The sequence below is a fragment of the Balaenoptera acutorostrata genome, chromosome 19, assembly GCF_949987535.1.
Source record: "Balaenoptera acutorostrata chromosome 19, mBalAcu1.1, whole genome shotgun sequence".
Classification (NCBI taxonomy): domain Eukaryota; kingdom Metazoa; phylum Chordata; class Mammalia; order Artiodactyla; family Balaenopteridae; genus Balaenoptera; species Balaenoptera acutorostrata.
In genome coordinates this window covers 55,059,083-55,179,843 of record NC_080082.1, presented here as the reverse complement: position 1 = coordinate 55,179,843, position 120,761 = coordinate 55,059,083, and the positions used below count along the sequence as shown (strand labels likewise).

At 54.3% G+C, this 120,761-nt stretch overlaps 8 protein-coding genes across 14 annotated transcripts; 6 read left to right on the top strand and 2 right to left on the bottom strand.

The window, feature by feature from the left end:
- The first annotated feature begins 5,660 nt into the window (after window positions 1–5,660).
- On the top strand, window positions 5,661–13,742 carry CXCL17 (C-X-C motif chemokine ligand 17). Its single transcript, XM_007168055.3, has 4 exons — window positions 5,661–5,937; window positions 9,502–9,582; window positions 10,222–10,323; window positions 13,365–13,742. Exons 1-4 carry the CDS (start codon window positions 5,859–5,861, stop codon window positions 13,460–13,462), a joined length of 360 nt encoding a protein of 119 aa, XP_007168117.1. The 5' UTR covers window positions 5,661–5,858; the 3' UTR covers window positions 13,463–13,742.
- A 7,778-nt stretch (window positions 13,743–21,520) lies between these two features.
- Window positions 21,521–31,404, top strand: LOC103017677 (carcinoembryonic antigen-related cell adhesion molecule 7). The gene is given in 8 exon segments (XM_007168352.2): window positions 21,521–21,584; window positions 22,507–22,552; window positions 22,896–23,209; window positions 25,419–25,627; window positions 25,629–25,698; window positions 29,041–29,319; window positions 30,297–30,416; window positions 31,262–31,404. Coding segments are annotated over 8 exon segments (1,245 nt in total).
- Window positions 31,405–38,619: 7,215 nt separating this feature from the next.
- LYPD4 (LY6/PLAUR domain containing 4) lies at window positions 38,620–40,280 on the bottom strand. Of its 2 annotated transcripts, XM_007168054.2 has the most exons (4): window positions 40,214–40,280; window positions 39,871–40,014; window positions 39,080–39,406; window positions 38,620–38,822 (listed from the first exon to the last, which is right to left on the bottom strand). In XM_007168054.2, the coding sequence occupies exons 1-4, from the start codon at window positions 40,278–40,280 to the stop codon at window positions 38,620–38,622; spliced, it is 741 nt and encodes a 246-aa protein (XP_007168116.1). The 2 variants fall into 2 exon arrangements, with proteins under 2 accessions (XP_007168116.1, XP_057391040.1); XM_057535057.1 differs by lacking the exon at window positions 39,871–40,014 and having other exon boundaries at window positions 39,080–39,431; window positions 40,200–40,280.
- A 4,849-nt stretch (window positions 40,281–45,129) lies between these two features.
- DMRTC2 (DMRT like family C2) lies at window positions 45,130–48,821 on the top strand. Its single transcript, XM_007168053.3, has 8 exons — window positions 45,130–45,353; window positions 45,441–45,595; window positions 45,856–45,932; window positions 46,199–46,379; window positions 46,528–46,654; window positions 47,449–47,509; window positions 47,666–47,840; window positions 48,775–48,821. Exons 1-8 carry the CDS (start codon window positions 45,130–45,132, stop codon window positions 48,819–48,821), a joined length of 1,047 nt encoding a protein of 348 aa, XP_007168115.3.
- Window positions 48,822–53,114: 4,293 nt separating this feature from the next.
- RPS19 (ribosomal protein S19) lies at window positions 53,115–60,420 on the top strand. Of its 3 annotated transcripts, none has more exons than XM_007168051.3 (7): window positions 53,115–53,241; window positions 53,709–53,779; window positions 54,053–54,153; window positions 58,730–58,913; window positions 59,010–59,136; window positions 59,440–59,494; window positions 60,355–60,420. In XM_007168051.3, exons 2-7 carry the CDS (start codon window positions 53,709–53,711, stop codon window positions 60,399–60,401), a joined length of 585 nt encoding a protein of 194 aa, XP_007168113.1. In that variant the 5' UTR covers window positions 53,115–53,241; the 3' UTR covers window positions 60,402–60,420. The 3 variants fall into 3 exon arrangements, with proteins under 3 accessions (XP_007168113.1, XP_007168114.1, XP_057390847.1); XM_057534864.1 differs by lacking the exon at window positions 53,115–53,241 and adding an exon at window positions 53,383–53,540; XM_007168052.3 differs by lacking the exon at window positions 59,010–59,136 and having other exon boundaries at window positions 53,149–53,241.
- A 3,996-nt stretch (window positions 60,421–64,416) lies between these two features.
- Window positions 64,417–67,779, top strand: CD79A (CD79a molecule). Its single transcript, XM_057534772.1, has 5 exons — window positions 64,417–64,498; window positions 65,890–66,183; window positions 66,465–66,583; window positions 67,143–67,211; window positions 67,367–67,779. Exons 1-5 carry the CDS (start codon window positions 64,423–64,425, stop codon window positions 67,478–67,480), a joined length of 672 nt encoding a protein of 223 aa, XP_057390755.1. The 5' UTR covers window positions 64,417–64,422; the 3' UTR covers window positions 67,481–67,779.
- Window positions 67,780–68,936: 1,157 nt separating this feature from the next.
- ARHGEF1 (Rho guanine nucleotide exchange factor 1) lies at window positions 68,937–88,096 on the top strand. 4 transcript variants are annotated; one of them, XM_057534659.1, is made up of 30 exons: window positions 68,937–69,081; window positions 73,528–73,570; window positions 73,668–73,751; window positions 74,260–74,373; window positions 76,292–76,390; window positions 76,780–76,822; window positions 77,030–77,276; window positions 77,731–77,760; window positions 78,040–78,139; window positions 78,290–78,386; window positions 78,462–78,497; window positions 78,734–78,871; window positions 79,616–79,721; window positions 81,104–81,271; window positions 81,543–81,688; window positions 83,163–83,309; window positions 83,633–83,715; window positions 83,947–84,072; window positions 84,177–84,291; window positions 84,412–84,512; window positions 84,660–84,737; window positions 84,952–85,027; window positions 85,111–85,278; window positions 85,780–85,867; window positions 86,008–86,094; window positions 86,459–86,526; window positions 86,617–86,703; window positions 87,116–87,279; window positions 87,356–87,458; window positions 87,767–88,096. In XM_057534659.1, exons 2-29 carry the CDS (start codon window positions 73,541–73,543, stop codon window positions 87,437–87,439), a joined length of 2,910 nt encoding a protein of 969 aa, XP_057390642.1. In that variant the 5' UTR covers window positions 68,937–69,081; window positions 73,528–73,540; the 3' UTR covers window positions 87,440–87,458; window positions 87,767–88,096. The 4 variants fall into 4 exon arrangements, with proteins under 4 accessions (XP_057390642.1, XP_057390643.1, XP_007168109.2 ...); XM_007168047.2 differs by lacking the exon at window positions 68,937–69,081 and adding an exon at window positions 70,022–70,307; XM_057534660.1 differs by lacking the exon at window positions 81,104–81,271.
- A 406-nt stretch (window positions 88,097–88,502) lies between these two features.
- Window positions 88,503–107,051, bottom strand: ERFL (ETS repressor factor like). The gene is made up of 6 exons (XM_057534661.1): window positions 106,959–107,051; window positions 93,742–93,821; window positions 90,623–90,857; window positions 90,018–90,213; window positions 89,793–89,910; window positions 88,503–89,320 (listed from the first exon to the last, which is right to left on the bottom strand). Exons 2-6 carry the CDS (start codon window positions 93,806–93,808, stop codon window positions 88,872–88,874), a joined length of 1,065 nt encoding a protein of 354 aa, XP_057390644.1. The 5' UTR covers window positions 93,809–93,821; window positions 106,959–107,051; the 3' UTR covers window positions 88,503–88,871.
- Between the last annotated feature and the right edge of the window lie 13,710 nt (window positions 107,052–120,761).

Genomic DNA, 120,761 nt, shown 5'->3' with positions numbered 1-120,761 from the left:
AAGACAAAATACTGAATGGGAGAAAATATTTGCAAATTACATGACTGATAAGGGATTAATATCCAACATATATAAACAGCTCATACAACTCAACATGAAAAAAACAAACAACCCAATCAAAAAATCAGCAGAAGGGTTTCCCTGGTGGCGCAGTGGTTGAGAATCTGCCTGCCAATGCAGGGGACACAGGTTCGAGCCCTGGTCTGGGAAGATCCCACATGCTGCGGAGCAACTGGGCCTGTGAGCCACAACTACTGAGCCTGCGCGTCTGGAGCTTGTGCTCCGCAACAAGAGAGGCCGCGATAGTGAGAGGCCCGCGCACCACGATGAAGAGTGGCCCCCGCTTGCCACAACTACAGAAAGCCCTCGCACAGAAACGAAGACCCAACACAGCCATAAATAAATAAAAATAAAATGACTAATACTCTTAAAAAAAAAAAAGAAATCAGCAGAAGACCTGAATAGACATTTTTCCAAAGAAGACATGTACATCACTAATCATCAGAGAAATGTAAATCAAAACCACGAGATATCACTTCACACCTGTCAGAATGGCTATCGTCAAAAAGACCACAAATAAATGTTGGTGAGGATATAGAGAAAAGACAACCCTTGTATACTGTTGGTGGACATGTAAATTGGTGCAGCCTATGGAAAACAGTATGGAGTTTTCCCAAAAAAACTAAAAATAGAACTACCATCTGATCCAGCAATTCCACTCCTGGCTATAGATCCGAAGAAAATGAAAACACTAATTCAAAAAGATAGAGGCACCCCAATGTTCATGGCAGCATTATTTATGATAGCCAAGATAAGGAAGCACCCTAAGTTTCCATCAACAGCTGAATAAATAAAGAAGATGTGGTTCATATATACAATGAAATATTACTCAGACATACAAAAGAATGAAATTTTGCCATTTGCAGCAACATGGATGGACGTGGAGGGAATTATGCTTTTAGTGAAATAAGTCAGACAGAGAAAGACAAATACTATATGTTATCACTTATATGTGGAATCTAAAAAAATAAAACAAACCAATGAGTATAACAAGAAAGAAACAGACTCCCAGATATAAGAACAAACTAGTGGTTACCAGTGGGAAGAAGGAAAGAGGAGGAGAAAGATAGGATTAGGAGATTCAGAGTTACAAACTACTATGTATGAAATATATAAGCTACAGAATTATATGGTACAGCACACGGAATATAGCCAATATTTCATAATAACTATAAATAGACTATAATCTATAAAAATATCGAATCACTAAGTTGTACACCTGAATCTAATTTAGTATTATAAATTAACTACACCTCAGAAAGACAGAGAGAAAGAAAGAAAAAGAAAGAACGAAAGAAAGAAAGGAAGAAAGGAAGGGAAGGAAAGAAAGAGAGAAGAAAAGAAAGAGAGAGAGACGGAAAGAGAAAGAGAGGGAGACTTCCCTGGCAATCCAGTTAAGACTGAACGCTTCCACTGCAAGGCGCTTGGGTTTGATCCCTGGTCAATCTCTGGTCGGGGAGCTAAGATCCCACATTCCGCATGGCATGGGCAAAAATAAATAAATAAAATAGAAATTTTAAAAAGAGAGAGGAAAAAAAAAAAGGAAAAAAGGGGGAAGGAAGGAAGAAGACAGTGCACTTAAAAAAATGATTAAATGGCTGCCTTCCTGGGATGCCAGTGCCAGTACTCCTTTGATAGTAAGACTCCCTTTGCAGGCGCCAAAGCCATACTGACTCACTGTGTAACTGTTCATCTGTTTTTATTTGAAACCTTGAAGGAATGAACCCCTGACATGTTTGATGGTCTTTCTTCTGACAAGATATAAAACTGTGCTGAAGGGAACTCTGCTCAATAATATTATGTAACAACCTAAATGGGAAAAGAATTTGAAAAAGAATGGATACATCTGCATGTATAACTGAATCACTTTGCTGTACACCTGAAACTAACACAACATTGTTAATCAACTATACCCCAATATGAAATAAAATTTTAAAAAAGAAAGAAAAAAATAAAGTAATTATTGATAGGGAAAAAAAAAAAGCTGTTCTGAAAACCATGATTCTCCACAGCAGCTCCTCAGAGCTATCCAGACACTGTCTCCCAGGCTACAATCCTCACTTTGGCGCAAATAAAACTCTTTTCTATTCTTATTATAGATTGGTTATTGATTATTTCCATAAACAGGAGTAACCAAAGTGACACCTCGAGCAAAGACCAAAGGGGATGGTGGTGAAAATGGGAGTTCTGGTTCCCAAGCTACAGAGATGCCACCACAACAGTAAAAGGGGGCCACATGATATAGTAGAGCAAGAACTGGATTGAGTGAGAAACTTGGGTTGAGATGTAGAAAGCTAAGTGCTGAAGTCATGGCTACGTCAGGCAAGGCACCTTCTCTCTCTCTGGACTTCTGCCTCTCTTCATCCATAAATCGGGGGAAGGAAGAATTAATCTAAATGACCTCTAAGGCTTTGCTATTCAAAGTGGGGACCAATAACCAGCAGGAAGGCATCATCCAAAAGCTTATTAGAAATGCAGACTCTCAGGCTCCACCAGAAAAATCAGATTTGTATTGAACAAGATAGGTGATCTGTAAGCACATTAAAGTTTGGGTCACTTCCCTAAAGGGTCTGCCACTTCTACAATGCAATGGTTTCAGACTCACCTCAACTCTGTCACTTAGCAGGGGAAAAAAAAAAATTTACCTAGTCACTTCACTTGCGCCCTTTTCCTAATCCTAACCAGAGCTCTCAGACTTGCCCATATCCCAGTAGAGTTTTCAGAAACACGGATGGGGCAGCGCTGCCACCTTGTGGTCATGATGAGTAAATGCACTTGATCTTACCGTTCTCTCCTGGAAAGGAGGCGGGAGGGTTGGCAGAGGGGGTGACGTCTAAGTCACAGATTAGAGAAGAGAATCACAACCACCCACAATGACTGGAAGTAACTGTCAGATAGACCTGGGCCTACATCATAGAGTAATGTCACATTTCAAATGGCAGATTTTATATACCTAATAAAATGTGGTATGAGTGGGAATCCTGGGTTCCAGGCCAAGCTCTCTACCCTTGGAAACTTCAAGGAAAAAAAATCACTGTGACAGTTATTTTCAGACATCCAGCCCCCACCTGAACTCCATCAGTAAACTTGTAATTTTCCAAGGAAACTTACTTTGCTCTGACAGTTCTCTCTCATCCTGAGCAAAAATGTGTCTGATGCAGACTTGCCAAGCCTGCGGCTACTCTGTGTAGGCACAGAAATAAGCCTCATACGTTTTCACACAAGACCTTCACATTCTTGTGAACAACCACCATACGCCCTTCCATCTTCCCTCAGCCATTTCCAAAAGGACATATTCGGAAGTTCCCTGTACTCTCCTGTCACCTTCTGAAGGGCAAGTGAAGTGGGTCAACCAGAGCAGAAACTCCGAATCCTGGGCGTGTCCCAAGCACAGCAGCAGAGCCACAGGACGACCCACATCCCCATTCTGAGCACTTCACCTGTATTTAGAAAGCCAAATTCCACATCAGCTCATGTGAGGAGATGGGTTCTCGACTTGTGCTGCTACCCAGTCATCCCATAGCTGTGTAGGTGTACACTTTTTGTTGTTTTATTTTTGAGAAATATCTATTAGAGCCTGCGATGCACTATGCGCTGGAGACACAAGGATGAATCAGACCTGGTCCCTGCCCTCACTGAGGGCCAGGTACGGAGGGAACCCAGTCCAAAGCCGGAGCATTGCGGTCACGTGAGAAACACTTTGATAGAGGCGAACACAGACTTGGGGGCCCATCTCGTCAACCCCCTGTGAAGATTGTCCACTCTGGGTTTTCTGGGCTCCCGTTTTCCTCATTTCAAGCTCAAAGTGAAAAAGAAAGAGAACGCAAGTGTCCCCGATTTTTGCAGTCAGGGTTCAACCAGACATTTCCCTCTGGATAATCCAAGATGTTGGTGGGCTCCCACTTCATCCTGACGTCCTCTCTCTCCTGTTAGAGCCCACCACACTGGCACCTGCGGCAGCCAGGCGAACAGACATTCCAGCAAGTCAGGAAACTTGAGTTTTTCTTCCCGGGCTTTGAGGCTAACTGGCTGTGATCTTGAACAAATCACGTAACTTCCCTGAGCTTTCATTTCCGCTTCCATAAAATGGAGCACCTGGACTGACTCTCCACGGGTCTATGTGTGCAGTGAGAGCCCCTCAGAGACAGCGTCACACGTCCTTCTTCTCGGGAGCCACTACCTGCAAATACCGGGCAGACATTACGGACTCAAATGCTCACTGGATGTGTGTATGAATAAATGACTCTTCTTAGAGCAACAGGAAGCATGGAATCAATCAACAAGCATTTGTGAATGTCTACTACGTATACTGTGGAGTGGGGAAACCAAATAACAGTGGGAAAATGGTTATTTCTCCCACTTTCCCTTTACCTCCTTCCTGGAGGGGGAACTTTGTAAGTCACAAAGACTGTGCTGACACAACTAAGGTTCTCAAGATGAGCTCTAATTAGTTGTCAATATTAACAAGAGAAGGGTCTGACTCTTTTCCAGGGAGAAGCCACGTCAGTGGTTTACATCAGACCAAGCGCAGACCGAGCCTCCAACTCGAGGACAATCTCCACTGCCTAGCACAGTGCCTGCCGCCTGCAGACGCTTTATAAACTTTGTAGTAGCAAAGTCTACAATCAACTCTCCGACATGTCCATAGGCAGAAATAATCTGAAATTGAGAGGGTAAGAATGAGCAAAATCCACACCTGGCCTCTTCCCTCCTCTTGGCTGGAACAAAAGTCACACCACCTTTACTCACTCCTGCCTGGAGGAGCCAGGGAGGACTTCCTTGTTAACCTTCCCCTCAGTCCCACAAATATCACCCAGCACTTAAGTCCAGCCTCCCCCCATCTTTGAACCCATTTCCTGAAGCCTCTGGAATGAGTCACACTCAGTAAGTGCTGATGTTGTGTACTCTCGATGTTTGCTCCAAGTAGTATCACCTCCTTTCGCTTTGGGCTGTTTCCAAACAAGGTCTGAAACAAGAGCCCCAGCAGCCTGGGCAAACACCTTCCCCACTGTGGCTCCTGTTTCTCGAACCCTCTTGGACCTGAAGCCTTGAGGGTCTTCCACCAACCCAGTTCCCTCTCCTTTAGGCGGGAGCCACGAGGCCACAGCCACCTGCCTGACCAACAACAAGGAGGCCTGCTTTGACCCAGTGCCCCAGGCCAGGATTCGGGGCAAGAGAGAAGAGCCTCTCCTCCTTGATCCTCTCTGCTTCCCTCCTTATGTGGCCACAGATTTGGAGGAAATTGTAAACAGTGGGGACAAGGCAACTTCCCAAACAACAACACTGCTATTGCTGATCCAAGGACGGGAGTGGGGAGGACGGAGGGGAAACACGCCGTGTGATTCTCTCTTTGCCAGCCCTTAGCACTCTCTTTCCTGACAGATACTAAGCTAGAAAATGTCACTCACATGTATAAGGAAATTCAAACAAGGAAAAAGACTTGGGGAAGAAATCATAGCACACTGGGGGGTAGGGAGGCGGGAGGGAGGAGGGGAGGGGCTGAGAACTGCTGCCAAGTTATCAGTCACCCTCTCATGTTCCTAAGAATATGCTTCACTCCTTCTCTTTGGCCAGTTTTACCTTCCAGATTCCCATAAATCACATGGCCCAGTAACCTAATGAGACCAACGTCACTTGGACGTTCTCGCCCTCTAATGGGAACACTGGCCTGGGAGTAAAGCGCAGACCCCCAAGCCACGTACCACACACGGCCTGAGCCACTCCAAGAACTCGGGACCCTCTCACTGGGAACCTTCCACACACTCTTCAAGCAACGCACAGCAGCACCAACATTTGAAATGAAACTTCTAATCTCTTCCCTCCTTCTGTTGCTGCCACTAATGCTGGTGTCCACGGTCCACAGCAGCTCAAATCCAGGTAAAAAAAAATTTTTTTTCTATGAAAGATAAAGAGGGGGGAGAAACATGGCAAAACAGAAAAGAACATGACCACACAGGCAGTAAAATGTAGCCCCTTTAGGTTACAGGGATTAGGGGCAAGTTAGCCTGTCTCAGTGCCCATTTCTTCACTTACAAAAAGGAAAGAACTGTACATAAATCCAAAGAGTGTTGTGAAAGTTAAAGTGGCCAGTGTGCATGGAAGTGTCTGCAACTGTAGCTGGCGGGGGAGAAAAAAATAATGGCCCAACAGAGATTTGCTGCCTCACCTGCCCCCAATCCCTGTTCTAGAGAGTAATGAATGTCCCCAGGGCCAGGCTTGGAGGCAGTGGTGGGAGGGTGTTGAAGGCAACTGTCCAACCACAGACAATAAGCCATCCTCGATTGTATTCTTTACAGTGCACCAGACGTGCCCCAACTATTTTTAATGCTATTTCACGGTATGGTGATAAACTAGAAAGATCACACCACCAGGTAGCACCCATGTTTGAAACTGTAGCCACACCAAGCCCTGTTTGAACAACTCACCTTTGGGAAGCAGACCCTGGGTTAGGGGCTCCGAATGGGCTCCACTTTTCACTACAGCTGAAGTGGCCTCGCCCTTAGCAGAACAGCTGTGCAGAAGAGACCTCACCCCGACCTATGTCTCCACTCGAGGGGAACATCTCCCCAAGGGCTACTTTGAGGTGAAATAGCTTTGTTATATACTGAGCAACTACTCTGTCCTAAAATCAGGAGTTCTCCCGACTCCACCCCAGTTTCCAACGTTCCCTCCCTTATAGAGAGAGCTCTCTGGAAGCTGCTGGGCCCCCCAGCCCTGGGGCCTAGACCACCATTCTGGAAGGGAAGGCTTTTCCACCACTATGACAGACACCAAGGCTAGAGTCCTGAGCCTGGATTCCAAGCTCCAGCCACAGCTGCCTTTCCAGTCCAGCCCTCCTCGCACTAAGTGCTCTGTGCTCCGCTCAACTAGACCTCGGGCTGCTCCCGAGCTGGTCTTGTGCTTTCCCACCAGCTCAACTTTGCTCACAAAACCCACCCCAAGCCACCTCCTCCCACAGCCTGCCTTGATTCGTCCCAGGACCACATGTGACCCCTCCCTCCTGTGAACAAGTTTTGCCCTAACTCGACTCTTCTGCCCTTTTCATGTTCTACCTTAAGTTGGTGTTGGTGTGCCTCTCCCACCTCCACCCCTGCCCTTCTACACTGTAACCTCCCCTCTGGCACAATCTGGTGTATTGTTTCCACGTCCCTCATGCTATCCTGCACGGTGCTCAGTAAATATTTGCCAAGTGAAAGAATCAATCCTCAGGTTTCTGAGTTCAAAATGTTGCGCTTAGGAGACTCGACACCCACGTTTCATAGCAGCCCCACTGACATTAGGGCTGGATAACTCCTTGCTGTAAGGAGGGGGAGCTGCTCTGTGCTTTGTAAGCTGTTTAACAACATCCGCGTGGCCTCCACCTGCTAGAAGCCAAGAGCAGCCTCTTCCCTACCACCCTCCCCCGCCCAGTTAGTACAGCCCAAAATATCTCCAGACATTGCCAAATGTCCCCTGGAGGGGGACCCACTGCCCAGTGGAGCCAGTGCTCTCTACCAATAATTCTCAAACATGGTGACACGTTTAGACTCACCTGGACCTTGACACTCAGACTTGAATTGAGGGGAATGGTGATCTAAATCCTGGCTCCATCACTTACTTTGAAATCCTGGACAAGATGCTTAACATTTTTCAGCCTCAGTTTTATCTTCTTAAAATGAATAAAATACCACTTAGCGCGTACAACTGTTGTGAAGAGTAAACTATGGATAATGTGAACCTAATAAGGGTTCAGTAAATGGACTGGTTATCACTTCATTAAAAAATTATATGCAAGAAACACACCAAAATTCCAACAGCTGATAAGGGTAAAGATTTCTTCATTTTTACTTTACAAATTTTCTCTAATATAGTTATATTGCATTAAAAACGAAAAAGAAAAACTTCTCAATGAAGGGGTTCCACTAATAATCTCCAAGTTTCCTTCTGGCTCTAATATTCTGTGGCTTTTCTCTGGAACCAGAAGTAGAGGTCAGGTGACAGTGATATAGTAGAAAAGTTTAGACAGCTGGGGTTATGCCCGTTGAAATTACTTTAACACCACTCAAAATAGCACATGAAAACACTTGGAAACCAGCACTTGGAGAAATGATGCAACACCCTTCATCTGTGTGGCAGAAAGGGCAGAAAGAGTCTGGGAAATAGGAGAGCGGGATTGAACCGGATGCTGCTCTAAGGGCCCTCTCCGGACAACTTGTCCATCCTCTTATCAAACAAACATTTACCACGTGTCTACCATGTGTCAGGAGCCATGTAGCTGAATGACTACTGAGCCATTGGTTCAGACTCTAGTGAGGAAGAAAAATTTTTAGTTTGCTAGGACCGCCATAACAAAATACCACGGACTGGGAGGCTTAAACAACAGCAACTTATTTTCTCACAATTCTGGTGGCTGGAAGTCAAAGATCAATGTGTCAGCAACTTTGGTTTCTTCTGAGGCCTCTCTCCTTGGCTTACAGATGGCCATCTCCTTGCTATTTCCTCACCTGGTCATTCCTCTGTGCATGTCCACGCCTGGTGTCTCTTTGTGTGCCCAAATCTCTTCTCCTTATAAGGACTCCAGTCAGATTGGATTAGAGCCCAACCATCAGGGCCTCATTTTAACTTAATCATCTCTATAAAGGCCCTATCCTCAAATACAGTCATTCTGAGTTATTAAGGGTTAGGGCTTCAATGAATTTTAGGGGGACACAATTCAGTCCACAACACATTTCAAACAACAAACTATAACTGTGCAAGGATAGAGCTGTATTCAAATGTGACGGGGAACCATGGGAAACCATAATTAATTCTGGCAGGAAATATGAGCAACCCCTGTACAGAGGAAGCATCATCTGGGCCCAGTTCTAACTCAAGAATCTCTGTAAAACATCATACTTGATTGTCATAAAAATATTTTAGGTATCACAAAATGGGAATAAGATAGCATCAGATGGTAAGACAGACTTGAATAGAGGCCAAAAGAGGAATGGATTTGTTCCAGAGGAACAAAGGTAAATACCATCCTCTTATAGTTGAACTGGGATTATGGATTCAAATACAACCAAACGTGGAGGGTGGGTGAAGTTCCTGACTGGTTTATGGAATAATCTACTCCTTGCTCTCATTCCTTAGGTCTTGAGGATTTTAATGTGTGTAGGGAGGGATCTTAATGGGGGGAGGTTGTAAGGTGTTGATTAACCCCTACCTATGGTCCTCTCTTCCATCCAGAACCCATTCTTTCTCCACCTACCTCCAGCTAAGCTTTTCTCTAGGCCAGATTTTAAACCTCAGTTCCTTATCCATTTAAAATACTCCTCTCTTGAAGCACCCTAGATCCCTGAGTAAAAAGGAAGATCAATGGAGCTGCGCTGACCTCGGTAGCACAATGATGGGGGGGGGGGACCAATTCTCTTGACCCCTTCCCTTTCCAGTGACCGGAAGTGACCAGTTTCCTTCCTACAGGGATTGCCAGAGGCCATAGGGACCAACGCCAGGCTTCTGGGAGGTGGCTCCAGGACGGAGGCCAAGAATGTGAGTGCAAAGGTCAGTAATCCAGTATCGACAACAGGGGTGCACCATCAGATCCGAACTTGCTCCCCTGAGTCCCTCTGGGACCGGAGCAGATGTTATCTGAGCTGACCTCACCCTCTCCCCTCTCCACAAGCCCACCACATGCAGCACCAACACTTATTTTCTTCCTGAGTTTCATGTAAGATCCAGACTCCTCCAAGGTCCAGGGGGGAGCTGGCTGAATCTCTGGCTGCCTCCTCTCCCTTACCCTTTTTTCCCGAACAACCCAGAGCTGCCTTCCAAGTCTTTCCTGGACCCCGTTCTCAACCTTATTTTACTCACAGGTAGACTGAAATCAGAGAGGCAAAACGGCTTGCTTGAGGTAAAGCAACCACTAAAAAGCAGACACCTAGGTCTTATTCCTCATTTTTCAGTCTCCCGAATGATACCCTGATGCCTCCTCCACACTTGCCACCAAATCCTTGCCCATACAGGTCAGGCAAACAACTTAGAGACCCTGGTGCTCATATAACTGGATATCTCCACTGTTCTGTGTTGACCCTTTCCCACACCCACTGCAGTATGAAAACGAATCGAGAGGCAAGGAAGATGGCAAGTAAAGCCCTGCCTCAAACATATTAACCCTTCTAAGCAGCAACTCCCTTATTTCAGATTGGTTCCTGAGAGCCCCTAAAAGAAAACTCATGACAGTGCCTAGGCTGCCAAAGAAGCCGTGTCCCTGTGATCACTTCAAGGGCGGGATGAAGAAAACCAGTAAGTTCCAAAAGAATGACCTTCCTTAAACCAGAGTCACTCTGTGGAATCAACTAGGGATGAAGCAGGGGTTGAGAAGAGACAAGAGAAATGAAATGAAGACCAGGATAAGCACACTTCTCAGCCCTTTCTACTCAGTGTCAACTTGTGGGGGAATAGGAAGAGAAAGAAAAGCAAAACGCAATTCTCCTAATACTAGAGAGGCTTAACCAAATTCCTTAATGATAGAATGCCATTGTTTATCAAAGTGGAGGCAGATGGGGCCGTTGGGGACCTGGTCATTGATCTCTTGACGATGACACGGGTGTTGGTGTCAAACAAAATGTGATTCCTCCATAGTCTAGGTATAATTAAATGTCATATAAAAAGAATATTGGCAAGAGTTAAACTGATTGATGTTATGATATTATCAAGAATGGGATGAATCTAGATCCTTATCACTGTTGACGGAGGTAAAATACAATTTGGTAGTACCTATCTAAAATTTAAATGTGTGTATGTTTTAACCAGTAATCTCACTTCAAGAAATCTCTAGTATAGAATACTAGCATGGATATTCAAAGATATATGTACAAGACTATTAATTATAGCAGTATTGTAGTGACAAATGAACATATTAAATGCTCATCATTAACAGACTTATGGTGTGATCATTTTACAATGTATACAAATATCAAATCATGGTGTTGTACACCTGAAACTAATATAATGTTAGATGTCAATTATACCTCAATAAAAAATTCATCAAGAGCAAATTGGGCAATTCTGCACTTGTCAAAAATAATTAGGTAGGTCATTATATGTTGATTGGAAAGATGTCCACAATATATTAAGTGAATAAAAGGTGCAGAGACCCCCTATTTCAAGCCCATCACAAAAATAAATTTCAGTGAATTAAAGGTCTAAATTTGAAAGACAAACTTACAAGGGAATATTGGAGACTATATTCATGACCTTGGGGTAGGAAAGGATTTCTTTTTTTTTTTTTTAAAGATTGATTGATTGATTGATTGCTATGTTGGGTCTTCGTTTTCTGTGCTAGGGCTTTCTCTAGTTGTGGCAAGCGGGGGCCACTCTTCATCGCAGTGTGCGGGCCTCTCACTATTGTGGCCTCTCTTGTTGCGGAGCACAGGCTCCAGATGCGCAGGCTCAGTAGTTGTGGCTCAGGGGCCCAGTTGCTCCGCGGCATGTGGGATCCTCCCAGACCAGGGCTCGAACCCGTGTCCCCTGCATTAGCAGGCAGATTCTCAACCACTGCGCCACCAGGGAAGCCCAGGAAAGGATTTCTTAAACAAGTAACAAAACTTATAAGTCATAAAGGAAAAGATTAATAAATTTGACTTTATTGAAATTAAGAAATTTTGGTCATCAAAAGAAGAAAATGACAAGAAGAAGAAGAGTAGGGGTATGTCTGCAAATATTAATATCGATAAAGGATTAATATTCAGGCTGATAAGGAATTCCTATAGATCTATGAAAGGGAGGCAGGAAACACAACAAATAGGCAAAAGAGTTGAGTAGGCCCTTCAGAGACAAGAAATCCAAATAGCTAATAAACATGTGACGTGGCACTCAACCTTACTAGTAACTGGGAAAATATGAATTAAAACCAAACAGAGGGACTTCCCTGGTGGCGCAGTGATTAAGAATCTGCCTGCCAACGCAGGGGACATGGGTTCGAGCCCTGGTCCGGGAAGATCCCACATGCCGCGGAGCAACTAAGCCCGTGTGCCACAACTACTGAGCCTGCGCTCTAGAGCCCGTGAGCCATGGCTACTGAGCCCATGTGCCACAACTACTGAAGCCCGTGCACCTAGAGCCCGTGCTCCACAACAAGAGAAGCCACCACAATGAGAAGCCCGCGCACTGCAACGAAGACCCAATGCAGCCAAAAATAAATAAATAAATTTATTTTTAAAAAACCAGATCACTCCACATCATAAGATTGGCAACAATTTTTTTTGGAATTTTTGAATTTTATTTTATTTATTTTTTTATACAGCAGGTTCTTATTAGTTATCCACTTGATACATATTAGTGTATATATGTCAATCCCGAAGATTGGCAACAATTTTAACGTCTGATAATTCCATGTATTGTCAGAGAGTAGAACAGAGAAACTATCATCTCCTGCTAAAGGGAGTGTAAATTGGTAAATCACTTTGAGAAAGTGCTGGTATAGTTATCTACTAAAGTTTAAGCTCTGTGACCAAGCAACTCCACTCTTAGCAATTCCATTCTCAAAAGGAATGCTTGCTTATGTACAGCAGAAGAAATGAACAAGGGTTTCAGAGCAGCGTTGTTTATAACTACCCCAAACTGAAAATTGGTCAGTGAATAAATCAGTAGTAGTATATTTGAATATTATATATCTGTGAGAATGAACAATAATAAAGCAACATAATGTTGAGTAAAAGAGAAAAAAATAAGAGAGAATAGTTATAGCATGATTTGATATACATAAAGTTTAAAATAAGGCAAAATTAAACTAAATTATATGGGAATGTATAGGTAGGTGGTAAAGCCATAAAGAAAAAAAAATAATGCTTACTGCAAAAGTGGGGATTACCACTGTGAGGGGGAGAGGGAGGAGAGTGAACAGATGAGGAGGAGGGTTGCTGGTAGTATTCTAGTTCCAGGCCTGGGTAGTAGTTTCATGAATATTTCTTTGTAACTACTTATTGAACTGCACATTTAAGTCTTAAGGACTTCCATAGATGTGTCATAATAAAAGATTTGTTAAAGGAACATAGCAAAAACAATATGTATAGGATAAGCTCATTTTGTTTTTTAAAGTGAACTATTATGTTTATATACAAAAACATATGGAAAACTATGTAGCAAACTAGTAACAGTTAGCTCTACAGAATGAGGAGTAGTGGCTGGGGTCGGGGCATCCTTTAACTTTTTACTGGATATACTTTTTCATTTTAATTTTTTCCAGGGGATGAGTCTTACTTTTAACATTTTAAAAGCTCTCATAAAAAATAAATTATAAAAATGTTTTTAACAGTAGTCTCTCCCTTTTCTTTTCACCCTAGGACACCAAAGACACCACAAGAAGCCAACCAAGCCCTCCAGAGCCTGCCAGCAATTTCTCAGACGATGTCAGCTGGCAAGCTTTTCTCTGCCCTTATAGGAGCTCTGAGAGCCCACCGTCCCGATAAAGCATTCTGGCAACAAGGCAGTGAGCGCACCTAGAAGATGCTATTCTCCCACCTCAAGCTCCCCATCCCTGTTCCCACTCCCTAAATCATCCCAAAAAGCATGTTCCCCAAGATTATTGCCCCCTCTAGTGGCTTCTTTCCTTGTCAGTCTTTTCCTGGGGCCTCCCCTTACCAGGTTTAAACTTACTTACCAGGAATTTCTGGTTGCCTAGCTGGTCCCACTGGATATTAAATATAACCAAGCAAGTAGTAAACAAGTCAATAAATATATTTAAATGTAGTAGGTTAAAATCATTTTCAAATGGGGTCTGGAAACTCACATTCAATCCAGACAACCCACTTTACCCTGTTCATTCCAAACTCAATCCAGATTATGCACATACCTCTATCCAACACCACCTTCAATCTCGCTCCAGTTTCCAACTTTGTATTCTTTTACTCATTCAACAAACCTTTCTGAGGTAAGAGCTAGGTGGGACAAAGAAAGAAGTTAAAGTAATGAATCAGACATTGTCTTACTAAAGATAATATAGGTTAAAAAAAAAACAAACCTGGCACCATTTCCTAGCACATAAAATGCCTTCAGTATTTATGATTATCATCATCACCATCGTTAATGGTCATCTGACTCTGTAAGTTTCCAATCTACTACAGAAGACATACGTGCAGAGGCATAGTTGAAGGCTAGAGAGATGGTGTGGAAGATTTCACATGCCACTCAAAACAGCTTCAAGCTGTAAAAATGAGAAGATGTCTTTCTTTTTTTTTTAACATGGGAGTAAAATGATCAGAACGATAACAGAAGGAAATTAAAGCGGAAACCATTTGAGAGAATGAATACAGAGGAAACGATTACAACAGGGTAGATCCTGCTTCCCTCTCTGACCCTTTCCTCAAACATCAGAAGGAGAGAACAGAAAAGGAACACTCCTCCAGAATCTGGCTTCTGTCATCCAGATGAAACAGAGGACTAAGTTGGGGTGCTGGCCTTATGAGAAGAAACATTTTAGCTGAGTGGTGAGTGGGGCCTCCTCTGGTAGGAGAGTGCTGGGCTCTCAGCCTCCCTCAGCTCCCAATCCCTCCTCCCACAGCAGGAGGCACATAAGCCCTGCATTTGGCACAGGAGTGGGGAGGCAGCTGTGCTCAGCCCACGTGCCAACTGCCTTAGGAAGAGCAGGGATGCCAGGATGAGGGAGTGGAACCCAAATGGAGGTGTCATCATGAGTAACCAGAGGGATCTGTGACAAAGGAGGTCTGTGAGAGCCCAGAGGAATGAAGCCTGGGAGATCAATACCTCCCTTGAGAAAAAAACAACAGTGGAGCCAGGTTCTAAGTCAGTATTTAGGCCCGTCTGAGAATCAAAGCCACACCAGACACCTATCACAGAGCCAGAGCCTGGACCAGAAAAACACCCACAGCCCAGGCAGCATCTAAGGATCAGCAGGGACCCGATGCCCAGCAGGAGCCCACTTCACAGCGGAGGCCCTCACGCAGCAGGAGCCCCCTGAAGCTGAATCCCAGCAGGAACCTCCAGCACAGCAAAAATCTGCTTTGCAGCAGGAATTTCTTGCCCCACAGGAGCCTGCACCACAGCAGTCACCTCCCATCCAAAGGGTGCCCTTCAGGAAACAGGAAACTGCCTCACAGCACAGACCTGGGCCGGGAGAAGATTCTAGAACTCAACAGGAGCCGGAATTGAGAGAGGAACCTGTACCCCAGCCAGGACCGGGCCCGGTAGAGTCACCTCTAGCTCCACAAGAAGCTGGATCAACACCTCTGGCCCAGCCAAGACCCAGACCCACAAAAGGACCACCAGCCCAGACCTACATGCCAAGAGAGACGGCGATAGTCAGACCCCGAGCCCAGCACGCAGCTCCAGCCCAGGGAGCCAAATCCCAACAAGGATCTTTGGGGCAGTGGAGATTTCTATCAAAACCAAACCAACCGTCATACAGAGACCCACTGCAGAGCAGAAGACATTTCTTGAATGGGTAGTAGATTCTGGTGCAGATTTGGATTTAGGGTTTACGTTAGAGACCAATTTGCCAGCCAAGAGGGGTGGAACAGTGGCCCAGGGAATGAAGCTGGTCTTCAAGGGGAAACCTGGTTATGAAGTGATGTCAGGATTTGGTGGGACGTCATTACCCAGTAAGAAAACCAGCAGCCAGAACCCCAGACACTACCGGAACCCAGGTAAGTTGAGCTTGGAGGAAGGGGGCCTCCCAGGGATGGTCATGCATTTGGTCAGGAAGAACTTAGACCTGCCAGAATGTCAAGTGAGCTCAGGTGACCCCGCAACAGTCCTGGCAGACACTGATCAACAGCCCCATTTGACGGAGGAGGAAGCTGAGCCCTAGAGAAGAGAGGGATCCTGCAGGAGGCTGGGCAGTTAGGGGCTGGCCAAGCCAGGATCCCCAGCTAGCCTCTGACTCCTCCCCCTGCTCCAGGCTGCCTCCCCACGGGGATCTGGGGGAAATCGAACAGAAACTAAAAAAAGCCCTGGGCGAGGGCCCTGTACTCATCCCTTGGGTCCCCAACTCCGAGCACCGCTCTGGGGCGGACACCAAGTGGGCCACCGCGGCACCCTGCTGAACGTGGACCCTTACCCTCGGCGAGTGTCCACGCAGGCCAGGCCGAAAACCGGGCAGGAGCGACCCTTGAGCTCTCTGGGTTGTCCAGTGGGCAGGAAGACACTCGTCCCCAGGGAGTCCCAGGCCCGCCGGGCCCATGGCCTCGTGGGTTGTGATCTCAGGAAGGGGGCGCCTGAGAGAGGCGCTGGGGCTCCGCCCAAGTCCCAGGCAAGGTCGGCGCAGACGGGAGGGAGAGCTGGGGGAGCGGCGTGGGCGGGTCGTGGGCACAAGGCTCCGCTGGCGGCAGCATCCCCGCCCCTCCTCCGAAGCCGGCCATGGTGCCCCCGGGGAGCAGGCTCGGGCCCTGAGCTCCTTCTCTGCGCTCAGAAGCCCTGCCCTGCACAAGGGGGGCCCGCAAGTTCTCTCCGGGGAACGTGGGGAGACTCGGTGAAACAGCCAGAGCGGGGGAAACAAGGCGGCCCCAATCCGGAAGCTGAGGGCGCTGTGAGGACGGTTAGTCCGAAGGCTGGTAATGGGGGTCTCAGCCCAGAGGCCTGTGTTCCCCAGAAGGGCTGGGCCGCCTCTCTCAGGACTGAGGAGAAGAGGGTCGTCGGTGTCTCTCAGTGCCACAGCTGCTCGTGTGATTTGGGAGGGCGGGGAGGAGGGACGGGATGGTGCTTCTGCTGCTAAACAGCGGTTTCCCTGGGCCTCCCGAACCCAGTCTCAAGGGACGCCTTCACCACAGCGCCGCCACACACAAAGCCGCCTCTCCGGGACCGTCGGGAAGAGTTGATTCGTGCGCATGCGCGAGCCTAGCGCCTCCTCCGTTTCCCGCCTTTTCCCAGGCTGGAGCCACGCCCTCTAATGCCTCTCTCTCCTGCGAGGCGATGCGCAGCTCGGGGCCGGTGCGCAGGCATTGATCACTCTTAGGTCCACCATCCACTCCCTTCCATTCTCGCCAGAAAGGAGAGGGCAGAGAAAAGAACCCTGAGAAAGAGAATAGGAGAACTAGAGGACAGAAGGCGGAGGAAAGGGCGGGGCTTCCTCCTCCAATGGCTCACAGACAGAGCTTTGCCTCAGGCACTGTCGCCCCGCCCGGATTTCCAATTGCCTGAGGACCTGGCGGGCCCCTCGCCCCTAGAAGGAGGCTCAGCAGCAGCCTTGTCTCCTGCTCCAGCGGGTGGGCGGGATGCGTTCTAGATGATTCCTACGCGGGAAGTGCAGTGGGGAAACGACGCTGACAGCCAACACGTGAAAAGACCCAGGCTTCCCCTCTGGAGAGACCCCCGCGGGACTCCCCGCTAGTTCGGCCAGAAAAGCTTTCACCGCCTCCAGGGCTGCATTTGTTGTTGGTCCGTGGTCTCTTCAATGCGCGTAAGGGGGCGGGGCCAGGCCTCAGTCCTTAGCCATGGGGGGCGGGGCCCCGCAATGGAGTGAAGCCCGGATTGCTCTTGGGGCGCGACCCAGAGAGGAGCAAGTCCGCGACTGGGTGGTGTTGGGGGCCCGATAGCAAGGATTGGCCCTAGGGGCCGCGACTGGCGGCTGGATTCGGCCCTGGCCTCTGGAATTAGCCCCGGGATCGGGGACCACACAGGATTGATGGGGTAAGCTAGGGGGACGGGACCGCCTTGGCCCGTGGGGCCCCGACCGCGAAAAGGGCCCAAGAGGGGGTGATGTGAGAGGGAAATACCACACCCAGCAGAGAGACTATCGGACATCCCAGTACCATCTTGGGAGGAGAGTCCAGAATGTGAGTGTCCCAGACCAGGATTCCTCTTCCGGCTCCGGACTCGCTGTGTGACCGTGGGCAACTCCTGCCCTCGGTGTTTCTAACGTGGGAAATGGTTCAAGCGCGATTTTCAGGCGTGAGCCACCTTTTTTTTTTTTTTTTTTGGCCGCACTGGGGCATGCGGGAATCTTAGTTCCCTGACCAGGGATCGAACCTGTTCCCCCTGCAGTGGAAGCGCAGAGTCTTAACCACTGGGATGCGTTAAGAAGTCCCAGGTCTCTGACACTCTTGCCACGGTAATGAGGAAGAGGTTTAGAAGCTGTTGTCCAAAAAGGAAGTTTAAGGGTGAGTCAGGGAAAGGAAGGAGGAAGGGGTGCCCCATAGTGGGGAATGCCTGGAGGAGGGGTGCAGTACAGCTTCAGACTGTCCTGTCCCACCATCCTTCATTCAATCCGCTCATCCATTCGTTGTCAGTCCGCCTGCCTCAGCCTGGCTGCCCTGGGACCTAACTTCCTGACTCCTACTCCTAGGACTAAGGGGCCCTGGGTTGGCTTTGGACAGCCTAACCTTCACTTGGGAGAAGGAAGTGCTGTCACCTGGGTTCCCTAGGGGGTCACATTATTTACAGGTCTCAGCGGGCTGGAGAAACACTGACAGACCAACAGAGATGCTGCAAGCCTCAGGCAGAGGCACACATGAAGTCCTTGCTGGATTAGGAGTATGTGTCAGTCCAAGTGAGGACCTACGGGAATTTCCTGTGCAAGAAAGAAACTGACATAGCCCCCGGGCCCAGAGACCCCCAAACTCATCATCCTCTCTTCCATAGACATCATCCTTAGCCAAGGATAGAACTGGAGTTGGCTCCAGACACACACAGGAAAGCTCAGACAGGCTCAGAGCTCAGACTGGGGCCCAAGGCCATTCCCTGTCACACGGCAAGACACTGCCTCACAAACAGGACAGCGTGCCCAGAGGCAGTACAGACCATGGTCAAGAATGGGCCTTGGAGACCTGGTTCCTCAGGCTATGAGGAGTGGTACACTGGACAACAGGCTCCCTCCTTCCCTGCCTCAACTTTTCGAGCTATAAAATGGGCATAATGATAGGAGTGCCTATCACTGGGCTCTTGTGATGTTTGGGTGAGTGTAGTAATGTATTTGGTGCTGTCACACAACAAGCCTTCAGGAGGGGTGGAGGTTATCCTTACTGTTACCCCCAGCTAGACAGCGAGTTCCCTGAAAGCAGGGCTGTGTCTGCCTTGTTTACCCCACAATTGCAGAGCCTGGTATGCCAGGCACATAGGCACTCAAATATTCTTTTAATTAATAAGTGAAGGAATGCATGAACTGTAACACGGGGATAATAATAATCATGCTGCCCTTAGGGTTGTTGTGAGGAGTTAGAATCCTCTTGGGTAGGGCCCCCTGCACAGGGCTGAACCAGTCCTACTCACAAACCCATGAGCCTACCTACTCACAAAGCTCATTCCCCCAAGCTCCTAGATTCCCTGGTCATTTCCTGAGGCCCTGCCCTGGTTCAGGCCTCTGTTGAGTGAATCAGACCCCAGCCCTGCCCCAGGGGCATCCAAGCTGGCTGGAGCACTCCTACTCAACGGTTGGATCTTGCCAGTAACAGATGACACTAGTGTCATTATGATCACCCCATTTCCCAGATGATGACACTGAGGCTCTGAGGGAGTGAGGGCACCTGGGTTTCCTTACCTGGCCAGTGAGGGCAGGGCGATGGCCACCCCCAGGGCTCTTGAGGGCAGGGAGTGTGTGAGCTCAAAACTGCTGTGTGCCCAACCTTGATTCTGGACCCAAAAGGCTCCAGTTGCACATTTTTGTTCAGTAAACATTCAACAAACCCTTACCTGTGCCAGGCCTGGGCCCTCTGTGGTGAGGACAGACTCAGGTCTGAGCTGGGGACACAGACATTAATAAATGATCCCACAAATCAGATATATCTGATTATCTGAGTTTTCTCATCTGCCAAACTGTGATGAATACAAGAGGGAAAATCCTGAGAGACATAAGAGGGAGGCTTCCCAAGCAGGTGACGTTGGACTCAAAGATGAGCAAGTGTTGACTGCTGGGCAAGAGGGGCACAGAGGGTGGAAAGGACAGCATGGGCAGAACCTCGAGACCTAAAGAAGTGGCAATTCACAGCACGGAAGGAGCTCAGCAAGGGAGGGGAGGAGGAGAGGGGCTAAGCGCCCAGAAGACCCAGATGGTACGTGGGTTGGGGGGCCGTGCCCAAGATTTGGGGCTTTATCCTGAGAGCAAGGGTGGAGGTGTTGAAGGGTTGGGAGTGTGTGACCAGATTTAAGTTTTAGAAAAATCCTCTGGCTGCTATGTGGAAAAGACATGGAGGGGGCAAAAACAGAGACACAGAAAGAGTTATTACAGTCATCTAGAGAAGGGGGCAGTGGAGGTGGGAGAAGGGCCAGGTTCCAGAGCTTTCTAGGGGAGGATGGAGAACAGGACTTCATGATGGCTTGGATGGGACTGGGAGGTAGCCAGGATGATGCCCTGGGTTCCAGTTGGAGCAAATGGGAAGAGATGGGTACCATACACACACACACACACACACACACACACACACACACACACACACACACACACACACACACAAGATCTGCATCTTAGAAAGACACACAGAGAGAGAAGATATGCACCTACAGCCACCCACTCTCCCAGCACCACCGTTCTCTCTTCCCAGGACACACAGAAAACCTTTCCTTTCACACCTGGGAACTGCAGCTCCTTCTGACACCCGGTCCTGGGTCTCTGTCCCTAGAAACAGACATCAGGCTGGTGACACTCATAGGTGCAGGTCAGGTCCCCTCACCAGTCGTCACTCAGCTTACCCCTTTCTCACCTCCAGAGTCATCTGTGGCCTTCCTGCTGGGAGTAAATCCAACCTTCCCAGATATTGAGAACACTGGGAAGGCCCAGGGCACCCAGCTGGGTTTCTGTGTCACAGAGTGAAATTATCGCCTGGGTTTAGAGACCCCTGGGTCTCTGTGTGGTGCTGACAGACCCCAGACCAGAACACAGCAGAGGCCAACACTGGGGTGGATGGGGAGCGGCGGCCTCACCGGCTTTGCAGGGTCTCAGCCAGGCTGGGCAAGCATGTGACCTGGGCAGCTGCTGAGGCAGCATTTCTGAGGTTTCACCTGGGCATTCACAGTCTTCATGAAGTTGCACAGGTGATTCCGATGCACAGCGTGGGTGACACCCCTGTGACAAGGGTTCCTGATGCACCCCCCCTCCACCCCAGGCTCCTGCTCTGAAGGAAAAAGCCAGAAGGAGATGAGAGGGCTGAGGGAGGCTGAGTGTGCGTCCTGACCCAGAGCAGTGGGGAGCCCCGGACCCAGACACCCCAAGGTTGTGCTTGTCCAAACAAGGGTGTGTGTGTGTAGGTGGAGAATCACTGCTAAAGAGGGCAGAGGACTCAGCAGTGTTCAGGGAATAGAAATACAGACAGAAGGGGAAGGGGGAGGAGGGCACTAGGAAGGCAGGAATGAGAGGGGAGGGAGAGGGAGGGTTCTGGGCAGAGACCCCGCCCCCGGCCCATGTGACCCAGTGAAGTGCTCCTGCCCCAGGAGGAGGCCCAGCACAGAGGGAGGAAGGACAGCAGAGCTCACACATCAGACAGCAGTGCTTGTGAGCGGTTCGGGAGCTGAAGCTCTTCTCACAGAGGGAGGGACACAGCAGACAGCAGACACCATGAAGCCCCCCTCAGCCCATGCCCGCAGAGGGTGCATCCCCTGGAACGGGCTCCTGCTGGCAGGTGAGAGGGGACAGTTTTCAGGGTGTGGGCAGAGGTGGGAGAACAGAGACTGGCTGAGGTCTCTGGGGGAGACAGGGCTCTGAGAGGGGACAGAGGGCTTCTGTTTGGACCTGAGGGGAGAGGACATGGGAGCAGGGAGGGTGGGGGGAGGGACTGAGCAACAGCAAAATCTCAATGAACTGGAATTGGTGAGGGGCAGGAAAACCTCAACTACTTATGTTTTACAAGTTATTCTTCACTGAGCAATAATTGTTGAAAACTGATGGCAATAATAACAATTTATGTCAGGGTATCACTTCAAAAAAAAAAACATAACCAGGAAGCTAAACACTGTCCTTACCCACCACCCTTAGAAACTGACAAATAAACACCAGGCGGTGGAGGCCCTGGGAACACTCATTCCTTCCTCACCAGGTATTTGGAGCCTGGTCCAGGCCCTGGGTTACAGCCAAGATCAGACAAGTCCCTGCCGTCCCAGAGCTCACTCTCTATGGGAAGGAAGACAGACAAGCAAAGAGATCTAGAATGTGCTGTCAGGTGCTGACAAGTGTCATGGAGGAAACGGAGCAGCGAAAGGTCAGAAAGTGAAGACAGAGGGTCTTTGGAGCAGGTGTCAGGGAGGGCAGCTCCCAACAGGCCCCTGAGTGTGAGCAAGCGTGTGAGGGCAGCAAGGGAGTGAGCCAGGCAGACACCTGGGGAAACAGAGGAAATAACAAGCTCAGAGGGGCTGAAGTAATGCTGCTGACGTTGAACCAGTAGGGCACACAACACACACACACACACACACACACACACACACACACACACACACACACACAACAAAAACATACACCAAGGCTGAGGGATGAAGAGACCTGCTCAGGACCCAGGGCCCCAACACATAGATTCAAATATTGATTTATTTCTCTCTCGTCCCTCCTAGTCTCACTCTTAACTTTCTGGAACCTACCCACCACTGCCCACCTCACTTTTGTTCTTGTTTTTGTTTTTGTTTTTGTTTTTGGCTGAGTTGGGTCTTTGTTGCTGCGCACGGGCTTTCTCTAGTTGCGGCGAGCAGGGGCTACTCTTTGTTGCGGTGCGTGGGCTTCTCACTGTGGTGCCTTCTCTTGTTGCGGAGCATGGGCTCTAGGTGCATGGGCTTCAGTAGTTGTGGCTCGCGGGCTCTAGAGCACAGGCTCAGCAGTTGTGGCACACGGGCTTAGTTGCTCTGCGGCATGTGGGATCTTCCCGGACCAGGGCTCGAACCCATGTCCCCTGCATTGGCAGGCGGATTCTTAACCACTGCGCCACCAGGGAAGTCCCCACCTCACTTTTTGAATCGGTGCCCTTCAATGCTGCAGAAGGGACGGATGTTCTTTTACTTGTCCACAATGTGACAGGGGATCTTCTAGGCTATGGCTGGTACAGAGGAGAAAGGGTAGAGAACAACCAACTAATTGCATCGTGTAGAGTGTACACTCAAGTAAATACACCAGGGCCTGCACACAGCGGTCGAGGGACAATATACCCCAATGGATCCTTGCTGATCCAGACCGTCACCCAGAACGACACAGGATACTACACTCTGCTCATTACAAAGAATGATTTACAGACTGAAAGACTAGCTGGACAACTCCGCGTATACCGTGAGTGATTCCTCTCTGACCTCTGGGTGTTGGGTGGGGTGATTCTATTCACACGCAGAGGACTGACAGGCCGGGACTGTGTCTGCATCCCCCTCTGTATTACATCCCAGGTTGGGGTTTGAACATTTAGTGCAGGACACACACACAGTGGAGACAATCTTCAAAGGATCAGAATTCTTTCGCAGAATCCGGACCCTGAAGACATTCTGTGCAGAAAGAAGGACCAGTCTGATGGGAGTAACTCAACAGAGGGAGATCAGTCTCAGTCCAACCTCCTGGGCCCCTCCTGGGCCCATGACGCTGAGGAAGACCCTGTAGGACTCAGTAGGAGCCTGGCCTGGGTGCCCTCAGGAATCCTCACAGAGAAGCTCAGCCCCGGCGAGCCCCTGCCCAGTGACCCTGGGGAGCCTTGCCAGGTCTCCAGGCTCCTGAGCCGGTCACTCAGCCCCAAGAGTCACATCTGGGCAGGGGCAGAGCCTGGTCCTGCACCTGAGACTCAGCGTGGAGAACACAAATGTACAAGGTCCCCAGGCCATCAGCCAACTGCCCTGGGGGACTCAGCATACCCATGTGAGGAACAGAGGAGAGAAGACGCTCCTGGCAGCTCCTTGACCACCGGGGCACAGCCCAGGGAGCCCTCTCCTCTGAATGCAAATAATAGTAGATGCAGTTTATTTAGTCATCTCCTCTATGACCAGCTTTAGGTCAGTTAATTATGAATGGTTTAAGGTTAAATCATAGAGAACCTGGCAAGTAGAAACCATTTACTATTTATTTTATTTTATTGAGGGGAAACTCAGGCACAGTGAGATACAGTCACTGAATCAGGGTCACACAGACCTGAGTGGCAGATGAGTCACAAGAGATGTGTCTGCAGCTCCATCCTCTCCTCCACCCTGGGGGCCTTATTAGGTATCTGGGGACCCTGACACCAGACATTCTTCAGATCCTTTCTTCTCTGGCATCCCCAGCTCAGAGGGAGAGATTCTGGTCTGGGGAGTGAGGTCAAATGGAGAAGTAATCTGTGTTTGCTATAGCACTCAGTTACCTGAGGCAGCAATCCGAATCAGTGCCAGCAATGTCCAGGCCTCCCCCTCACCTCTCCACACTGAACGTGAAATCATTAATTTGTTTCCTGATGTGTTGGTGTCACTCCCACTGGAGGATAAAGGAAAGCACTTTTCCTTCTCAGTCCCCACTCTACACCTGCAGCCAGCACAGCGCCCATGTGCAACACACTCAGCTGCTTTTGTGAAAGAGGGAAGGAGTGAATGGTGTGGGTGTCTCTCCCCTGGAGGGAGAGGGAAAGCATGTGGCCAGACCCCCTCGGATCCTGCACCCGGGATGCAGTCTCTGAAGAGATTATGGGTCATTCGTTCATTCACTCACCATTCCCTCCTTCCTGCCTGTCTGCTCAATCTTTTCTCTCTTTATTCGTTGGACTCTGCTCTACCATTTATGGGGTCACTGTCTCATGTCAGTCTTTATCAAACACCTGGACAGAACTGCCCCACCTCCGGGCCCTGCAGTTCATCAGCGATGAACTGATCTTTGGGCTTTCTCCTGGTCTCCCCATGTGTCTTTCTGCTCAAACCCCCAGTTCCCAGGCCAGGCTAGTCAATGAAGAACCAAGACAGGCACAAGGTAGTCTCTGAATCCCGCCTTGCTCTTTCACAGCTAAATGACCCCAGAGGAAGTCTGTGCTTCTCCCGGACATAGAGCAGGTAGCCTCACATTCTCTGAACTCCGATCCCCATGCATTTGTCTTGTGATGCACAGACCTGCCTTATTGTTTTTTTAATAAATTTATTTATTTATCTATTTTTGGCTGTGTTGGGTCTTCGTTTCTGTGCGAGGGCTTTCTCTAGTTGTGGCAAGCGGGGGCCACTCTTCATGGCGGTGCGCGGGCCTCTCACTATCACGGCCTCTCTTGTTGCGGAGCACAGGCTCCAGACGCTCAGGCTCAGTAGTTGTGGCTCACGGGCTTAGTTGCTCCGCGGCATGTGGGATCTTCCCAGACCAAGGCTCGAACCTGTGTCCCCTGCATTGGCAGGCAGATTCTCAACCACTGCACCACCAGGGAAGCCCTGCCTTATTCTTTAAAGACTCTCAGGTTGGCTGAGAGGTGAGAAATGCCAACTCTGATTGAAGATGCCATTGGAGGAATCAAGGTATAAAAGGGGCAATGTTCTCTCTGTTGTCTTCACAGCGGTGTTACCCACACCCGTCATCACCAGCAACAACTCCAACCCCAAGGAGCTGGAGGACACTGTAGTGTTAACATGTGGCCCTGAGACTCCGAACACCTCCCACATGTGGCGGATCAACAATCAGAGCCTCCCCAACAGCACCAGGCTGGAACTGTCTGAGGACAACAGGACTCTCACTTTATTCCATGTCACAAGGAATGACACAGGACCCTAATATGTGTGAAACTCGGAACCCACTGAGTGTCAGCCGCAGTGACCCATTCACCCTGAATGTTTTCTGTGGGTAACTTCGATTCCTATGTGGCCTGAGCTGCCCCTCCAAATCCATGCTGTCAGAGACCAGGCTACATCCATCCCTCTCAGGACCAAGTACGCGGACCCTGACCCCTGGACACCCAGGCTGGCCATGACTTCCTGTCCTGGGCAAATCCAGGCAGGCCCAGCCTTGAGCCAGGACTAAGAGGGGGTGGGCTGCCCCCTGTTTTGAGGGGCTCAGGGTCACCACAGCGTGACAGGAGAAGCAGATTAATATCTCAGACTCAGGATGAGTAAACATGAGGGGTTATGTTTGGAACTTTTAAAGACAAGGTTATGACCCAGCTCAGAGGGAACTGTGGCCCTAATACAGACCAAGAATTTCCCTTCCCTCTGACTGCACCATGTGTGGCTTTATGCTCTTTGCTCCAGATGGCCTGGACACCCTCACCATTTCCCCCTATTACCATCCAGAGGCAAACCTCAGCCTCTCCTGACACACGACCTCTAACCCAGCCACTCAGTGTTCTTGGCTTATCAACGGGAGGCCCCAACAATCACACAGGAGCTTTATCCCCAACATCACTGCAAATGATAGTGGATCCTATAACTGCCTTGTCCATAACTTGGTCATTGACCTCAGTAAAACCACAGTCAAGACTATCACAGGGACTTCCCTGGTGGCGCAGTGGTTAAGAATCAGCCTACCAATGCAGGGGACGCGGGTTCGATCCCTGGTCTGGGAAGATCCCACGTGCCGCAGAGCAACTAAGTCCATGCATCACAACTACTGAGTCCGCACTCTAGAACCCGCGAGCCATGACTACTGAGCCCACGGGCCACAGCTACTGAAGCCCGCGCACCTAGAGCCCGTGCTCCGCAACAAGAGAAGCCACCACAATGAGAAGCCCACGCACCGCAACGAAGAGTAGCCCCCGCTTGCCGCAACTAGAGAAAGCCCACACGCAGCAACGAAGACCCAACACAGCCAAAAATAAATAAATAAAGACTATCACAGTCTCTGGTAAGTGACCCCTGGACCATCAGTACCAAGCTTTGCGGCAGAGCCGGTAGGTTTTCAGAGAAGAGTCTGAAAGAAGTTATTTCCTAACTTCCCAGAAGTTACAAGCAAATCCCAAATCTGCCCCCGAGCCCTCCCACTACATCTCAGCAGACCTTTCTTCCCCTTGCTGTCTGATTTCTCCTGGCAGATCCGGAATGTTGAGAGGGGGTTCTCTCAGTCCCAGAAAGCCTCACGTATTGTGAGGGGCTTTGCAGACAGGAAAGGAAGGAGGGTCCTCAGGGTCACGTTCCTTTTGTTGTTGTTGAATTGAAGAAGTGGATAGTAATCTCTTATCAAATATAATTTACAAATGTTTTCTCCCAATCTGTAGACTGCCATCACTGTCTTAACTGTGTCCTTTGATACACAGAAATTTTCTTTTGATGTAATCCAATTTACCTATTTTTTTTCTTCTGTTGTCTGTGCTTTGGGTATCATATCTTGGAAATCACTGGCAAACCCAATTTCAAGAAGTTTTCCTCTATGTTTTCTTCTAAGATTTTATAGTTTTGACTCTCACGTCAAAACTAGATTAGATTTTTTAATCTATTTTAATTGGTGCAAGGTAAGGGTCCAACTTCATTTATTTGTTCGTGGACATCCAGTTTTCCCATGACCATTTGTTGAATAGATTTTTTTCCCCATTGAATGGTCTTGGCATTCTTGGTGAAATCATTTAACCATATATCCCAGGGTTTATTTCTGGGGTTTCTATTCTATTCCATTGGTCTATATGTCTGTCTTTATGCCAGACCCACATATTATTTTGAGTTACTGTAGCTTTGCAGTCACTTTTACTTTTTTTTTTGGCCCCGCCGTGTGGTTTGTGGGATCTTATTTCCCTGACCAGGGATCGAACACAGGCCTTTGACAGTGAAAGAGCGGAGTCTTAACCACTGGAACACCAGGGAACTGGTGTCACTTTTAAAATTGGGAAGTATGAGTCCTCCTACTTTGTTCTTTTTAAAGATTATTTTGGCTATTTGGGGTCCCTTGAGATTATATGTGAAATTTTTGAAATTTCGATATCTGCACAATATTTCATTGGGGCTTTGTTAGGGATTGCATTGAAGCTGTGGATCTCTTTCGGTAGTGTTGTCACCTTAGCAATATTATGTCTTCCCATCTATGAACACAGATGTCTTTCCATGTATCTGTGCTTTTTTAATTTCTTTCAGCAACTTTTGTAGATTTCCATAAATTTCTTTTGCCTCATTAGTTAAATTTATTACTAAGTATTTTATTCTTTTGATGGCATTGTGTATGAAATTGTTTTCTTAATTTTCTTTTCATATAAGGTAAGTGTAGAGAAACAGAACTGATTTTTGTCTGTTGGTTTTGTATCCTGCAACTTTGTTAATTCGTTTATTAGTTCTAACAGTTTTTTTGTAGAATCTTTAGGGTTTTCTACATATCTGCAAACGGACGTAATTGTACCTCTTTATTTCCAATTTGGATGCACTCTATTTCTTTTTCTTGCCTAATTGTTCTAGCTTGGACTTCTGTACTCAGTTGAATAGGGGTAGTGAAAGTGGCATCCTTTTCTTCCTGATCTTAGAGGAAAAGGTTTCAGTGTTTCACCATTGCCTGTGATGCTAGCTGTAGGCTTTTCATATAATAAGGCCTTTATTTAGTTTCAGGAATTTCCTTCTATTCCTAAGGGTGCCAGTATTTTGTTAAATCGGCAACCCACATCTCTAGAGATTTCCTTCACCGTGATATTCACTCTACAGTAAAAGTTCTCTTTAGAGTGAGAAATCCTTGAGACTGGAAACTCTTCGATTCCTCAGGTTACAAAGACTGGGCAGGGCCATCCATATTCCCTAATTTAACAAAAAGTAAATACCTTCTCTACTTTATGTAAAACCGCCCTTATACCAGAGATGGCCAGAGCTGGCAAGCCTGCTTTCCCACACACACACAGAAGTGTATATGAGGACTGGGGCCTGACCTTTTAACGTCACAAATGTTCTAGAAAAGAGTCACACAAGAATCTATCGGAAAAATTCCACCTGACGATGAGGTTGCTGGACACGTGGGTTGAGAAGATACTAGAGAGATATCTAGGGGACTGGCCAGGGGTCATCCAGGGATACCTGGGGGTCAGCGAGGAGATGCAGCCCTCTCCTCACAGATCATCAGTGAAGCGAGACCTACGACCTTGATCACAGGGTCAGGGCCATCCTCTGGGTCACCTTTACAGAGCTCACTGGGCCCCGGGAGTGGCTGAGATCTCTGAGAAAGGAGCGTGGCCCCAGGCCCCTGACATATTCTCAGTCAGTCACCCCTCTGTCTCTCCACAGACCCAGTGGCACAGCCCTCCATCGAAGCCAGCAACACCACAGTCACAGAACATGAGAATACCGTGGTCCTGACCTGCCGCACAAATGACACTGGGATCTCCGTCTCCTGGTTCTTCAGTGACCAGAGTCTACTGCTCACAGAGAAGATGACACTGTCCCCGGACAACAGCACCCTCTCCATAGACCCCGTCAGGAGGGAGGATGCCGGGGATTATTGGTGTGAGGTCTCCAACCCCAGCAGTTCCAGCATAGGTGACCCTGTCACCGTGGTGGTGCTCTGTGAGTGACCCAACCTCTCCCACTTCCTCCCTTGTATCCTTCCCTGGCAGGGGTGAGGGGGTGTGAATTGGACGCAGGCCTTGAGGAGGTGGGCACCCCCTTCTAGAGTAACATAGATGAGAACTCTGGAATTAGACTGATCTTTTTATGGTTCTGGTTGTGATGTGCACCAGATGTTTGACCTTGAGCAAGACAATCAACCACCTGTGCCTCAGTTTCTTCATCTGCAAAACTGGAACAGAACAGCTGGATCTTTGGATGTGAGGATGTTTATTAGGAGATAATGAGATTAAAGCTCTTAGGGTCATAGGCAGAGTCAGGGCTTAATAAATGCTTTCAAGTAGCACTACTATTATTATTAACATTGTTGGTATTAGCTGTAAATTCAAGTGGAACTTAGTTACAATGGTATCACTTACCAGTTCTATGACCTTTGCTGATTTATTTAAGCACTATATGTCTCAGATCTATATATGCAAAAGGGAATGATCCCCCTCCCTCAAGGGGATGGAAGGATCAGAGCAGATGAATGTAAAGGATTTCCCACTGTGCCAGCCACACAGAAGGATCTGGAAACAATCGGCTAATATTATTATTACAGATCAGCGTTGTGTGGACTGCTAAGGACCTGCCCTCTAAGACCAACAATAGTGATGGAAAGAAGAAACAAAGGGAAGGGACATAAAGTGAAAGGAAAAGTGACCTTAAAAGGAAAATGAACAGGACATGGAACTGTCTACAGTGAGAAACATAGAGATAGAGCAAGTCCAAGGTTTCAAATGTGAGAAAGAGAAAAGGATGCAACCACCTGTAGTGGGAGAGTTGGGAGGACATTGTGATGACCAAACACATACACCACACACAGACCTCAGAGCATTTCCTTCCTCCCTAACCAGGCCCTCTCCCTGTAAGGCTTGTCGTGGTTTTCCCTCCAGTGAACTCGGGCCTTCATCTGCCCCTTTCTCTTCTCCTTTCAGGGCGAGAAAACGGCCCAGCCCTCAGTATGGAGGTCCTTACTGTCATCGCGATTGGGGTCCTGGTTAGGGTGGCACTGGTGGCCGCTCTGGGGTTTTTGTTTTCCTCACGAGGTGTAGAAGGTACAGTGGCAATTCCCAGATGCTAATCGCGTCCCCCAGGCTGACCCCAGGCCAGGAGGAAGGACACCCCATCCTCGGATTCCGGCCTGGCTCTCCTCGGCATCCCCGTTTCCCCATGGATATTCCCTCTCCTCCTTAAGCTCCTTCCTCGCCGGATGCTGACCTGGGTGTCTCCTCAGCACCTTCCTCATCTGTAAATTAGGCACAGTTAACGCCCCCTCCAGTGTTGGGCTAGTTCCCTGAGCAGACCTGCAGCTGTGCTGGCTCAGTAAGCAGCTTGTCCTCCTGTTTATTTAAATCCAACCATCCCGATGAGGGGGATTCACAGCCTCAGAATCTGAGGGTCATCCTGGCCAAGGAGACTGGAATCACCTGGACAGGCCAGGTAGAGCCAAATTCCCCCACGTGGCAGATGCGTTAACCACGGCCCATGATGTGTGAGATGGGAGAACGTGGACCTGGCCAGGACAGCAGGTGGTAGGATGACCTTTACGCCTCTTTCCGGGCAGATGGAGACGGAGGTTGCGGCCACTGTCCCATTTCAGCATCTCCCGGCCTGAAGGGTGGGTCTGGCCACAGCAGAGCCACCGCAGTCACAAGCTCCCAGGTGCACAGGCTCCCCAGGTGTCCTGAGCATGCGCTGGCACTGCTCTCCTCTGAGGAGCTGGCCCTTCCACTCAAAGCCTTTGGTCTGATTCCTTTACTGGGTCCATTGTCCCTTCTCAAGCCACGTTCTCCTGGACTGCCATCGACCTGCAGGTCCTTCCCCTCTGGGCCCAGGACAGATGTGGCTTCTTAAGGACTTTCCTCAGCCCCCCTCTCCCGGGGCCTCCCTTCCTAAACAGCATTGGTGGAGAAAGGAGGTCTCCACTCCCTGCTTGGAAAAGGGGCCCTCCTTGTTCCCTATTTTGACACCAATGCTGTGACCTCCTCCTCCGGCAACCCTCAAGATAATCCTGACCTTTCTGAGGGCCAGTGGCCAGAATGACCTCAGAGAACACCAGCTCCCAGCAGCCACACTGGGTAAGTGTATGCTCAGCCTAGGAGCAGCTGAGAGACCCTGGTCCTGCCCCCCCAGTGTCTGCTCCTGCCATCCACCCCAAGGGTCTCTGACCCTTTCCCTGGGGCTTCAGCATGGGGATCCCCACTGGCTGGTCTGCCGGATATATGGGTTCAGAGTCATGGGTCACCCCCTCGCCCTCACTGGACCCTAAAATGCCCAGAGGGTCTCTCTCGGGGTGATACTCTTTAAACCCTGGTTCTCTGGGAGCTGGAGACCCAACCTCTCCCGGCTGGATGGGCCTAAGCTTCCTCACACCCCTGGTGCTATCTCCTGTCTCTGCTCCCAGGACACGGTCCCTCTGGCAGCTGTGTCTCCCCGGTAAGCACGTCCCTTCCCTGTCCCTTCACCCCCGGGGTCCCAGCTGTGCAGACTCAGTGCAGGGGGACTGTCCAACCCTGCAGCACAGCACAGACTTCCCTCCCCCACCAGAGTAGCCAGGAAATATGAACCCCACCCTGGCCAGGAGTGGGACCCACTTCAGGGGCAGGACACCCTCACACCCTGTCCTGAGCCTGCCTGGTCCCTTCAGAGAAGAACGCTGGAACCCAGCCAGGAGCAGAGTGGGCACTGGGGGCATCAGGCAGGGGTCCTGGGCTACCAAGGGTGGGGGATGCAGCATGGATGGGGACAGAGGTCGGGGCTTCAGGCTTGGACACAGCTGCTGGGCAGGCAGAGCTGGTTACTCCTGAGGAGAAATAACTCTCCTTCTCTGTCCCCTGATGCCCACTTTCTCCCCCGCCCAGGCCTCCCTACCCAGCCCCAGACCAGCTGTTCCCATCTGAGGTGAATGTTGGGGATGAATGTTCTGATCCCACACTCCTAAGGGTACTTCCTTGGGGTCCAGGAAACAGCAGCGAAAATGGGAAAAGGGATGAAGAGGAGGGATGGGTCTGGAGCCAGAAAACCTGCGGCACAGCCAGGAGCCCCTGTAGAGCAGCCCTGGGAGTCCAGGGCCGGGAAGATCCTGGGACAAGTTCTGAGAAGTTTACAGAGGCTCAAAGGCCTCGTCTCTCTTTTACAGGAATTACTACACCCCGACACAGATATTTACTGCCAGATCAACCACAAAGCAGATGTGGTTTCTTAGTTTCCTCCAGGAACTGCCCCTTAAGGCTGTGGGGAAGAGCCCACCTGAGACCCCAGAGTCTATGTGGGGTCAGGAGCCTGAACCAGAGAAACAGCTCTGACCCTTGAATATATTTGGGAACCTGGGCCCAGGATTGGAGTCCCTCCTGGCCTTCTGGAAACCCTGACAGGCTGCTCTGAGCCCTGGATTGATGAGGACAAAGGCTTCCATCCCCCAAGGAACTGAGGGCTTCCAAGGAAAGTGACTGTGCCTGTGACCCACCGTGAACCACCTGAAAGGTCTGAATAAAGAGGATTTTCCCCTCGTTTGCTCTTTTTGTGCTCATGGGCTCCTCCCACCTAAAACTCACCCAGGTTCCATGGCAAAGGGCCAAACTGTCTCCACCTAATGTGGCCCATGGACCTCCTCCCACCCGTGCCTCACCTGCAGCCCTCTCCACACACCTGGCCAGCAGCTCTCAGTCCTTCCTTGAAGAACCTTACTGAAAAATATTAAATAAATGGAGAGACGTCATATGTTCATGGATAGAAAGGCTCAACTTCATAAATATATAAACTCTCCCCTAAATCAGCTATTATTCAATGAAATTCCAATCAAAATCCCAACAAGGATTTCTTGGAACTTGACAGGCTGATCCCAAACTTACATGGAAGTGCAAAAGCCCAATAGCCAAGGTTCTCCTGAAGATGAAGAACAAGTGGGGAGGGGGAATGACTTGCCTTATCAGGTATAAAGATTTATTATAAAGCTATAAAAATTAAGACAGTGTACTGTTGGCACATGAGTGGATAAATTGATCAATGGAAAAATAGGGATTTCAGAAACAGACCCACACAAATATGGAACTTTGAAATACAACCAAGATGCCATTGCAGATAAATGGGGAAAGAAGGAATTATTCAATAAAGGGGGCTGGACAATTAATTATCCATATGAAAAAATGAAAATAGACTCCTATCTCAGACACACAAAAAATCAATTCTAAATAAATTAAGAACTTAAATGTGAAAAGCCAAACTTATTTTTTTGGAGGAAACAAAAGAGAGCAGTTTTTGGATTCTGGGAGAGAGAAGGATCTCTCTTTTTCTAAAAAATAATATTTCATAACAAGATAGCTAGTAAGCCATCAGTGTGTCAAAGGAGTTACTGTGGAAGACTCAGTCTGGAAACATGGGTAGAATCAGACAGTCGAGGACCTTACTGTCATGTTAACGATGCAGCGTGTTTTCTTGTTTTGTTTTGTTCTGTGGCTGTACTGCACATCTTGCAGGATCTTAGTTCCCTGACCAGGGACTGAACCCGGGCCCCGGCAGTGAAAGCACCAAGTACTAACCACTGGACTGCTGGGGAATCCCCGAGAAGGATCTCTTAAGCAAAGCACAAGAAGAATCAATCATAAAACTGGAAGATTGATAAGTTCAACACTAAAATCCTGTTCTTCAAAAGAGAACATAAGAAATGAAGACAAATCATCTAACTGACAAAGAATTAGTACATAAGGAAATCCTACATATCAATAAGAAAAAGATAAACAATCCTATAGAAAAAGAAACCAAAAAAATAAAATAAAACAAATAGGCATTTTACAAAAGAAGCACAGCCAATACACCTATGGATAGACACTCAACCTACTTAGCAATCAGGGGATACTTACACAGACCACAGTGAGACGCCATTTTACATTCACCAGATTGGCAAAAATTTTTAAGTTTGAAAAATTGGAGGGGGACTTCCCTGGTGGCTCAGTGGTTAAGAATCTGCCTGCCAATGCAGGGGACACAGGTTCAATCCCTGGTCCAGGAAGATCCCACATGCCATGGAGCAACTAAGCCAGTGCACCACAACTACTGAGCCTGCGCTCTAGGGCCCACGTGTCGCAACTACTCAGTCCGCGTGCTGCAACTACTGAAGCCTGCACGCCTAGAGCTCATGCTCCGCAACAAGAGAAGCCACCACAATGCTAAGCCCACAAACGGCAATGAAGAGTAGCCCCCGCTCACTGCAACTAGAGAAAGTCAGCACACAGCAACAAAGACCCAACGCAGCCAAAAATAAATAAAATTAAAAAAGAAAAAGTTGGATGTCATGTGGATGAACAAGAATTCTTTACTCTCTCACCAGTAATGTATAACTGCTACAACCACTTTGGAAAACAATTTGGCATTATTTCCCAAAGCTGAACAAACCTACAGCCCAGCAATTCCATTCCTGGGTGTATACCCTGGAGAAACTCTTGCACTTAAGCACAAGGGGACATGTACAAGAATATTCATAGCAGCAATAAGTGTCCAAAAACTGGGAGGGTGGGGAGACGAGAAATCCAAGCATAACTGACAAGGATTGTATTGTGATACAATAACACAACAGGAGACAATACATCAGTGAAAATGCAAGAACAAAACCACACGCTGGAACATGGATGAATATTAGAAATATGATGATGAGTTTTTAAAAAGCAAGTTCCAGAAAACTACATATATAATAAACCATTTTACAAAAGGAAGCAAATATAAACATTTATTGTTTAAACATATTATGCATATGTGATCAAAGTATATAAAAATCCAAGCTAAGTAAAATGTAGGGTGGTGGTTACTTCATGATAGGAGGCAAGGAGATGTGATAGGAAGAAACATGTAGGTAAGATGCAAGTTTCTCCTGATAGCCTGTTTCTTAGGTTGAGTGATATGTTTGTGGGGTTCATTAAACCACACTCCATATCCAATATTTTTGTTACATATAATCTTCTGTACATAGTAAATACGTTCCATCTCTAGTATCATGATGGAACATCTGGGCCTTCCATCTGGGACACCTTAGGGCACCATCCCTTTGACTCTCCAGTTCCCTTTGAAGGTTATTGATGTTCTCAATCCCCTTGGCTAGGGGGATTAAGAGAATCTATGGACATATGCGTTGGCCCACCCAGGCCCCGGCTCAACCCTCTAAAATGATCTACTAGGGACTTCCCTGGTGGCGCAGTGGTTAAGAATCTGCCTGCCAATGCAGGGGACATGGGTTCGAGCCCTGGTCCGGGAAGATCCCACATGCCGCAGAGCAACTAAGCCCGTGCACCACAACTACTGAGCCTGCGCTCTAGAGCCTGTGAGCCACAACTACTGAAGCCCACGTGCCTAGAGCCCGTGCTTTGCAACAAGAGAAGCCACCGCAATGAGAAGCCTGCTCACTGCAACGACGAGTAGCCCCCGCTCACAACTAGAGAAAGCCCGCGCACAGCAACGAAGACCCAGTGCAGCCAAAAATAAATAAATAAATAAATAAATTTATAAAAAATTAAAAATAAAATGATCTACTAGCTCAACTGGTCAGAAGTACAGAGTAGGTGAAGCCCAGGGATAAAACTCACCCACAAAACTTTCCTTCTGGGACCTGACAGCCTCTTGCTACAGGCTCTCTGGTCTCCACTGAGACCTAATCCACTTACCATGCCCTCCTTTGGCTTCCCAACCACCCTTCCAAAACCTGTCCATAGTAATTGAGGTCTTCATGCCGGTTCCACTTCCGAGGACAATTGCAGGTATTTCAGATCCAACTTGTCCAAGCTATTAACAAAGGTGGGCTCTGGGGCCTCAGGTAGTTAAACCTGTTTCTTCACCTGTAAAATGGAAATACAGAAGTGACAATATCTATTTCATAAGGTTGTACTAAGAATGAATGAGGTAATGCACAGAAAATGCTTAACCAACAGTAAAAGTTCCCTAGGTGTCTGCCTCCCCACCTCATAACACAGTGGAGAGAGTTAAATTGAGATCACACAGATAAATAGCCTAGCGCAGAGTCTCTCCCTTCACTCTTCCCCACCTACACAACCCTAACTTGAAGGCCTGAAGTTGCAGAGTAGGGTGTATCTGACTCCTCCTTATGGCCAGAAAGGGGAATTACACTCTCCTCTCCTAGGAGCCTGCAACCTGAACCTTCCGTGAAAACTAACCACCCCCAGTCGGTGAAAACTAACCACCCCCAGCATTGCACCTTCCTCTTTCCTCCTATTTGCCAACTTGCACAAAGAAACAACTAGTTGGCAGAGGAAATCATCTCAGGTCTCCAGATGTCTCAATAAAATTCCCACAGTAGAGACAGAGATCTGCACAAGAGGCAAGAGGGAATCTACTGGGGGCAGGTCATTTAACCTTCTAGAGCCAGTTTCTTCTTTGCAAAATAGGGATAAAACCTATCTCACTGGGATCTTGTGAGGGTTGAATGAGATCCTGTACTTAAAACCCTAGCCTCGGACAAAACTATAATTCAAAAAGATACATGCACCCCTGTGTTTATAGCAGCACTATTCACAATAGCCAAGACATGGAAACAACCTAAATGTCCATCAACAGATAAATGGATAAAGAAGATGTGGTACATATATATAATAGAATACTACTCAGCCATAAAAAAAGAATGAAATAATGCCATTTGCAGTGGGTGCAACTAGAGATTAGCATACTAAACGAAGTAAGTCAGAAAGAGAAACACAAATACCATATGATATCACTTATATGTGGAATCTAAAATATGACACAAATGAACCTATCTATGAAACAGAAACAGAATCACAGACATAGAGAACAGACTGGTGGTTGCCAAGGGGGAGGGGCTTGGGGGAGCCACGGAGTGGGAGGGTGGGGTTAGCAGATGTAAGCTTTTATATATAGAATGGATAAACAACAAGATCCTACTGTATAGAGTAGAGAACTATATTCAATATCCTATGATATGCCATAATGGAAAAGAATATTTTAAAAAAGAATGTATATAAAATGGAATCACTTTGCTGTATAGCAGTAATTAACACAACATTGTAAATCAACTACACTTCAGTAAAAATAAGGGGAAAAAAGGCAAAAAAATACTGCATGATATCACTTGTGAAATCCTAAAAAAAAAAAAATTGAACTCATAGAAACAGAGATTCAAAAAATGGTTGCCAGGGGCTAGGGTTGGGGAAAATAGGGAAAAGTTGGTAAAAGAGTACAAACTTTCAGTTATAAGATGAATAGGGTCTGAGGATCTAATGTATAACATGTTGACTATAGTTGATAATACTGTATTGTATAACTGCAATTTGCTAAGAGAATAGAACTTGTGTTCTCACCAGAAGAAAGAAAAGGGTACATATGTGAGGTGATGAACGTGTTAGTTAACTCAGTGGTAGGAATCCTTTTACGATGTATACATATAGCAAATCATCATGTTGTACACTTTAACTATACTGCAATTTTGTCAATTATACCTCAGTAAAGCTGGAAAAAAAGTGACCTTCCAACCTTCAGTCTGGCTGGCTCAAAACATGTCTCACTCACGTACCACACGCCCTTTGTATCCACGTCCATTTTCATTTAATAAATTTTTTGCACCAAAAACAAAACACAACAAAACAAACAAAAAAACCCTAGCCAGATACTACCACAGTATCTGACACATACCAATGAGCCACACTTCTAATTCATAAGGCCTTCATTTTATTTTTTTTAATGGAAACAAGTCTTCATTAAGTAACTTTTAATATCAGAAAAATAAAACTCTTATAATTCTCTTTACAGCAAATATATCAGTGTCAGTGCTTTGGCCATCTTAAGTTAAAGGCGCTTTATCATAAAATATATGGTTTTAAACTTTACTCAAATTGAATTTATAATCCCTATGACTTCCCTACAAGGCCTTCATTTTAAAGGGGAGGAAATGGAAGCCCCAAAAAGGGAGAAGATTTGGCCAGGATCTCCAAGTCAATGGCTGAACCCAGGCTAGAACTCAGGTCCCCAGGAGGAGAAGGAGAAGGGGAGTGTTTAGGTTTCTCCTGCTTGCTGGGCATGATTCTGTCACTTTGCCAATGATCTCCTCCCCAAACCCCCTGCTCACTTCACAGCAAGCACTGCCCATTACCTGCCCCTCCCCTCCGCCTCCCTGGACACGTCTGGCCCTCCTCAGACCTTTCATGCCTCCACAACCCTCATGGACCACAGGACAAAGCAGAAAGGCAACTCTGTAACTTTATTTCGCTATGTGAAGGGGTAGGGGTGTTTGGTCCAGCTAGATCGTCAGTCCCTGAAGGCAAACAGGAGGCCTAAGAGGATGCCCCGAGCAGGTCTCCCACTAGAGGGCTCTGCACCAGCAAACTGGGCCTTCTCTAAGATGTTGATGACCTCAGTCACTCTGATGCTGCCAATATGGTGAAAGTGGGCTAAAATATCGGTGTATTCACGAGCACAGCCCATGAGGAGGAAGGTGGTATTGAGAGCCCCTGTAAGGAAGAGAGCAAGGGGAGTCAGAGACACTTTCAAGACTCAAACATCCTACCCCTCCTTCCAGACACCCCTCACAAATCAGGACACCTGCTCTCCCACCAAACACTCAGGTACCAGGCACCTTCTCCCCTCCTCCTTGGAATTATGTGCCACAACCCCCATCCCCTCTCCGAGTCCCACCCACCTCCCTCAGAGATGGGAAGGCAGCAGGCCCAGAGCAGGCATCTGAGAAAGACAGTTTCTCTTCTCTCACCTGCCTGAAATTTTAAGGTGGAACTGTAACACTCAGTGGCATTGTCGGGGCAAGCCTCGGTGGTGACAAAACTTGGGAGGCAGTCCTTAGAGTGCTCGCCCACACAGGTTGGGCAACTACGGGAAGAAGATGCTACAGTCTTAGGAGCCTTGGCCTTGAGTTTCACAAAATGATCCATGTTGGTGAGGTTATTGCAGAGGTATGTCCGGCAGACGCGGCTATAGGAGGCAATGGACAATCCGGGCGGTGAAACGAGGTAGGAGACTTGTGGGGGGTAAGATGAAGCTGGGCTGCAGCCTTTAAAACCCACAATTCCCCTTTTGGTCCCTGCGGAGCAGAAGATTGGAGAGCGCTGATCAGTGTCGTTGGCCACGCCCAGTTCCACCTCCCACCCCACCCCCTGCTCTTCCTGCTCACTCCGCCCCATCACCAACTTTGCCCCTCCCCCACTGTCCACTCGCCGCTCAGATTTCCCAGGTCTCATCTGCCTCTCCTCACTCCTCTCCCCACAGGAGCCCGTCTACGCCTCTCTCCCTTGTATCCCAAACTTGTCTTCTCTCCCAGAGTCCCCCTCCCCTCCTGGGATCTGTCCACCTCCATTCTGCCCTCTTATTCAGCCCACACCACAACCAGCTGGGTCCTGCCCCTCTCCTGCCGATGTCTTGATGCTGTTCCCAAACATATAATGGGGTAAATATCTGGAACTCCAGTCCAGAGTCCCTGGGTGCTAGGAATGGAGGTGGGGTCAGAAGAGCAAGCAAAAGAAATGTAGCAAAGTCACCCCCGTTCACCTGTCTCGATGAACACCAGCGTCTCCTCACAGCCCTCATTCAGTTTACACACCATGCTCCTCATCAGAAGCCATTGCCAGTTATGGAGACCAACAGCTCTGAAGAGTGAAGATGTTGCTTCATAACACAAAAGAGCTCCAGCCCCTAAAGAGAGAATGTTCTTCCAGTCATCTGCCCCTCACACTGCCTTCTCAGCCCCGAGCCGCCAATCAAGAGCTCAGCCTCCACAGACCCTGTCTCCCGAGGGACCCAGATACGCAGCTTTCTTTCCCCCAGTGACATGAAGCCAGCCCTCCCATCCCAGCCAAGAGGGTCCCTAAGCGTTCAGCCCCACAGGACATACGAGGCAGAGTAGAAATGGCCCCTAGGAGACAGAGCAGCTGCACAGGGCTCAAATGCTGAGGTCCCATGGTCCTGTGTCTGGGTCCTGGATGCTGGACCTCAGTCTGGAACCAATTTCAATCTAGGTCTCAAGCTCAGTTCTTGTCAGCCTCTGGGTCACTGTTTCTGGAGCAGAAAGTTGATTATCATTTTCATTGACATAGGCTCCCTGAGACCTTCAGGGACACAGGTCTTCCCATCTCCATAGTCTCTCTTCCAACCTAACCCAAACACACATTAACTTCTCAAATCCTGACTCTTCACTCTACTGCTTAGGTTCTGCCGTTGGACGTGGTGCTGAGCAGAGGACGCTGGCTTATTCAAAGGATCACTATTATACAGGCTACTCTCCATCCAGAGACAATGAGATCAGAACAACAAATGTGTGTGTAGAAGTTAACCAACATATTACTAAATAACCCTTGACTCGAAAAAGAAATTAAAAAGTATTTAGAACTGAATAATAGCAAACATACTACATGTCACACACACACACACACACACACACACACACACGTGCATGTAAAATCTGGTGAAAACTGAATAAGGCCTGTAAGTTAGTTAAGAGTAATGTACCAATGTCAATTTCCTGCTTGTATACTACAGTTATACAGAATGTCCCTATGGGGAACCGGAGGAAGGGTTTAAGGGACTCTATATAAAATTTTTGCAACTTCTTGTAAGCCAATAATCATTTCAACATCAAAAGTTTTTTTAAATACACATCAAAATTTGGGACTCTGATTTTTAAATCAATATTTAGAAGTAAATTTATAATTTAAATACATTTATCAGGAAACAAGAAGAATTACAAAATGTTTATGAATTAACTCAAGAAGTTATATAAAGGGCAACAAGGCATCCCCAAAAAAGGAATAGAAATAAAGATGATGACAGAAATCAATGAAATAGAAAACAACAAAAAAGTATTACAAAAGACTAATATTCATTCTTTGACAATATTACTAAGATAATTCTCCAGCAACTCTAATCAAGAAAAAAAGATACAAATAAAATACAGAATGAAAAATAAAAATTAACAGACATCACATGTTCTAAGAATAATAAAATTGTCCTTAACAACTCTACATTTATAAATTTGAAAACCCAGATGAAGTGGATAAGTTTCTAAAATAATACGAAGTGCCAAAATTGGCATAAGAAGAGCGTATGCCAAGTCCTAAACTGATGAGAATGGTCAAGGATCTCAGGCAAATTGACAAGAAAAAGAGAGCAACCCCAGTAGGGGAATGGACCAAGCATATGAAGAAGCAATCTCAAAAAAAACAAACCAGAAAGGCTAACAAGCATATGAAGAAACACCCCAGCTCAACAATAATCAGAGAAATACAATGTATCCAAATGTGCATCTATCAGACTGGCGAGGGATCAGAAAGCTGGAAAAATATGAGCATTGGTAGGACTGTGGGGCTACAGAGACCCTTGTGCACTGCTGCTCATGGGGTAGTTGGGGGGTAGATAGGGTCCTCTTCTGCACCCTGAGGAAGGGAGGAGTTCTGATCAGTGTCTCAGACCCAAAGTATCATTCATTGTAGGGAGGAGTCTGGCAATACTTAGTCAAATTAGGTGTACAAAGAGCCATCTCTGGTATATCCTAGGTACACATAACAGAGATTTCCACCTTCAACTACAAAGGAACACATATGAGGATGTAGCATTATTGTGGTGACAGGGAGCTGAAGGCGACACGCAGGGGATGCACACCATGGAATATCGTGCAGCAGTTAGAAGCAACTGGTTAGATGTATGCATCACATGCACATGGATGGATCATAAAAACAGTGCTGATTATTTTAAATAGTAAATAATGTCATTTGCATAAATTAAAGCATCATGCACATAAAACACTGCACATCTTGCAAGAACACACGCAAACTAAAAGATATGCATTAGCCACCTGAAATGAGTGCCTATGCAACAGTTAGAGAATAAAAGTGGGGAACTGGGGATTACTGGAAATAACTAAAACACTGTAGGTTGTACAAAGTTGATAGACTTTGGACTCAAAGACAGACCAACGTTGGAATCTTTACCTCTCCACTGTCTAGCTGTGTGATCTTGTGCATCTTATTGAACTGATATATAAAATATATTAGTAATATATCTCAGAGTCATTGTTGAAAATTAATAAGATTATTAGTATAAAGTGCCAGGCAAGAGCTAAGCTCTCCAAAAATGTTGGTCCCCCTATCTCTCTCTCCACTACCTAAAGGTTCAATGTCAATTGCTTTAGCTGGCATTAAAGCATCCCACACACCCTCACCCTTCCTCCCCCAGACTGGCCCCAAACAACCTTTCCAACTTTGTCTAGTACTGCCCCCCTGCACAGCAGTCCAGCTAGATGTCACTTCTGCCACACTTTTCTGTCCAGAATACCTGACACAGGATCCGTAACCCAGAAATCTGCGGCAAACTAAGAGGCCAAGACCAGCAGAAAAGATGGGACAAAGGAAGGGGAAATGAAGGCTGACAAAGGATCAAACAAAGGAGTTGGACCAAGCAGAGAAGATGGCACACACCTGCCTGGGAACGCAAAACAACGGGACCCAGCAATCTGAGAACAAGCACGGACACAACCAGAAAAGAGTGGAATGAAACCCTCAAGGAAAAAGGGATGGAGTAGTGGTCAGAGGCGATGCTATCCCTACAAAAGAGAAACCACACAGAGAAGGAGGAGCAAACTGCTGGAATGGAACTTTGCAGGGAGCAGAGAGAGCACGATCCGGAACGGCAGAAAAATGAGGAGTGGGGCACAAGGACCGGGTTCTCAGGGGAGAGAGGAGACAATCTCAGAGGCTCAAAGACAGAAAAGGAGACAGGGCAGAATGCATAGAGAAAAGGAGACACCACAGAGAATGGGGAGGGAAACCGTGAGATGGGTCTAGTAGAGATGCACAGAGAAGGCTACAATTAGAGAGTGGAGCCCCGAGAATGGGGTGAAATCCGGGAGGAAGATGAACACAGAGGGTGGAAAGGGCTAAAAAGACAGAAAAACCACAGAAGCGTCTCGGGAATCGAAGAGGGGGATGGGAGGGGCAGGGGTCCAGGCTATGAGGGAATGAGGCACGTGGAGAAAGGGGTTCTGAAAATCAGCAGGATGAACAGGCAGAGAGAGAGGCTCTCAGAGACGGAAAAAGTCAGAATTAGGAAAATCAGCACCAGCACGGACGATTAGAGACACAAGGAATGGGGCTCAGCGTGAGAAGTTGGGACCCAGGAAGGAAACAGGGATATCGCAGCGTGGGGAACATAAAAGGAGAAAGGTAGATCGGGAGTTGGGGCAGCGGGAGAGAAGTGAGAAAACACGGGCGTCCACACAGCGAAGAGTAGCCGCCCGCGCAGAGTCGAGGACAAACGCTCAAGAGGCGCCGACGGGGGAGGGCAGGCCGGAGAGCGAGACTGCGCGTGCGCGGGAGGGCGCGCCGGGCAGCCGTTCCTGAGGGGGCAGGGCCAGCCTAGTCCTGGAATCGGTACTCGACGCCCCATTGGCCACCTCCCCAAAAAGGGAAAGAACAGTCTGGGAAGGCAAATCACACGAGGAGAGAGAAGTGGCGCGAGACTCAACTCGACGCGCTATTGGCTGGCCTGATAGTCTGGCGCGAGTAGAAGCGGGCCGGAGGTAAAGGGGCGGGCTGTCAGTGAAGGATCTTGAAACGCACTGGTCGCTCGCCTCGGCGGCAGAAGGCGCCGCTTGAAGCTCATTGGTCCTTGTAAGAAGGGGCGGGAAAAGTGGCGCGAGCGAGGCTATTACTCAGGCCACTGCGTCACCACCTCCTTTCGCCTCATCCTGAGTCTGACAACGCTCGAGGCTGTGGTAACCGCGGGCTGACGAAGCGAACGCGACCCCGCCCCTCCCGTCTCTTCCCCTCCCTGTCTTGCGCTGGACTCACCGCCCCAGGCATCCCCTCGCCTCCCCTCTAGCGCTCCTCGCGACCCCTTCGCCCTTCCCCCACCGCGGCCCTTGGGCGCGCTCCCCGAGCCCTGGCCCCTCCCTGGGACCCTGGAGCGGGGCGAGGCCGCGGGCCCAGCATTTGGGGGGACAGCGGCAGAAGGGGGTGCACGCGAGGAACAGATGCACGGGGAGGTGTGGCGGGCGCGGCTCGAGGCTGCTTGTTGGGAATGGGCGAAGGCGCGTAAAAGCCGGGCGCAGCGACGGCGCGGGTTTGCCTTAGTTTGGAAGGCGTGTGGGTGCAAGAGAGGAATTTGGGCCGTGGGGGGGGGGGGGGGCTTTGGGCCTAGATCAGGGCCTGGCACATGGAAGGGGCTCAGTAAACCTTTGCTGAAGGAATGAAAATAAGTCTTGAAAGTGAGGCAAGGGATCCATGAGAATGATGTAGTTACTGAGGTGCAAGGGAGTGGTCTGATTAAAAGGGCTGCGGGGGGGAAATTGAATTGCAGGGCATACGTGGGGCTAAGAATGGAAAGGGGAGCATAAACGTTATGTGTGGGAATTGGATATGTGCAGGAGGGAAGGATGATAATTGTTGAAGAGGCTGCCAGGGAAACTGTGGGAATGGGCTGTTGGTGGAAGGCGGGTGTAAGAACTGCTGCAGGAGGCGTGAGAGTGCGCGAGTATGCCCAAAACTGGGATTTCTGCCTGGAAGGGAACAGGTGAGCGGAGAATAATGTTTGGATGGAAAGATACGTAAGGAAGGAAAGAGGAGAGAGGTTCTTGGGAAGGACGATGCCTGAGGAAAGTGAAGAAGGACAAAGCCAGGGGAGACTCAAGGGTGACAGCTGAGTCCAGGAGTGGGCGAAATGGAAAGATCCTTCAGGCGTGGCCTCCCAGAGGCGAGAGGGCTGGTCGGGAGAGGGCCCACGTGGCCACCCTGACCCCCCACTTCTGCCCCTAGATACATGGAACCCAGTGAAATGCCTGCTGTCCACCCCTGCCCCTCAGACTCTGCCACGGGGGGTGAGACTAGAGCCCCCCAGGGCATGGAGCTCATCCCCAGGAGAGCTGTCAGTCGCTCTCCAACCTGCGCCCGCTGCCGCGGTCACGGTATCACTGCCCACCTCAAGGGCCACAAGCGCCTCTGCCTCTTTCAGGCTTGCGAGTGTCACAAATGTGTCCTCATCTTGTGAGTACGGGATGCAGGGAAGGGAGAGGATGGGCCTCATCTAAAAGGCGGCTGACTTGACTTCCGGCTCGCCACCCCCCTCTTTAGGGAGCGCCGAAGAGTCATGGCTGCCCAGGTGGCCTTGCGTAGGCAGGAGGAGGCGCAGCTAAAGCGGCACCTGGCTCAGGGACTGATGAGAGGGGCGGCTCCTCCCAACGCTCCCAGCCGTGTCAAGAAGGGAGTCACTCCACCAGGGGTCCACCGTGAGTGTCTCTGGCCAGGGCTAGGGCAGGAGTGTGGGCAGGGAAAGCCTAAGTAGGAAAAAGAGTCCCAGTCCTGGGACAAGGTGTTTTCTATCCTCTGGGCCTCATCCTCCCCAACTGTAAAATGTGATTAAGTGTTGGGAGGATGCAGTGAGGTCTGTGGGTAGAAATGGGACAGAGGGAGATAATTCAGTTTGGGGTTGGAGTGGGATGGCCCTCAGGAGAAAGAGCTCACCAAAGCTCTTCCTGGTCCCTCACAGCTGGAAAGGAGAACATAGCACCCCAGCCTCAGACTCCCCACAGGGCAGTCCCACTGGCACTGACCCCCCCTGAGAAGGTAAGGAAAAACTGGGCCCTGAGGGGACTCCTGTCTTAGCCCCTGCCCAGGTCCCTTCCTCTATGCCCTCTGCACCTGGGTTCTAGGTCCAGCCCTGAATTGCTGTGTCATCTTGGGCAAATCACTTCTATTCCATGGACAAAATGAGGGGGTGGGATTTTATGGCCCTTCAGGCTCTTAAGTTTTGGGGTCCTACCTACATCCTGGAACATACCCATTCCTTCTCCAGCCTTGTACCTGACTCCAACCTATGCCTCTTGCAGGAGAACTCCCGGGGGCCCCTGCTGCTCAGCTGTCGCCCAGAAGCCTTGCCTTTGCCCTGGACTCCAGTGCCTCCAGGCCCTTGGGCCGCTGGATGCTGGCTGCCTCCAGGCCTTTCCGTGCCAACCCCAGTGGTGTGCCGCTTGCTATGCCGAGAACCTGCTGTCCCTCTGCATCCTTTCCCTGGTAAGATGAATTCAACATTAATTCAAGAGATATGTGAATGACTAGGTACCACTGTATCAGAAAGAGAAGAGGAAAAAGATACAGGGTAGGAAGAGGGAAGACTAGCCATGACCTCTGCATATGCTCTGCTTTCTCTTACCCTCATTAGGCTTTGACCCTGGCACTGCCCTCTGGCTGCCCACTCATGGGCCCCTCCCAGCCTGCACAGGATCCCGCGCAATACTGATGGCTCCTCTTTCTGGAGAATCCCAAGGGCCCTCTACCCTGCCCCACACGTGAGTAGGGAGAAAAAGATATGTGTTTATGATGTGCCTAACCCTGTGCTGGATACCATAGTAGATGATAAAGAAGAAGAAAAGGTCTCAGACTAATGGGTGAGGCAGAGCTCTCCGAGCTCTGTCATTGCCTAGCTGTGAACCTTTGTACAAGTATCTTTACCTCTCTGAGCCTGTTTTTCTGTCAATAAATCGGAGACACTACTACTTCTTGGTAATAATGAGAATTAGCAATAATATATGGAATACACCTAGCACAAGCCCTGGCCTTAAACAAATAGTGGCTATTAAATCCACTTAAACAGATAAGATAAGGTTGAACTGCCTGCTGAAGTGAGGCGGGGCAGGGGAACAACATGATGCTAAGAGCCTCAGAGGCCTAGGAGAGAGGCCAGAGGCCATTAGAGAAAGCTTCCTAAAGGTGGGCCAAGCTGCTCCTCAAGTTCCATGGCGATTGGGGAACTAGGAGGGAAGGAAACCAGACTCTGGTAGGGCAGGAACAGTCACCTCAATCCCTTTAGATGTTTTGTCAGTTGTTTTTTTTTTTAACTGACACCAATTATTTCCCATAATCCTCACAGTAGCTCTGGTAGGAAGAAGCTGACATATTTTCATTTTACAGAAAACAAAGCAGGCCATGACAGAGAAAGGGACTTGCCCAAGGCCACAAAGCCTAATGACCCAGCAGGCACTCAGATTCCCAGATCAGAACATAGCAAAATCCTGCCCCTGTTTCCACGTGTACCTGTCTGTCCATGTTTAATCCCCCTGGCATCTTTTCTCCTTATTTCCAGATGCTCGACTCTGATACTTCAGCCCTGTGACACCCCAGACCCCCTTCTGCTGCAGCCACAGGTCCTGGGGAAGAAGTGGGATCCAGGACCCTGGGAGGAAGTTGAGCTTGGGGAAGGGAAGAGTAGGGGATAATGAAGTAACCAGGGGCAGAGGGAGCACCTGGAGGGTGGGCAGAAGTGGGGATTCCCAGTCTGCTTCTCTCCCTTTCCTTTGCAGGCCCCCGGAGCCTCTCACCTGGCCCGGACCTCTGACCCCTCAGAGTGGCAGCTGCAGTGGGAGGCAGCCGAGGCTCTTGTGGGACTGAAAGATTCACTTCAGGCTCCCCGCCTGACCCCTTCTGGTCCTTCCAGCCGTGCCTGGATTTCCGTGCTCCACACCTGTGGCCCACCAGGTAACCTGTTCCTTTAAAAGGAGAGGATGGGATAGGCGTGACTGAGAAATGGAGGTACTGGAGTAAGCAGGGACTAACCAAGTAGATCAGGAAGTCACAAGTTCAAGATCCCAGGCCCAGGCCCCAAGCTTTTCAACCTAGCCCCTGAGATTACGGTTGAGAGTTATTCAGTGAATCTGTTTTATCCTTTTTGTACTCAAAAGCAAATGTCCAGTGCCCTGATGTCAAGGAAAGTGAGGCCCTGAGAGAGGTAGGGACTTGCCTGAGGGCATATAGCAAGACAGCGGCAAAGCCTGTTCTCCTGACTCCAGCCCAAGGCTTTTTCTCTGGACCCAAGCTGCCTGCTGAAGTCTGGAGAGGGGCTGAAGAGGTAACAAGGGTCTGGCCTGGAAGGAGATTTGATAACTGCCTTCAAGGAGCTTCCATTCTATTTGGGAAACCTGGATGCCTTCAGAAAGCTCAGTGACAAACCTGGAGAGAACTAGAGGAATCTTGAGGCATGAGAAACACCTGTGGGGACAGAGAGGGGAGGCTGAGATTTCTCCTGTCCAAAATGGTGGATTGGACATGCTGTGTGGGACTGGGGGGACTGCCGGAACAGAAGCAGATGAGTATGAAGGGGCTTCTGATCATGCAGGCCTGGCATGCCAGGCTTGGGCATCTAGACAAGCACCTGTACATGAAGGGGAGCGAGGGAATGTTTCTGAGTAAGGGACATATTCTGAGACCCTGAGCTTTAGCAAGACAAGTATGGTGGCTGTGATGGAGGGATTGGATGAGGCAAGACTAGAAGTGGGAAAATCAGTGAGGAGGAAGTGTTTGCTATAATCCAGGTGAACAAAGATGGGCCTGGATTAGATGGGGTAAAAAGAGAGGGTTTGCTGGGGGGGAAATAGATGTGACCTGGTCCTGCCCCCTTCCTTCCTGTCTGTAGCTCCTGCTGAAGAAAAAGGATTCCAGCCTGTTGTCCCCTCTCTCTGACCCAGTCCAGCCCCCTCTGTGGCTCTGCATATTGGGCATCTGGGGTCCATCTCCCTCCTGAGCTAGAAGCCCAGAGGTGGAGGCCTCACTGGGGTAGGGGGGCAACAGCCTGCAGGCATTGCATATTTGTTATTTTACTTACAGATTTATGCATGGAATTTCATGTAGTACAAGCTTCAAGCTTTTTTAAAGCTTTCAGGTGCTTTGTTAGCTTTTGGCTCCTTTTGTAGCATGGCCATTTCCTTGGCTGAAGGTGGATATTCTTTTACCTTCCTTGGATCCTGGGACCTTTTAAAATCCCCAACGAAGAGAAAGTTGTGCAGTTTAAGTTAACCAGTATCTAAATAGATTTTTGCATGAGTTCATGTTCCAGGGTATTTATGTGACGTGTGATTCTGTATATACCTGTGCACTCATGTCTGTCTCCATGCATGTGAAAACAGGAGAGAATTTTCATTTTGTATCTAGGTTTGTGTGAGTAAGCAAAAAATAAACCTGTATTGTTTTAAGCCACTGAGATGTGGGGATTGTTTGCTACTGCAGCCTAACCTAGTCTATCCTGACTGACAGAAAGGACTTGTTCAATTCACTTCTCAAAGTGAAAATCAGTTATTCAGTAACTACCACAAATAACTACAAACTTGGATTTCTTTTTATGGCCAGATAAGAAAGAGTAGTAGGCAGACACAGTAGGTGATTCACTGACTCAGTAATTAAGTGACTGCTCTGTGCCAAGCATGGACAGTTTCCAGCTGCCCAGAGGGGCACAAGTGGAAATACCTACAGGGCCAAGCAGATCATATAAATGAGTGAAGAAGGCCAGAGGAGCCCTAGAAAACTGAGAATGCATGCCCTACCTAAGGAGGCAGCTTCCTTGTGGCCCTAGTGGATTGTTGCCAGGCAGGAATGTGGGTTCGGGATTGCCATATCTTCTGATTTTTCAAGAGAAGCTGGAAAACTAGATTTCTTTTTAAAACATCTTAATTTTCAAATGTTGGCTCAGTTTTCTTCTTTAAATCCTATGTAGGTTAAACAAGACATATCTTCAGGCCAGCTTTGGTCAATGGAATGTCAACTTAATGCTAATCTAACGTAACATTTTTCAAACGGGGAGACTGAGACCAATCAGGAGAGGAAGAATCAAGTTAGTCTTTATCAAGGGTTTTTCCTGAACTAGAGAGGTTCATGTATCTAAGTTTTGAAGGACCTATAAAAGGTTAGTGACAGTTATTATCATTTATTGAGTACACACTGTATGCAATTCACATATAGCCTCACAGCAACTCTGTAAACTATGCATGATTACTCCAATTTTACAAATAAAGGAACACCTTAGATAAAGTGACTTACCCAAGTATTTTAGGGAAAATTTGTAGGCACATATTGGAGAAAGGTTCCTTCCTTGCCAGGCCCCAAATCAATTAATAGGTAATTTTTATAATACAGTGAAAACTTCAGGACTCCAGGAGACAGACACAAGTTGCAAGGGTTTTTCTAAAAGACTTTATTTTTCTACTCAAGATAGCAGTAAGTAATAATGTCTTACTCACGTTTGTTTCTTAGTCCTCTGCTTTTAAGTCCTTCTCCTTGAACTGTTCCAAGCACGTGAAGACCTGGTGAGCTATTCCAAAGATATGAAGACTCGGAGACCCCCATCCCCATTCCTACTCTTAGAAGGGCAAAACAGAAAGTTCAAGGGATGTGCCTGATCACTGATTCTTTTTCCTAATGTTACCTACAGCTCTTTTTATTCAAGATAATTGATGGTGATGGCATCCAATTACAACTTGCTCTTTTCTAGTTTGGGGCCTTGAGAAGGTGAGCTGCTTCTAATTCTAACAGATTACAGAGCAACAAATCTCCAACACTTCCCAGGACTCAGTGCAAGATAACCAAAGACCAAAGTCTGCTTCACACCTTCCTTCCCTGGCCTTGTTTTAACTTAGATGTGTGATTGCCCCTTAATAGACCTGCCTAAACCTTGCTGTGCTATGCTCGCCCAGTGACAGAAAACCAAGCCCACATAGTCAAGGGGGGAGGGAAGCGTTGAAACATGCAACATGGCTAAGACCCCGCTACGCGGGCCTGACCAAAGGTCCCCAGTACACCAAGCTCACACAGCTGGGAAGAGTAAAAGAGAAAGTATAATTTGAGGTTAAAGGATGACATGAGAAAAGGGAGGGGAAAAAAAAGTGATGGAGACTGGAGGAAGGAGCTGGGGGCAGGCCACTCTTTACAGACCATTTCTCTGCAGCGCATCTCCCCTTGTCAGACCTGGTAGGGCTTTTTACACTACTGGCTAGGCCTGCTGTGTCTATCAGATTGTCAGGGCTTCCCCATTGGTGCCTGAGGGAGAAGGGTGGAGGCTCTGCAGAGGTCAGCTGTGGGGAAAGGGGCACATTTACGAATTGCTCTCGCTCCTCTATGGCCGCAGCATCCTTCACCTGTGGTTGTGGGGAGCCAGCGGGCCCTTGGCCTCTGACCAGCCTTTGGAGATTAAAGCCAATAGACTGTGAGCACTGTTTCATATGTCACTCCCTTTCCCATTACCCACTGCCAGATGAGGAAAGGTGTTGCCCAGGTCCAATAGGGTATTGAGTAAATCATCCCTCTTCTAAGCTTCCTTCATGTACCATCCTGATGTTCTGCAGAAATAACCAATGAGGTTCCAAATGTGAAGCACCATCCTGCTTCTCTCTCCAAACAAGTCTCCTCCCCCACAGACACCCATGTTTCACTTCAGGAGCTCATTTTACATTCTGCCCTTTGGGAATCCATGCTTCCTTTCATGTCAGCCCTATGTGAACATGTTCCACTCCAGACCACACTCCTTGAGCAATGTAGAATCAACATCATACCACCCATCCCCATCCAGTTTCTCTACTCAGACCCTCATTGCCTGGGCCATGTAGACCTCATTCTGTATCCCTGTCCCATTGTGTAGCTGGCTCTGCAGCCACCAATATAGACACATAGACAGTCCTATAACCCATGCCCTGCATAGACCCTCCTTTTCATCTGACTTAATGTCTCTGATAAGCCCCTTAGGTAGATTTCCTTACATTCCTTGGGGGCCCTTGGCCCGCAGTTTTCAGGCCTGATCACCCTGAGCTGTGCCTATCTCTGTCCAACTATGTCTTCCCCTCTAAGAATAAGTACTCTCAGAAGGCAGGGCCTGCGTGCAACTCCTCTCTGGGTTCTCAGAATACTGATGACTAAACTACGCTGTTTTGATTCCTTAGGAATTTTTTTTTCCTACAGAGTTAATGTACTCTAATGTGGCCTCTCCCCTCATCACAACATAAACAACTTCCTACCCTCGAACCACTTTTTAAGAGGTGGGGTTTTTTTTCTTTTGAGGAGTTTTTAAGTTCACAGCAAAATTGAGCAGAAAGTAAGAGTTCCCATAGTCCCCCCGCCCTCCCAGTCTCCCCCACTACCAGCATCCCACACCAGAGTGGTTCATTTGTTACACTGGCTGAATCTACACTGACACAGTATCGTTTACATTAGGATTCACATTTAAATGTTTTCTCCTTGCAGCAAGTTAGCAACTTTATCAAACCTCAGGTGTGTTCTTTGTGTTCTTGGGTGTTGGACCTTAGAAGGATTAAACTAGATAATGCATGTAATACTACATAATGTTTACCTGTGCCTTGCACAGAGTAGTCGCACAAAAAGTATTTGTTGATAGAATTAATATGTGTGCACTACCTGCGAAGAGACTCAGGCGCTAGGAGGCAGAGCTGAGCTTCTCGGAAGGTCCCGCCTCTGCCCCTTTGCCCCTGCCCTTATCTGCTCCCCGCCTCCAGTGCCTCATTCCCAATCCGCTTTCCTGGGCCGTGGTGAAGCAATTTCCGCCCTAAGAAGGGTGCGGCTTCTGTCCCCTTCCGCTCTCGCGAGTACTGCTGGTCGAGGAAGGGCAGGTGGTGGCCACATTTCTTCGCTGCCCTTCCCCTGCGCTCCCGGTCACAGTTCCGCCCTTACTAGCCCCACTTCCGGCCAGAAAAGACACTTCCACCCGGAAAAGGGGTCGTCCCGCTGGTGGCGCCAGAAGTAGTCAGGTCTCTTTATTTCCTGCCCACCCATAACTTCCGCCAGGAGATACAGTCTCCGCCGCTGTTTGTTCCATCCACGATCAACGCAAACGAAGCTAGATTCCCTCCAACTCAAGACGAGAGCTCCTCTCTCACGCTGCAGGAGAAGGAAGGGCGGGGAGGAAACAAGCCTCCGCTCTCACGCCACACCCTCCCACGTTCGCGGAGGGGAAGCCACATTTGCCCTGAGAGAGGCGCGGCCGCTTTTTTCTAACCCCGCTCTCGCGAGTTCTCGGAACTCTCGCGATAACCAACGCCCGACTTGTGCGCCCGGGAAACCCCGTTCCTCCCTTTTCCGTGGCTGGCAGCTTGGAGGCCGCACGGTAAGGCGAGTGCTCCGGTCCGAACCGGGTGCGGGGTGTCGGGGCCCGAGTCCCGAGCCCGGAGCGTGTGCCTGGGAGCTCCGGGGTACCCGCGCGGGGCCGCCCCGCCTCCTGGAGTCGCGGCCACGTGCGAGCTGCAGGCCCGGGCATGTCTGGTCCGCGCGCTCCGGGAACCGAGGCTGGGCCTGGTGGGCAGCGGGGAGTGCGAGGGACCCCAGAATCAGGGGTTGGGGTCATAGAGCGTCTTCACAAACGGGGGCAGGCAGTGTTCGTGCGACCCGGAGGGACCGTGGGCGTCGGTGAGTTCTTTAGGACCCACAGGCGCAGGGGCCTTTAAAGCCGGGAATTGAAATAGGGCTTTCGGAAGTAAGGAGAGTGCGGCGGTTTAGATCACGTTGGGGCTGGCCCCCGACCCTTGTCAGTCGTCTTTATCAATCCTGTGTTCACATGCTCGACCTTTCCCGCAGATGCCTGGAGTTACTGTAAAGGACGTGAACCAGCAGGAGTTCGTCAGAGCTTTGGCAGCCTTCCTCAAAAAGTGAGTGTGGGGACTGGGGTCCGAGTGGGTGGAGGCTGTCGCCTTTGCCTGATCCCTCAGCGCCCGCAGGCTTTCAGTCTGGGGAGGCTTGTTGGAGGTCTCTGTGGGGTCCATCCTTTCTATATGAGCCCTGAATTGTGTTTGAGTTCCAGTCTCTTTGTATTTTGGGACACATTGGGCTCTTCTTGATCTGCAGTTGTGTTGAGGGGAGGGAACTGGGATGGAGTTTGTGGAGACTCCTGAATTGTGTCTTTCTCGATGTCTTGGTCCCAGGTCCGGGAAGCTGAAAGTCCCTGAATGGGTGGACACTGTCAAGCTGGCCAAGCATAAAGAGCTCGCTCCCTACGATGAGAATTGGTTCTACACACGAGCTGGTGAGGAACTGGGGCCTTTGGCTGGGGCGTGGGGGGTCGGGTGTCCCCTTTGTGAGCTCTTATTTGCCCCCAGAAATAACAAGAGAGAAATCTTTGACTCTGTCACTGCATGTTTTGTGTGATATTCAATAATTTTGTATTCTGAATCTGTTTCTTTATTTGTAAGAGATTCATGTGAGGACCTGTGCTTTCCTCTGGGCCTTGTGGGAGACCCAGGGACAAATGAGTAGCGTGTTCACGTTTTGCCTGGAGGCGGTTTGTTTTAGAGAGAGGCGTTGTCCTTCGAATGTCTGTGGGTCTGTTTTGTTGTTCAGATCATCACACTAGACTGCCATGTTAAATGAGTTGTTGGTAACTAAGGAGTTGGGGATCTGACCAGGTCACTCATTGCTCTAAATCTTCTTGGCAAGCCTCAAGTGCCCTGGAGAAAACCTTATGGTCACCTTGTACTGGTCCCTTTTCTTATCTTCTTATTAATCTTATTAATCCTTTAGTAACGACTTTGAAGGACTGATTTTAAGTGTAGCCCCTGACTGCATAGTGTTACTGTTAGTATTGCCTTATCTGTCTTTAATGTTTCAAGTTTCTCCAGTCACCCCCATGGAGGCTTACCTTGGGAGTAGGGGATGGGGTTCAAGGCTGGATTGTGCCAAGGTGGCCGCCTCTGCACAGGGTCTTCACTAAAGGCCCTCGGTCTCTCCCGTCTTCATCCGTCCTCTGTGAAGTGGGGGCTCTGTTCTGACCAGAGCTTGTCTGTAGGTGGGAAGCAGAGTTTGGACAAAACTCCAGAATGACCTTGAGAAGAGTTGGCCTTGGTATAAGGTGCCCAGCACCTCAGAGCATGAAGTATTTTGTAGGTTGGTGGGCCAATCTTTCAGGCCCTAGACTGGGCATAGGGGCAAAGAAAAATGGGTCTGCTGAAGGGGAGCTGACTTGACCTCCCTGGGCACACAGTCAGTGGTGACGGGGCCTGGACGAGACCACCACTACCTCTGCCATCCACCTATCTTGGAAAGCAAGGCATGTCTGGTCCTGACTGCTCTTTGGTGATGCCCCAAGAGCCGATAGGTCAAGCAAGGCAACTTTGGATCTAAGATGAGGAGAAAGAATCTAATAGCTTTTCCTATTTGATCAGGTGAATATGTATATTTTATATAACCTGTACCTAACAAAAACTTCCCAAGTAGGACTGGTGGTTGCCGATTTGCAGTTGATGTCAGGGAGGTTAGCATGCTTGGGGTCTGCCAGCTCCTGATGCCACAGTCTACCCGACTCTTGTCATCGCTTGGAGGTGGGGGCAGCTCTGTCCCCTTGGCAGCATTTTGTACTTTATTTTTCTAGGTGGGGAGAGATTAAGGGGAAATGGGGAAAGGACTCTGGGGAACGCACACCGAGTTGAGCCTGCTGGTCATCTTGACAGTTGCCGTGGCCCCTTTCTGCCCACTGCAGCTTCCCCAACACATCACGCTGGGTGTGCGTCCTCTGCCTGCCCTGCTGCTCTCCCTTTGAATTTCCAACGCTCGCTTTTGACTTCAGTTCCCCAGCTGCCCTAGTGGCACAGGGTAAGGGTCCTAGACCAGGGTGTGTTGTGTGTGCGTTGTTGGGGCACAGCCCTGACCGTTTGTTTAAAATCATGACAGGCAAGAGTTGCAGTTGCCACCGGCTACACGGTCTACTGTCTGACCCTTTACAGGAAAAGTCTACCAACCTCTATTGGAGTCTAGAGTGCTCCCACTTAGATTGGTCAGTCCATACTCTGGACAAGTGGAGTCATAGGAGATAGTCATTTACCCAGGAGGAAAATGAGATACAGACCGGTGAAGACCCTGGGAGGGTGTGGCAGGCTGGCTCCAAAACCCGCAGTCTGCCATATTTGCTTTTCTTCCTCTGGATCGTGGGAGCTTGGCCTGTTTTGCCCCCTCAGGGGTTTGGGTCTAAAGCACAGTGGGATAGCGACCTGTCCTGGGAGACTGAGCTCTGGCAGTGAAGGCAACAGGGCAGTGGGGGTCAAATTCTGGGGACATGTAAGAGCACGGTGTGGACAGCTATTGACCTCAGGTATAGGGGATACAGAGAACGGGTGGATGGCAGGGCCTTCCTGAGGGTGGTCCGCAAGAGGTGCAGATCTGTAGGGGTGGGCACTCACCACGCGGTGGTGTAGGGGGCAGTGTCTGTGAGGGGTGAGGTGTAGAGCTAGAAAGAGCCTGTTTCAGGAGAGTGGGGGGAGTGCTCTAAGGGGAGGGGCAGTGTCAAGGGGAGACCACTAAAGGGCTTTGAAAGGGAGTGGTGCAGTGTGGCCCTGGACAGCCTTCTTGACCTCAGTTCTCAGAAGGGCCTGCTTGGTGGGGAGGTAAGAATAAGAATACAGTGTGTGTCTCGGTAGGTGCTCGGCGGTAGGTGCTCGGCGGTGGGTGAGCAGCTGTTGGATTGGGGCACCTGAGCGCTTATGTGTGTGTGTGTGCGCGTGCGCCATGCTGCTCAGCTTTGCAAGATCTTAGTTCCCCAACCAGGGATTGAACCTGGGCCCCTGCGGTGAGAGGGTAGGGTCCTAACCACTGGACCACCGGGGAATTCTCCTGCATCAGATAATTTTATGCGTCATTAAGAAAGATGTGAAACTCCCCCTGGGAGAAACTAAGGTTGTGCTTTATTGGAGTTTGTTCTTTGCCAGTCACTGATCAGGGTTGAAGTACGTTGTCCCCCTTAGTACCGTGGCGCAGACCACTTGAAGGGGGTGGACTCTGTCACAGCTGACAGGGAGCAATGTTGGGGTTCAAACCCCATCTACCAGACAGCTCACCCCCTTCCGTGCTGAGATTGGGCTGAGCGCTAGTCCTGGTTCAGCAAGGTTCATTTCTAGTGTGCAGCCTCTTCTGGGTGTTCGTGAAATTAGGAGTGTTCATCTTTCCCCCTTCGTGAGGCTCTTAACGCCTTCCACAGCCCAAGTGGGAGAGCAGATCTCCACCTAGAGCCAGGGCATGACCAGACAGGTGCAGGAGGGATGGCGGTAGCCATTGGGCATTTGCACTGGTCTTAAAGGCGAGTTTTCCATGAGGTCACTCCTGGCAGAAAGATTGGGGGGGGTGGCTTGTAACAGGTGACTCTCTTGATCCTGGCAGTGGGTGGGCTGCTTGGTGCCTGGAAGAGGGTCAGAGCCCCGATCTAGGGGGTGGGGTGAGGACAAAAAGAACCAAGGAGAGTGGTTTTAAAGTGAGCAGAGGCCAAAGGCAGTGGTATCAGGGAGGGGCTGCTCAGCGGTTTGTGCTGCGCTGTTGGCCCCTGAAGCCTGTGGCTGTATCCGGAGATGGTCTTAGAGGGCAGGAGAGAGGCTGAGAACCAGTTGTGTGCAGGAACTGCTCTGGGAGGGGCAGCTGGAGGGAAGGAGGAGCCTACCTCACCTGGTCAGTTCCACCTGCCCCTCCCCCCCAGCTCATGACACTGGAGGGTCATGGAGATGGCCCAGTGCCCCGTGACTCTTGGCAGCAAGTCATTGTTGAAGGAATGAATCCTTGACTCCCCCGTTCATCTTCAGGACTAAGGGGAATCTAACGTGCTGGTCTCTGGGGTGACCTGGAATCCCTACCTTTGAGCTTTCAGCCAGGCAGGGCTGTGTGATGGCCAGCATCTGGGCCCCAGTTCTTCAAACCTCAGTGGCCCCCTGAGGTAGAAAAGCAGAACTGTCTGGAGGGGCTGTCCCTACAGAGCTGTGTGGCATGAGAGTACTCCAGGAGTACTCTCTGGAGTTTAACCTTTTCCATGAAGGAAAGTAGCACCTGATGCATTCATGGAATCTTCACAGTAGTGCTCAATGAGGTACTGTTCGTCCTGGTTCTCAGGTGAGAGTAGGTGACTTGCCAAGGCCACAGTATCGGGCGGGCTCCTAAGGCCATGTTACTGCCTCATAGGAGAGAGTGTGAAAAGCAGATGGCATAGGGCCTGGCAGGCAAGTGTTCCAGTTGAACAGAAGAGGATTTCCAAGGAGGCTGGCCAGGGTGGGTGAGGGACCTGCCCAAGCCAGTCGAGGGACCAGAATCCCAGTCCGCAGAGCTGGGTGACGCACCTTCCAGGTTGGGAACGTCCACTGCATAGGATGTCAGCCCTGCTACCACTGTTAACCAAGCGCTCCAGGGCTGGGTGTGGGAGGATCAGTAGGTCTCTTCTCCAGCTCTGCTGCCCTTCAGAGCTCCCAGGCAGATGGAGGGGGACAGTCACAGCTTAAACATTTGCTAGGCTCTCCCCCAGAACCTCAGGTCCACTTCGCAGCACAGCTGGGCACTAACCGCTAAGCAAGTCCCGGGGCGCGGGTTGCCTGCCTGGTCACGTGGCCACGGCGGTCCCTCCACTGCCTGTGCACGCCAGTCTCCCGCACTGGTTGGGGGAGGGGGGGTCAGCTACTGGGCTTGGTGTCTCACGTTCTCAGTTTCCCTGACTGTAAAATCGTGGGGTGAGAATCTGCTGCCGCACACAGCTACACTTGTGACCTTGAGCAAGGCCCTTTCCTAAGGCTGCCTCAGCTGTGGAGAAGCGTCTTCTCTGCCTGAGAAGGGTTCTCAAGTCTCCCTTGCCTCCCACCCAGCTTCCACAGCACGGCACCTGTACCTCCGGGGCGGCGCTGGGGTTGGTTCCATGACCAAGATCTATGGGGGGCGTCAGAGAAATGGTGTCATGCCCAGCCACTTCAGCAGAGGCTCCAAGAGCGTGGCCCGTCGGGTTCTCCAAGCCCTGGAGGGGCTGAAAATGGTGGAAAAGGACCAAGATGGGTAAGCAGGGGAGGGGAAGCTGGGGGTGTGGAGGAGCCTTGGGGCCAGATCCCCTATAATGAAGTTATCAAGGACTGTCCCCCTCCGCCCACGCAGTGAGGTGCCAAGTCTGTCCTGCACAGTCTGCACCTGCCCCCCAGGCAGGCAGGGGATTCTTCAGAAAAGCGAACAGCGCGGGGCCTCGCCCCGACCCCTCTGGCTAACTACTGCAGGCTCCAGGAAGGTAATTTAGCGACTGTCCGCCTTCATTAGCCTGCTCGTTAGCTTTTCCCAATTGATTTTTCGGGGCTTTTGATCTAATGCTTGCACCAACGACACCCCGTCAGCCCCCGGGGGAGCTCCCACCCCAGCCTGCAGCTTGTTGGAATGCAGCCGACTGGGGACCTCCGTGGGACTTGGCCGGTGCCCTGTGGCCAGGGGCCTTCTTGGGAAGCCTGGCTCGTGTCCAGGGGAGGCCCGGCAGGGGTCGGGGACGCTGGCGGGAGCCTGCGCTCACCTGGGGCTACATGGCCCTTCTCTCCCACAGGGGCCGCAAACTGACACCTCAGGGACAGAGAGATCTGGACAGAATCGCTGGACAGGTGAGGGCTGGGTACCTCAGTCACCGCCTGGGTGTTTCTGGAGCCTGGGTTTTGTCAGCTTGGAGTTTCCTCCCCTGGAGGGCACAGCCCAGGGGAGGAGGGTGCAGGAGAAAGAGCGTTTCTGACAGACTTCCTGTGGGCGCTGGTTGAAAATGCAGGTGCCTGGGTGAAGGGAGGCCCAGGGTGCAGCTCGCTGGGCTTGCTTCTCCTGCAGGGCACGCGACTCCCTCTTCCCGGGTCAGCCTTCTGATTCTGACTGTAGTGTTTCTTCTTAGTCTTCATGCTTACTGAGTATTAGGGTGCCTCAGAACACAGGTCTCCGTCCAGATGCTGACCGACTATAGACACCCTGGGCCAGAGTCCCTGTCTGTAGAGAGATCTGCTTTTGCCTACCTCGGAGGGTGGTGGTGAGGATTCAGTGAGCTACAGCAACAGAAACCCCCAGGGCCTGGCATGAACCCATTGTTGTTTTTCCTATTGACTTAGGCCTCCTAGGACTCTTAGACTGTCGAGTCACTTAAGTGTCAGAAGAGAATGGAGGTGTCAGCCCTCTGGGGATTGGGGGTGGCCTGGAATGAGTAGGTGGCTCTTCCAGGGCAGAGCAGGGCCTGGCACACAGTGTGGAGTGATGGGCAGATGTTGGAAACACACGACAACGCTCTCTGTCCTTGAGAGTCCCAGTTTTATCCTTCTGTAAAATGGGGAGGTACCCAAGATTGTGAGCATCGGATGAGATGAATACACGTAAACCACAAATCAGGGTGCCTGGCGTCCGTCCCATGGCTACTGGGGAGCTACTGTGAAGTGCCTGAGCACAGACCCCACAGCTGATCTTAACTACTGTCTGTCTTCTCCCACAGGTGGCAGCTGCCAACAAGAAGCATTAGAACAAATGATGCTGGGTTAATAAATTGCCTCATTCGTAATCCTGCTCTGGGTCTCTTGATTGTAGGGTGGCCGGGCAAGAGGAAGGAGCACTGCACTGCACTTCCCTTCCATTGCGAAGGAGAGGGGCCGGGGCCTTCCTGCATGGCTGTGGTGCTCAACAGCCTCGGAAACCTGAGGCCTGGCCTTGCAGGCTCACACGGTTCTGCCCCAAGTGGGCATAGATGCTGGTGCAAGACCCGGGGGCCCTCGCTCCTCTCCCACACCTTGGCTTTGCGGTTCTCAGAAAAAGAAACTGAAAGTTCAAGCAGTGGCCCCACGTGGAGCCTTGGACCCTGCTGGAACAAAACAGGAGGGCCCTGGGGCTCAGGTGCTGCTTCTCTGGAAGAAAGTGGACAAGGACAGCCGTCACTCGGGGTGGTCCTTTGTGTGCCTCCAGCCCAAGGTGACCTGCCTAGTATGCACGTCCTTTTCCTGACCTACACGGGAGCCTTCGCTTTGGGGATCTCTGGCCTGGGCCCTGCTGTAAGATGGAGCTAGCTGTACCTGCCCCAAGACATGGGATGCAGCGCTGAAGCTGCTGTAGGGACCCGGCTGGCAGGGGGCTGCTACTTCCCTCCCAGAGGGAGGGGCATGGCCCCTGCATAGAGGCCAAGTTCCCAGGGTCCTCGTGGTGTCGCCCCCCCCCCCCAGCACAGTTCTGCATGGTGATGGGCACTTTGCACTAATGGGACGGGAGCTCCACCTGTGATGGTCTTCTGGTCCAGGTGGGAGATACAAAAGGCTTCCAGTAGGCAGGTGCTAAGCCTTGGAAGGGTCCCTTTACCACCCCATGAGACCTGGCCCACCTCCCAGTTGGGGGAAACTAAGATGCTGAACCTGAGCCTGCTAGGCCAAGACCCCTGAGGTTCCCCCATCCCAAGTTACTCCTCAGATCAAACCCATTTCCTTCCAGTGCCAAGCCTGGCTTTGAACTCCAAATGACAGGTTCAAGTTCCAACACTGCCCAAAGTTCTGTGCGACCCTGAGCAACGTACCCTCAGCTTTCTGCTCCTGCCTGTAAAGCTGCTTACTCCTACCTGAGGGATTCGGGGAGATGCGTGTCTTGCTCAAAGCAGCACACCTGATGGACCAAGGTGTTCAAAATGGAAAGAATATCAAACCAAAGAGTCCCCTACACCCAGTGGGGAATGAAGGTGTCATTTCCCACCAGCCTGGAAGTTGTCAGGGCTGGAAGATCAGATCTGAATAAACACTGGAGTAGAGCCTACCACGTGCAAGGTGCTTTATAAATATATCACTTAATACTCTGTGAAGTAGGTGCCAAAAAGCGCAGTTTGGAGATGGGGAAGATAAGTCACAGGTTGGGTAATTTGCCTGATGTCCCACAGCCAGGAGGTGGCAAAGCCAGCATTTGGACCTGGGCTCTAGCCACTACAGGGCACTGTCCCTTAGAAGTGGGGAAAATGAGGCCCAAAGGGTTACACTCCTGGGCATGACCTTGAGCCAGTCACTCCTTGTTTGGGGCCTAAGTTTCCTCTTTTGCTGATGGAGGATGAAGATATTTCCCAGAATCGTCCTGGGAATGCAATGCCAAGCGTCCGGTTTGCTCACACAGTGCCAGATACCAGGGTGCTGGGTAAGCGGGAGGTGGAGGTGCCCAGACAGGCCAGCGAGCCTGAGAGGGCCTGCAATGCGGCGGCTGCGCCCCTCCAGCCACTGGGGGTCAGCCGAGGGCCTGGAAACTGGCTCAGCCAGGAAGGATGCTGAAGGAGGTGAGTTCCTAAGGGCTGCAGCGTCTGGATCCAGACTTCTTCCTACATGGGGGTTATAGGAAGAACTTTAGTACAGAGGGGCTAATGACCTGCTGTACAGAGAGGGACCCAACAGAACACCTGGGTCCCTGGAGGGAAGGAGGGAAGGCCCGAGGGCCAGAGAAGAGGAACTGTGTCCTAGGAACTGTCCTAAGCACACTGTGATATTCTTACAGCCTCACAGGGAGGGAGGTTATGCCCAGATCACAGGAGGAGAAACTGAGGCTCAGATGACCAGAGCTGAGATTCAGACCCAGGAGGTGTGAACTCTTGAGGCCCATGTTCTTCTGTGTGGGTGACAGTTGCACCTTTTTTTAAAATTACAAAATACTTCAAGCATGCAAAACAGTATGTATACATAATAGTGTAAAAAAGACCCATGGGACTTCCCTGGCGGCGCAGTGGTTAAGAATCCACCTGCCAATGCAGGGGACACGGGTTCGAGCCCTGGTCCGGGAAGATCCCACGATGCCGCGGAGCAACTAAGCCCATGCACCACAACTACTGAGCCTGCGCTCTAGAGCCCGTGAGCCACAACTACTGAGCCCTCGTGCCACAACTACTGAGCCTGCGTGCCTAGAGCCCGTGCTCCACAACAAGAGAAGCCACCGCAATGAGAAGCCCGTGCGCTGCAACGAAGAGTAGCCCCTGCTCGCCGCAACTAGAGAAAGCCCGTGCACAGCAACAAAGACCCTGTGCAGCCAAAAATAAATAAATAAATAAATAAATAAATAAATAAATAAATAAGACCCATGAACCCACCACCCAGCTTAAAAAGTAAAACGACATAAAACTAAGACAGACAGAGCCCTCTGCGTATCCTTCACAGTCGCAACCTCCTTGCTTCCCCAAGAGGTAAGCCCTCTCAGGAGTGGGGTATCACTCCCCTGCGTGCGTTTACACTTTTACTGTAGACACATGTGTCCCTAACAGCACATGCTGTTGTTTTGCCTTTTGAAAACAAGTCAGCCGGATCCTGTCATAGTACATTTCTTCTCATTTTCTTGTTGTTTCCGAGATGCAGCCATGTTGACAAGCAAAGCTCGGCCTCTTCTCCTGCTGTGTGCTACTCCATTGACTGACTATACCTCAATTTATGCATCCCTTCTCCTGTAAATGGACTTTTCGTCTGTTTCCCAGTTTTTGCTACCAAAAATCTCCCTGCCATGAATTTTTTCATGGTGTCCCCTTGTGTGTGTGTGTGTGTGTGTGTGTGTGCACGCGCGCGCGCGCGCATGTATGAGATGGTCCCCTAACTGCTCACAAACATCTAAACAACCTCATGTCATTCCCCTCCCCCACCCCTCAGGCCTCATTTTCCTCCCACTTGACCTACAATAATGCTCAAAGGAAGCCGGTCACACATAAGTGACTTGGAATCCCTGCTCCACCACCAGACTGTATAAACTGGGCAAGTAACAGTGATGGTGTTCCCTCTCTGTGATGGCCTCAGTTTCCTCCCCTGCAAAATGGGGGGTGGCCTACCTTGCCCACTTGTGGAGAGGCTGAAATGAAAGAACACCAAGAAAGAGCCCTTCGTGGCCCTTTGGGTGTCGGGAACATCAACTTATGTCACAACATCAGGGAGATATTTTTATCCTCATCTCTTGAATTAAAAATGCCAAATCTTGGAAAGGGAAGCCACCACCTAGTCACGGAGCTGGTGGGCCTGCCTCATTTATTCCTCATGAGCATTAATAGTAACTAACATTTACTGAGCACCTACTACGTGCCAGGCCCTGTGTTCAGTGCTGTGCATGCACAACCTCTTTAAATCCTCTTTTCCAACCCCAAGAAGGGAGGACACGCAGGCTCAGAGAGGGGACAAGTTTTGCCCAAGGCCAGTGAGAGGCAAAGACCAGGCTCGGAACCACCCCCGTCCCCTGACCACCTGTGCGCAGCAGGCACCCCAAACTCCGGCTCCCTCGGGCTTCCTTTCCAGTGACGAGCCAGGCCTTAAACCAACCTCTTCCCCCTACCCAAGCAGCCTCCTCTCGGGGGAGTTGTGGCGGCCACAGGTGCAGGGAGCAGTTCCTCTCCACTCATGGCCTGAAGCCTCCCGGCAGGGGCTGCCCCCAGCCTGACGACCAAAGGACCCAGCAGTGGGGCCAGTGGAGCCCATCTCCGCAGGGCTGGGCAGGAAGTGGGGCGGGGTTTGGGGCTCGGCCGAGGTGGGATCTGGTATCCCAGGGCTGCTGCAACCCATACAAAACAACCCACTGGGAGAAGATGCCTGGGGGTCCCCGAGCCCTCCGAACCCCGCGTGCCACCACCTTTCTCCTCTTGATCTTCGCTGCTGGCCTGGGTACGTGGTCAACAGGCAGGTGCCGGCGGGGGGGTGGGGGGGGCGGGTACTGGGAGACTGTTGAGAGGGCCTGGGCAGTGGGGACAGGAGAGGAGCTGGCAGGAGGGGGGCTAGAAAAGACCCCGTAGAAACTGCATCTGCTTGACTGTCCCAAGCAGGCCAACGGGAGGCTGGAGGGGGGCTCAGCGAAGTTGAAGGAGCATCCCCCGGTGGGGGGAGGCAGGGCGAGAGACACCTTCCGCACCCCCTCGTCCCCCCAGATCAAAATAAGGAACTAAGGTTGCCCTTGACTGAGCTCCAGAGCTGGGGGCAGGGAGGGGACTGTGGGTAGTAATCAGCTTCAGGGGAGAAAAAGCTTTCTCCTTCTCTGCCTGGAATCCCGGTCACCATCCCCTGCATAGGGAAGCCCTTCTCAGTGCTGGGGCGGGGGGGGCTGGTGACCTTCCCCCTTCCCCTCCTACGAAATGCCAGCTGGCAGGGCTGTGAACCACCCCGTTTGAGCGAGGAGTTGAGAGAGGTGGCCAGTCACCCCAAATTTCCACCGGGAGCTGAGTTTGGAGTCCGTGACCCTCAGGTTGCTGCCTCTTCCACCACCTCTCTCCTCCTCCCGCCACAGACAGCCATGTGGACTGGCCCAGAGGCAGCGTGGGGGGGGCGCGGGGGGGATAGTGGCACAAGAACTGGGGCTTCCCCAGCCTGGGCCACCCAGCCCCTCCTGCCAACCACATAGCTGAGGCCCTCCCCTAACGCCCAGCCCAGCCCAAACGCTGAACTCACCCCGGCCCCCAGGTTGACACACACAAAGTTACGCAAACGGAGAACGAGGGGCGGGCCCAGGGTCACAGGGCAGGACAGGCTCACAAACTGGCAGGAAGGGGCCCAGGGCCAGGAGGCCAGGGTTCGAACCCCTGAGCCACTCCTGCTGCCCTGGGCCTCAGCTGTCACACTTGTAAAATGGGATGATGAGAGAACCGACTTCTAAGGGTTCTGGGACAGTTATACACAATATATAAAGCGCCAGGTATGGGGCCAGGCTGGGGCTGGGGTGAGAAAATAATCTAGGAAGGCCTGCAGGAGGAGGTGATGCCCAAACTGATTCTAGAAGGAGCTGCCTGGCCAGGGGCCCTGCTAGCACGAGGGACCCAACTATCCAAGTGCCAGTGAGCTCAGTGGGGCCGAAGCTCGGAGCAGGTACGGAGAGGGTGGCAGGAGGTGGCTCTGGAGAGGCGAGTGGGGACCCCCGGCAGTGTGTCACTCACACTCTTCTGCACACACCCCCGCCACACACACACACACACATGCACACACACAGCCAGGAGCGCTGGAGCGGCAGGGGCCGGGCTGGGCCTGTGTCTCCATTCACGGTCCCTCACGCATTCGCCTCTCCGCAGGCCCGAGGTGCCAGGCCCTGTGGGTGGACTGGGGCCCACCATCGGTGACGGTGAGCACTGGGGACGAGGTCCGCCTCCTGTGCAGGCACAATGGCAGCAACCCCAACGTCACGTGGTGGCGCCTCCTCCAAGGCAACTCCACGTGGCCCCCTGTGATGGAGCTCTCGAGCCCGGGCCCCAAGGGCGAGCTGATCATCCAGCAGGTGAACAAGAGCCACAGGGGCATGTACAGGTGCCAAGTCAAGGAAGGCCAGAAGATCCAGCGCTCCTGTGGGACCTACCTCCGCGTGCGTGGTGAGTGCACATCACTCCACAGCTGGGGCCACTGGCTTCCTCACCTGTGACGGGGGGGGGGGGGGGGGGGGGGTGGGGGTGGGGGGGGGGTGGATGGAGCCGGTGCCTGCAGCTCCTGCATCTCGGGCATCCTCACTCCCCGGCTCACGGCACAGCGGCTGATTGATTTTCTCACCTGCAAGGTGGGGACTTCAGTGGTCTTGGGCCTCGACGGGGGCGTGGCCAGGAGGCGAGGGGAGGGCTTGAGGGGCTGGGCTCTGAGCAGCGCTCCCTCCTCGCAGAGCCACTCCCCAGGCCCTTCCTGGACATGGGGGAGGGCACCAAGAACAACATCATCACAGCCGAGGGCATCATCCTGCTGATCTGCGCCGTGGTGCCTGGGACGCTGCTGCTCTTCAGGGTGAGCCACGCCGGGGACCAGCGGCCCCCCGAGTCCGAGGGTCCCGCCTAAAACTTGACAGAATGGCAGCACCCACCTCACAGGGGCTGTGAGGGGGTCAGGAATTTAATATAATGAAAGCATTTTACATGGCGCTGGGCCCGGAGGGGGCGTCCTGGCTCAGTCTCCCCTCAGGGCTGTCCTCACGTTCCCCGCCCCCCACAGAGATGTCCAACTCTCCCCCTCTACCCAGGAGTGCCGCAGCCTCCAGATGTAGCCGAGGCCAGGGAAGATGGGGGCTGGTGTCCTCCCAGAGTCTCTGGCCAGCACCAGTCTCTCTTTAGGCCGTGGGGCAACTACAGCCATTTACTATTATTGCTGTTGTTATTCATGGAGAAGAGCAGGCAGTGGCGACAGCCAAAAGGACACTGGCTTGGACCCAGAGAGACCTGCCACTTACAGGATATGTGGCTCTGGGCATGTCCCTTACCCTTTCTGGTAAAGCACCTCCTGGCCTCCATTAAGGGTCTGAAAACACATTCTCTCCCCCCATTCACGGAGGCTCCCAATCCCCCAACAGAAACGGTGGCAGAACATGAAATTCGGGGCAGATGTCCAGGATGACTATGAAGATGAAAATCTTTATGAGGTCAGTGGAAGGCGGGGGCAGGTGCGGGGCAGGTGCGGGGCAGGTGCGTGTCTGTGGGGTGGGCGGGGCTCTTACGGGGCTCCTCCCTGAGGGTGGCCGGGAGCAGGGACCCAGGCCTCAGGGCCCTGAGGCTCACCACCCCGTTTCCACCCCAGGGCCTGAACCTCGATGACTGCTCCATGTACGAGGACATCTCCCGGGGCCTCCAGGGCACCTACCAGGATGTGGGCAGCCTCCACATCGGAGACGTTCAGCTGGAGAAGCCGTGACCCAGCCGGGCTGCCCCCACCAGCTGTGCACCCAAACCGTGTCTCATCCCACTTCCTTGGAACCCGCTCTCTTTTCACAATCTTTCCTGGGAGTATCCTGACTCAACTTCCCCCTTGGGAGTGTCCACTCTTCTTCCCTCTAGACCATCCTCATCCCCTCCCCACACCCTAACTCAATCCTCCCCTTACTGCCTTTCTCAGGCTCCCCTCCCATCCAGCAGGTAATGAGCCCTTAGTCGCTGCTTCTAGGGGAGCTGATTGTAGCAGCCTCATTAGTGTCACCTCCCCCCCTCCCTGCTCTGTCATGGCCACTTAGTGATAATAAATCCTTCCCAACTGCAGACCTTCGCAGGAGTCACGGATCTCATGGGGACCACTCCCCCTCCTCCTCTGGGACCCAGAAGTCCAGGACCTCAGCCCCCTCCTCCCCCAGCTCCTGACCACTCCCCACACCTGGGACCAGGTAGCCAGTCTTGGCTGTCCCCTGAAAGAACCAGGAAGTGTCTTGGGAAGGGCCCCAGCCCAGGCCATGTGCCTGAGCAGAGGGGGACACAGAGGGGACCCAGATAACCATATTCACTTATGCATATTTAAGTCCCAAAGACACAGTGGACTGTCTGGTGAGACTGGTACCAAATTCTGACCAAGGCCACACCTGTTCTCTGGGAGTGGCCTTGTAGAAGTGGGATTTGGAGAGTCTGTGGCCCTAAACTGGGGATGGTGGGGAAATCCAGAGGCGGTTGACAGAGAGGGACAGAGATACAGAGTTTCTGAGCTAGAGAGGGGAGGGAAATCGAGACAAAGATAATGATGGAGAGACAGAGCAAGTGAATTGAAAGACACTGAGGAGAAAGGGTATCAGAGAGAGACAGAGAGACAGCAGGAAGAGATAGGAAGGAAAGAAGGGTCCATAGAAAAATGGACATCGAGAGGCTGACCCCTGAGACTCTAGGGAAAGCAACAGTTGGGGAAATGACTGATGGCGATGCAGAAAGATCCAGACCCAGAGATGGGGAGAGAAGCCTCTGGGGGAGAAAGTGACAAAGAGTTGAAAAGACAACGGGGAGAAGCAGGGGCCCGTTAGCGGGAGGGAAAGACCTCAACGGAAAAAGAGAGACAGACACAAAGAGAGGAACACGGACAGAAACACACAGAGGCAAAAAAAAAAAAAAAAAACAGAGGAAGACCAAGAGACACACAGAGACGGAAAGCAGGGGCGACTGCTGCGCAGACTGAGGCGGACGCAGGGCCCCCAGCCTCGCCAGGGAGGTGATGGCCGACGCCAGACATATATGAGAAAGGTGGAACCCGCGCCCTGCGGACGGGCAGACGGACGAAGCCGGCAGCGGTCGGGCGGGTCCCGGGCGGAGCGGGGAAAGGAGGGGCGGGGCTGGCGGCGAGAAGGGGAAGGAGGCGGAGGTGCCGGGCGGGCCCGGGGCGCGGGCAGGAAGCGGGGAGGGGCGGCGGGGCGGGGGCCTCCGGAAAAACGCCCCAACTTCCTGCCCCGCCAGAGCCAGGAAGCGGGAGCCGGGACACCGGGCCCGGGATCGCCGAGCCCGACCTCGGGCGCCCCGCCGGTCACCTCCCCGCGCGGACACCAGGTACACCATCCCTGGCCCCGCCCGGCCTCTCTTCCCTCAGCTGCTAGGGGAAGTGGGGAGGAGGAGGGAGGGGGCTGGGCGCTGCCGGCAGTGGAGCGGCCTCCTCCCGGCCCCGCTGAGCCAGCAGGCGCCCCTCCCTGGGCCTCAGTTTTTCCATCTGTCAAAGGGGACAAAGAGAGGAGAACTAATACTTGCTCAGTGCCCAGTAGGTGAGATGAGGGCTGCGAGCCGGGGGTCAAGGCTTCCCAACTGTCTGGCGGAGGACGGATGATCACTCCCATTGCACAGGTGGGGAAACTGAGGCCCAGGGAGTAAAACCGACTCGTCCCAGGTCACATACATCGTGAGACCGAGTGGAGTTGGGATTTGAACTCGCAGGTGCTTTCAGCTAAGCGCCGTCCTCCAACCCCGCATGCTTTAGAGCCACCCAAAACGAAAAACGACAATAACAGGGTCATAGGCCGCTGTGAAGCTGAAAGTTGCAGAACGCGTTTGAAAGCATTTTTTGGAAAGGTCTTTTTCTGGGTCATGAGTTATACCCTGGGAGATGGGTTGCAGGGGAACAGAACTGGAGATCTTTTCCCATTGTACAGATGGGAAGACTGAGGCCCAGGGAGAGTTAATTACTTTTTCCAGGTTCCACTGCATGTCAGATGGGAAGGTATGCTCAAACCCAGGATTTTTGCTTTGCGGCCCCAGCGGAAAGTGTGAGGCGGGGTGGGAGGCAGTGCAGGGAGAATTAATGTACGAGCGTTGGGAATTCAAATGGTCCCAAGTTAGGGCGGAAAGATAGGGTGAGGATCCCAGTCTGGGGGCTAAGGGCCGGGGCGACTCGGTGTTCTCGGATTGAGCACTGGTCTGGGGGCTGGAACCATCCCCAACTCTGGCCTGGGGGCGGGGGGCAGGGGGCAGGGGGCGGGGCCCAGGAGAGTGACGGGGGCAGTCGAGATACGAAAACGCCAGCCCTCCAAGGCAGGCCAGAGCGGCCCTATCTGGCCAGCGTGGCTCAGTGGAGAGCTAGAGCGGCCGGCAGGAGGAGTAGAGTCTCTTGGGCTGGAGCCTGGCAGGAGCGGGCTAGAGCGGCTGGCGGGAGGAGTGGAGCTGGAAGCAAAGGTGGCCTCTGGGGTGGCTAGAGCGTCTCGGAGGCGGGGGTGGGGGAGCCCGGAGCCGGCGCGCGGAGGCTTCGGTTCTGGCAGCTGCGGTGCTTCTTCTCCGACCCGGAGCAGGTGAGGGACGCGGCCCCCGGCGGGCGTCACACCCTGACTCCACACGTCCTCCCCAGCATCCCTGACCATGCACATTGCCACGTTCCCTGTAGGATTTGGGGCCGTGTACACCCGCCACGTCCTGCATGTGATTTGGGGCTCGTGTAGACCCGCCACGCTCCATGTAAATTACAAGGTCCTACAGACCCTCCAGGTTCCTGCTGCCCCGCCCCCCCCCCATGGAGGTCCGGCTCCTTACAGATGTGGGGTTTCCATAGATCAATAGCATCCGCTAGAATCCGGGGCCCTGTAGATCCTGGGTCTCGGGGACCACCACACTCCCCTATAGAATTCTGGTCCCCTTTTAAGTCTCCAGAGATCCCGTAAACTGGCTTCTTTCCCTTAAGGACTTATGATCCTGTGTTATCCAAGGATCCTTGTAGACCCACCATATGTCAGATAGAATCTGGGTCCTTATGCATTCCAAGGGCTCACCTTGACTACTCTGTATTTTAGGTTCTTTAAGGCTCCTAGAGGTTCTTGGAGACCAGGCTCATCCACTCAATATCTTATAGACCCTGAGCCCTGCATAGAACCCAGGCACCCATGTAGTCCTCACACATGCCCGCTTTGCTCTAGGACCCCCACCCATAAAGATCTTCTGAACCTGCCCTCATCTCCACAGCCCCATGCACATAGCACCCCCTCTGCTGGACCCCAGGGCTTGTCAGCTGCCTTTAGATCCATCTGACCGCTTCAACCCATCATTCTCTAGCCTTTGTGGGACGACGCCCCACCTTCTAAGCAACCACCCCCCTCCCCAATCCTCTCTGAGCCCCAGGCCTCTGTGGGGCAGCTGAGTCCAATCTGCACTCCTGCCCAGGCCACAGTGCCCACATACCCCTGACTCCCAGAGACCATAGGGAAACCTGATGTGTCTCAGCTTTGGTTCAGATTTCAGTTTCCTAAGATCGGGGTGGGGATTCCCCATGCTCCAAAGCCGTACATTCTGGGAGTTAAATGCATAAATTCTGGAGCCAGACTGCCTGGGTCGGAATCCTGGCTCTGCCTCTTATGAGCTGCGCTGCACTTTCCTCCTCTGTAAAATGGGGATAATAAGAAGAAGACTGATTTCACAGGGTCACTGAGAGGACTGAGCTAATATCTATCAAGCAGTAATACTGTTCCTGGCACGTATTTAATGGCACTTAGTGTACATTAAGTGTTAACTATTATTTCCTATCATTGTGATGAGGAATAAAAGAGATAATACACATCAAGTGCATGTTCCAGGGCCTGCCTGGCATGTAAACATTTGCTCAGATAATGTGTGTGTCCTCGCCTTTGCCCTTTTGGAATCTTCCCTGCCTCTGTCAAACTTTTCCACCCCTGAGTGGGATGAGCAGGGACCCTCCATGTCCATGGTCATGCTTTCCAGCCCAGAAGTTGCAGCTGATGGCCCGGTGAAGGTTTTCTTTTTCTTTCTTTCTTTCTTTCTTTTTTTAAAAATATTTATTTATTTGGCTGTGCCAGGTCTTAGTTGCGGCATGCGGGATCTAGTTCCCTGACCAGGGATCGAACCCAGGCCCCCTGCATTGGGAGCACGGAGTCTTAACCGCTGGACCACCAGGGAAGTCCCCGGTGAAGGTTTTCTATCTAGGATGGGAGTAATAATAGATGGGGTGCTTGTGGTTTTGAGGGTTCAGTGATTTACTCTGTGAGAAGCACTTAGAGCAGTGCCTAGCACACTGTAAGTGTGGTGTAAGTTCAGCTCTCATAATAAATTACTATTATTTTTCTGTCTTGTTTTGCAAATTTATTTATGTGAACATTTAACAATGCTCAGATCTTAAGTCACCCAAGCTTGGATGTTGAACAAATACACTTTATGGAAAAGAATAAAAATGAGGCCTGCTTGGGTGAACCCATAGGATGGCATTTGGACACTCCAGAAAGCATCATTGTTTAATTATCATAATCAAAATCCAGGCTGCCGTTTATTGAGTGCTAGGGAGGAGGCCTGTGGAAGAGGGAGAAGGGTGGGTCTCCAGCGACTAGGGTTATAAATAGCTTTGGGCTGTGGGGAGAACCCCCCCCGCACGGGTCCACCCCACCCCTGTTTCCACAGCGCCTTCCCACCTGACATGGGCTCGAGTGGCATTAGTCAGACTAATTAAGGACACAGAAGATGTCAGTGGGAAGACACGGGGAGAAGTGGAGATTCTAAGGGAGACAAGATGGGAGAGACAGCGAGAGATGGGAGAGAGAGAGACGAGAGACAGCACATGAGACAGTGACGCAGACAGGTGCGGGGACAGTGGCTGCAGGAACCAGATGTGGGGAGACAGGCAGAGACTGAGGGGGAAGACAAGGAGCAAGAGAAGCAGGGGTGGGACCTAGCGGAGGGGAGGCAGGGACAGTGGGAAAATGAGACAGGTCTGAAGGAAAGGCGAGAGAAAATGAAGAAACGGGGAGAGGAGAGTCAAAGGCATGAGGCAGATTCAGTGAGAGGCGGCTGGGGAGAGGCGAGCCGGCAGACACGCAGACAGACCGGACAGGTGGACATAGGGTGAGAGAGATAAACACCCCTTGGGATGGGCTCTCTGAGGACCATCCCTTGTTTTCTGGGATGGAAGCCGGAAAGATGCCCGGTCCCTGAGGGGAAGAAGTGGGGTCGAGGACTCTTGGTCCTGAGGGAGGAGGGTTCAGAGTTTGGTTTACTCGTGTGGAGAGAGCTGGGGGTTGGGGGATTTGCCATTGTGATTTCCTGTCACAGGAAGCAGGGCTGGTGGGTTCGGAGGCAGCATCCTGCCCCAAGCCTGTCACAGGTCAGAGCAGAGCCCCCGTGCCCCAGTTATCTCCCTCCCGGCTCCCCTTTAGCCTTTCCACCTCTGCTGGCCCACAGGCCCTGCCTCCTCAGGACCCAGCCCCAACCCCTCCTCCATCGGGGACCCGAAATCGCATGCTCTCCCGGCCACAGCTCTCTCACGGACCCGGACTCCTGGCCTCCAGCTTCCCCCCGCCGCCCCGACCCCACAAGGCTCCCTGTCCTTGGGCTCCCTGCCCTGGCTGGCCTCTGAAGGGCTCTTTGTCGCCACACAGAGGCCCCATTGAGCTGTGGAGGCCGGGATGGGGGCGGAGGCTGTTTACTCACCTTGGCACCTGGGCCAGGAATCTGTGAGTAACCGCCCTGGGCCGCCCCCTCCCACCCCTCTAACCGCGGCCCCTCCTCTTCCCCCAGCCCTGCAGAGCCCATGGAGGCCGAAGACGTCGCCCGAGGGGCGGTGAGTGGAGAGAGCGGAGGGAGCCGAGGGGTGAGGGGACTGGGGGGCTGTGAGGTGGGGAGCTCTGTGGGCTGAAGCCATCCCTCCCCTTCCACAGGCCCCAGGGCCCCCCCGGCCCGGCCTGGTGCCCATCAGCATCATCGGGGCTGAGGACGAGGATTTTGAGAATGAGCTGAAGACGGTGAGAGGGAGGTGGGGTGGGAGAGCTTCTGTCCCAGGCCCCCTGGGGCCCCAGCCCTCAAGTCCCGTCTTCAGTGTCCCCTCTCCCACCTTAGGTCCTGTTCTCTGTCTTCAGATGCTGTCACTCAGCCTCCTCTCACTGCCCATCTCTCTTTCTTTAATCTTCCTGGTACCTCCTTCCTCATCCCCTCACCCCATCGTCAGTGCCCCCCCCATTACAGCACAGACTCTCACCCTGTTTAACCCCAGTTTTTATCGCTGCCCCCGCCCCCTAATTGCAGCACAGATCCTCATTCCATCTCTCCTGATTTCTGTCCTCTTCACCCACCATTGTAACGTTAAATCTCATCCATTCTCCCCAACCCCTGACTTGCCACCATCACAGCAGAGACACCATCAGCACCCCACCTGCCAGCTTGGATCCATCGGGAAGTGCCGGGGAAGAGGGAGGGTCAAGCCCCAAGCCCCTCCTCTGCTCCCCACTGTCTCACTCCCATCCCCGCCCCCAGAACCCCGAGGAGCAAAACAACCAGTTCCAGAGCCTGGATCAGGTGAAGCGGCGCCCGGCCCACCTCATGGCCCTCCTGCAGCACGTGGCCATGCAGTTCGAGCCAGGACCCCTGGTGAGGGCGGGGCTGGGTAGGCGAGGGGCGGGGCGGGGCGGGGCTGGGACCAACCACGGTGCTCAGTGCGTTAGACCAGCGAGGATGAGCCAGGCGGGATCCAGAGCGCACAGCTTGAGAGCCAGGAAGCCCACCACGGGAAGCAGACAAGGTTGCAGGTGCCCCGTGTAAATTTCTGAGCAGTGGGCGCAGCCCGGGAGAGTAGGCACGGCAGAGCCTCGCAGAGCAGCGGAGAATCCAGCAGCCTGGCGGAAACCATGCCCCCGGCCCCCTAACGTGCCCACGGCAGCGTCACCCATCAGTGACAGCGCCTTTTCCCAGACTCTGGAAATCAAATTCTCTGCATGTGCCACCAATCAGTCCTTCAGAGCTGGTGGTTGGGAGAAAACCGTTAGCCTCCTCGGGTCTAGGCGGCACAGTAGGCTCTGGTCTAGAAACAAGGAAACTGCTAAAAGCAGCCCACGAGGCAGAGGGAATGTAACGGATGACCCGGAAAACTTGTTATCGGGCAGAAAATACCCGGGAGGTGTGCCTGCAGAGCCATGCCATCTGGGAGACACCTGCAGAGTCGAGAGAACCCAGCAGGTGACTTAGGGAGAAGAAGCCACAACACTGGCTGGAGGGGGCTCTGTGGACCAGGGTCCTGTCCCAAGAAGACCCCGTGCAGCCCAGCGCAGGCTGGGAGCTGGGCTTAGCCTAGGGCACTGCTCTGTACTGGAAATGCGTGGTAGATCCCTCCAGAAAACAAGGAGACTGATGGAAGTGGCAGGGAGGGAGGCCTGGGGGGTGCAGAGAGAAGAGTGTATCGACTGACACCAAAGCTTCAAAAACTGGCAGGCAATCAGGAAATTGCCAGAAAAGTGGCTACCCCCTCCCCTGGTGCATGGAGGCTCTGGCCCTCTGGGCGAGGGAGGCCCCCTGCTGAGCCTGAGGGTTTCTAGAACTTGAACTCCTGGAATTTAGCCCAGGGATTGTGCTGACTGCCGTGTCCCTTTACAGATGTGGAAACTGAGGCCTGGCCAGGGGTTCGGCTGAGGTGACCCAGATGGCCTTCGGCATTTTGAGATTTGTCCTCATGCTGTTTCCTCACCTCCTTGGCTGGGGGAGTGGCCAGGAGATAGTCGTGGTCCCTTGGGCTGCTTCCTGTTGGCCTCTGATGGAGTTTTGCTTTATGGGGGTGTGGGGAGGGGGCAGGCATAGATTACTGGGGCGAGTCCTTAGCACACTGAGACCATGTCCCTTACCTGATGAGAGTCCCCCAGGAGCCAGGACAAGTTGGAGACCCCACAGCATTGCCAGTGTCACCCAGCATAGGGCTGCCACGTAGGTGACCTCAAGGAGTGCTTGATGAGTGAGTGAGTGCCACTTGTCCTCCTGTTTATGTGCCCAGTGCCGCCGTGTACTAGGCCCTGTCTGGGACACAGATGAATCAGAACGTCCCCCCTGCCACACACACACACACACGCACACACGCACACACACACGCCCTCAAGTAACTCGGTATTGCTAGGCAATGGGGAGCAGTAGAGACAGGCTGCCTGAGATCCAGTCCCAACTTTGTCACTTACTAGCTGTTTTCTCATCTGTAAAATGGGATAACGATCATCCTCCCCATGACTGAACAGGGTAATGCGGCTAAAGAGTTTGCACAGCGTCAGGTACACACCGAGCCCGCTTACTGTAGCTGGGGGTGGCGGTACTAGCAGCAGCAGCAGAGAGAAGACAGACCAAAGAACCACTTCACAGGAGAGAAAATTAGCGAAAGCCGTGGTGGCCTGGGGAGGCAGGCGGGGGCCTGGTACGGGGATGGGGGACATCAGGGAGCACTTCACAGAGGGTTTGCGCCCTGAGCCGTTCCAAGGGGCAGTGCGGTTTGGGTGGGGTGGGAGGAGGATGGGTCACACTTTGTCTCCCCCAGCTCTGCTGCCTGCACGCGGACATGCTGGGCTCACTGGGCCCCAAGGAGGCCAAGAAGGCCTTCGGCGACTTCTGCCACAGCTTCCTGGATAAGTGTGCGGTGAGAGACACCTTCGAGGGGGCCCATCCCCCGTCCCCTTCACCCTGGACAGCCAGCCTGCTCCTCCCAACCTCCAACCTGCTGAGGGCAACATGAAGGGCGGCCTGGTGTGGGGAGACCCTGTGCCAGCCTGGCCCTCCCTCCACTGCTCTCTCCCCTCAGAGCATCGTACCCACTGGTACTTGGGCTGCCATCCCATTGATCCCAACACTGCCCCCTTCACTGCCGAGTCCTCCCCTCCCTCCCATCCCTGCCCCTTCACTGCCGAGTCCTCCCCTCCGTCCCGTCGCTCACTGCCCCTTCACTGCCGAGTCCTCCCCTCTGTCCCGTCACTCGCTGCCCCTTCACTGCTGAGTCCTCCCCTTCACTCCATTCTCTCCCCTGAGCAGATTCTGCGGGTGTCGGTCCCTCCCACCGTGGCCTTTGAACTTGGTAAGGAGAGGAGAGGGGATTTGGGGATGAGGAAGAGTCCTCTAGCAGGGACCAGGAGCCCCCCGGGAGGGAGGCCGCACTCTCATGCTCCCAGGACGGGATTGTTCTTCCTTCTTCATGGCCACCACAGCCCAAGGAAGCATAGCTGTCAGAGTCGAAGGGTGGGATGGGAGTCACAGCCCAGGGAACTGGCCCCTGTCCCTGCAGACCGCACGCGGCCCGATCTCCTCTCCGAGGATGTCCAGCGGCAGTTCGTGCAGGAGGTGGTGCAGACCCAGCAGGCAGCCGTCAGCCGGCAGCTGGAGGACTTCCGCTCCAAGAAGCTCATGGGCATGACGCCCTGGGAGCAGGAGCTGATCCAGCTGGGGGCCTGGGTTGGGCGGGACCGCGCCAGCTATGAGGCCCGGGAGCGGCACCTGGCCGAGCGGCAGCTGACCCACCTGGAGGAGATGCAGTGAGTGGGACCAGCCCCTCCGCAGCCCAGAGGGCGCCCTCTGCTGCCCCGTTCCTTCCGTTCCCAGGCTCCCTCTGCAGCTTCAGCGTTTATTTCCCAGCGTTTGGGTTTCTCCCCTGACTTCTGGGGCCCAGCCCTGGCATTTTAGTCCATCTGGTTTTGCATCTTCCCTTCCCAGCTTTGGGGTCCCTCCTAGTTTCCGGGTCTTGTCCACGGTCTTGCATTCAGGCCTGGGCTTTGGGTCCTGTCCTTGCAACTCTCACGACCCTGGGTGAGAGTCTGTCCTTCAGTGATTGTCCTTCCCAGATGCATCAGCAGCAGCACCCCCCCCCGTCTGCCCCTCCTCTCTCCCTGTCCCAGCTTTGAAGGGGACAGCAACCTGGACAGTTGTGCTGGGTGGTCAGGGACCCCAGGCTTAGCAAATTTGTCACAAACTTCGTTCTTCTTCTTACAGACACACCATCTCTAACGATGAGGAAAAGAGGTGACGGAAGCAGAGAGGCCGGCGGGGAGTTTGGTTTTCTGGGCCCGAGGGAGGAGGGCCTGCCTGCCTAGGGGCCTGGGCGTTGAGCAACATCTCTGGCTCCATCCTCTAAAACCCTCTCTCTCCCCCCTTTGCTCAGATACTCAGCAGGAAGTGGTCATGGGGCTGGTGTGGGAAGCGAGCGGAGGGGAAGCTGTGAGGGTAGCAGGGCACCTGCGTCCGTGGGAGCGCGCGTGGCAGTGCGTGTGTCTGTGCGCCCTCACCGTCCCCTCCCCACAGTGCTGCCGTGGTCAGCGCCATCACCCTGTACATGCGCCACCTCGGGGTGCGGACCAAGAGTGGGGACAAGAAGTCGGGGAGGAATTTCTTCCGGAAAAAGGTGCTTCCCTGAGCGCCCAAACCCGGCCCTTACCTCCCCAGAGACCCCCCCCCGGGGGGCCTCGAGACTCTGCACCGCTGGGGTCTGATCCCTCTTTGTCGGCATCGGCACAGAAATGCCCAGCCCCCTCCTCCCCCCCACCTTCCATAGGTGATGGGGAACCGGCGGTCAGAAGAGCCGACCAAGACCAAGAAAGGACTGAGCAGCTTCCTGGATGCCGCCCGCTGGAACCGGGGAGAGCCCCAGGGTGAGGTGCCCAGCCTCGGCCCCGCCCCAACTTCCCCGTGCTGCCCCCACCTCATGGTCCCATCTCTCGTTTCAGCCCCAGACTTTCGACACCTCAAAGCTGAGGCTGATGGTAATAGTCCTGAAGCTAGAGCATCCATCCTGGGGACCTGAGAGAGGAGGGCAGGGGACCTACTAGGTCTGAGGGAGGAGGGGCGAGGGGCTGGGACTCCTGGCTCTGAGGGTGGAGGAGGGGTCTCCTGGGTGATGGGGAGGATGGGGCAGAGCCAGCATCTTGGATCCCCAGGCCTTTGTGGATTAGAGTTGCTGGACTCTCATATTCCCCTCTGTCCTTCAATGCCTCCCCAGGTGAGAAGCCAGGCCTTACAGAACGTAAGGGAGGTCTGGGGGTGCCCTCCCGGGACCGGAATGTCGGACCCCCTGGGCAGGACACCCCCGGAGTTCCTCTGCACCCTCTGTCTGGGGACAGCCCTGACCGGGAACCAGGTGAGAGTTTCCCGGGCCCCGCAGCAAAACGGCCCCTTGGTTCTCTGCCCTCCCTGCTCCTGGTCACCAGGGTTATTAGTAACCAACCCCTTCCCTCGGTTTACCCTTTCCACGGCTTTCTTCGCAAGCTCGTACCTCTATTCTGGTGACAGGTTGCCCCACCTTCCTGGACTACGTTTCCCATCAGCCCCCGCGGCTTCATTTCCCAGAACCCTCTCTGAGTACATTACCAATCAGCGCCCCCTTAGATGGTGAGCCCGGCTGCTCCATGAACTTAAGGTCTCACACTCCTTGGGTGGCCCTCAGCCCTCTGGATCTCAGACTAATACTTGGCCAGGCCTGGGTTCAGATCCTGGCTGTGCGCTTGACTTGTGTTAGATCTTGGAAGTCACTCGCCGCTCTGAACCTCAGTCCCCTCGCCTCTAAACGGGTACCTTCTCTTCCCACAAGTCCCAGCTGAGCGTCGGGAGAATGCATGGATGTGGAAACATCCAGTCTCCTCCGCGAGTGCGAGGCTGGCAGCCTAGTTTTGCAGCATCTTCACCCACTGAGCCCCACCTGCCCATGGCCCTGTTCTCAGAGGTCTTTCCATCTGTCCGCCTCCCACTGAAGTATAGAGCAGCCACGTGGTGTCGGCCAGGCACTGGATGGCTTTAGAGGCACGGAGGCCCCCAGGGTGTGGGTCTCACCGTGGCAGGGACCTTCCAGCCAGCCTTGCTTTCCCCACCCCCATTATCCCCACAGGTGTTGATGCCCTCCCCGAGCTGGGGGACCCGCCCCCGCAGGGCCCGGCCAGCCTGGAGCCTGCAGCGCCCCTGGAGAGCACAGAGGAGGCTGCTGACACGGAGAGGTGCCCAGGGCCGGGTGCAGGGGAGGTGCCGGGCGCAGGACCGGGCTTATCCAGTGCAGGGAGGGTGTGTGTTGGGGGTCGCACTGCCACTCGCACCTGCCTGTCCCTGAGCCAAGCCGTCTCCACTCTGCCCTGCTCCTCCCTCTTTCCGTCTTCTCCCTTTTTCTCCCGCTCTCTTTCCTCATCTCCCCTTCCTTCCTTCTTCCTCCCTTTTTCCCTCTCTTCTTCCTTTTTTCACTGATTTTCTCTCTCCCCCTCCTCCCTCTCTTTCTCTCCTTTCCTCCCCCTTCCTCTTCCTCTGCTTTCCCTCCCCTCAGCTCCTCCTGGCCCCTCTCCCTCTGCCCCCACCCTCCGCCCTGCACTTTTCCATCTCTTCCCCCTTCTCTTTTAAGTCTCCAGCCCAGCCGCCTTGCTCCTGCCTCCCAGTGCCCCTTCCCTCCATCCCCCAGCCCTCTGTGCTCTGTGCCTGGGGGCCCTGTCCCCCTCACAGTTGGGGGGCAGGCTCTGCCCCCTGCCTGTCCTTGTGCCGCTGCTTTGGGGACCCTTTGGCGGGTGGGGGAGGTGAGTTGGGTTCCATCTGTGTCCACCTCTGACCCTGTGCCCCTCTCTCCCCAGAAGGTGGAAGAGGTGGGTGCCTGGGCCCTGGGTGGGGGGAGGGCTAGCCCCTCCCCCATTTCTCCCAGCCCCTCCCCTCTCCCCATGGGCCACCCCCTCCCCTTCACCCCTGTGAGGGGTGGGTGGGCACGCCACCCTCAAGCCGAAGAGCTAAGTATTGAAATCCCCCTTCCCTCCCTCAACTCCTGCCTCTGTCCCCATCCCCCTGCCTCAGGGAAGGGAGGGGTCAGTTTTGTGCTCCATACTGGGTTCCCCTCCCCTCCTCCACCAATTTCAGTATCCCTTCTGGCCACCCCCCTCACTGCCCCAGCACCCCAAAGTCACACTGGTCCTTCTGACTCTCTCCTCTCTTCTGTTGCATGTTTGATCTCTGTCCTGGTCTCTCCCTGTCCTGGTCTCTCCCTGTCTCTCCCTGTCCTGGTCTCTCCCCTTCTCTGTCCCTGTCTTGGTCTCTCCCCGTCTCTGTCCTGGTCTCTCCCCATCTGTCCCTGTCTATCTCTGTCCTGGTCTCTCCCCGTCTCTGTCCTGGTCTCTCCCCATCTGTCCCTGTCTACCTCTGTCCTGGTCTCTCCCCGTCTCTGTCCTGGTCTCTCCCCATCTGTCCCTGTCTATCTCTGTCCTGGTCTCTCCCCGTCTCTGTCCTGGTCTCTCCCCATCTGTTCTTGTCTATCTCTGTCCTGGTGTCTCCCCGTCTCTGTCCCTGTCTTGGTCTCTCCTTATCTCTGTCCTGGCCTCTGCCTGACTCTGTCCTTGGCCTCGGGGTCCAGGCTGTCGGGGCGTCTGGGGCGCTCGGAGAGCCTGCGGGTGAGTGACCGCCGCCGGCCTTCCCGGGGCAGCCTCGGGGCTAAGGGCCGGGGTGGGGGCCGCTCCCGGAGCGACGTGGACATGGACCCCAGCTCCGCCACGGCCGTGCTTGGCCCTGCCCGACGAGCCACGTACGTCACTCCTCCCCCCCATCCACTGAGGCAGCCTGGAGAGTCAGGGAGGCCGGGGTGGGGGGTCTTTGCCAGAATCACCAAGAACTGGGTATCAGATGCTGAGGTCACTGAGGGCCTCCAGTGGTCACAGGAGAGGGGTAAGAGGCTTCTTTCCAGATCTGGGGGCTGGTCTGCAGCCCTAGGGGATGGGGTTGGACACTATAAAGGGTTGAAGGCTGCTCTCTGGGATGCCCTGCGCTGGGGCCCTAATGAGGCCTCTGTCCCACAGCCCCGAGCCTGGAGATGAGGGGGAGCCGGGCCGATCGGGACTAGAGCTGGAGCCAGAAGAGCCCCCCGGCTGGCGGGAGCTCGTCCCCCCGGGCACCCTGCACAGCCTTCCCAAGAGCCAGGTGAAGCGGCAGGAGGTCATCAACGGTGAGTGCCGCCCCCTCCAACCCACTGCGGCCGAGGACACAACCCAGCTCCAGCAGAGTCAGACAGGCGCAGGGAGATGACCATCTCGGTGTTACTTACACCGGGCAGAGCTTGAAGGCAGCCCGCTTCTGACAGAGCACCGTTTGTTGAGTAAATTGTGGAATATTCCATGGAACGGGAATGCGGCCATTGTTGAAGTGACATTTCCAAAGAATTTTTTGTAGTGCAGGACAGTGTTGATGTTAGGAGCCAGAAACGGTCTATAAAATTGTATTTCTAGCGTAAGCCTTCGTTTCCTTATTTGGGAAATGTGGGCAGTGATCGTTCCTACCTCAAAAGACTGTCACGAAGATGAAGATGAGATGATTAGTGTGAAATGTTCAGCAGTGGTGGGCCCAGGGTAAGAACATTCGGATGCAACTGCTGTTATGACTGTGATCTTCAGCGCTCGGGGAGAAAAAGATTCCCACCCAGAAAAGTTTGGGAAGATAATCAATACATTAGCAGTGCTTACTTCTGAGCAGATGATGGGAGTATCGTTTTTGTCTCGATTCTGTGCTGTGATTTCAACTCATTTGTGTGTTGAGGGGAGTTTGGCAAACGTACAGTACTTTTGGAAGCTCATTTGGAAGTTAATTTACAGATTACTTAATAGTAAGAAGGGTTCTCGTTCAGAATTTTTAGGGCAGTAGATAAATGCTTTTTGGGTCACAGATCCTTCTGAGGGTCTGATCAAAACATCAGCAGTGCTATCCGATAGAACTTTCTGGAATGATGGTAACATGCAATACCTGTGCTTTCCAACATGGTAACCACCCGCCATATAATGGCTGTTGAGTGCCTAAAGTGTGGTGAGTACAACTAAGAACTGAATTTTGCATTGCATTTCATTTTAATCAAGCAATATTTGAAGAGCTGTGTGTGGCTCGTGGCTACCACGTCGGACAGCATAGCGGTTTCTCTCACCAGAAAAATATACATACGTAACACACAAAATGGTACATTTAGTCTCCGGGGACTTTTGGGGCCCCTGGAACTCGGGCCATCAACCTGTGCAGAGAGGGGGGTCATTGTGCCAGAAACTGAGCCTGAGAAAACTTGCTGGATGGTTAGACATAAAACACAGCTGCAGGCTGTGTTAGACATAAAACACAGCTGCAGTTAGTGAGGAGACCAACTTGTCTCGGTTTGCCTAGGACTGTCCCAGTTTTAGCACTGAAAATCCCATGTGCCGGGAAAACCATGGTGCGGGGCAAACTGGGACCATTGGTCACCTTGGCTGGCTGCCCCAGCCAAAACAGAAAGGCAGTGGGGCTGAGGAATTCTCAGTGGCTATTTCAGGGGCAAGTGACTCCACCCCGAGAGAATCATCCCTGTCCCGTCCCCTCCTCCTCATTCCCCAGCCTGCCTCTGAGAGTGCCCCCCCATAGTTTGCACGCTCCCCAACCATGCCTCCTGTCCGGTGGCCCTGCAGAGCTGCTGGTGACAGAGGCGGCCCACGTGCGCATGCTCCGGGTGCTATATGACCTCTTCTACCAGCCCATGGCGGATGGGGGCTTCTTCTCCCTGGAGGAGCTACAGAACATCTTCCCCAGCCTGGACGAGCTCATCGAGGTGCATTGTGAGTGCAGGGCTGTGGCCCTACGTCCCACTGCCAGCTCTCTCCTTCGTTGCCTTGACGACAAACCCTGGAGCCTGGTCTCATGGGCAGCCTCTGTTCCAGCTCTGGGGACGACCCCACCCCAGAACCCCAGAGCTCACATTCTAGGGACACATCATCAACAAGCACGTGGTGTGGGGAGTGAGGGGGGGACAGGCCCACCGGCCCCATGGATCAGACACACCCACCTGCAGCCCGACACCCCCCGCCACCAGCTCCCGACCAGCTCTGCATCCAGTCTCACGGGCCCTGACAGCACCCCCTTTCCTCTCTGCTCCCCGCAGCCCTGTTCCTTGATCGCCTGATGAAGCGGAGGCAGGACAGTGGCTACCTCATTGAGGAGATCGGAGATGTGCTGCTGGCCCAGGTGAGGGTGCCCAGCCTAGGGCCACCCCCTTCCCCTCACCCCGCCCCCCGCTCCTGGCTGGGGACCTGAAATCCAGGCCCCAGGAGACCAGGTCTCAAGCTTTCAACCCCTTCAAGACCCAGGGGTCTGGGCCCCTAACCTGTCCTCCTGTCTAGGCTGCCATCCCCACGTGAGGCCCCGCTCCCCCCAATCCCACCTGAGACACCCTCCCTGGCCTGAATCTTGCTGTAGTTTGATGGTACCGAGGGCTCCTGGTTCCAGAAAATCTCCTCCCGCTTCTGCAGCCGCCAGTCGTTTGCCTTAGAGCAGCTCAAAGCCAAACAGCGCAAGGAGCCTCGGTTCTGTGCCTTTGTGCAGGTGAGGCAGGGGTCTGGGCCCCAGGGTCCCAGGGGAGGGGGGCCGGCGTCCCGGTCCCCAAGGCCCGCCGCAGCAGAGCCGCCTCAGCACTGCCGCCCCCGCAGGAGGCCGAGAGCCGCCCCCGGTGCCGCCGCCTGCAGCTGAAGGACATGATCCCCACGGAGATGCAGCGTCTGACCAAGTACCCGCTGCTCCTGCAGAGCATCGGGCAGAACACAGGTAGCCGCAGGCGCTGCCCCATGCTGCTGGGCCTCTGCTCTCTTGTCTCTAACCTTGGTCTAGGGACTGGGAGCTTCCAGGGTTGGGGTTCACCGGGGCTGGTCTCCCCCTTGCCTGCAGAAGAGCTTGTGGAACGGGAGAAAGTGGAGCTGGCGGCTGAGTGCTGCAGGGAAATTCTGCACCACGTCAACCAAGCTGTGCGCGACATGGAGGACCTGTTGGTGAGCCTGGGCGGGGCCCCGGGCCAGGGCAGTGGGGCGCGCGCGTGTGCGGGAGCCCTGGCTTGACCCCCTCGGGGTCGCTGTGGGTCGGCCCCAACTCTTGGCTTGTCACAGTGACACTCCCTTCCCTTCCCTTCCCTGCCCCAGCGGCTCAAGGATTATCAGCGGCGCCTGGATTTGTCCCACCTGCGGCAGAGCAGCGACCCCATGCTGAGCGAGTTCAAGGTGGCCCTGCCCCCTGCCCACCTGCCCTCCCCTCTCCTCCCCTCCGCCCCACCCTGGGGATTCTCTGATAACACACCCTGGAAGCCAGAGGGGCCCCTCAACCCTGACCCCCTGCTCATTCCCAGCGGGGCAGCCCCTCCAGACCCCATGGTCATCCACACCTTCCCCTGCCCCGCCCTCGCCTTCACTGACCATCACTCCCTCCTGCCTCCAGAACCTGGACATCACCAAGAAGAGGCTGGTCCACGAGGGCCCGCTGACGTGGCGGGTGACGAGGGACAAGGCTGTGGGTGAGCGCCAGGGCTGCGGGCGGGGGGCCGCGGCACGGGGCTGCCAAGCGAGGGTGCTGAGCACGGGCCTCGCCCCCCTGCAGAAGTCCACGTCCTGCTGCTGGACGACCTCCTGCTGCTGCTTCAGCGCCAGGATGAGCGGCTGCTGCTCAAGTCGCACAGCCGGACGCTGACGCCCACGCCCGACGGCAAGACCATGCTGCGGCCGGTGCTGCGGCTCACCTCCGCCATGACCCGGGAGGTGGCCACTGGTGAGGCCCCGGGCGCGGCTGTCCCCGAGGCAGGGGAGGAGCCCTCCACAGAGCCCGGCCCGCGTGTTCTGCCCAAGGCCGAGGCTGTGAGAGGGGGGCCCTGGGCTGGGCACGGCCGGGGCCCCAGGCCGGTTGTGGATTTTACTGAGCGAGATGGGGAACTGCCCCAGGTTTTTGCACAGATGAGCAGCCAGTTCTAACTGGTATTTTGAAAAGACGCCCTGGCTGCCTCTTGGGGGTTGTAGGCAGCAGGGGTGGGAGCTGGGAGCCCAGTGAGGGGCCATGGTCAGGGGAGTGGTTCCAGGGGTCTCATAGGTAGAGCCAGACTGGGGGCTTGTTTCCTGATTAGGTGAGGGAGGGCTCCGGAGGGAGGCACCGGGGGCGGGGCGGGGGGGTGAGTTGAGTCGTGGGAGCCCCAAGGTGCCACCATGATGGGGGCCTTCCCCAGGTGCATGTTGGGGTGGCCTTGGCTTTGAGCCTCACCTCTCCCTCCCCCTGCAGATCACAAAGCCTTTTATGTCATTTTTACCTGGGACCAGGAGGCCCAGATATACGAGCTGGTGGCCCAGACCGTGTCGGAGCGGAAGAAGTGAGCAGCTCTGGGTTCCAAGAGTGGGTGGAGGAGGAGGAGGCCCAGGTCCCAGGTTCTCTGGGGACAGGGGGTGGGTGGGAGGTCCTGGCACGGGGTCTGGGGGCTCTGACTGCCCAGGGGCTGCCCTGTCTCCGCAGCTGGTGTGCCCTCATCACTGAGACCGCCGGATCCCTGAAGGTCCCTGCCCGCACCTCCCGACCCAAACACCGGCCCAGCCCCAGCAGGTGAGGGGGCCAGGGAGGCAAGTGGAGGGCAGGGGGCAGCTTCCCTCTGTGTCCCCATAACCTGAGCTCCAGCCCAGTCTCCACGTGCATGTGTGTGTCCGTGTGTATGTGTGTGTGTGTGTGCACGCGCGTGCCTGTGAAGGCGTGTACACGCGTGCGCCGACCCCACCACGGTCCATCTGTCTCCTATCCAGGCCTCTCTGTCTTCCACCAGCCCGGTCTCTCTGTCTCCCTGTCTCCCAGCCTTGACCTCTGTCTCTGTCTCCGGACCTCCCTGCCTCCCCACCTCTAGTTCTCTGTCCCCCTGCCCCTGCTGCCCACCAGGGCCAGGGCGGCGGGGTCAGCCAGCACTTGCTCCCCCCAGCACCCGTGAACCCCTGCTCAGCAGCTCTGAGAACGGCAACGGTGGCCGAGAGATGCCCCCGGCTGACGGTGAGCCTAGATAGAGGGGTGCCAAGTGGGGGTGGGGTGTCCACAGGAAGCCCAGCAGGATCTGAGTCCCCTGCCTGCTCCCCGACCCAGGCCGGATGGAGAGAATCTTCAGCGCCCTCCTGCCCTTCTGCAGACCAGGCCCTGAGGGCCAGCTCGCCGCCAAGGCCCTTCAGAAAGGTAGCTCAGCCCCACCCCCGCAGGGCTGCCGCCAGCCGGAACAGTGCTTTCCAACCTGCCGTATGGCCAGCCGCCAGAAACAAATGCACCAAATCCACCTCCTGCATGGCCCCACCCTGCACCACTGTCCTTGGTGGCCCCAAGCCCCTCTTTTGCAGCCCCGCCCCTTCCTTAACCTTCAGTTTAGCCTCTCCCTGGACCCATCTCCGTCCTCGGTGCCCTCCGCCCCGCCCCCACCCTAGCCCCAGCCTCACCTCTGCACCCCTTTTTGCAGCCCCCAGCCCCTTCTGCGGGTCTGGCCAACCGGAAGCTCACTCCTACCCGCAGGCCCCTGGCCTCTGTCCCACCCCTCCCCTCCCACCCATCCCAGCCCGAGCCCTGCCTCTGACTTTGTCCCCTTGCCCCTGTCCAGTGCTGTCCCTGAAGCAGCTCCTGCTCCCCTCGGAGGAAGACAGCGGGGTGGGGCCGCCGCTCGAAGGCGATGGAGTCCCAGGGGGCGGCCCCCCAAGCCCAGCACAGCCCCAGGAAATTCGGGAGGAACTGCTCAGCCTGGAGGAGACCATTAAACAGCTGGAGGTGGTGGCCTTGGGGTGGGTGGGGAGGAGGGGCTGACTCAGTGGGGGACCCCTCTCATTGACGACCCCCCAACCAGGAGGTGGAGGAGGAGTTTTGCCGCCTGAGACTCCTCCTGTCTCCGCTCGGGGAGAGCACTGTCCCCCAGTCTGGCTGTACCTGAGGCCCCCTGCCCCAGGCAGGTGAGTGGGGGACTGGGGGAGCCAGGCACTGCCTGGGGAGGAGGGACCAGAGTGGCTCCCTCAGGCACTCGCCGCTCCACAGCCCCTTCCATCTCTCTCCCTCTGTCTTTGACTTTTCCATCTCCCCACTCTGCCTCCTGCCTCCATCTGTCCGGCTCTGTCAGTTTCTGTTTCTCTGGCTCTTTTGTGCTCCTTCCCCACCCTCCCTTTCTCCCTGGCTGTTTCTCTCTCCATCTCTCTCCTCTTTCTCTCCATCTCTCTTCCCATCTCCATCTCCCTTCTTCTCCTCCATCTCCCCCTCCCCCCAGGCCTTTCCGCAAGAAGGAGAGGGCCACCCGCCACTGCACAGCGCAGCATCTCCAACCCCAAGGGCCTGAGGAGAGTGAGCCGGGCTGCCAGGGCCACGCCTAGGGGGGCCCAGCTGGGATCACTGCCCCCCGAACCTCCCACTGGCCTCGGCCTTCTCTCCCTCCTGCTTGGGGGACTCAGGGCTTCATTCCATGGGGACACCATCTGGCCCCCATTCCTGGGCCATCTCAGTATTGCCCGGGGGGGGCCAGCCCCCACCCCCAAGTGCCTTTGCTCTGTTTTTATACCCTGAATTGGAGGTTTATTTTTTAATATATATTATCTAAGGAGAGGTGTGTGTTTGTGAGGGCGGGCAAGGGCCCGGGCACGGTGTCTGGAACCCTCCACAACTGTCTGGCATCACTTCCTGCGTCTGTCCTACCCCGTCGCCTCTGTGCCTTTTGCCTTTCTCCAGTTGTTCATTCATTCGTCCCTGTGTCTTGACAGTGACCCCCCCAGGCCCCCCCCCAACACCCCTCCCAGCTCCCACCCCCGAGCCCCCTGGTCACCCACGACGACGCTGGGCGCCCTGCATCTCACACTTCTTTCTGTTCTTTTATTTTTGTAGTAAACTCTCTGGAGGTCGCTGGTGGGGGTCATGGGGTGGGGGGCCCCCCTGGGTGGGGGCTGGGGGCGGGGTTATTGCTCTGAGCTCCCTGTCCCCAGGGGGCCTGTGATGGAGGCGGGGGCATCAGGACTGAGGCCGGCACAGGGGGAGACACGGCCGCACGAACACTCAGGTCACAGCACAGGGGCAGGTGGGCAGGGAAGGCTGGGCGCCGTATTGCACTTTGGGAGTGGGCCAGGCGGGGACCCCCTCAAACTGGAGCCTGGGGAGGAGGCTGGAGGCCATCGTGTCCCCTCCCCTCTCTGGAGGGGGAGGTGAGACCCCCAGTCTGGGGCTGGGGAAGAAGACTGGGGCCGCCGTGAGCCTGGGCCTGGGAGGGGCCGAAGGCTGGTCCCCGGCCTCAGGCAGGACATCGAGAGCAGACCAGACAACGGAAGAGGCTGTGCGAGTGGCCACCCTGGTCCCCGCCCTGGCAGAATCCATCACCCCGCACCGGCTCAGCTGCCGACCCCCCCTTTGCCCGCCTTGGCCTTGGGGGGCGCGGGGAGGCCCTCGTCGCCCTCGCTGTCAGAGCTGCAGCCGCTGACGTCGGTAATCTCCAGCTCCGAGTCGCTGTCTTCCTTCCCCCCCAGCGCGGCCTCTGGGCCCCCAGCCCTCGGCAGTGCCAGGCGAGGGGCTGCTGCCAGGCCCGAGGGGCGCTCGGGGCCCAGGCCCTCCGCGGTGGCAGCCAGCAGGGGCGCAGCGGTGGGGCTTCCCCCTGCCCCTGCTGAGGGCAGGTGGCCCAGGGAACTGGCCAGAGGGTTGGGGTAGAAGTGGGGGGGGTAGAGAGGCGGGGGCAGCTTGGGGAAGGGGCTGGTGAGGTACGGGCTAAAGTTCCAGGGGTGCTCTGGGAAGGCGCGGCCGAAGGGACCCAGCAGGCCGGGGGGCTTGGAATAGCCAGTGGCACCTGGTTGGGGGGGGGGAACCAGGGTGGCGTTCAGGCTGGGCCACTCTGCCCCACTATCAGGGCTGGCTGCCGGGGCCTTAGTAAAGGGTGCCACCTCCCTGCCGTATTCCACCCGAGTCTCCCACTGTCCTCGCACGTGGGATCTCCCCACCCTCACGTGGCTTCCCCCCCCCGTCTCTACCTCCCCACCTGTCTCCCATTCATTTAGCGCCCCCAGAAAACCCTTCTCGGCCTGTCCCCCTCTCCAGCTTCCCTCCTCCCTGCCTCACCTCACATCCTCTGACTTTTAAACACACACGCGCGCACGCACACATACACACAGCCTCGACACGTGTGCGCGTGTGCGCGCGCACACACACACACACACACACACACACAGCCTTGCCCAGAGCCTCCTTCCTGCATCCTGTCTCCTCCCCCATCTTTGCCCTCACACAGCCCTCCCCGGCACAGCTGGACCCCAGGCCCTTACCAGAGCCCAGCAACGGGAAAGGGCTGTCCAGACGCAGTTTGTCTGTCTCGGGGGTGAACAGGGGCGCCCGGGCCCCCGGCTCTCCCAGGCGTGGGGCAGAGAACAGGGTCTGCAGGGTCTGGAGAGGGAGGGGAGGGAGTGGGTGCCACTCAGACTGGTTGCCCCCTCCCCAGGGGGTTCATGGCACTAAGCACCTCGCTCTGGGATCCCAGGATCCTGACTCACCTCGGGGGTGAGGGGAGGAGCATCTGGCCCAGGGGCTCCCCCGAAGGGACCAGGGGTCAGCAAGAGTGGAGCGCCCGTGGTGGCTGCTGCCACGTCCAACAGTGGGTAATTGACAAGCACGACTTTGCTGAAGTTGAACTTGTAGGTGAACCTCTTCCCTTTGGTCTTGTGGAGAATCCGCTTGTTGTAGTAGTAGCTGTGGACGGAAGGAGGACGCTGATGCTGGGGGCGGGACCCAGGGAGGTGAAGGCAGGGCCCCTAACACGTGCTCTGTGCCCGGCACAGAGCACAACGACTTGGGGAAACTGAGGCTCGCAGAAATCCTTTGGCCAAGGCCACAGGGCAAGGAAGGGGTGAGGCAGGGGCTGGGATCCTGGCCTGGGTGGCTCCAAAGCCCAGGGCTCCGGTCCTCCCTTCGTGCCTTCCTTTCACGCACAAGTAGGTACTTACAGTAGCTACAGGTGCAGAGCCCTGTGTGCTGGGATCCGACAGGATTCTGCCCCAGGAAGTTGAGGGAAAGCCCCCAGGGGGCAGGGGCCCAGAGGGACAGTGAGGGGAGAAGGGCGAGGTGGGAGTGGGAGTCCCGGCCCCCAGCCCCTCCTCACCGCAGGGCCCGGCTCAGCTTGTCATAATTCATGTGGGGCTTGCACTTTCGGATGCCCCAGAGCCGAGCCACCTCGTCGGGGTCCTTGATGACGAATTCCCCGTAGTCCCCCTGCCAGGCGATGACACCCTGGTACTCCTCCTTCTGCAGCAGCTCCAGGATAAAGTGCCACAGCTGGATCTGCCTCGAGCCGGGGGACGACTCCGGCTTGTAGGCCCAATCCGGGAAGGCAAACCCTGGGGACAGGAGGCAGGGGTGCGGCCCCGGGTCAGGGCGCCAAGTCCGGGGCTCTGGGTCCTCCTTGGATTCAGGAGCCAGGAGGCATCCAGCCCTCCCCTGACTCCCGGTCTCTGATGAGCAGTCACCCAGCCTCAGGCATGTTTAGGGACCCGATTCCCGCTCTTCACGCCCCAAGTGGTGTCTAGTCCCCAAACTGTCCAAATAGAGGGAGAGAACTCATCCAGGGACACTGGGTTGGCAGTTCCAGCCTGATCCCCTACCTTTGCACAACTTGGGCAGAGGGTGGGAGGGAAGGACCAGTTTCCTGCATTCTTGACTGTGGGGATGAACTGGGAGGGGCTTGCAGGGAAGGGCACGCCCTCCACAGCATTCTCCCTGCAGCCCCCCAGGCTGGCCCTGCCCCCGGAGGGCTCTGGTCTGAGAGACCCTGATTCCTGCTGTTCCCCCTCCCTGTCTCCTGTCCATCTCTCCCTGAACTTCCCTCCCCCCACCGCCCCAGCTGACCTCACCCTGGCACGTCCAGGCTGGGCCTGTGTACCTGTGTGTCTCTGCACCTGTCCATGAATTTATACCTTTCACGTCCCTGTGTCCCCTCCCTGCATCCATGCTACATTGGTCTGAGAGCAGTGAGTGTCTGCGGATGCCCACAGCACACAGCCTCTCACAGACGTCCACTCACCCTCGAGGGACCCCCAGCTGTACCAGGGGACACAGATGCACCAGAGTGCCAGGGACACAGATGCACCAGAGTGCCACACTCCTGCTGGGACATGACACACCACCCACCATGTGCCGCCAAGGTGGACACTCCGGATACAGAGCATTGCACACCCATCCCAGCACACGCAACAGCACGTCTCGGGCCCCTCAGCACTGGGATCCACTAACAGCACGACTGTGATGAGAGACACGCGGGACCCCAAAGGGCCAAATGAAACACTGTGGTGGAGACAGTGCAGCATCAAGACGCATGTGTCAACCTGACAGGCACACCCTGGGTGACACCATGACAGTAGAACAGCCTCCCAACCCCCAGCCCCACAGGCACCCAAGTCTTAACACCCACAGCTCAGCGCTGTGTGTCTCATGCTCAGGTGGGCGTCCTGCGCCCCATGTCCAGACACCCAGATGCTAGGTGGAGACAGGAGGGGCTTGCCCACCCCTAAATCTCACCTCCCATCCACAAGGCCTCAGGCCCTGCGTCCTGCTTCTCCTATGCCATATCCTCTGTCCCCTTCCCCCTCCTCAGAGACCCCAGAACCAGGCATGAAAACAGGAGGCAGAATTAGCCTATAAGAAGCTGAGAACCGTGCAAGAAAGGGAAGGAGGTTGGTGAGGGAGGGCACTCTGAGCTGGCAGACCATTTGTATCCACTTGCTGTGTGGCCCTGGGCAGTTCCTTGCCCTCTCTGGCTTATTAGAATTTCAGGGATGGGAGGCAAGGAGGAGCAGGGTCGCATCAAGGCTGCCTGGTATCTAAAAATGGGAAATACGGCCTCCCTGCCTGAGGCTGGAGAAGGCCAGGCAGTTTCCTCCCTGAAGGGAGGATTTTTCTGTCAACTCCATCTGGGGTCTTTCTCACCTAAGAAGACAGGGCTCAATCAACACGCGACCTCTGGCCCATTCCACACCCAGAACACGTCCCGGGGGGAAGTGGCTGTATCACAGACACACCCACACGACCCCAAAGATGACAACGCACAACTGGCCACACACATGTAGACACACAGCGCAGCCCGGAAACGCCACCTGTCCATCGCGCGTCCTCAGATGTGCTGTACGTGCTGACACGCACACACAACGAGAGGGAGGACCCGCAACCTCGGCACACAGACACACACACGTCAAGACACACACACGTCAAGACACGCAGCCCCCGATATCCAGCTACACTCAGGGACACACAGGTGCAAGAACCACCTCCACACACCCCAAACACAGACACAGCCCCCGACACAGAGGCCTGGGGAGCACCCACCCCTGCAGCCCGAAACGCACCAAGCCATCCGTTCCGTTTGGAATGCCACACACCACGAAAGGAGCAGCCAGAGGCTCTTCAGCCACCGAGGCAGGGACACACACGGCGGCGAGCTGGCAGACACCCCCAACCCTGAAATGCAGCCACTCAAAGTCCCAAAGACACACAACACGCCCAGCCCAGAGACACTCGGGTAGCCTCGGACGCACACAGACAAGCAGGCACACCAGCTCAACGAAGAGGCGAACGCACACTTTTCCAGTGTGACCCCTTCTTCCGGAAACCCTGAAGGGTGACACAGAGACACACTCCAAGACCCCAAATAACCAGGCACCAAGTCTCCTCTCTTCTCCTCTCTCTGTCTCTCTCTCATTGTGGGGCGTGCCCACATCCCTGCTCTGGTCATCCACTTCCAAGCATGCCGTCCTCTCTCCCAGGCTCCGGCTGGTTTGGCCACATCTCTGTGTCCCCCTGCCTGGGTCATCCAGTCTGTCCACTTGTCTACCAGCGCCTAGCCTAGTGCCCCCTCTCGTCCCCGTCCCTGCCCCATCAGTGCCCGTCTCTCTCCAGTCTCCCTGCTTCTCTTTGACCGCAGGTCCTGGGTGGGAGCAGACTGCAGCCAGCCGAGACCCCAGGTCCTCAGGCCCCAGGTTCCTTGTCCCTCTCCAACCTCCACACCTCACCTGCCCTCCAAAAGACGCTCGAGTCCCAGCAGGCAGGTGGCAGGGACACCTAGCTGTGAAGTTTTTAGCCAAGTTTTTCATGAAGGGGTTGGATTCAGGCGACTCTGACTAAGACCCGGGGAGGTGGAAGGAAGAGAGTGAGAGATGCAGAAAGGCGGGGCTGGCTTGCTGGGAAGGCCCGAGGGCTAGGGAAGGGGTGGGGGAGGTCCAGGCCAGTTACCAGGGGTCCAGAGAGCCGGCAGGGCAGGCGGGGCGAAGAGAAGGTCGGAGACGCAGCTGCAGTCCATGGTGGAGCTGGCCCTGCAGAGAGGCCAGACAGACAGACGCGTGAGGACGGGGTGGAGCAGGCGGGAGAGACAGACACTGCCCCTCCACCCAGGTCCCAGCCAGCCTGGTGCCCGCTGCCCTCGCCCCCTACATCCCGCCCCGCCTGCCTGCCTCCTCCAGCGGGCACCCCTCTGCCTGCTGGTCCCCCGGGTTCCCGGCCCTGTGCCCTGTCCTTCCCTCCCAGCCGGTCCTCCCAACCAGTCCTCCTGCCGGCAGCCTCCCCTTCCTCTGCGCCCCATCACTAAGCAGGGGCTCCCAGCCTCCCTCCTCGCTCCTCACCACTCACTCACTCACTCACTCACTCACACTCGCTGGCTCTCGCCACCCGCCCGCCCCGCACCGTCTCTGCCGCGGTCTCTCCATCCCTCGTCTCTCGCCTGACCTCTCAGGGTCCGTCTCTGCGTCTCTGGGTCTCCCTCTGTCTCTCTCTGTGGCTGCCCCAAGTCTATCCCACTGCCAACCTCCTCGCCCCACCCCGCCCCTCCCGGCTGAGCCCCCGGCTGCCTCATCCAGCTCCCGCGCTGCCCGGAGCTCTCATCTGTCGGCCCAGAGCCGGCCAGCACCCGCGGCCGTCCCGACGACAGGCTGGGAGGGGGCAGGCCCGGCCCCTGCCCGCCCTGCCCTCTGCCACACCCACCCCGCAGAGCGGGGGGCCCCCAGCGCCCGCATAAGTGCTCCCACAGATGCCCCTCCTTAAACCTGCAGCTCCCCTCAGACCCCGACCACTTGGGCCTGCTTCCCCGGCAGGCAGCCCCCCTCAGCCACCCCTTCCCCTTAGACCTGCCTCCCTGCCCCAGACACCCCTTCCCCTTAGACCTGCCTCCCCCCCGGACACCCCTTCCCCTTAGACCTGCCTCCTCAGACACCCCTTCCCCTTAGACCTTCCTCCCCAGACACCCCTTCCCCTTAGACCTGCCTCCCCCCTAGACACTCCTTCCCCTTAGACCTGCCTCCCCCCCAGACACTCCTTCCCCTTAGACCTTCCTCCCCCCTAGACACTCCTTCCCCTTAGACCTGCCTCTCCCCTAGACACCCCTTCCCCTTAGACCTGCCTCCCCCCCAGACACCCCTTCCCCATAGACCTGCCTCCCCCCTAGACACCCCTTCCCCTTAGACCTGCCTCCCCCCTCAGACACCCCTTCCCCTTAGACCTGCCTCCTCAGACACCCCTTCCCCTGAGAGCTGCCTCCCCCCCAGACACCCCTTCCCCTTAGACCTGCCTCCTCAGACACCCCTTCCCCTTAGACCTTCCTCCTCAGACACCCCTTCCCCTTAGACCTGCCTCCCCCCCAGACACCCCTTCCCCTTAGACCTGCCTCCTCAGACACCCCTTCCCCTTAGACCTGCCTCCTCAGACACCCCTTCCCCTTAGACCTGCCTCCCCAGACACCCCTTCCCCTTAGACCTGCCTCCCCCCCAAGACACCCCTTCCCCTTAGACCTGCCTCCCCCCTCAGATACCTCTTCCCCCTTAGATCTGCCTCCCCCTCCAGACAGCCCCCCTCAGACACCCCTTGGATCTGGCTCCCCGCCACCGCAACAGGTCCCCCCCTTTCAGATCCCCACTCCCTCGGACACCCCTCTCCTCAGGTACCTAATTCTCCTGAGATACCCCATCCCCTGCCCATCCCTGTCTCTCAGACCCTTTCCCCTTTCTGTCAGCCCTCTGCCTCAGATACCCCACCACCCAGACCCCACCCTCGGTCACCCACACCCTCAGACATCTGCTCCTGTCAGAGGCCCATCCCAGACACCCCAACCCCCAGGTCCTTCTGCCTCTCACCACTCCACCCCGCCAGACCCCACCTCTCAGAGGGCACGCTTTCCTCAGCCTCCCTCCTTTAGACACAAGCCCCTCAGATACCCACCCACCCCTCCCCGTCACACACTCTTAAACACACCATCCCTCTCCCACGTCCGGCTGCTCAGACGATCCCACACACCTCAGAAACCCACACACACTGTTCCCCCGTAAACCCCACCCGACCGCTTGGACACCAGAGGAGACTTGTCAGCCCACTTGCCCTCAGACTTGTCCAGTCTCCCACGGCCGCCCTCACCCCAGCCCCGTGTCTACTGAGGCTTCTCCCCCTCGCTCCCTCCAGCACTCAGACCCCTCCCGGGGGCAGCCCCTCCCCTCTCTGCTCCCACACCCCCATCTCACCCCAGCTCCCCAACTTTCTCTGTTTATCTCCCTCCCTGTCTCTCTCTCCCTCTTTGTCTCTCTTTTCCCTTCTCTGTCTCCTCCCACTATCTCTTTTCCATTTTTCTGTCTCTCTCCTCCCTCTTTCCTTGTCTCCCCTCAACCTGGGGTGTCTCTCCCCATCTTTCCCCACTCAGCTCTCTCCCCCTGTCTGTCTCTCTCTGTCTCTCTCCCTCCATCATTCAGTATTTTCCTGCTTCTCTGTCTTCCACGTCTGCTCCCCCATCTCTTTCCAGGTCTGTCCCTCCCTGTCCCCCATCCCTTCTCTTGTCTCTTCCCCCCCCCCCCCCCCCCGTCTCCCCAGGTCCTGCATCTCTCACTCCATCTGTCTCTTTTCCTCCCTTCTCTCCCCTCTCTAACTCTCTCCGTCTCTCTGCCCCCACCTCTCTCCCCATCTCCCTCTATCCCCCAACTCCCCACACCTCGCCCCGTCCACCTCTCTCCCACCTCCCTAGCTCTCCCTGCCTCTCCGGGCCCCCCTCCCTCCTGCCTCCGCACCCCCCCGCCCCCACCCCCTATTGGCCCCTCTCATTTCCGTGTTGGTTTTGATTTCTCTTCCCGACGCTTTCAACTCCCCGCCGCCTCCTCCGGACACGTTATAACGAGGAGCCGTGGGATCGGCGCTCCGGGCCCTGCTCCCACGCTCCCCCTTCGTCTCTCTCTCGTTCGCATCTCTGCCATCTCGAGGTCTCTGCCTGCCTCTTCTCCCGTCTCTGTCCCCCACCCCGTGTCCTGTCAGGCCCACGGGGACTGGCCCCCACCCCCTCTGGTTCTGTCCCCTTCCCTGCATGTCTGCCCTGATTGTCCGGGGTGCAGCACCGCATCTCTGGGTCCCCATGTCTCTCCGTCCCTGGGTCCTCACATCTCTCCGTCTCCACACCACCCTGTTTTTATGTCTCTGGGTCTCCACATCTCTCCTCCCAACATCCCTGTCTCCATGTCTCTCTGTCTCTGTCTCCCCATCTCTGCATCTCTGTTTCTGTCCCAGCAACCGTCTCTTGGGGCCCCTTTGATCTCGCCCTGCCCCTGGCGCCCCCCTGGCCCCATTGATCGCAGATCGACCGATGGGGGGAGCAGGGCCTGCGGGGCCAGGGCTGCGGCCCTGGCAGGGGCCTGGCAGGATGGCCGGACAGACAGACAGACACACAGCCCCAGTGGCTGCAGAGGGGGAGCTGCCACAACCCCGCCCCTCCCAGCCAGTCCGCGCGGGCGGATGGGGACTCCGGGCAAGCTTTAATTTTTAATTTTATTTTGCTTCCTCCATACCCCCCGCCCCCCATCTCCACCGCCCGCAGCCATGGCACCGAATATGTGTGTGTGCGCGTGTGCGTGTGCGCGCAGCAGTGTGGAGAGGGGCTGGGCGGGCGAGAGCTGCCTTCCTCCTCTCCCTGCCAAGCAGCTACACAGACCCACATGCCAACCCAGGCACACGCACCACACTGCCACAGCTCAACAAAGTGACACACACCACACTGGCACACACAACACACAGCACGAAGATGTGTGATGCACATGTCCACAAACTCATACACATCAAGACTGTCACAACTGACGCACATCACACAGACCCACACAGCAACCCAGGCACACATACCACCGTGTTACACACAACAGACAGACATGCATGTCAAAACAGTCACACACACCTCATCATGGTCATAGACATCAACCCAGAGACAGACACACAATTATACACAGATATGCACAAGACACACAGCAATTCAGTCCCATACAGAAACAAAGACATACAATCATAAATCATAGACAGACACACACTAACATAGACACACTATCATACACCAAGGCTCACAATCAAATACAGACACAGAGACCTACAATCACACACTGACACAGTGCCACACAGAAACAGGGACACACCCAGGCACACACGGCAGCACAGCCAAGCCAGTCACACACAAGTGACACGAGAGCACACAGAGTCACACAGACAAGCACCCTGCGTGCACACATGCTCATCATGCAAGGAGACAGAGGCACACACACCACACCAACACAGCCAGCCACCGCAAGGCCACAGACACACGCGGCCTCACACACACACACACACACACACAGACCCACAGCCCAACTGGGTGGGGTGGTCACTCAGAGATAACCCCACCCTGGGGTCCCGCTGCTCCTGCCATCATCTGTCCAGCTGTCTGTCCATCCACCCATCTGTGGATGTCCCAAGCCAGCCCCTGCCCCTGCGTGTGCACGTGTGTGAGGCGTGCACTGGCCCAGGCCTGCCTCTGCTGCTATCTCACTAGAGACAGATCCCAGCCTCTCTCAGGCCTGCTGGGTGTCAGTGTCTCTCTCTGTCTCTCTCTCTCTCTCTCAGGGTCTTTGTGGCCCCATCTCTCTGTCTACCTCTATCTCCAAATATCTCCATCTCTGAGTGTCTCTGTTTCTTGTCTCTGTCTCTGGGTGTCTCTGTCTCTCCCTGTCTCTGTCCCTCTCTGTCTCTCCCCATCTCTCTTTGCCTCTGTCTCCTCACCCCCCCATCACCCCGGCCCCCTGGGCTGGGGTTTAACCAGTTGTTTTGATTTCTCTAAGCTGCTCTGGCTGCCTCGGGAGCCGCCTCGGGCCTCACACCCTCACCCCAGCCCCTTCATCCCTCACCCAGCACCGCCCCCCGCCTCCCCTTAACACAATCTGCACAAGTGGAATGAAAATTGATTTTTTTTTTAAATTTCATATCTTCTCTGGGGCTCTGTCTAAAGAGGAGAGAGACGCGGCCCAAGACCCTTCTCCCTCGGCCCCCTGCACGCACACGCGCACACACCCCGACAGGCACACACATCACACCCGGACACACACACACACACACACACCAACACTCCATCTGCACCCACCCTGGGGACACACACCTCCCTACACCACACGCCTGTGTAGGACACACCTGTGCGCACAGTAGAGACACATAGCAGACCCAGGTGCATGCACCCACTCTCTCTGGACACACACCACACACACCGTGTCCCACCTGGGTGCACACAGCCGGATGCCTGCCGTCACACAGTATATTAGCACGTGCTCACCGCACACCTGTCCGTACAGATTATGCCACGTCCATGCATACACAAACCTAGGCTCAAGGACCTCCCATCGCTGGCACCAATGAGACCCCCGTGGCTGTCCTGGGGAGGACGGGGTCAGGAGGGTGACAGGGGCTCTCCTGCCCGGACTTGCCCCACACTCCCCAGGTCACCCGCTCCTACCCCGGCCCACACCCACCAAATGCTCCGGCCTGACCCTGGGCAGGGGTGTCTTTGTGCGTACACACACACACACACACACACACACACACACACACCTCTCACTACTTCTCTCAAGGCCACACAGTGTCATCCCCACAACAGGCTGGCTCATCCCCACACAAAACACAGGCAGGGAAACACACAGGCACGCGTGACACACACACAGTGGTACCACACACAGGCCGATGTTCACACGACACCAGAGCCTCAGCCCCACGCAGCGCCGGGCATCGGTTCACACAGTAGTACACACATATACCATCCAACAGTCACACGTGACTACACAACCACACACACACAGCCTTCGACACCCTTCATGGCTGGTCACACATAGTATGTCACTTAATTGTCATGCACTGGTACTCCTTATCCAGCTCGTTACATCCAGCCTCCCAAAATGACTGCGAGCACACACACACACACACACACACACACACACACACACCCCCCGTACATGTCTGATCCCAGACTCAGACACAAGCCCACAGGCTCAGACACACAACAGCACCCCCTTAACGAAAAGGCATTGCCGCACACACTCACTCACACAGCCAATCTTTGACGCAGAGATTTGCGGGGATTTTTGTGACCACGTCCACAGCTATTCCTTTGCCGTGTTCCTCACACGCACACTCACCAGCCTGGCTCCTGGGGTCCCACCTGGGTGGCACTCTCGGTCCTTCCACCCCGTCTCCCTTGGGCTATTAAGCCTTCTCATCTCCTGGCCCTCAGAGATGTGGGCTGTCCTGTCCTGGTCACTCAGACACACGGCGTGGCCACCTGACTCGGAAACTCCACACACGGCAACAGGCCCAAAGTTCTGGGGCAGTTACACACCAGAGAGCTGAGCATCACACCCAAGTCACACACACGCTCACAAACACGACACGCGTGGCTTAATTCAATCCCAAGTTCTCACGCACGCGCGGTCACTGTGCCCAGGAACACACACATGTCCACACGTCACACTTATACGTGCTGCAACACAATCACACAGTCCCACAACCAAGCCCCCCCCCACCACACTGTCACACACCACAGACACACACAGTCCAGACAGCTTGCACACATGCACAATGTGCACACGAAGCCAGGGAGGGATGGAGACCTCACACCCACCCTCGCCCTGTCTCTCCCTCTAGCTGGTGTCTCTGTCTGGGGCGGTGTGTGTCTCTGTGGGTCTCTGTCTCTCTCCCCGAGCCCCAGCCTCTGCATGGATGTCCCTGGGGCTGTGGCCAGCACGCGGAACGGTGTCATTGGGGGGGGCTGGCGAGGGAGCGTCCCCGGGGAGGTGGGAGCCGCAGTGCCACGCACCCCGCCTACCAAACAGCACTGGGGGAAGGGAGAGGGAGGGAGGTGCAGCAACCGCAGATGGACCCGGAGCCCAGGCTGCTCCCCCACCCCGCCCCTCCCCTCGGAGACCCAGAGAGATGGAGGCAGTGCAGGGGTGGGGGGAGACAGAGAGCCGGAGAGACACCCACAGAGGGAGAGAGACAGAGACAGAGAGACAGAGTGATGGGGAGAGGGAGACAGAGAAGAGGGAAGCAGCACAGAGCAGGAAATAGATGGGAACAGACATGGGAGAGACCCAGAGAAAAGATGGGAGGCCAGAGAGAGTCCCACAAAGACAGAGAGGGAGCGAGAAGCAAAGAGAGAGACAGAGAGACAGGGACAGGGCGGGAGATCGAGTTAGGGAAACCCAGGAAAGGGGAGTGAGTCAGAGAGGCTTCACAAAGTGAATTAGAGCTGGAGGTCACGGGGAGAGAGCTGCCGGGAGGAGAGACCCCGGGTCAGGGAGGAAGGAGAGGAGGGGGCAGAGATGCGGAAAATTGAGGGATTAGGGCAGAGGCAAAGGAGAGGATGAGGGAGAGCTGCGGGGAGCTGCAGGGCAGAGGCCCGAGCCACAGGAAAGTGAATCCGTCAGCTGGCCCAGGCAGATCCCAAGTGCGGGTTCACAGCCACCTTGACACCCACCCTGGCCCTTCTGCGGTCCTGGGGGGGGGGTGAGTCAGTGTCCCCGCGGGGCCTGACCTAGCTCCTGGCTGCCACCCCAACTCCAAAACCCACCCCTCCCCCTCCTCCTCCTCACCTCCACCTGCCCCAGCCCCAACCCCAGCTCCAACCCCTGCCTCATCCTGAACCCCACCCTCTTCCCAACACCAAGTGGATTCTCAACTGCAGCTGTCTCCCTGTCCCATCCTCACACCCCAGGCCCTGCCCCACTGCCTGGGCTGGACCTTTTGGCCCCTTGCCCTCTACCAGCGACAGTGACAGACGTGTAGGGGCAATGACCTCGATTTGGTGGTGCTGGAGAGGGGGGTGGAGGGACAGGAAACCGAAGGCAAGTGTGATCAGCCAGTCCCAGGAGCCAAGAGACCACGAGAGCCCCTCTGGACTGTACTGGCCAAGGGGCAGCGATGCTGTGTGTCCTGGTCATGGGGCTGGGCACCAAGTATGTGCTCAGGAAATACTGTTAAAATGGAACTCAGGCTAAAGGGAGGAAGGCAGGGAAACAGAGACAGAGAGATGGTGAGTCAAGGGACAGAAAGGCAGAGACCCAGGGACTGAGATGGAGGTGGGGAGGCAAGACCTGGGGCGAGGGGGCAGAGAGGTGGGGGACGAAGGGCAGGACGGAGGGCAGGAACCCCGTGCCTGGAGCCAGGTGTGGGGCCTGGGCTGGCTGGAACTGGGTGCCTGGGCTTCAGGGATCCCACAAGGGCCAGAGAAGGGCCAGAGAAAGGCCAGAGAAGGGCCAGGGTCCGGCTGGGCTGGGGGAGGCTCGGGGCTCCAGGGGCATCGCGCGGTGCTAATTCAGCGCCATCGATCAGACGGGATGAGAGCAATAAATTATTGTGACAAGATGCAATCCTGGCCCGCGCACTGCCGCCGAAGCGGATCGATCTCTGTCCCCAGCCCCACACCGGGTCCCATGCCCAGGCCTCAGCCGGCCAGGATGCTTCTGCCCACGTCTCTCTCCATTCCCCCCACCACACACGCTTCCACTGACAGCCGGGTGGGGCTGCAGCCCTGGGAAAGAGACAAGAACAGAGAGGGACCCACGGAGGGAAGGTTGGCCCCTATCTGCCCCGAGTCCTCTCACTTCCCTCCGCATCCCATCCTTACTACAACCTGGGAGGTAGCAACTGTCATGATGCCCATTTCACAGATGTGGAAACTGAGGCTCCGACAGGGTAAGTAACTTGGCCAAAGTCCCACAGGGGTGAGCGGTGATGCCTGGACTCAAATGCGGGTCAGTATAACTTCAAGCCCCCCAAGATTTCCACTGTCAGAGGGGAGGGCAAGGGACAGAGACAGAAGAGGAGGGAGGTGAAAGAGAGAGAATGAGACAGAGACAGAGAGTGCAGGACACTGAGAAACAGAGAGTCAGGGTGCTATAAAGAGATAGGGAGAGATACAGAGACACTGAGAGAGACAGAAATGGAGAAATACAGAGAAAAAAAAACAGGGAGGGAGAAAAAGAGACAGGACACAGAGAGACAGAGAGATTCAGATTCAGGGATAGGCAGATGGGGGGAGATGGGCAGACAGAGCAGGGATGGAGTAGAGAGAGGGGATAAAAGACAGGTGAGCAGATAGGAAACAGGAGCTGGGAAAGAGGTTCGAGATGAGTAGTTCCGGAGACCAAGGTGTATCTGGGGAGACAGGTGTGTGTTAGCAGGAGGCTGCTGGTTCCATGCAGCTTGGGGGGCAGGTGGGAGCCAGGATGAGGATGACAAGCTCGGCCCGGGGGAGTCAGTGTCAGAGAGAGACAGGTGTGCCAGCAGGGAGGTGGGGCATGTCCGAGGGCAGGAGTGGAGGGAGGATGTGAGGCTGGGGTGTAGGAAAGCTGGCAGGTGATTGGGAAGCAAATGATGCCAAAGTGACAAGGTGGACAGTGTCTATGGAAGAAGGCGGTCACCTGATAGGCAAGGGGCAAGGACTGGGGGCAAGGACACCTGGATGCCTGAAGTCAGATGGCCTCAGATGGATGCAAATCTCCAACATCTACCAGCTTCTGAGCCCAGAAATGACTCCATTTCTCTGGGTTCAGTTTCCTTCTTTGCAAAATGGGAATAAGGGTTAAGTGCCTGCCTCATAAGGGTCTTGTGAGGATGGAATGAGAGAATGGATATGAAGAACTGAGGACACCGCCTGTCACAGAGATGGGTTTAATCAGCAGTAGCCGGGGACATGTTAGGAGCAGGTGCTACTCGTGAGTGGTCCGTGACCCAGCAGCAGCAGAAGCAGCAGCAGCACCTGGAGCTTGTTAGAAATGCAGAGATTCAGGGTCCTCATCAGACCTGCTGCACCAGGATCTCTGTGGTCAGACTCAGGCCTCTGTGGTCCACAAGCACTCCAGATCTTTCCGATGCCTGCTGCAGTCTGAGAACCTCTGACTTAGGGGCTTCTGCGCGCTGCAGCGGGCAGGTGTGTGGTCGGCTGGGAACAGGTGTTTTATGTGTTTAACAAATGCTACAGTTGTTACTTATGCTCACTGAGAAAGGTGTTCCCTGAGGAGGTAGATGGCTGGTGACAGGTTCTATGAAAAGGGACAGGTCTTACTAGAGGGGAGCGGGCTGGAGACAGGTGTAGGCATCTGGAGGTTAGGCTCTAAAGGGGTGGGGGTGACAGGTTGTGTGGGCAGTGGTTGAGAGGGGTGGGGTGGGCGCACAGCATCTGAAAAAGCTACGAAGGAATGAGGGCTACGTGGATGTGGGGGGAGGAGAAGGCTAGAGGGGGACCCAGTGTTGGGTGTCAGGTGCACATCTGTGGGGCAGGAGTAGGAGTTCCTTTGGGGACAGGCTGGGGAGGCCAGGGGTATGGCAGAGACGCAGATGAAGAGATAAAGCAGAGAGAGATTAAGGAGGTGGCATGTGGAGGGCTCAGTACTTGTTTGCTGAAGAAATGACTGATCGCGGTACCGGTACCGGAGCAGGTGATGCCTGAGGTAGACAGGTGAGCAACGGGCAGATGTGTGGAGATGTTGGTGTGACCTTGTGAGGCAAGGAAAAAGGAAGTGAGAAACATGGGAAATTAGGTATGTGGGAAGAGAAGAGAGTGGGTAGGTAGTACCTGAAGGACAGGTATACAGGTGAAGCAGGTACCTGTGGCCAAAGACAGATTCCCTGCCCAAACATGTATAAGTGTGAAGTTGTGCATTGGGAGACACAGAGAGGCAGAGACAGAAAGACAGGGAGAAGGAGTTGGACGCAAGGCCAGCAGCAAGTGTGCAGGTGGGGTTGGTGGGGCTTTCAGAGCACAAGGGCTTGTAGGAGACATCATGGCAGGGGAGGGACCCGAGGAAGAAGGATACATATGATACCTGGGGGCTATTGCATGTGTGAGCCATCAGGTGTGGAGCAGGGTGGGGGGGGGGTGGGTTAGGAGACACGTGGGGTTGGCGCATGTATTGTCTGGGATGAGTTACCTGAAATGACAGGTATGGGGGAAGCCTTTGGAAGTAGGTGTACGTATGTTAAATGATGGGAGATGGAGTGTGAGGGAGTTAGGTGCAGGCAGAGAGAGTGCCATGAAGCAGGTGTGTTCTCAAGTGACACGTGCGTGGGATGCTCTTCTGGAAGGACTGGTGTGATGGCAGACAAGGCCAGCATCGTAAGGGAGAGGTATGGGTGAGAGCCAGGAGGGTGGGAGGGAGCAGGCGTTACCTGAGGACAGAGAAGGAGGATGCGCGTGTGAGTGCCTACGTGCAAAGGAAAGGGTGTGTGTGTGTGAGAGAGAGTGAACAGGTACTGCCTGAGGGGAGACAGAGATGAAGAAATATAGATGTGTGAGAGACAAGTGTGTTTAGAGCTTTAGGGGGCAGGTGGGGTGGTGCACGTGCAGGTAGGAAGGGGATAATGGGGTATGAAATGAGACAGATGCAGGCATTCAGGTGGAAAGGGCAAATTTTGGAGAACAGGTGTTACCTGGAGGTGCAGGTAAGCTATATCATGGGCATCTTTGAGGCAGGTTTCAAGGGACAAGTATTACCTGGGGGGGGGGGCAGGTGAAAGGAAACAGGTGATACCTATAGGGGCAGATGAAGGGAACAGGTGTGGAGGAGAGGGGTTACCTACAGGGCACAGGTATAAGGAGACAAATGTTACCTGGAGGTCCAAATGTGGGGAACTAAAGGGGGAACATCGATGTGACAGGTGCGTTGATAGACAGGTGTGGGTGAAAAGTGTTACCTGAGGCCACAGGTGTGTGCAGCATGACTCTTTGGGGTGGTGTGCTGCCTCCGTTTCACTCCTTACCTCCTCCATCCCTCCCCAGGGGCCAGCTGTGCTCTCCCACCCCTCCCAGGGCTCTGGCCCGCGGCAGGGCACGCAGTTAGCTCTGGGCTTGGCCTGCCGGGCAGCCGAGGCTCCTGAGGCTGCTTGGCGATGCGGAGCGCGTCTGGGCCTCGGCGGGCTGGCAGGGCGGGGGGAGCAGAAGGGGGGGCCGTTTAGCCGTGATAGATCCGCGCGCCGCTTGTCTCTTAATCTCCGGAGCGACCGATCGATTCGCTATTTCCCTTTGTTGCCAGAAAATTCGATCCTGGGCCTGGAATTAGGTCCCCGGCTTAATCTGAGCGGAAACCAGCGAGGGGGAGACAGAGATAGAGACACTGGGAGAGACAGAGACAGAGAGATATTGAGAGACAGAGAGAGGCAGAGACAGAGAGACAGAGAGATGCTGAGAAAGATAGGGGAAGGCAGAGATAGGCACAGAGATTCTGAGAGACAGTCTAAGGAGTTGGACCCAAAGAGGTAGAGACATGCTGCGAGAGAAAGAGTCACAGAGACAGAGGGATAGATTCTGGGAGAGCTGGAGGTGGACACAGAGATCCTGGAAGAGACAGGGACAGAGAGTCAGTGAGGAGAGACCCAGCCAGGAAAGAGATGTCAGAGGTGGCCCAGCATGGTCCTCGGACAGTTGTGAAATGACTGGGACAGAAAAGGTGTGTGGCACTAGGCCACCTGTCCCCAGAAGGACACGCCCCCCCCAAAGGTCACGGCCAGGCCTGCACTCCCAGCCCGGAAGTGTGCAGACCCCAGAATTGGCCCAAATGTCCTTCCCACAGCCCCTGGAACCCCTCACACCAAACATCCCGACCCCAAATATCCAGAGCCAAATTTGCAGATCCTCAGCTCTGAACTCCAGCTCCAAATCCAGACCTCCCAGCCCCCCGAATCCAACCTCCCATGCTGACCTCAGGCCCAAATATCCACACCCCTAGTCCTGACCCCCAGCCCCAAACAGTCAGCCCTCAATCCCAAATATCCAGTCTCTTGGCTCTGAGCCCCCAGGTCCCAAATTTCAAGCCCTCAGCCCTGCTCTCTAAACCCAAGACTCTTGCCCGAAAAGTCCAGACCCACCCTCAGGTCGGCCCGCCAGCCCGCGCTCTCACCGCCGCATCTCCCGCGCTCTCAACACACTCTCCAGCGCCCTGGTCCTGGACCCCTGCCCCGAGGGCGCACCTCCAGCCCTCTCTCCCTCCCTCCTCCCGGGAGTCGGACCCAGCCCCACCCGCCTCCCCGCTTCCGGCTCGGGGAGCCCAGCTCCGGAGGTCTCTCGGGAGCGCCTCCCGCGGCCCGGCCCCCGCCCCGGGAAGGAATCCCCGCCCCCCATCCCCGCCCCTGCGCCGGCCGCGGCGCTCACTCACTTTCCGGGGCTTGCGCATCCGCACCGGTCCGGGGAGAAGTGTTTAAAGTTCGGATCCCGCAGCCATGGCCCCCGCGGCGTCCTGGGGAGTGGGCACCGGGGCGGGGGACGGGGTGGGGGGAGATGCCCGGAGCCCCGGCGGGGACGGAGCCAGAGGGGGCGCGAGCAGGGAGCGAGAGTCACTGAGAGACCGGGACACCGAGAGACGGCCAGAGACACAGAGACGGGGGCGGAGCAGAGACAGGGAGATGGAGAGACCCCGAAACAGAGACGCGCAAAGAGAGATAGAGACGCGGGAAGCTGGGTACGGAGCTCCGGGCGGGCGGCGGCGCCACGAGCGAGGCGCGGGGCAGCAGGGCCGGGGCGGGGGCCGCGGGGGCAACCGGCCTTCTGCGCCTCCTCCCGCTCTTCCGCCTCCTCCTCCCGCTGCTCCTCGGCGCGCGCCGCGCGCCTCCCGCCCTCGCGGCCGCCCGGCCCGGCTCCGCGCGCAGATATATGGAGGCGGCGGCGGCGGCGGCGGGCGGTGCGGGGGAGGGGGCGGGAGCGCGATCGATGGAATATAATTTTCCTCAAACTCGGAAAATAAAGTTCAGAGCTGATCAAATTTGAAAACAGATGTCGAATCGCGACTCTAAATAAGGTTCGATCCCGGGACTGAGGGAGCGGGGGCTGCGGGCGGGGGTGGGTGGAGAGGTGGAGACCCCCCTCCTCTCCCTTTCCCTCCCCTCCGGGTCCCGCCCCTCCCGAGGAGGACGCGCGGACAAACCGACGGGCATGAGGTGGAGGTGGCAACTACGTGACCAGGACCTCTGCTGGACGCGCAGAACTGGACCTGGACACGACTCGCGCGCACACACACAGTCTGGGTAGCAGACACACAGACACGGACATAGGGACACACGAATACACTAACACAGACAGTGCAAACGCACACACAGGACACAGCCTATGGGCACATGGATACACAAATGTAGCAGACACACACACACACATATACACCAACAGATGGACACACAGCCTGCACACACAGACCTACCCTGACTCACAGCCACTCCCTGATCCACGGACCCACAGACTGGACACATGGACACACACAGATCCATGGTGACATACAGCTACACTCCACCCCTGACACACAAACCCTCTGACACACGAGCCCAGGGCATGGGGACAGACACACAAACAATCACAGACAGAACCGAGCGCAGGCACACTGACACTCCCCTTCACATGCCCACGCGGTCACAGGAGCACATACCCACAACTGCAGTGACAGGGAAGGGCCCCATCCCAGCATCCGCTCCCACTGAAATAACAAGGAAATAGCCACTGGCCTCAGGGCCCTGAGAGCAGCCCCCAGCCCAGAATTCAGCTCCCACTCAGATGCCCTAGCCCAGCCTGACCCTGGTCCTCACTAGCCACTCTTCTTTTCCCTCTCTCGCACCTACCTCACCCCTTCTCCTCCCCCTTGCTGCTTCCCTCCCCCACTTTTCTCTCCCATCCCAAGGTCAGGCTCCACCCCCAAGCCTCAGTGCCACCTCCTCAGGGGATCGCCCCTGGAGTCACCTGCCTCCAGAGGGGAAAGTGTCTGGGGCAAGACAATAGTGGCCAGGACAGCTCTGTGAGATCTCCCCAGCCCCACTGACCCCGAGGTGCCAATACCAAGGTGATGAAGGGATGAAGAAGGCTTCAGACAGGCCCCAGCTCCAGCCCTATTCACCACTCCTCACCTGGGCAAGTCACTAAATATCCCCCAGTCTCAGTTTTCTCATCTGCAAAATGGGGCAATAATGTCAATTACCTGCTAGGGTTAAACAGGGACATGGGAGAGCACTTGGCACCATGCCAAGCTCCAAATAAACACCCCTGCTCTGAGCATTACTACTTCAAAATAATCATATTGAAAATACTAAACATTCGGCTGGAAAATGAGAACTTCACTTCTCTCTACTTGTCTCTTCACTTGTCTCTACACTTGTCTCTCTTTCAAGTAGGCAGCAGGAAGCCCCTGCCCCGGGTGTCTCTATCCCGTCATTAAGAAGCAGAACTTGAGACACCCTCAGGAAAGCCAGCATCCTCTGGGTATCTAGAACAACCTGGACTGTACACAGCATCCTTGAAGATAGCTCACCAGCTGGACCTGTACCCCTGGGGTGTCTGTGACACTCACCAGACTGTGGAGAATATCCTCCTGGCACCTTCACAGTGGGTGGCTCTGAATGTTCTGGAACACCCTCTGTAGGGTAGGACGCTTCATCTGCACGTGGCGCCCTTTGGGAGAGAGACAACACCCTTCAGGAAAGCTAGAACACTGTCAGGGCATCAAAAACACCAACTGGGATGTATTTTATGACCATTAAATGTGCAAAAGGGCACCTGAGAAAAGAGAAAAAACACCTTCTAGGCAGAAAGAACTCAACTGACTGTATGTTATCCCCTTCAGTAAAACAGCACACCCTCTGAGAAGATACCATTTATTACGGTGTACCCAGCACCCATCCTCGGAATGTTAGTGGCACCCATAAGACAGCAGAACGCATCAGCCAAGATAGCTTTCACACCGTATCTTTAAGCCCCACCTCCAGGAGAGATGAAGGCATCTCAGGGTGTCAGAAACACCCCTAGAGTGTAGGTAATACCCGTGAGTGGCTTACAATGCCCAATCAGAGGGTATGGAGGACCCCAAGGAGAGCTCTGATGCCCTCAGTGGCCAGGACCAGATAGGCTGTACAACATCCATCTGACTGCTCAGAACCCCCTTCCAGAGAAGATGGCTTCCTGATTTCTGGGCTATGCATCTTTGGATGATCTATGTTCCCTCTCTGAGCCCCAGGTGGTTGGGAGGATTCCTGAGATGGACATCAGTGTGCCCTGCCCTGTGAGCAAACAGTAGCTGCTCAATAAAAGCCAGAGTTCTTGTTGTAAGACATTTCCGAGGAGGGCTGTAACACCCACCAGGGCTGTGTATTCACTCTTTAGCAGTATCACCAACACCTACTTGACTTGAAGGAAGCATCTCACAGGAGGGGGACCATTAAGCTGTAGTTAACATCCCCAGGGAGGCTGCATGAGCAGACGACTGTAGTTAACACCCCGCTGAGAGAGAACGCCCTCAGGGTGTTTAATGCCCCCTGGAAATGAGAGAGAGAGAGAGAGGACACCCTCACCAGCCTGAAGCACCCAGTGGACTGAATTTATTACCCATGAAGGAGAGAGAACACCTCTGGGGTCTGTAACATCCATTAGACTCTTTTCAAACCCCTAGGGAGTACAAGGACCCCCCCCCCGTGAGGGCTAATGCGTCCCTTTAGATTGAGGGTAACACCCCTGAAAGGGTCTCCAGGTGCCTGAACACTACTAAAGGTGACTGAGGGTGAAACCAGGAAGGGTATGCGCTGACCCACCCCCCTCCTGCCGCAAGAATCCATCCCACTTCCAGGCGGGCAAGGTCCTCCCTGAACCACAGGAGCACAAGAGGCAAGGATGGCAGTTGGGGAGCGGGGCGCAGAGGGTGGAGTTGGGCTGAATAGGGTCTGTGCACAGTTACAGTAGCCATGACAATTGTCACTTCAATGGTATTTGCTCTGAGCAGGCCCTGGCCCAAACTCTATACATAGATTAACTAATTCTCTCAACAACAACCCTACAAGATAGGTGCTGTTATTAGCATCATTCCCATTTTACAGATGAGGAAACTGAGGCACAGAAGCCACTTGCCCCCTGTTACACAGCTAGTTAGTGTTGGAAGTGGGACCTGAGCCAAGGCAGCTGGCAGGGTGGGGGTGGGTTGAGTGGGGGTGGGTTGGGGGGTGGCAGTCTATGCTCCCAAGCAGCAGGGTATACTACCCTGCTGTATACACTCCCACGTTAGACGCTGATCTTCAGCTCTGACACCCCGCAAGCAGAGTCCACCGCACCCCTCAGGCTCTCTGCACTTCCTCTGGCAGTCTGACACCCCCCCACTCCGGCCTCCCCCGCTACCCAGCCTGGCTCAAGGCTCCCCGAGGGCAGGGCCTGTGTCGGATTCATCTCTGGGTCCCCACTGAAGGCAGAGTCTGGCACAGGGAGGGTCAGGAAGGGAGTGAGAGGAGGGAGGGGTAGGATGTTAAAGAGAGCAGGGAGGGGAGGAGGGGGGAGGCGGTAAAGAGGGGTTCAGGGAGGAGGGCAGGCAGCCCTGGGTTCCTAGGGAGGTGGCTGAAGGAGGGCCGGGGGAGCGGGGCTGCAACGAGGCCAGGCCTGGCCGAGGATGTGGGGAGCGCTGAGGAAATCCAGAGCCGGGGGAGTCAAGTCTGCTGGGGGGAGGGGGAGCAGACGGCACCCCCCTCCCCCACCCCTCCCCCACCCCCACTGCCTGGAACTTGGCGAAGGATGCAGGCAGGGCATGACACAGAGGACAGACAGACAGCCACACGGACCATCGGGAAGCCGGGGAGGGCAGCCAGCCAGGGCAAATGCGTGTGTGGGGGTGGGGTGGGAGTCAGACAGACGGACAAAGGCGGGTGTTGAGAAGACTGGTGGACAGATGGGGGGAGGGGTCCCAGGAAAGGGATGGACAGGCTTAGGGCTTGGGGTTGGGGCGGAGAGGACAGACAGTCAGCAGGGGAGAGTGGCCCCGTGCGAGGGGAGGACAGACAGAGGACATGCAGGGAATTGGCGGACAGATGGACGCCGGAGGGATGGCGGTGCAGGCGCGGCCCGCGAGGCCGGGGCCAGGCCGAGGGCGCGCGCGGTGGCGGCCAGAGCGGGGAGGCGGAGGCCGGGTGAGCGGCGGTGTTTGTGGAGCTGTCGGCTGCGGTGGAATTATGAAAAATAGCAGGCATCGGAGCCGGCCTTCAGCTTCGATTAGGGGAGATGGGACATGACAGGTGCGATCAATACGCAGCCGTTCTATAAAGTGTCAAGTAATGAATCAATTTCGACTAAATTTTCCATTTTTCAGAGGCCGTTCTCCGAGAGAAGAATATCCTCTTTTGTAAAGATATTATTATCGATTTCGGCGGCAATTTGACATCAGGGGTAGTTAATTCCACTCAGAATAAAATTGAAAACACTTGAGAGAGAAAAGAGAGGCGAAGAGTGAGACAGAGAGGGAGAGAGGGGGAGGTAGGGAGGGGCTGGGAGAAGAGAGAGATGGATGGACAGAGAGACAGAGAAGGAGAGACAGAGAAGGAGACAGACAGTGAGAGAGAAGCTCAGAGAGATGGGCGGGGGGAGACAGAGATATGCAGAGACACGGAGACACAGAGAGAGAAACATAGAGATGGCAAAGCCTGAAGTCATAGAGAGGGAGACAGAAACCGAGAGAGACTCAGAGATAGAGAGACAGGGGGGGCACTAAGAAATCGAGAGAGTTTGAGAGACAAACTGAGAGAGTCTCAGAGAGAAACCCACGTGTTAGAGACTTGCCACAGAGGTGCAAAGAAATGGACAAAGACAAATTCAGAGAAAAAGATGGAGAAAGAGGCAGGAGAAACAGACAGAGAGACAGAAGAGACACTAAAAGTGAGAGATGAGGAGAAACTTAAGGATGTGGGGAGAGAGACTGAGGGAGTGTTGAGCACAGAGAGGAGAGAAAATGGAAAGGAGAGAGAAGGGGTTGGGGGCAGAGGGGAGGAGAGGGGAGAGAGGCTGCTGAGAGGGAGGGGGAGGGGCGGGCAAGGTCACCTAGGAGGGGGCAGAGGCTGAGGGGTCCCGGGGGCTGAGGGTGCACACAGAGATGGGAGTCTGGGGAGAGCCTCCTGCCCTGCCTGTGTTGTCCCCCAAAGTCACTCTGAATGGAGGGGAGGGTGTGTGTGTGTGTGTGTGTGTGTGTGTGTTCGGATGGCACAGTCCGAACTGCAGGGCTGGTTGAGGCAGAGTGTGAGTGTGTGTGTTGTGTGTCTGTGAGCTTCTCTGGGGGGCGAGGGGTCTGATCCAGGGCTCCCAGGTGTGACTGGGGTAGGGGGTCTGTGTGTGCCCTTGCATGTTATGACGGAATCCTATTACTTGTGTGTTTCCTGGAATCCATCTGTGTGTGTCCCTGTTCCCGTGCCTGCACATGCTGTGGGGCCCTGGCCTTGCAGCCCCATGGGTCTCAGCAGCAGGCAGTGGTGACAACATTTCTGGTTAGTGCCTGTCAGTCCCCCAGCTGAGATCTCCATTTAGCCCTGAGCAGGTCACAGCCTGCCTGGAAGGGAGGAAAGAGGGGGTGGGAGGAAGGACCCCTGGGTTCTGAGACAGAAGGTGACTGGGGATTCTAATGCCTGGGTCTGAGGGAGGAGGAGGCTGGGGGGCTGGGGTCCTAGGTCTGAGGGAGGAGGGCGTGGAGACCCAGACTTCTGGGTCTGAGGGAGGAGGGGGCTGGTTGGCCTGGACTCTCCTGAACTGGGATGGTCTGCAGACAGGCAGTGGGACAGCTGGGAACCTCCTCAGCCATCGGGCCAGCCTCCCCACCAGAAAAGCCTGTACCTGCTGCCCCCTAGTGGACATGGGGATTGGGCCAGCCAAGGGACAGGGAGCTGAGAGGTCAAGGAACCCCAGGAAGGGAAGGCAGAGGGACAGACCCAAATGGGAGCAGAGACAGAGAGACAGAAACTGAGAGATGGGACAAAGAAACAGGTGGACACGGGAACAGAGATGAAGAGAGGACAGAGAATTAGGCAGATAAAGGGGCAAGGGTCAGGCAGATAGGATTGAGATCCTGGTCAAAAGCGAGAGAGAAGGAAAGGACATGGCACAGGGGCCAAATTAGGGAGGGATGGGGGAAGATGGGGGACAGAGGGGGGTCTGCCCATAGACAGTGGGCACAGAGTAAGGGAGACAGAAAGACTGCTGTTGGACAGAGAGAGGCTGGGCTAGTGGGAAGACTCCCGTACAGATAGCACGAGAGACAGAGACAGAAGCCATGTGGACAGAAGGACAGTGTGACAGAGGGATGGCGGGTAGATCTAAAGAAGGGAGAAGAAGGGAGATGTAAAGAAGAAGAGAAAACCCAGTAAGGAGGCAGAGAGAAATCAGATGGACAGAGAGAGATGAAGGAAGTACAGGCTGACATAGAGAAAAGGAAAGAGAAAGAGATGGGCAGACACTCATAGACAGACAAATTGACAGAAACAGGCAGGCAAACCCAAAAAGACAAGAAAGAGGTGGACAGAGAAAGACAGGTGGACAGAGGGGTATGGAGAAGCCAGGGCCCCCAAAGCCAAGTGGACACCCCAGGATGGAGCAGAAAGTGGTACGTAGGGGTGAGGCTGGATCCAGGACTGGGGGAGACTTTGGCCTCGCAGGGGATCCAGGCTGAGGGGCTTCCCGAGGCACAGCTTTGGAGTGGAGCTGGGGACGGGGCTCCCCTGGTCGGGGTCTCTGCCCGCCACCCCCTCCTAATCCCCAACCCCCCCCCACCCGGCGGGCTGCCCGGCGGAGGCGACAGATTGAGCGATGAGACGCATTACGCTCTTAATCCGCCTGATTGAATGTTTTGCTTTCGCCCAAATTGAAACATTAAACAACACGGGACGAGAAGAGGCGGCCGCAAATCACTCATGAAAGATTCATCTTCTCCCCGGCAGCCGCCACCGCCCGCCTCCACCGCCGCCCGCCCCAGCCGGGAAACCAGGGGCTGGGGGTGCGGGGGGGCCGGGGCGGTGTCCCTGCCCACTCTGTGGGGCACCCCCCCCAGCCGTCATGGCCCAGGGAAGTTCTTCTCACTGTCTGGCCTCCATCCCACAGGTGGTCTCAGAGACCGAGACCCCGGATCCCTGGATCAGCCAGGGCAACATGACCTTGGCCCTGCCCCTGTGGGAGGAGAAGCCCTTTTGCCCCCCTCTGGAGTCTACTTCTCTAGCTCCCTTCCTGGACCAGCCCAGGACCCTGGGGCGTGGAAGGTGCTGCTCAGTTGGCCTGGAGCAGGGGGATGAGGTCTGAGAGCCTCCTCTCTGTGAAGGGGACTTTCTGGCTTCTGGATGCAGCAGTGAGGGGTGGCACCTGGGGGTGAGTCGGGGGGGCGGGTTATGTCAGAATGAGTGGAGATGGGAGGACAGGGAATGTGTGTGTGTTTCCTGTCATTCTGGAGTTCAGTCTGTCTGTCCGTCTGCCTTTCAGGGATGACCATACTTTCTGTCTCCCTCTGCCTATGTTGTTGTAACTTGCTGTGTGACTGTGCCTGTCTTTGTGTGTCACTACTCCCATGCCTGTGTGATCCTGTGTGTGTAGTTGTAACTCTGTGGGCCTGTGCATGTCTGTCTGTTGGCCTGTGGGTGTCTGAGTGTAACTTTCTCCATCTGCATCTTGTGTGTAGTATCTTTGTGTGTCTGTGTCTATGTGACTTTCAGGGTGTGACTATATGTGACTTCCTGTGTGTTCCTCTGTGGGTGCCTGTGTGTCTGTCTGTCTGTCTTCCTGGGTTTGTGTCTATGCGCTGCTTGCTCTGGGTCTGAGGGTCTGCATTTAACTATTTCGTGTCTGGGTCTGTTTTGTGCATCCCCGTGTCTCTGTGACCGTGTGTCTCTCAATCTGTCTCTGGGTGTTCCTTTCTCTGTCTCTGGCTGAGAGAGCACCTGCTGGGGCCGGAGACAAGTCACCAGAACAAGTGGGGCCAGGGTAGGGAGAAGCAGGGGAGAGAGGAGGCAAGAAAGAGAAAGACAGGACAGCGGTGACGGTGACGTCTGAGAGCAGGGGAGCAGGGAGCAAGCGCGAGGGAGCTGGGGGGGCCGTAGTGGGCCCCACGGCTGGAGCGGGTGATCAATATTCGATTTAGGTTTTAATTCCGGGGCTTTCGGAGCCTGTCAGCCCTGATGTATGAGCTCACACCGGGGCCGCCCGGCCAGCCACCCCACGGATGCCCATGGCCTGGTGGCCTGTCCTGGCCCCAGCTCCCCTGCCCGGCTGGCTGCCTGCTGTGGACGAGGGGGAAGGGGAGAGTGGGGCTGCGGAGGAGGAGGAGGCCCCATCCAGGGGCAGAGGGAGGGGCTGCACACCCATGTGTGCACAAGTTCACCTGAGTTCACAGTTGAGTTCACGGCTGGTCACTCACTTACCCAGCAGACCTGCAGACCTGCTCCAGCTTGCCTGTGCCGGAGGGAGACAGGAAGGGGACCCTGGCTCTGTCCCTAGGGACTCCCAGAGGTCTCAGGGACACCGTGCCAGAGTCCCACAGCCCTCCTGTCAGCACTGGTCACACACATCTAGACACACACGTGCACACACACATGCTGCTGCGCTCACACATACCTGTGTGCATACAAGCCCTGACACACGTGTCCACACACAAACCCCAACAGGTGTCCACACACTTGCCCCTGGACTCAAACACACATTCGCACACACTCTGACACACATGTATCCTCTGACATACACACATGTCCACATACACATTCTGACACACGTATGTGTCTGCACACAGAACCCCAAGACTCACACAGACACATGGATAAAGGCTCCCCATTAATGGGAAGTGGGAGCAATGTGGGGAGACAGCCTTCCAGCAAGAGATCATAAAGAGACAGAGAGACGCAGAAACTCAGACACAGAGACTGACATGGTGACAGAGATGGAAGAGACACAGGCAGGTAAAAGAAGCGACAGAGAAAACCAGGGGAGGCCGTGAGAAGAGCTAGGGGAGCAGGGATGTGGGGTCAGTGTGGGAGGGGGATGGGGAACTCTCCCTTCCTCTCTGGATGCGGCCCCCCCAACCCTGTCTCTCTCTCAGGAAGATGGATCCACCGCCCTCCCTGATGACAATGCTGTCTGCGCAAACTTTAATTAACACTTTGAGTTAATTAGTTCGAGATCATTTAGGAGTAAAATGTTTTTATTAGGGAGGCTGCGAGCCTGTTGATGGATGGGGCGCGATTCGCTCTTCCGCCCGCAGGGGACAGCCGGTAAACAGAAATCAATCAGGGGCCTCCCAACCCAGCCCCCCACTGCCAAGCTCCCAGCCCAGGGCCCAGGAGTTCGGGTTCCTGGCGCCCTCGGCCTCCCAGGTTCCCCGAGTTCGGGTCCAGAGTCCACCACTCTCCCAGATCCAGGTTTCCGGAACCCCGGCTTTATCTTCCCCCTCGGGCCCCTGAAGGCCTTGACTCCTCCAGCTTCGGTGGGACCCTCCCCATCCCCACGCCCACTCCCTTCCCGGGCTCTTGGGCAGAGAATTAAGGACCGATTCGCTGTTGCGGGGCTTCCTGGGCTACTGATCAGACCCTTCCCTCAACTCCCTCCCATAGTCCCTGACTCCCGCGTCCCCGGAACTTTCTCTTCGTCGTCTGGGCGTCTCTGTCTGGCTGTCTCGTTTGGTCTCTGCGAGGGCCGTCTCGGTCGGGCTCCCGCAGCCCCTCCCGCCCCGCGGACGGCTTCATCAGGTGTCCGGGCGGCGGGGGCGGGGGACGCCGGGCCGGGCGAAGGAGGAGGCCCGGGGCGGAGGGGGCGGGGGTTCCGGGGCCGATAAATCTTCATCAGGCGGCGGCGGGGGGGCCATTAGGCGCTAATGGGAAGATGGAGGGGCCTGTCGGCCGCGCGGGCCGGGCCTCATTTGTCCTGCTTCCCGCTCCATTGGCCGCCGCCCCCGCCCCGCCCCTCCCCCGCCGCCGCCGCCGCTTCGAACCTTTGGAAGAGATGGGGGCGCAGAGAATCTGGGGGGTGGGATTGAAGAAGGAGGGAGTTGGATTGCGGGAACAGACTTAGAAAAGAAGGAGGGGGCGTCGGAGGCGGAGGGGAAGGCAGTTAGGCAGCAGAGGCAGAGTTTAGAACGTGGGCGACTCAGATAGAAAGCAGGCGGGGGGCAGGGGAAGATAACTGCGCGGGGGGGGTGAGAACGTGGACATAGTAAATTGAACTCCCTGGAGGAAGGAAGAGCTCGGGAGGGGCACGTAGAACGCGAGAGGGGACCTGGACCGCGGGAGGGGTGGGACGGGAACTCGGCGGGGAGCGGGAGGGGCGCGGAGTTGGAATTAGGGGAGGGGTAGGATCACCGGCCCCGGCCTCCAGGGCGGGGGCCCTGGGAAGGCGCGCGGGCGGTGTCCCTCGAGGCAGAGGCGCGGCCCCCGCCCGCCGCCGCCGCCGCCCGCTCCCGGACTCGCGCCCCCCGCGCGTCCACTCTGATTTCTCGGCCCATTTTTCTTCCTCTCCTGTCACTCCGGCTCTCGCCCTCCCGCCGCCGGCTGCCCCGCCGCGCTCTGCTTCCCGCGGGAACCCCCGCCGCAGCCAGCCCCGGGGACCGCAGCCCGGCTCTGCGCCTCAGGGCCCCCACTCCCGCCCCGCCCGGGCCCCCTCAGTCCCCTCCAGAACTATGTAGGCCAGGCGTGTGACCCCCAAATCGGTCACCCTCGAAATGGATCACCCCTCCCAAAAGATCCACAGGAGGGGCCCGACCTTGGGGGCAGCAATGGAGCCGGGGTCCCCAGACCTGGGGATGGGGTCTATAGCACTTCTGGGCCCCAGTCTCAGATTCCCCCAAAGGAGGGGGCTAGAAACCAAGAACCAGGCACGTGAGTCCCCACCGGCTCTCAGAAACCCCCAAGCAGACTGGAGACCCCTAGGATCAGATCCATACCTTGAGCTGAGTCACCCCAGACCATATAAAGTTACCCAGACTCAGAAACGTATTCTACCCACAGCCCAGCCCCAGACACCCCCAAATGAGAGTTCTGGGCCCCAGCCCCATTCACCCCAAACCTCCAGCCCAAGACACTGATAGGATAAGGGAGATTGGGCCTTAGATCAGTCACCCCCAAATAAGTAACTCCACAAGTCACCCCTAAAGTAGACATTTATTCCCTCAGACTCAGTCACCCCAGAGTTAAGCATCAGAGGCCCTAAAGTTGGCACACCTAGACTTTCCTCATTGAACCCTAAACAAACATCAGGACTTTGAGATAATTCACCCATGAGCTAGACAAATGGGCCCCCAGCTGCTGTCACCCCACTCAGGGCATGAATGCTGTTCTCAACACAAACTAGGAAATGGGACTGAAATTCAGTCGCCCGTAAACTGAGTAACTGCAATCTTGACAACTGGAGCCCCAGACTCAATCAATCCAAACTTGGGATCTGGGCCCCACCCAGCTTAAGACTCCCCCAAACTAGACAGTTGGCTCCAGACTCAGTTTCCACTAAGACAAGGTCAGGAACCCCCCAGCAAGTCACCTTGACACTAGTCATCTAGGTCTCTACCATCACCCCCAAACCGTGCATCTGGACCCAATCATTGGTAACCCTAACCCAGGCATTTGAACAAGCAGCTTTACTAGCTCTCCAACTTGCCATCTGGAACCCCGTCATCAGTTGCCCTTAAAATGTACATCTGAGCTCCCCTCACATCACCTCCCCTAAGAGTTAGGAACTTAATAAGTTAACCCACAAACTAGGCAGCTAGCCTCCCAACCTCAGACATCCCCAAAGACAGGACTCTGACACTGAAGCTTAGTGATCCCCAGACTATACCTCTGGCCCCAACCTTCAGTTACCCCTATACTAACCATTAGTATCTCATAGGCTGTTACCCTAAAAGTAGGCAAATCAAGCCAAACACCCCCTAGTCAGGCATCTGGAGCTGACCCTCGAGGTCAGTCATCCTAAAATAAACTCTGGGAACCCCATAATCAGAAAGAATTTTAGGGTGCCCTGTAGTGGGTTGTGATGGCCTCCCAAAAGATGTCCATGTCCTAACCTGCTAATGTGACATTATTTGGTAAAGAGTCTTTGAAGATGTCATTAAGTGACAGATCTCCAGATGAGCCCACCCTGCATTACCTGGGGTGCCCCTAAATCCAATGACGATGGTGATGTCCTTATAAGAGACCGAGACTGAAGAGAAGCCTCAGAGGAGAAGGCCATGTGAAGATGGAGCCAGGAAGAGGCAAGGAAGGATCCTCCCCTAGAGCCTTTGCAGGGATGGCGGCCCTGCTGACACCTTCATTTTGGACTTCTGGCCTCCAGAACTGCGAGGGAATAAATTTCTCCTGTTTTAAGCCACTTGGTTTGTTACCAGCCACAGGAGACTAATTCAACCCCCCCAAAGCCAAGCCTCTGTATCCCTCAACTCAGTGACCCCCCCAAACTAGGGATGTGAACCCACAGTCAGGTGCCCCAAACTAGCCTCTATTCCCCAGATCAAACTTCTGGATCTCAGCCCAATGACCCACCATCGCGACACCAGGGACCCACAGTCACCCCCAAATTTGTTAACTAGGCCCCGAGGCTCATTCAGCCCCAAAACGTGTACATGGATTCACAGCCACTGTCACCATTAAAATAAGTAGCAGGAACCCCCATGGGCAGTAACCTCCAACCTCTTCATCGCCACAGTCTCACAGACACCTGACTTTGAGACACCTCAAAAATAGGCAGCTGGGCCCCTGGTCTCAGTACCTCCCAAATGAAATAAGCATTAGAGCCCCTCTAGTTGGCAAACCCTAAACTCAGCATCTGGGCCCCGAGGTTAGTTCACCCCGAACTAGGTATTGAGACCCGCCCCCATTAAGCCACCCCTAAACCAGGCATCTAGGCCCTCCAAGGTCTAAGCCGCCATGTCAGTCAACCCTTAACTAGGTACCTGGGTGATTAGCCTCAGACACCCCCATACTAGGCAACTCCAAACTCCATCACCCCTAAACCAGGTACAAGGAAGCCCAGTGACAGTCACCTCAAACCTTGGCAACTAGGCCTTGAGGCTCAGTGAACCCCAAATTGTATGTATTAGGAACTCTTAATAATCCCCAACTAGGCAGCTAGTCCCCCCTCTTAAATGCCCCCCAAAACTAGGCTTCCTTTTTTTTTTTTGGACCGCACCAAGTGGCATGCAGGATCCTAGTTCCCACCAGGAATCAAACCCACG

Excerpts from the sequence above, each read along its gene's own strand:
- CXCL17 (XM_007168055.3), top strand. The coding sequence starts at position 5,859 with ATGAAACTTCTAATCTCTTCCCTCCTTCTGTTGCTGCCACTAATGCTG. Across the intron at positions 5,938-9,501 it reads CCACAGCAGCTCAAATCCAG|GGATTGCCAGAGGCCATAGG; the intron begins GTAAAAAAAAAT and ends TCCTTCCTACAG. Across the intron at positions 9,583-10,221 it reads CCAAGAATGTGAGTGCAAAG|ATTGGTTCCTGAGAGCCCCT; the intron begins GTCAGTAATCCA and ends CCCTTATTTCAG.
- LYPD4 (XM_007168054.2), bottom strand. The coding sequence starts at position 40,280 with ATGGGACCTCAGCATTTGAGCCCTGTGCAGCTGCTCTGTCTCCTAGGG. Across the intron at positions 40,015-40,213 it reads GGCCATTTCTACTCTGCCTC|GGGCTGGAGCTCTTTTGTGT; the intron begins GTATGTCCTGTG and ends TTCTCTCTTTAG. Across the intron at positions 38,823-39,079 it reads CACCTTAAAATTTCAGGCAG|GGGCTCTCAATACCACCTTC; the intron begins GTGAGAGAAGAG and ends TCTTCCTTACAG.
- DMRTC2 (XM_007168053.3), top strand. The coding sequence starts at position 45,130 with ATGGAACCCAGTGAAATGCCTGCTGTCCACCCCTGCCCCTCAGACTCT. Across the intron at positions 45,596-45,855 it reads CACTCCACCAGGGGTCCACC|CTGGAAAGGAGAACATAGCA; the intron begins GTGAGTGTCTCT and ends GGTCCCTCACAG. Across the intron at positions 47,841-48,774 it reads CCACACCTGTGGCCCACCAG|CTCCTGCTGAAGAAAAAGGA; the intron begins GTAACCTGTTCC and ends TCCTGTCTGTAG.
- RPS19 (XM_007168051.3), top strand. The coding sequence starts at position 53,709 with ATGCCTGGAGTTACTGTAAAGGACGTGAACCAGCAGGAGTTCGTCAGA. Across the intron at positions 54,154-58,729 it reads TTGGTTCTACACACGAGCTG|CTTCCACAGCACGGCACCTG; the intron begins GTGAGGAACTGG and ends CCTCCCACCCAG. Across the intron at positions 59,137-59,439 it reads CTACTGCAGGCTCCAGGAAG|GGGCCGCAAACTGACACCTC; the intron begins GTAATTTAGCGA and ends TCTCTCCCACAG.
- CD79A (XM_057534772.1), top strand. The coding sequence starts at position 64,423 with ATGCCTGGGGGTCCCCGAGCCCTCCGAACCCCGCGTGCCACCACCTTT. Across the intron at positions 66,184-66,464 it reads GACCTACCTCCGCGTGCGTG|AGCCACTCCCCAGGCCCTTC; the intron begins GTGAGTGCACAT and ends CCCTCCTCGCAG. Across the intron at positions 66,584-67,142 it reads GGACGCTGCTGCTCTTCAGG|AAACGGTGGCAGAACATGAA; the intron begins GTGAGCCACGCC and ends ATCCCCCAACAG.
- ARHGEF1 (XM_057534659.1), top strand. The coding sequence starts at position 73,541 with ATGGAGGCCGAAGACGTCGCCCGAGGGGCG. Across the intron at positions 73,752-74,259 it reads TTGAGAATGAGCTGAAGACG|AACCCCGAGGAGCAAAACAA; the intron begins GTGAGAGGGAGG and ends CCCCGCCCCCAG. Across the intron at positions 77,761-78,039 it reads TCTAACGATGAGGAAAAGAG|TGCTGCCGTGGTCAGCGCCA; the intron begins GTGACGGAAGCA and ends CCCTCCCCACAG.
- ERFL (XM_057534661.1), bottom strand. The coding sequence starts at position 93,808 with ATGGACTGCAGCTGCGTCTCCGACCTTCTCTTCGCCCCGCCTGCCCTG. Across the intron at positions 90,858-93,741 it reads GCCGGCTCTCTGGACCCCTG|GGTTTGCCTTCCCGGATTGG; the intron begins GTAACTGGCCTG and ends TCCTGTCCCCAG. Across the intron at positions 89,321-89,792 it reads TTTCCCGTTGCTGGGCTCTG|GTGCCACTGGCTATTCCAAG; the intron begins GTAAGGGCCTGG and ends CCCCCCAACCAG.